The sequence below is a fragment of the Macaca nemestrina genome, chromosome 1 (assembly GCF_043159975.1).
Source record: "Macaca nemestrina isolate mMacNem1 chromosome 1, mMacNem.hap1, whole genome shotgun sequence".
Classification (NCBI taxonomy): Eukaryota; Metazoa; Chordata; class Mammalia; order Primates; family Cercopithecidae; genus Macaca; species Macaca nemestrina.
This window is the reverse complement of record NC_092125.1, coordinates 100,987,912-101,101,436: the sequence shown is the minus strand read 5'-3', so window position 1 is coordinate 101,101,436 and position 113,525 is coordinate 100,987,912. Positions and strand designations below refer to the sequence as shown.

Sequence of the window (113,525 nt, the reverse complement as noted above, 5' to 3'; positions counted from 1 at the left end):
TACTATAAGACTATAAGAATCTAGTAACCAAAGAAGCATAGTGCTGGTACAAAAACAGACACATAGACCAATGGAACAGAAAAAAAAAAACAAAAAAACAAAAAAACTCAGAAATAAAGCCTCACTCCTACAACCATCTGATCTTTGACAACACTAACAAAAACAAGCAATGGGGAAAGGACTCCCTATTAAACAAAGAGTGCTGGGATAACTAGCTAGCCATAGGCACAAGATTGAAACTGGACTCTTACCTTTCACCACATATAAAAATCAACTCAAGATGAATTAAGGATTTAAAGGTAATACCCAAACTATAAAAATCCTATTAAAAAAAATCTAGGAAATAACCCTCATGATATTGGCCTTTGCAAATAATTTTTGGCTAAGTCACCAAAAGCAATTTCAATGGAAACAAAAACGGACAAATGGGCCTAATTAAACTAGAGTTTCTGCACAACCAAAAATAAAAATAAAATTAAAAAACGTAAAAATAGAGTAGACAACCTACTGAAACCTACTGCATGGGAGATAATATTCACAAACTATGCAGCAGACAAAGGCCTACTACCTAAAAGTCTATAAGGAACTTAAACAAGTCAACAAGCAGAAAACATATAATTGCATTAAAAATGAGCAAAGAACATGAACAGATACTTCTCAAAAGAAGACATACGATTTGCCAATAAACATATGAAAAAATGCTCAGCATCACTAATCATCCAAGAAATGCAAATCAAAACCATAATGAGATACCATCTCCCAAAAGCCAGAGTGGCTATTATTAAAAATTGAAAAACCAACAGATGCTGGTGAGGCTCAGAAGAATAGGGAATGTTTATATACTGTTGGTTGGAATGTAAATTAGTTCAGCCACTATGGAAAGCAGTTTAGAGATTTTTCAAAGAACTTAAAACAGAGCTACCATTCAACTCAGCAATCCTATTACTGGATATATATCCAAAGGAAAATAGATCATTATACCAAAAGACACACGCACTCATACGTTCATCACCATGCTATTCACAATAGCAAAGACATGGAATTAACCTAGGTTCCCATCAATGAATGATTGGCTAAAGAAACTGTGCTACATATATACTATGCAATACCAAACAGTCATAAAAAAGAAAAAAAATTATGTCCTTTGCAGAAACATGGATGGATCTAGAGGCCATAGCCCTAAGTGAATTAATGCAGGAACAGAAAGCCAAATACTGCATGTTCTCACTTATAAGTGGAGCTAAACATTGAGTACACACGGACATAAACATGGGAACAATAGATACTGTGGACTATTAGAGGAGGAAGGAAATGATGGCAGCATGGGTTGAAAAACTACTTATTGGGTACTATGCTCATTACCTGGGTGCAATACACCCATGTAACAAACCTGCACATGTACTCCCTGTATCTAAAATAAAAGTTGAAATAAAAAAATTAAACTATAAATTTTCCCTTAAGCAATTTTTAGGTGCATTTCACAAACAAAACAATTTTTGTTTTTATTATCATTCAGGTATAAATGTTTCCTTATTGAACTTGTGTATTACTTTTTGGCCAGAAACTATGTAAAAAAAAAGAGAGAGAGAGAGAGAAAGAGAGAGAGAGAGACAGATATTAGCCTGACTTTCTTCATTTGCTCACCATTTGTACCAATTACTTCATCCAGAGACTTATGTACTCAGATTGGCCCAGTTAATATTAGGTGGTCATCCTAGATTGAGACATGGGTTGAGAAAAAAGGATATTAAGCAATAAACATGGGAATTAGGGATGTTGTATATGAAATAAAATAGAGAGAGTAAGAATGGAGTGAGAAGGTCCAGTTATTCCTCCCATAGGTAAAAATTATGAAACATGGACAAAAGCATTAGAAACAACGATTTGAAGTCATTAGAAAAAACAAAAGCCATCAGGAACTTGAGAAGTAGTTAATAATAAAATATTGCTATTTTATCTTATCAGTAAGAACTGTGGGTTTGAAGCTTTATTGTTTAGAAACAGTCTCCAGCATACCCAACCCAACCCCTAGAGGGCAGATTATAGAGTTTAAAGCAGACACAAAATTGGAAATTTAGAAGGGAAATATTGTAAATGAGAGAGCAACAGAAGAGTTAAAATACCAAATCTGACTATTATCTCTGCAAAAGCCCTGACTTATCATGGGGAGCTCAGTGGAAGATAAAATACATACACAAGGAAAAGGGAATATACTCTTGAAAGACTGAATGACTCTTGGTAATATTTGTGAGTTTGATAGTTTATAAGCACTGCCTGAGTGTATTCCTTTTGTACCATACAGATTTGAAGGCTGCAAGTGAACACCATATTGGCTTAAGCTGTTAGACAGCAGAATTCAGAAGTGTTAAAGGAACTACAGAACTAGGAAAATGCAGAGAGAAAATCTCAAGATCTGAGGATAAATTCTGTACAAATATTTACTGTCAGCTAAACTATAGGCAGACAGCTAAACTATACATTCAGTGGAGATAATCATGAGGCCAGACTAGAAAAGAAAGATAAAAGAAATAAAGCAGCATCTTGAAGCCAAACAACATGAAAAAATACATAAACTGCTGCAAACAGTTGGTGATAAATATTTTGCATTGCTCCAGAAAAATTAACTGCCTATTAGACACACAAAAAGAATAACTCCCCAAAAATCAGATTTTAGAATCACTATAATTTCTTTCTAAAATGTTTGGTTTTCAACCGAAAATATTTACTAATACAAAAATTTTGTAAACTATTTATACACAAGAAAAAATATAGCCTATAGAAATTGATTTCAAGTGAACTCACAATTTGGATTTTGCGGTATTCACATTCAGGTTTTTTAGAAATATGATCAAAGAATAAAAGGAAAATATGCCAATAAAGAGTAAACATGTAGATAGTATAAAATTATAAAAAGAAAATTATAAAAAGAAACGAATTGGATATCTGGAGCTTAAAAGTCCAACAATGGCTGAACTGCAATGTGTATGAAATGGCCTCAACAACAAATTGGAGATAGTAGAAAAAAGAATAAGTGAATCTGAAGCAATTTCAATAGCAATTTATCTGATCTGAAAAAATACAGAAGAGAAAATATAAATAAAATAAACAAATAAGACCTTTTTTTTTTTTTTTTTTTTTTTTTTTTACAGGGTCTCACTCTGTTACCCAGGACAAAGTGTGATCATAGCTCATTGCATCCATGACCTTCTGGGCTCAAGCAATCCTCTTGCCTAAGCTTTCCAAGTAGCTGGGGCTACAGGCATGTACCATCATGCCCGGCTAATTTTTTGATTATTTGTAGAGACAGAGTCTCACTATGTTGTCAAGGCTGGTCTCAAATTTCTGGAATAAAGCATTCTCCTACCTCAGCTTCCCAAACTGCTGGAATTGCAGGTGTGAGCCACCATGCCCAGCCTCTTTCAGACTTACGAGACAATATTAAGTGATCCAACATATATGTAATTGAAATCTCAGAAAAAGACGGAATGAAAAAAGACTTCAAGATGGCCAATTAGAAGAATTTCATGCCTGTATCCTTCATTTAGAAGAACCAAAATAGCATATAGACAGTCATACCACACATACATTATCCAAGAAGGAACACTGGAATTCAACAGAGAAGCAACAGGAAACATCAAAAGCAGAGAAAGAGAAGGGACAGTGGTAGTGTGCCTGGCCAAGATCAACTGGGAGCCAGGAGTGACTTCCCATCATGGGCAAAGAGTAAGTGAGAGACTTCTAGCAGTCCACATTTGTACAATGGAATCATACAAACGTGGCCTCAAGAGAATCCCTTGATCCTCCCAACTCCTAAAATGAACATAGAGAGCTGCTGGGAGACTGTAGGATGGAACTGCTCCAGAAAGGGAACTCATGACGTGTCCCACACCCTGTCTGAGACATAATTGGCTACAGCAAAATGCCAGCTTCAAAACTAATCTTTGGCAGATCCCATGCTTTCCTGGGGCCCAGAAATGCTAGAACTGAGGTGTTTCAGAAATTCAAACTATCACTTCTGGAATGGAATAATGAACTGGGGGTACTCCCAACGCTGGAGCTAAGAAGTATGCAAGGTGTGGGCTATAGCTGCCAGTGCCAGGAAGCAAGTGCTACCAGGACAGAGATGGAAATCTGAGTGGGGCACAAGTTGCCACTGAAACTTGGTCACTAGCTGGTTGGGGATCCTGCAGCAGGAGCAGGAGTGTGAGCTAGTCATGGGCTATCACCACTAAACCTGGGAAGGAAGCCCTGTTGAGACAGGGGAATGAGAGGGACACTCTTTGCTGGCCTTGGCAGTGGTCACTGAGGATGACCCAACTCTCTCCATTGGCAAGGCCTCAACGTCGATGGTACTACCCCTCACTGAACACTCCACCTGGGGCCTGATTATTTCCCCTCCCAGCAGGCTAGTGCCTGCTCTCGTCATTGGCAGGGCTGGAGCACTGGGCGACCAAGCATGATTTTGCCCCCCACCCCGAGAGCACATCCCCTGAAGTCCTGGAAATTACCCAATCCAATCCACCATGTTGGACACCTGAGCACTCCTGGGTGCTCAAGTTTTGGTATAAACTTCTAACTGTTACCACCTGTATTAGTCCATTTTCATACTGCTATGAAGAAATACCCAAGTCTGAGTAATTCACAAAGAAAACGGTTTCATGAACTCACAGTTCCACATGGCTAGGGAGGACTCACAATCATGGCAGAAGGTAAAGGAGGAGCACAGTCACATCTTACATGGCAGCAGGCAAGAGAACATGTGCAGGGGCACTGCCCTTTATAAAAAACCATTAGCTCTCATGAGACTTATTCACTATCATAAAAACAGCATGAGAATAAACTGTCTCCATGATTCAATTACCTCCTGCTGGGTCCCTCCCATGACACATGCGGATTATGAGAGCTACCGTTCAAGATGAGATTTTGATGGGGACACAGCCAAACCATATCCCCACCTCAGATGGCACCTATCTGAAGGCCTGAAGACTGGCCCACCAAGCCCATCACATTTAGTGCCAACATCAACACACACCATACAGGACCCAGAGAATCATCAAACCACAGCTATTGCCATCACTCACACCATGCCAGCTTCCCGGTGTCCTGAGAACCTCACCACTCACCTAGTCTGCTACTGCCACTGCTGAATACAAATAAGTCACCCGGAGGCCAAAGAATTGGCTTGCCAGTAACTGCTAACACAGGTGTCAGTATATATCACCCTGGTGCATAAAGATAGGCACTCTCAGCCCACAGCTGCCACCACTGGGGCCTGACAACCAGTCCAACTGGCATCTTGGACTGCAGCACCATTTACCACAGCCTCCATTAATAACCACATCTTAATCCACCAAGGAAATCACAGATTCCACTAACTCTATTTGTAGTCAAAGAAATCATACAAAAACTACACTAATGCAAACACCTGGATTCAAAGCCAAAGTACCCTACCCAGCTAACACCATAGATACATCTTCAGGAAAAAGTCCTCCCCTACAAAAGTAAATTCAAAAATTGAAAGAAGTGATGGTTATATCAGATGAGCAAATATAAATATAAGACAAAAAAATATGAAAAAGCAAGGAAATATAACACTTCTAAAGAAACATGTTAAATTTCCAGCAATAGATCTTAAATTTTTAAAAATTCAAAATTCAAGAAAAAGAATTAAAAATATTTATTTTCAAAAAGCTCAGTGAAACCAAGAAAATTGTGAACAACAAAATAAAAAGCTACAAAAACAATAAAGGATGTAAATAAGAAATAGGTTGTTTAAAAATAAACCAAATACAAATTCCAGAACTGAAGAATTCATTGAAGAAAATACAAAATACATTTGAAAGTGTCTACAATAGACTAGATCAGGCAGAAGAAAGAACCTCAGAACTTGAAGACAGGTCTTTTAAAAATAATCCAGCCAGACAAAAATAAAGAAATAATTTAAAAAATGAACAAAGCCTTTGTAACATTTGAGATAATATAAAGCAATCAAATATTCAAATTATCAGTGTTTTCAAAGGCAAAGAGGCAATAAAATAATTCAAAAACCTATTTTTACAAATGATAGATAAAATATTTCCTACTTTAGCAAGATATGTAGACATTCAGATATAAGAGGCTCAGTGATCCCTAGCAAGATATAATGGGAAAAGTGCTTCCCCGTGGCACATTATAGTCATATTTTCTAAAGTCAAAGAAAAAAGATGAATCCTAAAAATTGGAAGAGAAAAGCCTCTAGTAATCTATAAAGGAAAATCCATTAGATAAAGAGTGGATTTCTCAGTAGACACCTTATAGGCCAGAAAAGAATAGGATATTTTCAAAGTGTGGAAAGGAAAAAAAAAAAGCTAACAACAAATAATACTATGTCAAGCAAAATTATCTTTCATAAATTAAGATGAAATAAAGTATTTCCCAGATAAGCAAATGCTGAGGAAAATCATTACATTGAACTAACCCTAAAAGAAATGCTCAAGGAAGTCCTAAATCCGGAAGCAAAAGGACAACATCATGGAAACATCTGAACATATAAAACTCACTAGTAAAGCAATTGCACAAAAGATAAAGAGAAAAGACTCATATGATACCACTACAGAAATCCACCAAATCAAAATGGTAGTCAATATAGGAAAAAGAAAGCAACAAAGAATATAGAAAACAAACAGAAAACAACCAATGATATGACAGCCTCACAATTACTAATAACCTTGAACGTAAAGAGATTGAATTTTCTACTTAAAAATATAGAATGGGTGAATGAATTTAAAAACATGATCAAACTATATGCTGCTTAGAAAAAAACTGGCCTTAAGGAAAAACTTAAGAATAATTTTTTAAAAATCATGAAACAAATGAAAATGGAAGCACAACACACCAAAACCAGTGGGATACAGCAAAAGTAGTGCTAAGAAGGAAGTTTATAGCAATACATGCCTACATCAAAAAAATCGAAAGACAAATTAACAGTCTAACAATGCACCTTAAGGAACTTGAAAAGCAAGAACAATTCAAACTTAAATTTAGCAGAATAAATGAAGGAATAATGATCAGAGCAAAAGTAAATGAAATAGAGACTAAAAAATTACAAGGGTCAACAAAATGAAAATTTAGTTTTCTATGGAGACAAAAAAAATTGATAAACCACTAGCTCAACTAATGAAGAAAAGAAGAGAGAAGACTCCAACAAAATTGGACATTTAAAAGAAGACATTTCAACTGGTAAGACAGAAATTCAAAAGATCATCACACACTATGCTGACATATATGCTGACAAACTGGAAAACCTAAAGGAAATGTATAAATCCTGGAAATATACAACCTCCCAAAGTTGAGTCAGGAAGAAATAGAAAACCTGAACAGTCCAATATCAAGTAGGGAAGTTGAATCAGTTATAAAATTCTCACAACAAAGAAAAGCCCAAGAGCATATATATTCGCAGGTATATTCTACTAAATGTACAAAGAACTAATGCCAATTCTTCTGAAACTATTCTAAAAAATTAAATAGTATGAAATTTTTTTCCAACTCATCTGTGAGGTCAGGATCACCTTGATATTACAACCAGATAAGGACACAACAACAACAACAGCACATCACATGGCAATACCGTGATGAACACAAATGCATAAATGCTCAAGAAAATACTAGCAAATGGAATCTTGGAGCTCATAAGAAATGTATATACAATGATCAACTGATATTTATACTGGGCATGCAAGGATGGTTCATTATATGCAAATCAATAAACATGATACTTCACACTAACGGAATGAAGCATAAAAACCATATGATCATCTCAATAAATGTAGAAAAAGCATTTGCTAACATTCAACATTGCTTTATGATAAAAACTTTTAACAAGCTAGGCATAGGAGCAACATATCCTAAAATAATAAACGTTATATATGATAAACCCATAGCAAACATCATATGAATGAAGAAAATGTGAAAGCCTTTGTTCTAAGATACGAAACAAGGATGCCCACTTTCCCCAAAACTGTTCAACATGACACTGGAAGTTTCAGCCAGAGAAATTAGGAAATAGAAAGAAACCAAGGCATCCAAACTGGAAAACAGGAAGTCAAATTTTCCCTCTCTGCTGTTAATATAATCTTACATATAGCAAAATCTAAAGACTCCACCAAAAATTACTAGATTTGAATTCAGTAAAGTTGCAAGGTACAAAATCAATGTACAAAATTCAGTAGCATTTCCATATATCAATAATTATCTAGCTGATACAGAAATCAAAAGACAACAACCTTTATAATACCTACCCCCTCCAAAAAATACAGAAGAATAAATATAACCAAGGAGGTAAAAGATCTCCACAAGGAAAATGATATAACATTGATGAAAGAAATTGAAGATGACACAAACAAATGGCAAAACATCCCATGCTCATGGATGGGAAGAAATAATAGCACAGAACAAGAAAAAAAAAATTCTAAAATTTATATAAAGCCTCAAACGAGCATGAATAGCTAATGCAATTCAGGGCAGAAAGAACAAAGCTGGAGGCATCACATTACCTGACTTCAAAATGTATTACAAGGATATAGTACCCAATACAACATGCTGTTGGTAAAAAAAAAAAAAAAAAAAAAAAAGGCACAAAAACCCATGGAATAGAATAGAAAGTCCAGAAAGAAAGTCACATTCTTAGAGCCAACTGGTCTTCAACAAAGCCAATGAGAACTTACCTTGAAGACAGGACATGTTCTTCAATTTATGGTGCTGGAAAAATTGGATAGCCACATGCAGAAGAATGAAATTAAACCCCTGTTTCTCATCATAAACTCAAAATTGATTAATGACTTAAACATAAGACCTTAAATGATAAAACACTAGAACAAAACCTAGAGAAACATTTCCTGGACATTGGTTTAGGCAAGTAATTTATCACTAGGACATCAGAAGAACAGGTGACAACAATAAAAAAATGGGACCACATTAAACTAAAAAGCTTCTGCATAGTAAAGGAAACAATCAACAAAGCAGAGAGCAATCTATTGAATGGGAGAACATATTTCCAAGCTATTTATCTTGCAGGGAAATTGTATCCAGAATATACAAGCAACTCAACTCAGCAGGAATATAAACCCAAATAATCCCATTAAAAAGTGGGCAAAGAACATGAATAAACATTTTTCAAAAGAAGGTATACAAATGGCTAACAAGTATATGAAAAAATGGTCAACACCAAAAATCATCAGACAAATGCAAATCAAAACCACAATGAGATATCATCTTACCTCAGTCAGAACGGCTGTCATTAAAAATAACATGCTGGTGAGGATATGGAGAAAGTTTCACATATTTGCTAGTGGGAATGTAAACAAGTACAGTCACTATGAAAACAGTATGGAGAGTTCTCAGCTATTTTATCCAGCTATCTCACTACTAGATATCTATATAAGGGAAAAGAAATGGATATATCAAAGGGATAACTACTACACTCACATGTTTATTGTAGTACTATTTACAATAGCAAAGATATGCAATCAAGCTAAGTGTGCATAGATGGGTGAATGCATAAAAAACAAAAATGCGGTAGGTATACACACTGAAACAATATTCAGGCATAAATGGATGCAATCATGCCATGTGCAGCAACATGGATGGAACTGGAGGTGATTATCTTAAGTAAAATAAACCAGACACACAAAAAGTAAATACTGCATGTTCTCACTTCTATGTGGGAGCTAAAAATTTGATCCTATGGAAGTAGATACTGGAAAGATAGATTAAAAATACTGGGAAGGGTCAGGAGGAAGGGTTGCATGAAGATAATTTTGTTAAATAGCATTAGTCAGGGTTCTCTAGGGGGACAGGATGAATAGGATAGATGTATATATGAAAGGGAGTTTATTAAGAAGTATTGACTCAAACAATCACAAGGTGGAGACCCACAATAGGTCATCTGCAAGCTGAGGAGCAAGGAAGCCAGTCCGAGTCCCAAAACCTCAAAAGTAGGGAAGCTAACAGTGCAGCTTTCGGTCTGTGGCTGAAGGCCTGAGAGCCCCTGGCAAACTAATGGTGCAGGCCCAGGAATCCAAAAGCTGGAGAACTTCGAGTGCGATGTTCGAGGTCAGAAAGCATCCAGCACAGGAGAAAGATGGAGGCCAGAAGACAGCCAGTCTAGTCCTTCCACACCCCTCTGCCTTTTATCCTAGCTACACTGGCATCTGATTAGATTGTGCCCATCCACATGGAGGGTGGGTCGGCCTCTTCTAGTCCACTGACTCAAACGTTAATCTCCTTTGGCAACTCCCTCACAGAGACACCCAGGAACAACACTTTGCATCCTTCAATCCAATCAAGTTGACACAATAATAACCATCACCCAGCACAAATACACAGTGAGATGGAGTAAATTCAATGTTTGATATCAGAATAGGGTGACTATGCTTAACAAAAATGTATTGTGCTTGGGTGACAGAAGCTCTGAATACCCTGACTTGATTACTATGCATTATATACATGTAACAAAATATCTCATGTACCCTGTACGTTTGTAAAAACAAAAAATAAAAAGATAAAGAAAAATATTGAAGAAATAATAGCAGAAAACTTCCCAAATTTGGTGGAAAATATTAATTTACTAGTTCAAGGTGTTCCATAAGCCACAAGTAAGAGAAACACATAAGGTACATTTGAGTATATTTTAGTTAAATTTCTTATAGTAAAGAGATAATATTAAAGCAAAAAGAGAAAAATGACACATCACTTAAGGGTAGAAAAATGATACAATTAATGATAGCATTCTCAACAGAAACTTTTGAAGACAGAGACATTGAAAATGGCATAGAAAGATGAAAGAAGAAAGCCCTGATGACTAGTAATTTTATATCCAGCAAAAGTACATTTTACAAATAAAGAAAAAGTGAAGATATTTTCAAATAAATAAAAAGGTAGATAATGTATTGCTAGCAAAACTACACCATAAGAAATACTAAGAGAAATCCTTAAGGCTGAAGGAACTTAAAATCTGATTATATGAGAAAGAATGAAGAGCACTGAAAATGATAAACATTGGTTAAATATAAAAGATTATGCACAAAGGTAATTTTCTCTTAATTTCTTTATGATAGCATATGCCTGTTCAAAAATTACGACGACGTGTCAGTAGGTTTACATAATTGGGACTAAAACATTGCAAATTTTCTACATTTAACTGGAAATAATTCAATGTTAAGTTTAAGTAGATTGTGTTAAAAATACATGCTGTAATTCCTAGACCAACAACTAAAACAACATTGCAAGAAAAATAGTTATAAAATTAATTGTTATTTTATTCCGACATCTAACTCATCTTTTGGATCTTCCTAACCCCACAGCAGGATCCTGGGAAATAGTATGGTGAACAAAAGAAAGGCTTCTTAAGTCTACTTGCCACTGCATCACCAATTGGCTGTGTTATCTTGGGTAAGTTATTTAATATTTTTCATGCCTCAGTTTTCTTATAGGAAAAATAGGAATAATACTACTACTTATATATTTTATTAAATTCATATAATGAATTAGTCGATATCTGGTGATGAATACATGTTGCCAATTACCATTGTTGTTTCTATTAAATCAGTCAATGAGTGAAGATGTATGTTGAAGGTGCAACTATTTACACGATTAGTATATCAGAGACACATGCATTTTAAGAGTGACAAGTCAGATTAACCTAGTTGTAGGTAGACTTTTGGGACATTTTAAGGTTTCAGAACAATCTGAAGGTAGAAATATCACCTTCAGATTGTGAAGATTATATCAGATTATATCACATATATCACATGTCTGGATGCAGATATTGCAGCATAGTTGAAACAAAGGAAGAAAATGAAAATAAGGTAAAGTGGCTTTTAAAATGATGCATCTGAGTAAAAAATTGAATAGACAAATGAGGATGCAGGAATAGATTGACTCTGAAAGAGATCAGAATTTTCTTCAGAATGACTTTAAAACCAGACACATATCCAAAGTAGTTATATCAAGCTCTTGAGACAACAGTGGGGAACAGCTGAATTCTTGTTTCATTTTTAAATTATACATCTTATGGTATAAATGTATAAGCATAAGTCCTTAGTTCTGTAATTTTGGACTGGTTATTTAAAGTCTATTAAGCTCAGTTATACTTCTATAAAGTGTAACTATTAACACTATGTCACTAGGCTGCTGTAAATTTTAAAAGAGATTTATCTTGTGAAAAAAATTAATGTAATATTTAGCACATGGTACCATATTTATTATTTAAATCATGATCCTAGTATCTCTTGTTCACATTCCCCTTTCTGCTTTCCCCAAAAGGGTATTCCCAACTAATGACACAAAAACACAATTAGATGCGCTTCCTGAGACAGCACCCATTGGGACTAGGGAGTCCTCCGAGAAAGAAGCTGTTTGGATGGAAGAAGATATTATTTACCACCTGGAACTAGGGGTGTGGAAGAAGGTTTCTTGGTATCATTTGGAGACATCACACTGCTCAGAATAGGAGATTCCAAAATGCATCTCAGGTCTTTCTCCTGTGGGCTAGCCTGCTGGGAGGCAGTCTAGTGCATGGCAACTAAAAGGCAGGACTTGCTTTATGAGCCTCTTCAGGTCAGTGTGAGCCTGTTCAGGCGAGGGGAGAATCATCCCTTGACTTATGCTTTGGTTTAGAGTAGAGTTTTTGGAGGCAGCAGTACCTGATTTTGGGCTGAGAGATGCCTGCTGCACAACCTGCCTCGAGCTCTGGCTTTTTCTTCAGTGCTCAACATAGATTCCCAGGTAAAAGGAGCCTGCCCTACTCTGCCCAAGGAATTTGGAAAGGGTAAAATGGCATGGAAGAGGGGTTGTATAGATACAGTGATTATTGTTGAACAAGCTATTTCTTATTCTATGTTCATATTAGTGTGTGTTCCATAGTCTCTAAAGAGAGTCATCATTGCGTGGGGAAAATAAGGATAGGTTAAGACTCACCGTACCTGTTTTCTAATCCTGGTTCTGTGTGACTTCAAGAAAGTCACTTCACCTCTCTTAGTCTTTGTACCTGATCTATAAAACAAAATCCATTAAGATCAAGTCTCCCCACCTACCCACAAAGTTCTTACAAGCAATACGGGTGTTTCCATATGTGTATTTTCACATGACAGTGTAGGTATAAAGACAATATAAACGTATATGTTGTGTGTGTATCTTTATATGTGATGTGTGTATCTATGAATTTGCACACTCTAAATACATATGTATTTGTAATGTGTGTGCATGCCTGTTATATTCGTGGATATGGCCATTAATATCAAATGTACAATTTATAGTTTTGAATGTGTAAAATATGCATAATTATGTGTAAATGCTATAAAGCATATATACACCTGCATGTATGTAGTCATATGTATATTTGTGTACAAATATGTGCATATGAATGTCTGTGATTGTGTATCTGTGTATATGTATATGTACATACAGTCATATGAGAATGGACCCATACATTTGTGTCTAACAAATACTTTTTTGAAGTTTGAGTAGAGTCTAAATCAGAGCTTCCTTTTTAAGTTACAACAGGAACAAGAGAAAAAGAATCCATATCATCCACCTTTTAAAGAAGCCAGGTACCTACTAGCAAGGTGGAAGAAATCATCAAATCTATCAGGGATATATCTCTCAGAATGGGGCAAACCAATGTAACCTCCTGGAGGGATTTTGTCTTCCTGGGCTTCTCCGGTTCTGGGAAGTTGCAACACCTTCTCTTTGCCTTGTTCCTCTCTCTGTATCTCATCACTCTGATCAGCAATGTCTTCATTATCATAGCCATTCGGCTGGATAGCCATCTGCACACTCCCATGTACCTCTTCCTTGTCTTCTTATCCTTCTCCGAGACCTGCTACACTTTGGGCATCATCCCTAGGATGCTCTTTGGCCTGGCTATGGGGGACCAGGCTATCTCCTATGTGGGCTGTGCTGCCCAGATGTTCTTTTCTGCCTCATGGGCCTGTACTAACTGCTTCCTTCTGGCTGCCATGGGCTTTGACAGATATGTGGCCATCTGTGCCCCACTGCACTATGCCAGCCGCATGAATCCTAACCTCTGTGCCCAGCTGGTTGTTACTTCCTTCCTGATTGGATACCTCTTTGGACTGGGAATGACACTAGTTATTTTCCACCTCTCATTCTGCAGCTCCCATGAAATCCAGCACTTTTTTTGTGACACACCGCCAGTGCTGAGCCTAGCCTGTGGGGATACAGGCCTGAGTGAGCTGGGGATCCTCATCCTCAGTCTTCTGGTCCTCTTGGTCTCCTTCTTCTTCATCACCATCTCCTACGCCTACATCTTGGCGGCAATACTGAAGATCCCCTCTGCAGAGGGGCAGAAGAAGGCCTTCTCCATTTGTGCCTCGCACCTCACAGTGGTCATTATTCACTACGGCTGTGCCTCCTTCATGTACTTGAGGCCCAAAGCCAGCTACTCTCTTGAGAGAGATCAGCTTATTGCCATGACCTATACTGTAGTGACTCCACTCCTTAACCCCATTGTTTATAGTCTAAGGAATAGGGCTGTACAGACTGCTCTGAGGAATGCTTTCAGAGGGAGATTGCTGGGTAAAAAATGAAGGTTACACCAATAGGACACTTTCTTCTGTGTAGGCTGGGCATAGACCAAGAACCCAAGCCAAAGGGCCAGGTATTCAAGTCCTCAGGCCAAAGCTTTCCTACCCCCAATCATCTGGAAAAGCCTTATCCTGCCTCTTGCCCTTCCCCCCGACTGCTTGGAAATGCAAAGGCGGTGCTTCCTGCCTGCTCACTGTGCACAACTCAAAATGAGCCCAAAATCTGAATTTTAACTTTCAGCCTCTTAGATGCCACCCCTAGTTACTGAAACCCATTAAGAATTAAAAAATTTAATTAAGGTAATCAAGAATTTTTTAATCGAGCTGAACAAAAGTTTGGAGTGTTCAAGTTCAAGGCAGGGCTGGCAGGAGCCTATCAGGGATACTGTAGAGATTTCTAAAATCATGACATAATTAGACTATTTGACCTGTAATGTTCTTCCAAGATTGGAAACCTGGTGAATATCAGCTTGACAGGTTAGTTTAAAGCTTTGTTAATGAACAGGTGGGTCATTTTTACTCCCACTGGGTGTCTTTCATCTTTTTATGCTTTTACTATTTTTTTAATTGCAACTTTTATTTCATATACAGTGGGGCACATGTGCTTATAGGTTCATCATTGTGCTATTGACAGTAGCAAAAACATGGAATCATCTTTTTATATAGTTGTCCTTCCTATCTCTGACTCTATTACTTTGCCCTTTTTGTTTTAATTGATTTTCCAAGCTGGGTGGATTCTATTTCAGAAAATATATTTACTTCCTTTTTTTTTGGTAATTGTTAACGCTCTCTGATAGCTTCAGAATCTTGCATGTTAAAGACCCTTCTCATTTGGGTCACTCACCAAACTGGATACTGTTCTTTTGAATCTATTGCAAAACAATCTATTCTGCCTATTTCACTTTCCACATATAATATGGTTATATATAGTGGCAGATATTATTTGAGAAAGTATCATGAACTCACAAGACCGTCAAGCAGGAGTTTGAATCCAAACTCTTCAACTTACTAGCTGTGTGACTCTAGGTAAGTTATTTAACATTTTTCAGTTTCAGAGTTCTTATCTTTAAAATGGTTATAACTTCAGTTTTGTGTTGGTGGCTAAACAGGATCATACATACAAAGAATTTAGTACAACCCTTGGATCATAGTGATCTTCCAATAAATTCCAGTTGCTACTATTAAAATGTGAGAAGGAAAAAGATACTGCCTTTTAGTTCAGGTAGAGTTTACTCTAGGTAGAGGATCAGAGAAGACTTCATGTCTTAAATAGTATTTGAACTTGTTCCCTAAGGATGGATGAGCTTTGAATGCACTGACGGGGGGAAGTACATTATCAGAAGAGAGAACATAAAAGCCAAAGCCTTGATGGTAAGACAATATAGGCCCGTTTCAGAGTGTGTGAGTTATTCAGAGGGGCTGGAAACACCTCACAAATGATGTTGAGAAGTTAGTTTGAGTCAAGGCTTACTTGTTGAAAGAATTTGAATACCTTGCTTCAGACATGGTCTTTTTGTCTATAGGAGATAAGGCACAATAAAACGTTGAACAGAGAGTGGATCTGGGAAGGGATTTAGGAAGATGAATCTAGCAGCGGAGGGGACGATAGATTTCAGCAGAGAGAAACCAGAGGCAAGGAGATCAGCAAGAAATCCATGGATATCAGGTTAAAGAAAGGCAAAGAGGCTTGAATATGGATAGTGACATTCAGAGACTGAAGGAAATCACAAACATGAGATTTTGAGAAGGTAGAATTCATAGGATTTGGCAGTAAGAGAGAAATGAGGCATGGCTTGAGAGACGAGGAAAGAACTTAGGCTGAGAAGATATTTTTCAGACAGCAATCCATATTTTTCTATGCTCTCAGGAAAGAAACACATCCTCTAGTTGGAATTTGATGAAAACTGAATTTGAGAGGAAGGAAGTTAGATCTCAGAGAACAGGATGAAGACAAGTAGATGAGTTAGTCAGATAGCCAAAAGGGCCTCATCAGGGAGAAGGTCATCTACTCTAGAGTTCTCCATATAGGGAGAAGTAATCTCTCATTGCACTGAGGCCATGTGAGCAAATTCATTTCACCAATTCATTCAGTCTGCCCAGCATAACATTGCCTAAATGCATAGTGACCAAAGGTTAGTAAGGATGTTTCAAGTATTGCTAAGTAATACTTAATGGTCTAACTTCCACATGTAGTAGTCTTAAGTATGGAAGGGTATAAAATCACTTGGAGGTATTTTTCAAAATAGGTGTTTCTGGAATCTATCTCTATTTGTTTCTACCTTGAAACAATTGATCTGGGATAGGGAAAACATAATAGTCTTCAAAATCTCGTTTGGTGATTCAAATTTCCTCCCTTGATTAAGTATGTGACTATGTGCTTAAAAAGGGCTTCTTCCGGGTACACACATTTGACCCACTAAAATGACTAATAATTTGATCTAGGTCTTGAAAATTTTTGGCAGGGTTAGCATTGGGGGAATGGAACCACATCCACTTTGGCTTGTGATTATTTTCAGCACAAATAGTTTTAGACTATCCATACACGATAAGTGTGATATTAAACGATGCTAATTTTTGATGGCCTATATCTTTTCCAACTGTACTATTTTTGGTAACTCATAATTAGACAATTTAGACATTTGTGAACATTAATTTTGAAAATACTTTCTGCTTGTTATATTCCATAGTCTTTGACAATTTAAGAAAAGAGTCACTAAAATACCTGTATGTTGTTAGTATCAACGATAACATTTTAGCTTTAACGATTTTTTTCTTTAAAAAAAGGCTCTTATGACAGGATTTGTCCTGCACAGATTCATTTCTATGCAGAGGAAGGGACTGAGACTTAAGATGGTAATCAAGGGGCAACATTAATGGATTGGTAATTGGGGACTATTTGTGCAGAATGCTAGCAGTTTTATACACAGCAAATAAGTGATCTAAGAATTCTCACCAGCTAATGACACCATTACCTTTTATAAATCAAATCAGAATGTCGGCATGTAAACCTGTTCAGACTAAACCTGGCCTGAAAATTTATGAAGATATTATCACCTCTTCTTTTTTTTAATTAATTCTTAATTTTATAAATAATTCTATTAACTTACTTTAATTGGATATGGAAGTATTATTTTTGTTACATTAAAACTTAAGAGAAAATACGGGTGCTTGGAGGACAAGAGAAAGCCCTGCTATGCTGGAATTTTGTCATTCTGAGAGTCATGACAGCTACCATAATTTTGAATTATGGAAAAAAAAGTTAAGAAGAAAACAGGTGTTATGTTGATCTGTGTGTTGTTTCATTGTACAAACTAAAATATTCATGTTCTCCAGAATATCAAATATCTTTATTTTCAAATTTAAATTTAAACACATTCCAAAGTTTAAAAAAATTGTTTGCAAATTGCCTTGGATTTTATTTATTTACTATACCATGGCCCTTCTTTACAGTAAAATTAGCTGCCCACTCTTATATAAGTACAGTTCTCAGAAATATAGAAGCTCAACATTTCACTTAACTTTGCCCCAAAAATATTGTTAAAAAGAATTACTATATAATAGGAATAAAGCATAATGATAAAGACATGCAAAACAGAACAAATAAAAAATAGAAACTTTGACACGCCTCAGCAGTGACTAGTTGCATACAAAATAGCATCCACTCCTCCAACTCTATTAACCTTTCTATCTCCCACCCTTGAGATTTTTTAAGATCCTGCAATAAATGTAATATGCACACAAACACAAGCACACACACACACGAGGCCATCTTTTATCTTCCACATTTGCCTGTACTCTTCACCCCCCAGTAAATTTCCCACAACACTAAGATTTTCTATGATCCACGAGGAGCTGCTTATGAGTTGCCAAAATAGGAATTGGTGAAGCCAGCGTAGTCATAGCCAGAGAGATGGCTTCGACCCTGTGGGTCCATATATTGCTGCATATGTGTGGCACAGAATGACACTTGCTCTGGGGTAAGGGCCTGAAAAGTATAAAAAGAGAAAAATACGGTTATAGGGATTCAGAATAGCTGGTTCCTTGGGGCTTCCCATATTATGCCCTAAATGCAGGAGATGGAGAGTCTCTGGAAGATGCAAGCGCTGTTTCTATTACACACAATTTTTTTCTCATAAATGTATAACATCTAATGAGTAACTTAACTTTTAATCTCAGCCCTTTCTTGAAAAAGAGCTTACTTACTTTGATTATTCTGTAAATCTCATTCCCTAAAGTTGTTTTATTAAATAGAGGGAGTTATATGCCTAACAACATTTGTTGACCACTTGATCTATTTCATCCTCCTGTCTGCTTTGAGATGTGGGGACTAGCATGTTTTATGAGTAAGGTAAAATACTCAAGAAGGTAGAATAACTCACCAGTGGTCACACTGCCAGAAAGTGGCAGAGCTGAGACTTGAACTTATGATCCTCTTATGCCAAAGAGTTCCTCTCTTGGCTGTGCTGTTTGACTACCAAGTAGATCCCTAAAGATTCCAATAAGTTAGCACGCGGGTGGGTGGATGGTGGGTTCCAGATATTGTCTGAAAGACCACATCATTTTCTTTTTGTAACAGCTTTGTTGAGTTATGATTGATAAAGAATTGTACCTTTAATGTGTACAGTTTGATGAGTTTAGACGATTGGATGAGTTTGTGCAAAATGATACCATTGTGTATGTGACCCTTTGTAATCCGGTTTCTGCTTAATTGTTTTCCCTTTCACTTCCTGTTACCGTCTTCCTACTTTAGGTATTAGGAAAACGTACTTTTTCAAGTTCCTTTGCACACACACTTGCCTTTGCCTGAAACACTTAAGCTTTCCTTTGGTCACTTGATGAGTTCCTGCATGTCCTTCAACACTCACCCTGTGTTAATCATAGATGATACCTTCCCTGATGCAAGTATTTTAAGGAGAGGAATGAAGAAAGCTCTTGGAATCAGAGAGAAGAGAGATTACTTCTGGTTGTAATAAAATCCCCCACATCTTTGTTCCCATGACAGATGTGTTTGCTTCTGTCACAGTGTTTTTAACTTGTAAAGTTCTGTCTTCTCCACTACACCTGAGTCTAGGGACTATGTCTTACTAAACTGCACTCCTCATGCCTGGAACACAGTAAGCATTCAATAAATGCTCTTTGAATTAACGAGCAAAAAAGAGAAATATCCTTAAAAACCGAGTTGCAGATTTTGAATGGACTCTCATATTCAATAGAGAACCACAGTACATTTTTGAGTTGGGTCAAGACAAATTGAAGGGGTGACCAAACCAAATGACATCTTGTGCAAGGGGAGGTCTGAAAAAAAAAAAAGTGGGTGGGTTTTTTCAAAGTAGGCCACCGGGCCTGAGATGACCAAAATTCAAATTAGGATGACAGTGTAATAGTGGAAGCAACCAGAATCAGACCTGCTTCATGTCTTCTTTGGTAATATATGACTTGCCCTCCGCCAGGGCTTGGAAAGCATTCTCTATTTCATTGCTGGACTTGATGTTTTCTGACTCCTTGTGAATCAGGAAAGCGGTATAGTCCTCCAGTGAGACATAGCCCTTCCTGTGGGAGAAATGGATCAGGAGCTGAGCCTTCTCAAGGCAGAGAAGGAAGGCCCCTTTTATATCCTACTCAGTGTTGTGGAAACAGAGGAAAGCCAGATTCTCCAAGTGCCTCTTCCAGCTAAGCTTTCTGGGATGAGATGGGTTATGCTCTCCATTTTGGCTCCCCTTCATCACAATTTTACAGCCAAATATACACTGTTTACTAAGCTCCAGACTCTGTTTCAACATGGGTCATTCAGCCTGATTCTCGGTGAATTTTGAAATTTTCCATCAGCACCTCAAATAATTTCTGCTTCTTCGGTTTTTAGTATTAGCAAGAATTAGTCCCTAACAGTAACTTGATCTCTTGATGATCTAACACACTCCCATAAGCACATAACAACCCCAACCCCATGTGTTGGTCTCTGAATCACCTATGTCTCCTTAAAATCTCACATACATGAAGGGATTCTTCTCTCTAGTCTCATCCATAAAAGCAACTGAAATTCATAGATTGAACATAAATCATGAATTGGAGAGATTGTAAAGCTAGTCCTTGAGTTAAAGTTAGCACAATTTACTGCTGAGCTAATCTTGAAAGGGCACCAAGAGCTGCCTAATTCATTTATGGTTGCCTATTTCTTCCTATTTTCAGATGAGTTAATTTCATGTTTTATGGATCATTTTACTCTCTGTGCTTCTCCCTCCAAACCCCCATCCCTGCTGTGGTCTGATCCCCTAGTCTTGTTCCTACCTCCCTGGATCCACAGCATCCAGGAACTTCTTAAACTCGGGCTCATGTTCATCCTCCTCCACCATGGGCAAATAGTAATTGAGTCCTCTCAGGCAGGACAGGAACTCTTTGTGAGTCAAGTGCCCTGTCAAATTCTCATCAAAGTGTCTAAAGAATAAAAAAAGAAAAAAGTTTTTTTGTCAAGCTCAATAGAAAAACCAAGTGAGAACAGAAAGGAATATGTCTTATTGTGTCAGCTGAAGCTTTATTGACCTGTCATAAAGCTATCAGAGGACTGAATAGAAAGCCTGTCTGTGTCCTGTACATTTTTTTTAACCTAATGGATAGAAAGAAAAGCACAAAATGTTGAGAATGAAGAAACATATTTTTTGAAGTCTGAAAATCTCACAGAAAGCCATGACTGGAGCTAATGAGCATATCTAGGTCTTCATTTAAGATTCCATCAAGCCTCATAGAGTGAGAGAAACATTATTTGTAGCCTCATTCTGAATAGTCTGAAAAACAAAGAAGCAGTTAACTATGAAATTATACTCACTTATATATTGTACTAAACTCCTTCAGAGTCTCTTCACTCACACCTATCATGTCCCTGAAAGAAAAAACAAAAACATGAGTTTACCCTGTATATAAAACACAGGGTAGAAGAACACAAGCCACATGGAAGAGAGAGAAATTTGAATGGACAATTTGCTATTTGAGTCATCTAGTTCAAGAGTTGGCAAACTGTAGTCCGTGGGCGAAATCTGGGCTGTCACCTGTTTTTGTACAGTCCAGGAGCCAAGAGTAGCTTTTACATTGTCATATGGTTGAAGATAATCAAAAGAATAAAATTTTTTGAAACATGAAAATTACATAAAATTTAAATTTCAATGTCCATATACAAAGCTTTATTGGAACATGGCCATGGTCATTCACTTATCACAGCTGCTTTTTTCACTGTAACAGCAGAGTCAAGGAGTTACAGCAGAAAATATATGAGCCTCACAAAGTCTAAATTATTTATTATCAGGCCATTTACAGAAAAAGTTTGCCAATCCTTATCCAGATAAAAATGTTGCCAAAATGCTATTGAGACCTGCAGCTGCTTTGATATGATGAATTTATCTAGAAAATAATGAGTTTCCACCCTTCTGCTCTATTTGGCCATGCTTTAAATGTTTCTTTTGTTTTAGACATTACATTTTAGATAAAATTCTATGAAAGGGAATGGTTTCCTAAGAGATCACATAAGATGGTGAAAGAACTCTGAGAAATTGGGTATAAAAGTCAGTTGTTGTCCAAATGAGTGATGAGTAGGCTCAGGTGGATGGAGAGCACTGTCTTTTATTTCATGATGGATTTCAGTATAAAGAGAAATAGTCATTCTGTGGGGCAGTAAAGACCCAGAACATTGGTACTCTGAAGCAACTCTTTTATCTGGTGCACTAAACTCTAGCCCTTAGTTAAGGTCCTAACACCTAACATCACCTGCCCCCCTCCCTGCTGTGGTGCGTTCCCTCAATACTTGGCCTGGATCTGTTGCTCCAGGTTGTGTTGCATCCGCAACCCAAGCTGGTACAGCTGGTCCCACTGCTGGGCCAATCCAATGGTGCTGTATTTGATATCAAGGATCAGAGCATCTTCCATGTTGTCCCCCAGGTCCTCAATCTTGGTTAGTTGACGCTTCATTGCCTGGATCTCCTTCTGTTTTCTCTGGAAAAATGACGGAGAAGAGAGACAGTCAGTCGTCCACGTTGCCAGCTCAAAACCTAGAGGTGAAAGAGGAGATAACTGGCTGATTTTGTTTTCAGGGATTTTCTTGTTGTCTGTGAAAAAATGAACTACTCAGGAAAATCACTTCACTTCTGTAGCCCTCATTTATAAAATAATGGGAAGTTTAGGTGAATAAAACCTGTCATTCTCGTATTCAGTAATATATAAATCTAAGAGTTAGTAGTTATACATACACACACATACCGTTCACTCCTGGGCCGCCTTCGTCAACTTGGGATGATGTTCATGGGCTGCTCCTGCCACGCAGACATGTTATATGCCAAATTTCTGGATCTTGCCCATGCTTTCTCAATGAGGGAATATTACTCCCCACAGAGGGCAAGTGTGAATTGATTCTGATGATTGTGGAGTGCAGTGAAAACAATCCGGGATATGACAAAGCTTGTAGCCCTTCAAAGGTCAAATTTTCCTGACATCTTTTTTTTAAGTTTTAATTATATATAATAGATGTACATATTTCAGAGTATACATGACAATTTAATATGTTCATATAATTTGTAAAGATCAAATCAGTATATGTTGGATGTCTATTACCTTAAACATTTGTCTTTTCTTTATGCTAGAAACATTCAAATTATTTTCTTCTAGCTATTTTAAACTATACAAGATATTATTGTAAACTATGGTCACCCTACTGATCTATCAATTACTAGTCTTATTTCTTCTATCAAACTGTATATTTATACCCAATAAGCAACCTCTCTTCATTCCTCTGTGTCCCCCTACCATTCCTATCCTCTAGTAACCTCCAATATACTCTCCTCATGAGATCCATTTTATTTAGCTCCCACTTATGAGTGAGAGCATGCAATATTTGTCTTACTGTGCTTGGCTTATTTCATTTAATATAATGACATTCATTTCCTTCCATGTTACTGAAAATATCAGAATTTCATTTTTTAATGGACAAATAATATTCCATTGTGTATACCATATTTTCTTTATCAGTTAATCCATTGATGGGCAGTTAGGTTGATTCCATATTTTGGCTATTGTGAATAGTCTCCCTGTTATCTCCTGTCATAAACATGGGAGTGCAGATTTTTTTTGATATATTAATTTCCCTTCTTTTAGATATATACCCAATAATGGGATATGGTCTTTCTCTTTTTAATTTTTTTGAGGAATTTCCATAGTGTTTTCCATAGTGGCTGCACTATTTCCACTTTCTCTACATCTTCACCAGCATCCATTATTTCTTGTCTTTTTGATAAAATAAAAGGAACTCATCAAGTGACCAAAGGAAAGCCTAAGTGTTTCAGGCAAAGGCAAGTGTGTGTGCAAAGGAACTTGAAAAAACTGTTTTCCTAATACCTAACGCATAAAGTAGGAAGACAGTAACAGGAAGTGAAAGGGAAAACAATTAAGCAGAAACCAGATTACAAAGGGTCACATACACGATGGTATTATTTTGCACAAACTCATCCATTGTCTAAACTCATCAAACTGTCCACATTAAAGGTGCAATTCTTTATCAATCATACCTCGACAAACTCACTTTAACTCAGGTGAGATGACAGTCAGAACTACCTGACATTGTATTCTTTAGTATTTCATTATTTTGTTAGAAAAATAATTAAATATAATTAGTTTTTTTTCTGCTGCAAGAATGATAGTAAAAAAAATGTTGAGAAATGCTGTTCTAACCCATTACTTTGCTCAATTGTCAAGAGATTATTAGATTCAGTTGTATCATCTTACTACATCATATAATATCAGAAATTTGCCAGTGTTAGGCACTTTTACATTTGCTCCTTTACTTCATCATTATGTTCTAAATCCTTTGTAGCCACAAAACATGAACCCATCCAGTTACTGTTCCCAAAGCCTCTCCCACTCTGGGCAGATCAGAGTCTCCCATGAAATTCTTTCCTCAGGGCAAACAGTGAGTCTACAATGGATACTAACTCTATTGTATAGATGCAGAGATTGAAATTCAGAGATTTAAGTAGACTGAGGTTTATATTCATGATGTGGTGGCCTATGGTTAAAACGGACTTTAGGTGATACATACCTAAAAGTATCTCCTGGGCTGCCCTTAAGTGATTATTTTTACACTCTTTATAATTTTGACAATATCTTCAGCTAGTGAAAAAACAATACTTACTTTATTTGCTTCCAGCTGGGATTCCAGAGTTCCTGTTTCCTTGAGCAATGATCTAGTTAAGAACCAAAGGAAAACATTATGTATCACATCACAGGTCAATATTTCATACATTCATACCAACTCAAAGCTCCTCTGTTTCAACTTCTTCAAGGTTATGTGGCTTCCATGAAGCAAAATTTCACAGAGCCAAATTTTCACAACCTTGCCAGACTGATGAGAAGGGAAGACTTTCCCTAGTTGTTCTCTGACTAGGAGAAGGCTTTCATGTACCCCTCTTAATTATTCTTCTTAAATATACACTTAAGCAATGTAGGCAAGATTCCATCTAGTGAAGTATAAGGGTAGAATGAAATATAATGAGCTTTTCCTTCTCACGCCACATTTTTATTTCCATACTACCAGATTACAATGGAATGAGGATGCCTCAGCACTAAGTCCTTCTTAATGAATTCTTCCAGAATAATATAATAAAACAAACATGATGATAACATAAAATACTGACCCATCCAGAAAGTAAGCCCTGGACATGGAGGTCCGGAACAGGAATCACATGAGAGAAAAGGGAGATGATATGTTAAAATGGATTACTTTAACGATCTCATTTCCTCAGATTTATGAAACATTTTAAATCTTTTGTTGCCACAAAACATGAACCTGTCCACCCACTGGTTCCCAAGGCCTCTCCCACTCTGAGAAGAACAGTCTCCCATAAAGCTCCTTGCTTCGGGACAAGGAGCACCAATTTTTTTTTTTTTTTTTTTTTTTTAGGAGCACCAATGTTAAGGAATATGCTTGGTATTGGACACACACAGCCAGGATGTGATGAAGTCATCCAGGAAAGAGTAAGAGAAAGGTGTTCTGTGTCTTCTCTGCCTTCTGTCAGAGGGTTTAGACATGGTATAGGATTTCTTTTTGTTCATTTGTCATTGTCAGTGAGTATGTAGAAAAGTGTATATTATGAATTGTCTAAACCACCACATTAACTCTCAGAAGACCACAGTTTTGACCCACCTACTGGATACCATCTACCAACTTTGACCATGTATTCTAACATAGTACATCTTCTAAGTCTCCTTTTTCTAGATCATTTACCCCAGAAGATGTGACGTACGTTATCTTCAGGTGCAGAACAGTTTGCTACTAATAAGTACAATGAACATAAATTATCTCACTTGATTCTCATTAGAACTTTAGTAGGTGCACAACAGAATGGCTTCATAGGAGGTATTCATAGAAGGTTCTGCTTCTGGTTGTGCCAGTAAATACATTTGTGACCTTGAGCAAGTAAATTTATCTACTTGAACTTTCCACACTTGGAAACAGAGCTAATAAGATCTGCTCTGTACACTTTTCAAGGTTGCTCTGACAGTTAGGTGAGGTAATGGATATGAAAGTACTCTGTAAAGTGCAATGTGGCATGCAAACCTAAGAAATTGTTATTATTTTGGACTGAAATTACAGGCAACAGAAAGAAAGGTGAGAGTATCAAGGAGAGAATACAGAAGTGTACAAAATAAGCAGAAGGATGAAATTGTCATTTCTTGTTTTACCAAGGATTGATTCAGAAAACAGTCAACTCCAAATATAAAGCATAGGCAAGATATGGTGATTTTAGGGCAGAATACATGCTGTCAGAGTCTCTCCTCTTCCCTTCAAACACATATTTCATCCCTAACGCAAATGGAGGTGGTGTAAGGGTCATGGTTTGGGATGTAGCACAGCACACCTGGTTTCCAGGATCCATTGAAGGAAGGCACTGGCATTCTGTTCAAACTCCTGACACATCTCAAAATTCTTGACCTGTCTTGCCTCTTCCTTTTGCAGCTCCTGCTCCCGTTCCTAAAACCCCAAATCACAGACAACGTGACTGACACTGAAGGCCTTTATTTGCCATAAGAGAATTGGTTTGTAGGCTCAGCTGCACATCTTTCCTCTCTCAAGTCTATCATATCTTCCAGAGATATGTGCCTGTGTGCTCATATTTTATGCAGTCCACCTCTGTTACCTCTAAAATGTAAAGATAGCTCATGTATTTCCCAAAAGGACTTGCAGGCTCCTCTAAGGCCAAGTCCTGTAATAAGTATGCTAGTAATAAAGGCAAACCTCCCCTCTTTGTAATTTTTTTGGGGAAATTTAATTTAAATGAACACAAAAGCAGCCTTAAGGGCTTGCTACCCTGAGAAACAACAGTTACTATCTAAAAATGGTGACATTATGGTTAGTTTTCTATTATACATTTTATGTTTTATAGTTTTAGTAATGAACATTATTATACACAGACAAAAGTTAAAAATATATATGTAGCAAGGCACTTTTGGAGGTGTATCTAAAAAAGAAAATGCCCTGAATGAGGGGGATATGTCAACTCTGAATACATGTACAAGCCTCCTGAACTTTTCATAGCTCATCATTAGAACTATGTCTCGGGGCTTCTGTTTGCTTCTCAGAATCATTGTTCAACACTCAGAAGTAGGAAACTGCCCAAATTATGGGGCATAGGGTATACCTATTGTAAACATGCTTTCCAGTTTTTCTTAGACTGTCATGTTTCATGCCTGCTCTCCCAGTATAATTATTAATAGTGTTCCTTCTATCTCAAAAGTCTCTTTACTTGGATAATAAAGTGGTTATGTTCACTGTAGCCAAAGGAAGTTTCTGCCGTGTCCCAGGTTACCTCGATGATGTCAGATAGGTGCTTCCAGGTCCTTTCCAGCACCTCCACTGTTAACCAGGTATAAGGGCTAGAAGGCACACCTAAGGCCTTAATCTGCTGGTCTAGCTCCTGCAAACATTTAAAGTCTCCTTGAGCCCCAGCCAAGGAGGCTAAGAAGTCCTCGTGGTCTTTCTGCAGCTGCCGAATTTCATTCAGGGAGACACAGTGCACAGGCTCTGACAAGTTTTCTTCCGCCTTTTCACACCAGTTGTTGAAAGCTGAAGCCTTATGTGCAAATTCCATGAACAGGTCCTCAGCCTGCAGAGAGCAAAAAAAAGACACTACCATCTTTCCTGATAAAGCCTCTCAGCAGAAGACAAGATTGAGGATAAAAATAATGCCTGTCTTTAAATATCTGCAGGGCCAGCAATCTAAAAGGGCAGAGCTAAAACCAATAGGGACTGTGTACTTTCATGATTGAACATGGGAGTTAGTGGAACGAGCCTTGGTTCTGGCGTTTTTCTCATTGTGTGAAACTGTTTAAGTCTTCCATCATTTACGAAGGAGGGAGGTCGCATGATTTCTGAAATTATTTCAGTTTTAAAATTCCAAAAGTAGCAAAGGTAGTTTCCAATTATATGATTTCTTATTCTAAAGTCTATGCTCCAGTTCTGCCTGGCAGGAAGTAAACATGAAAAAAAAAAAAAAAAAAAAAAAAGGCATTGAATGAATGGATGAAATAATGATTGAATAAACAAACCAAGAAAATCTGTTATCTCCTTTATCTACTTTATCTTTCTATCGTACAAGCTTCTGTAGACCGCACTGAGCTGACTTCTCTTTGACAAGCCTAGGTCATTCTCCTACCTTCCTTTTAAACCTTGTTCAGGCCTCATTTCATGCCCGAAACCTTTCAAACCACTGCTTGAACTCATTTTCTACCCTCTAACCTGAATCCTTAGCACAAATATATGTATTATTGTATTACTGTCTGGCATTATCCAAATGCTCTGAATAGCTCCGAATTTTCTGTATTACTGAATGACAGAAAAAGCATGATGTTTTTCAAACAGCAAGTGATCAAAACTACTTTCCTCCTTAAAATACATCACAGATTTTGGGTCAGCAGATTGCACTGCTGAAGAGGTTTGTCTTGAGCAAACATAAAAATGAATTTTTCATTCCCAAATACAAGAATTAACATGGCACAAGTATACATATGTAACAAACCTGCACGTTATGCACGTGTACCCTAGAACTTAAAGTATAATAAAAATAAAAAAATTAAAAATTAAAAAATTAAAAAAAAATGAAAAAAATAAAAAAATAATAAAAAAATAAAAAGAAGAAAACTGGCCCAAATGGAGGGAGGATTTCAAAGGTATTAAACCATTGCATCTGACCCTGTATTCATTTCAGCAATCTATATGCCAAAATAGATCAATACAGAGAAAATTAACATGACCTCTACACGGAAAGGACACAGAAACCTATAAAGTATTTCATATCGTTTTCATAATATTATAGATTGAGTGAATACTTTATAAATATTTTGTAATCAGAAAATAAAATAAAACTCCTTGCAGTTTGAATTTTTTAAAAAAAAAAGATTAAAAATATGAAGGAGCTTCCTATGTAGAATGCACATATATGTGTAAAATTGCCCACTTAATTGATTTAATTTTTCACCTAAGATTTATTTGATGTAGGCCTGTTTTTTTCAAAAGTGTAGAAATTAACTAAGAATCTAACTTGACTTTTACTCTTGTGTTATTTCCTAAATTCCTTAACTCCTTGACTTAATTCACTACCAAGTACAATGATTCTAAGGGTCTAGGAGTGCTCAGTAATTCCACTGACCATTCTGATTTCCTTTTATTTATTTATTTATTTATTCATTCATTTTTTCAAATGGAGTCTTGCTCTGTCGCCCAGGCTGGAGTATAGTGGCCGCAATCTGGGGTCACTGCAAGCTCCATCTCCTGGGTTCACGCCATTCTCCTACCTCAGCCTCCTGAGTAGCTGGGACTACAGGCGCCTGCCACCATGCCCGGCTAATTTTTTGTATTTTTAGTAGAGATGGGGCTTAATGGTGTTAGCCAGGATGATCTCAATCTCCTAACCTCGTGATCCGCTCTCCTCAGCCTCTCAAAGTGCTGGGATTATAGGTGTGAGCCACCATGCCTGGCCTCCTTCTAGTATTGATATTTTTATGATCAATATCCAATGCCTTAGCAGCCAATATTTGAAGGAACATTTTGATTACATATTTATATGGAACTTAGGGGTCTATATTGCACTTTTGATTCATTATCTTTTTTAATAGTAATAACAGAAAGGCAGAATAGAATGGTGATACTACTCTATTTTCTAAATGGGGATATCAAGGTTTAGGGATATTAAGTGACTTTTACAAGGTCTTCAACCTAGGAAAGCTTGATATAAGGTGAGAACATGTTTTATGACAACTTGTCCAGTGCTCCTTTTATTTGGGTTAGGAAAAGCACAGGGACAAACTTGACTTTTGCCTGACAGTTTTAATTCTACCTTATACAAAGACCTCCCATCCTCTTGCTCCATCTACCTCTTCCACTATATTTGCTTGGTTTCCATCTCAAGTTGGTGATGCAACTAATCAGTCATGCTAAAAAAAAATTTTTAAGCTTCTTTTCAATCTACTTTTTGCTCAGTAAGAATGTCTTCCTGACATCTTTCAATGCAATAAAAGGTTTATGTATTATCCAAACAGAGTTTCCAATGTCTATTTCTGAATTTCATGGCTAACATACAGGTAACAGAGAACTGATCATGCCTCATAAATTTTTTAAACCTTCTGTAGAGGCAGCTGTTTCTCCAGCAATTTCTGTCTGTGGACTGCCGAGGCTTCCAGCAACTGCTCCCAGCGCTTCAGCAAGGCGGCATAACGCTCTTCAATGGCTTTCGACTGGCTGTGTTGAGCAGCAATCAATTGGTCCTTCAGGTCAGTGATCTCGGGAAGTCTCTCTTGCTGGAAGCTCTGCAAACTGGCATCCAGAGTGTCCTGAGAAACATCAGGAGAGAGGCCATGAACAGGAAAATGGTGCAATGATCATTCACATCTGGGTTCCACCAGATTTTAATCATAGATAAGGTTAGGCAAGAATTAAGATGATGATTAAGAAAAAGGAAATATAACTTAGAGATGTAAGCAAACATTTGGGGCTGAAAGCTCCAGTTTATGTATATTTTACAGTTAGATTTTATGCTAGATATAAAATTAATTGATATGGTTTGGTTTGACTGTGTCCCCACCCAAATCTCATCTTGAATTGTATTGCCATAGTCCCGACATGTCGTGGGGGGGAGCCAGTGGGAGGTAATTGAATTATGCAGGCAGTTACTCTCATGCTGTTCTTGTGATAGTGAGTGAGTTCTCACATGATCTCATGGTTTTATAAGGGTTTTTTCCCCTTTTGCTTAACACTTCTTTCCGCTGCCTTATGAAGAAGGATGTGTTTGTTTCCCCCTCTGCTGTGATTATAAGTTTCCTGAGGCCTCCCCAGCCATGCTAAAATGTGTCAGTTAAACCTCGATTCTTTATAAATTACCCAGTCTTGGGTATATCTTTATTAGCAGTGTGAGAACAGACTAATACAGTACATTGGTGCAGCAGAGAGTGGGGTGCTACTGTAAAGATACCTGAACATGTGGAAGTGACTTTGGAACTGGGTAACAGGTAGAGATTGGAAGAGTTTGGTGGGCTCAGAGGAAGACAGAAACATGTGTGAAGGTTTGGAACTTCCTAGAGACGTGGAGGGCTCAGAAGATAGGAAGATGTGGGAAAATTTGGGACTTCCTAGAGACTTGTTGAATGGCTTTGACCAAATTGCTGATAGTGATATAAACGATGAAGTCCAGGCTGTGGTGGTCTCAGATGGAGATGAGGAACTTGTTGGGAACTGGAAAAAAGGCCTTTCCTGCTAGGCTGTAGCAAAGAGATTGGAAGCATTTTGCCCCTGCCCTAGAGTTCTGTAGAACTTTGAACTTGAGAGAGATTATTTAGCATATCTGGCAGAAGAACTTTTTTTTTTTTTGAGACGGAGTCTGGCTCTGTCGCCCAGATTGGAGTGCAGTGGCCGGATCTCAGCTCACTGCAAGCTCCGCCTCCTGGGTTTACGCCATTCTCCTGCCTCAGCCTCCTGAGTAGCTGGGACTACAGGCGCCCACCACCTCACCCGGCTAGTTTTTTGTATTTTTTAGTAGAGACGGGGTTTCACCGTGTTAGCCAGGATGGTCTGATCTCCTGACCTCGTGATCCACCCGTCTTGGCCTCCCAAAGTGCTGGGATTACAGGCTTGAGCCACCACGCCTGGCCCAGAAGAAATTTCTAAGAGCAAAGCATGCAAGAGGAAGCAGAACATAAAAGTTTGGAATTTTTGCAGCCTGATGATGCAATAGAAAAGCAAACCCCGGCCGGGCGCGGTGGCTCAAGCCTGTAATCCCAGCACTTTGGGAGGCCGAGATGTGTGGATCACGAGGTCAGGAGATCAAGACCATCCTGACTAACACGGTGAAACCCCTTCTCTACTAAAAAATACAAAAATCTAGCCGGGCGAGGTGGCGGGCGCCTGTAGTCCCAGCTACTCGGGAGGCTGAGGCAGGAGAATGGCATAAACCCTGGAGGTGGAGCTTGCAGTGAGCTGAGATCCGGCCACTGCACTCCAGCCTGGGCGACAGAGCAAGACTCCGTCTCAAAAAAAAAAAAAAAAAGAAAGAAAGAAAAGCAAACCCCATTTACTGGGGAGAAATTCGAGTCAGCTGCAGAAATTTGCATGAGTAACAAGTAATTGAATGTTAATCACCAAGACAAAGGGTGGCGGGGGAGGAATGTCTTCAGGACAGGTCAGAGACCTTCAAGGCAGCCCCTCCCATAACAGGCTGGAAGGCAAAGTAGGGAAAAATTATTTTGTGCAGCCTAGTGACTTGGTGCTCTGCATTCAGCTGTTCTAGCCGTAGCTAAAAGCGGCCAAGGTACAACTCAGACCATGGCTTCAGAGGGTGCAAGCCCCAAGCCTTGGCAGCTTCCATGTGGCATTGAGCCTCCATGGACACAGAAGTCAAGAATTGAGGTTTGGGAGCTTTGTAGATTTCAGAGGATGTACGGAAACACTTACATGTCCAGGCAGAAGTCTGCTGCAGGGGCAGAGTCCTCATGAAGAACCTCTGCTAGGGCAGCACAGAAGGGAAAAGTGGGATTGGAGGTCCCCCACCCCACACAGAGTCCTCACTGGGGTACTGCCTAGTGTCTTCCAGACTCCAAAATGGTAGATCCACCAACAGCTTGCAACATGGACCTGGAAAAGCTGCAGACACTCAATGCCAGCCCATGAAAGCACCTATGAGGGAGGCTGTACCCTGCAAAGCCACAGGGGTGGAGCTGCCCAAGGCCATGGGAGCCCGCCCTTTGCATCAGTGTGCCCTGGATGTGGGACATGGAGTCAAAAGAGATCATTTTGGAACTTTAAGGTTTAATGACTGTCCTATTGGATTTCAGACTTGTATGAAGCCTGTAGCCCTTTGTTAGGCCAATTTATCCCATTTGGAATTAGTGTATTTACTCAAAGCCTGTACTCTCATTGTATTTAGGAAGTGACTAACTTGTTTTTGATTTTACAGACTCATGGATAGAAGGGACTTACATTATTTCAGATAAGACTTTGGACTTAGACTTTTGAGTTAATTCTGGAATGAGTTAAGACTTTGGGAGACTGTTAGAAGGGCATAATTGTGTTTTTAAATGTGATGACATGAGATTTGGGAGAGGCCAGGGGTGGAATGATATGGTTTGGCTGTGTCCCCACCTAAATCTCATCTTGAATTGTAGTTCCCATAGTCCCCACATGTCATGGGAGGAACTCAGTGGAAGATAATTTAATCATGAGGGCATGATAGTGCGTTCTCAAGAGATCTGATGGTTTTATAATGTGTTTTTCCACCTTTGGGTTGGCACTTCTCCTTCCTACCACCATGTGAAGAAGGAAGTGTTTGTTTGCCCTTCTGCCATGATTGTAATTTTCCTGAGGCCCCTCCAGCCATTCTGAACTGTGACTCAATTAAACCTCTATTCTTTATAAATTACCCAGTCTTGGGTATGTCTTCATCAGCAGCATGGAGTATGATATGACACTCTAAATTTTCACAATGAAAACTAAATCTCTCCTACAGCACACACCTTTCCAAGACTTTCTTATATTACTTATTATATTCTTTGTTCTAATTAGTAGCAGTGCACTCGTAGGGACCTTGGAAGTACACTAACAAAAGACCTCCTAGATGTGCCAATTATACAAATACATTTTTTGCAGAAACATTCATATCAAAATCACACAAAATTCAGGAAGTTTCCCTTTCAGTTTTGATAGAGTGGCTTGTATTTGTCTAATTGGGCAACTTTATTAATGGCTAGATAAACGTACAAAAAGTCAGCTGCTTGAAATGAATCAGAATGAAACAGAGGTAACTACAACTCAAGGGACTAAAATTCCAGACAGAAGGGAACATCATTGAAGTCAAAATAAGTCTCTCCACATTTCCCTTTAAAGTATAAGCTGTACAAGTTCTTATATATTGAAGTATTAGAGGGTGAGGAGTCAGCATTGCTCAGAGCATTTGAAAATCTCATGGCGTTAAAGAGACATAATTTGGCATAATGAGGAACTGTGACAGCCAGAATTTGAGGGGCTATAATAAGGAAACTGAAGAAAAGTAGTCAATATTCTGTCATCTTTTCCCCTCAAAGCATTTTAGATGCCAAAACTGTATAGCACACAAGTCTAGAAGTCAAGCAGAAATGGTAGCTAAAAATGTAAAATCCTAACTAGAATTTTCAGCAGTGACACAGAGTTTACTTCAGGACCCATCAGGTAGGAGCAGCCCTGGTTAAAGGGCTTCCACTGAAATACCTGAAAGGCCACAGGGGCAAAGTGAAAAAAAAAAGTGAGTCTTCAAAGAGGCCAAAACTGTGTCCTGGATCATTTCAATCCCTGACCAAAATGTAGGGGGTTGGATGGCAGAGGGTGTTTAGTTAAAGCTTTAAACCAAAGTTCATGAGTTAGTTATAATACTTTAAATGTAAACAGACTCACTTTTTCCATAAAATTATCAAATTAGGTAAAGTAATAGCCAACTATATAATATTTACAAAAGATACATACAAAATATGGAGACAAAAATGTTTTAAAAAGCCCTAAAATGTGGAAATAAATATTTCTGCAGATACTAAAAAAAAAAAAAAAAAACTGTTGGTGCAGTATACTGGTATCTGGAAAAGGTAGACTTTAAATCAAGAAATGTAATTCAACATAAAGAGGAAGATTTTATAATTAAAAGTATCAGTTCATCAAGATGATTTCACAGTCCAAAATGTCAACACAACTTTTAGCCTATCCTCAAAATTTATAAAAATAATGAAGCATTTAAACAACATGATTAAAAATGAAAATCTAGTTGGTAATATAAACCACTGCAAAATACACATTCTTTTCAAACGTACGTACAATATACAACAAAATAGACTGTTACTAGATATAAATCAAGTTTCTGAAAAATATAGAATATATTTTTAAAATACAGTGGAATTAAACTAGATATAAATGTCAAAAATATAATGAGAAAAGTCCCAAATATTTGAAATTAAATAATACACTACCAAATAATAAATAGATGATAGAATAAACCAAAGAAGAAATTTCAAAAACATTAACTGAATGATAAAAGAAATGACAAAATTTGCAGAATGCGACTAAAACTTTGCTTTGGGAAAAACATATATTTAAAATCGATATGTTAGAAAAGATGAAAGGCTAAAATTTTGATAATCTAATTGTACATCTCAAGAAATTAAAAGAAAATATTAAAGTAATCCCAAATAAAGTAAAAAAAGATAATAATATAAAAAGCTTTTAATGGAATAGAATACACACACAAAAAAAGCCCAGAGAAAATTAAAAAGCTGAATATAGGTTCTCTAAAAAACAAAAATGATGAAAATCCAGTAGCAAGATTCATGAGAGAGAGAGAAAAAAACAATAATTAGGAAATTATAAATATTAAGAAGGGAAAATCTTACAGAAGCTACAGGCAATAAAATCCCACAATTCAGAAATAATCATGGAGGATGAGCTTCTGTGTGAAACAGGTCTTAGGCTTACCTAACATCTATCAATCTCACCTGTTTTGCCAGGAGAGTGAGGAAGTCACCAAGGTCTGCACCATTACCATTGGTCTTTAGGCTTGTTTCCTTATCAGCTAAAAGGCAAAAATAATTAATAAGAGAAAGACATTTGGTCTTGTTTAAGTCCTGGTAAGCAGAAAAGAAATATTTACAGTACACAACAAGAAAGCTTCTTGACTCTCAAAGTTGATGATTCATTGGAATATGTGAGCAGTGGGACCAGTGGATCGTTTTTCTACTTAGGCAGGATAAAACTTAATGAAACAGAGCTAGAGTCATGAGAGCTTTTGAGTACTTCATAGAAAAAAAAGAGAGAAAAATCGTAGATTAGATATGAATTGTAAGTAAATCAAACAAACATTTTAGATTATTTCTTAGAACATTTTGCTATGGCTTTCCCTTTCTGAATATCACACACAAAATCTCCCATTCCCCAAAAACGTGTTCTCTGGATTATGGTACATAATTACTGCATCATCATATCTATCTCTTTCTCAATTTGTGTGTGTGTGTGTATGTGTGTGTATGTGTGTGTGCACAAATGTGAGTGTAATTCTGTCCAGAAAGGATAAGAATGAGTAGTGATGGAAACACCTCCTTTCATACGGTAAAAGTCCCAGAGACCATTCTATACATGGGATTTATTAGGAATTCTCAAACCCAACGACCCTGGACCTGACACATCATACCTATCCAAGCCTCTACCACATCAGCCTTCCAGTTGAATTCCTGAAAGTCATAATCATCTTTCAATTGCAACTTCCAAGCAGCTATTGCCTTGGCCAGAGAAGGGGTCTTTTCATTCAGAGCCTCTATCTTGGAAGAAATCTCTTTGTTCTGACTTTCCTCCTGCAACACCTGTGAGAAGGGGAGAGACAAATATATTTATGAATGTGCAGGGCTAGGAATGTGAATCCTTTAGTACCAATAGAAAGCCCTCATCTCTCTCATTTCAAATATATAACCACAGTCCTCTGGTCTAGTGTAATTATTTTATTATTCATTCATGTCCAAGAAGGTCATTTCCATTCCAACATTTGGATGATCTTCTCATGTTTATCTGTGTAAGTGTGACCTTCTTAGTTAGTGTAAGTTTCTAGGAGGTAGGGAGTCATCTCTGTTTAATGGTCTTTTTGTAGCAGTTAGATCAATGAGGATTTATTAAAAACTACATTTAAACAAAGAAACGATTCTCAAATTTAAAAGAGGTTTCAGTGTTGTTTTCCTCGAGGCTTAGAAAGCAATTTCTTCAAATTATTATAATATTCTATGGCCAAAGATGGTGATAAGACTTTTATAAGCACCATGTTCTGCATGGGACAATAAAATGTCAACAAAAGATTTAAGGAAAACTGAAATGTGTATGTGTAAGAATTTGAAAAAAAATTACAGCAATTGAGTAGACAATTATTTGCTAACCACAACAACAACAAAAGGCAATTTAGAAGAGATTGTTAAAGTTCTGCATATAATCTTAGCATTTCTATATTTGGGCCAGTCCTTTTTGGAGAATGGAAGTTTGAGCTGGAATTCCTGAACTAGCTCACCTTATTTAGGATGTCTTCTCCTTGTGCACACACATTTTGAACTCGGGTCTCATGGACAGCAAAGTCGTTTTCCAAAGCTTCATGCTTCATTAGCAAGCTCTGCATAAACGAGTCAGTAAAAACCAAGATATCCAAAGCTGGAAAATCTATTTTCACTCATATTCAGACTCTCTGTGATACTATTTCCTAGGGTTGATTCAATGACATTGGCAGACTAGGTGAATGCCCACTTTTTCTGGAACAACTATACTCAATTGCTTTCTCAAACTCTCACTTGTCAATGAGTGCAACTTACTGGAAAAAAGAGTCAAAGATATACAAGTGACACTCTTTCTAACTTATTACGTGACTGTAATCTTATTTTGATTTTGGAATAAAGGTTTTGACTGAGGTCATATATAAAGATTCCTCCATATTGAGATTTATCTAATTCAGTGAAACAATGTGTCTAGCAGAAAAAAAATTAGTAGAAAGAACATCCTAAACTAATCCCTGATCCTAGAGAGAAGTCAAGGGGAACATGGAGCTGCCATTGACTATTACTCCGAAAGTTCTCTGACTGCTTTCTGGAAACATGATATCTGTGTAGCTGGCAGAATGAAAAGAGAAGTGTGGCTGAAGCACGAAGAGTGGTACTTTGTCTTCTGTTGTACTTTCCAGAGAAATATCTAAATAAGCCCATAATCACCACCACCAGGACCACCCACCACTGCCACTGCTCCCACTACTACCTTCACCTCCCTCTCGTCATAACAGCACTCTGTCAATTTTTTTTTACTATGCAACATAGTAACTCAGGCTAAAGGAAGAAACAGAATTTCTATGACTATTATACTTTTTCAAAATCCCTTTTGAAAATAAAAGAACTATCAGTTCATTGTGTTGAGGCGCTAAAATAAGATGGTTACTCATTGTAAAGCAAGATGGACTACATTATATATTATGATTGTATTACATTTCAGTTTTTGAAGAAACTGTAATGAATATTGGAAAGGTGATTGACTTTATACGAGTGAATGCCTGAATGAATCATGTTTTTATATATGTATACTGCATGAAGTAAAGTCTCTTCAACATCTTCACCTTCTATTTTCAAATAATAAACGCAAAAACAAAAGAAGAAACATTAGAACTGATTTCAAAGAAATAAAAGAGATCACAAGAAATGGTTACAATTATATGCCAATAAACTAGAATATCTAGAGAAAATAGATAAATTCCTAGAAACAGATAACTAACCAAGACTAAATCATGAAGAAAGTCCAAACAGACCTATAACTACTATGGAGACTGAATAAGAAATAAATCTCTCAACAAAGAAAATCCCAAGACCAGACGGCTTCACTGATGAATTAAATCAAACATTTAAATAATTAATACCAATTCTTCTCAAACTGTTTCAAAAAATTTATGAAGAGGGAACATTTCTAAACACCTTCACAAAGTCAGCATTACCCTGATACTAAAGCCAGGCAATAATTCTCTCGATAGATAGATAGACAGACAGATAGATAGATAGATAGATAGATAGATAGATAGATAGATACAGATGTTTATCTATCAAGAGAGACAAACTATATCTCTATCTATCTATCTATCTATCTATCTATCTATCTATCTATCTGAATATATAGAGAGGGGCTAATATCCTTAATATCCTTATTGAATATAGATGCAAAACTCCTCAACAAAATACTAGCATATTGAATCCAGCAGCACATTAAAATGATTATATACCACAAACAAGAAAAATTTATCCCTGGGATGCAAGGATGGTCCAACATATGCAGATCAATAAATGTGATACAACACATTGACACAATAAAAGATAGAACCAAATAATCATCTCAACAGATTCCAAAAAAAAAAATGGACAGAATTCAGCACTCTTCCATGATAAAAACCATCAACAAACGAAGAACAGAAGGATATTACTTCGAAGTGATAAAGCACATGTATGAAAAGCCCACATTTAGACTTTATTATATGTAAATTATGAATTCAGATTCTATTGTTGATCAGGGTAGGGTTAGAAGGTTAGCAGAGATGCTCTAGAGTTCTAAAACTTGTAATAGCTTTGTACTTACAGCAGAAGAAAACAAATGTAAACTGGGTTAAAGGATTTGGGGTGGTAAGAGAATTATTTTTTATTTATACCTATCTATCCTAGGGGGGCAACAGTTTTTTTTTGTTGTTTTTGTTTTTGTTTTTTTTTTGTTGGGACTACATTAAGCACAGCAAGCAGAGAGAGACGAAATGGAAAGTCATCAATTATCTGGATATTGCCATATTTCTGGAGTGTGACCAACATCAAATATTTGTCCAAATGCGTAATATATTCACATTTTTGTTCCTCAATGAAATCAATTTCTTGACAATATACTTTAGTGGAATCTGTGTAGAGCTGCATGACCTGGGACCCAGCTCTGGTTATGCCACTGCCAGTTACTTAACTTAACTTTGGGCTGATTGCTTCACCTCACCTAGTAAATGAGAACAATGGACCCTTCAGAGGAATGAATTGAGAATATAACGTGAGAAAATGCTATGAAATTTGCAGAGAGATATGTAGGTAAGTGATATTTTTAAAAATACAGGATTATCAGATTGGTCATGTTTATAAGAATAAAAGTATTAACTATAAGATATAATTGAGTTACCTAAGACTTACATTTTAGTGTAAAAATGAAGTGAACATAATTTTCTATTCAAACCCTTCTCTTTTTAAAGGAAATTTAGTTTCTATTCTATTAATAATACTAAATATAGTAATAAATTTAGTAGCTATAATCATAGGACATCTTTTGACCACCTCTGAGATTGCCAGGTGCTGTTGTGTTCATCTCACCTAATTGTTACAAAATTTCTGCTTGCAAGATCTCTGATTGAAAGGCAGTCTGCTAGTTGTCTTTCAATATTTAGTCTCCCTTTCCACTACAATAAAAGCATCTGTAACAGACACATAACCATGCAGAAAGAACGACTACATTTTCCAACAAGGTACGGCTCAGCTCTAGCCAATGGGTTATAGAGGAAGTACAGTGCTATTGTTTCTGGGAACTGTCTTGTGACAGAAAGACACTGGAGAAGCCCCCATGGTACCTACCCCTTGCTGTTCAGTCCTTGTAAAATACCCTCCCCCAGAGTGTGGACGGGACCTGTGACTTATTTATAACTAATAGAATATGACAAATATGATGGGATTTCACTCGTTTGTTATGTTATATTATGTTATGTTATGTTATTCTTTGTTATGTCACATAAGACTTCATCTTGCTACCAGACTAACTCTAGTGGCTCTCCTTTCTGGCTTAATGAAGCAAATGGCCACACTGGGAAAGCTCATGTGTCAAGAGACTGCAAGAGGTCTCAATAAATAATGGATTGCCTCTAGGAGTTGTGAGCTCTAGAATATCAGGGAAGCCTCCAGCCAACAGCCAGCAAGAACCTGAAGCCCTTAGTACCACAGCCACAAAAATAAATTCTGATAGCAATTTGAGTCAGCTTGGAAATGGATTCTTCCTCAGTTGAAACCCCAGATTGTAATGCAGCCCAATCAACACCATGATAGCAACATCGTGAAACCCTAAGCATAGTAACTAGCTAAGCTGTTTTTGTACTCCTGACCTAGGGAAACTATGAGATAATAAATGTCTGTTGTCTAAAAAAAAAAAAAAAATCATATTTAATGGTGAAACTAAAAGCTTTTCCTTTAAGTTTATGAACAAGGCAAAGATACACACTCTCACTATTTCTATTCAACACAGTACTGGAAGTCCTAGTGAAAGGCATCTAAATAAGAAAGGAAGAAGTAAAATTGTCTTTGTTTGCAAGTTACATAATCTTAAATACAGACGACTCTGAACACTCCATAAAAAACTGTTAGAACTAGTAAACCAATCAGCAAAGTTACAGAATAAAACTCAAAACATAAAAGTCGGTTTAGAAGTTGTAAACAATCAACTATCTGAAAAAGAAATTAAGAAAATAATTTCTTTCACAATCACATCAAAAAGAATAAAATATATAAAAATAAATGTAACCAAGGAGGTGAAAAGCTCATACACTGAAAACTATAAAACATTGATAAAAGAAATGAAAGAAGCCACAAACAAATGGAAAAACTTTCTGTGTTCATGGATTAGAAGATTTAATATTGTTAAAAAATGTGAATACTACCCAAAGTGATGTACAAAGTCAATGAAATCCCTATTAAATTCCCAATGACACTTTTTACAGAAATAGAAAAATCAGTAAAATTTATATGGAATCAGACAAGGCCACAAATAGTCAAATCAATCTTGACAAAGAAGAACAAAGCTGAAGGAATCACACTTCCTGACTTTAAAATGCATTAAAAAGCTACAATAATTAAGAGTATGGTACTGGCATAAAAACAGACATAGATGAATGAAACAGAATAGAGAGTTCAGAAATAAAACCATGTATATGTAGTTAACTGGTCTTTGATAAAGGTGCTAAAAATATACAATGGAGAATAGACAGCTTCTTTAACAAACAGTCCTGGGAAAACTGCTTTACACTTGCAAAATAATGAAGTAAGACACTTATACCATAACCAAGAATCAACTCAAAATTGTTTAAAGACTTAAATGTAAGTCTTGAAACTGTAGAACTCCTGAAAGAAAACATAGGGTGAAATCTTCACGATATTGGTGTTGGCAATAATTACATAGATATGACACTAAAAGCACAGGCAACAAAAAGAAAAAATAAACAAGTGGGAGTATATAAAGCTAAAACTTCTGCACAGCAACGGAAACAATCAACAGAGTGGAAAAGCAACCCACAGAATGAGAGTTAATACTTATAAATGTCTTTTCTAATAAGGGGCTAATCTCTAAAATACATAAGGAATGAATATAACACAATACTAAAAAGTAAATAAAAAATAAAAATAAAAGTAAAACATCCCTACTAACTTGATTTTAAAATTGGGCTAAAAACAAACATGAAAAAAATGTTCAATATCACTAATTATCAGAGACATGCAAATTAAAACCACAATGGGATATCACCTTACTCCTGAAATAATGGCCATAATAAAAAGTCAAAAAATAATAGATGCTGGTGTGGATGTGGTAAACAGGGAACACTCTCACACTGCTGGTGAAAATGTAAGCTAGCACAACCACTGTAGAAAACAGTATGGACATTCCTTAAAGAACTAAAAGTAGAACTACCATTCAATTAAGCAATCCCACTACTGGGTACCTACCCAAAGGAAAACAAGTCATTTATGAAAAAGACACATGCATACTTGTGTTTATAGCAGTACAATTCGCAATTACAAAAATACTCAACCAACCAACTTATTGCCCAATTAATGAGTGGATAAAGAAAATGTGGTAATATATATATCATGGAATAGTACTCAGCCATGAAACGAAGCAAAATAATAGTGTTTGCAGTGACCTGGATGGAGTTGGGGGGCCACTCTAAGTGAAGTAACTCAGGAATGGAAAAGCAAATGTCTTATGTTCTCACTTATAAATAGGAGCTAAGCTATGAGGATGAAAAGGCATTAAAATGATATAATGGACTTAGAGAGATTGAAGGAAAGGGTGGGAAATGGGTCAGGGATAAAAGACTACATATTGGATATAGTGTACACTACTTGAGTGATAGGTGTACCAGAAATTTAGATATCACCACTAAAGAACTTATCCATATAACCAAAACCACCTGTACCTAAAAAAAAACTATTGAAAGAAATAAATTGAAAAATAATAAAAATGAGCTAAGAAGTTTGATAGAAATTTCCCTAAAAAGGCATGTAAATGCCCCTCAGGTATATGAAAAGATGCTTCACATTATTAACCATTAAGAAAATGCAAAGTAAACCACAATGAGATATCACTTCACACCTGTGGCTATTAACAAAAAATAAAAGACCAGTGTTAGTGAGGATATGTAGAAATTGAAACCCTTTCACAATGTTAGTGGGAATGCAAAATGGCACAGCTGTTATGGAAAACAATATGAATATTCTTCAAAACATTTAAAATAAAACTACCTATGGTCCAGCAATTCTATTTCTGGATATTTATCCAAAAGGATAAGGAAATAATGATTTCAATAAGATATTAGCATGCTTATGTTCATTGCAGCATTATTAACAATAACCAAGATATGGACACAACCTAAATGTCCATCAACAGATGAATGGATGAAAAAAATGTGGCATATTCATACAACAAAATACCGTTTAGTGTTAAAAAATAAGAAAGTTATGCAATATATGACAACATAGATGAACCTTGAGGACATTACACTAAGCAAAATAAGCCAATTATAGAAAGACACGTGTGACGTGATTCCACCTATATGAGGTAGACAAATTTATGAAATCAAAGAGTGGAATGCTAATTACCAGAGGCTGAGAAAAAAAAATTGAAGTTTTACTAATCATAAGGCATAATATATTTTTAGTAGAGAAAGAGTTTCACCATAAATAGGATACTGACATTGTCAAGCAAGATGAAAACGCTTGAAATGTTTCTATACAGCCTACAACATTGTACCTACAGTCAACAATAATATGTTATACACGTATAAATGTATTAAGAGAGTAGATCTCATGTTCAGTGTTCTTGTCACAGTAAAGCAAATCAAAATGAACAAACTAACAATTCAATTAGAAAGTGGACAAAGAGACATTTCATTGAAGAAAATATACAGATTTCAAATAAACACATGACAAACATGTAAAATATCATTATCCATTAAGGAAATGCACATACAAACTACAATGAGATATCATTATATATCTATTTGAATGGTTAAAATAAAAGTAGTGACAACACAGAATGCTAGCAGGGATATAGAGAAAGTACATCATTTATGCATTTTGTTAAGAGTGTAAAACGTTATAGCCATACAAACAGGAAAGCAACTTGGCTTTTTTTTTTTTTTTTTTTTGGTCCAAAACTAAATAGGCAGTTAACATATGGTTCAGTGATTGGGGTTCTGTACATTTATCCCAGAGAAATAGACTTATGTTTGCATTAAAATCTGTGCATGAATATTTATAGTGGCTTTTCTCACAGTCATCAAAAGTAGAAACAGTCCAGACACCCCTCACTAGGTGAGTGGTTCAACTGTGATATACTTTTACCATGACACTGCTCAGCAGTAAGAAGGAATGAACTATTATTACACACAATAACCAAAATTAATCACCAGAGTATGGTGCTGAGTGTAAAGGTCCATCTTCACAAGTTACATCATACTATATGAGTTAATTTGTATAGCAGCATAGAAATGACAAACTTATAGAAATGTAGAACAGACTCGTGGTTGCCACAGTTTAAAGAGGCAGGAAGAGGAGGTGGCTATAAAAAAGCAACATCAGCGATCCTTGTAATGATGGTAGCCTTCTGAATCTTAACTGAACCTTACAATCTCAATATCCTATTTACGATATACTGCTTTTCTGGATGTTTCCATTAGAGAAAACTTGGTAAAGGACACGAGATTCTGTCTGTATTATTTCTTATAACTGCATGTGAATCTATAATTCTCAAAATAAAAAGTTCGGTTTTAATGCCTGTAATCCCAGCACTTTGGGAGGCCGAGGTGGGTGAATCATGAGGTCAGGAGATCGAAACCATCCTGGATAACATGGTGAAACCCCTTCTCTAATAAAAATACAAAAAATTAGCCTGGCATGGTGACAGGCACCTGTAGCCCCAGCTACTTGGGAGGCTGAGGCAGGAGAATGGCGTGAACCTGGGAGGCAGAGCTTACAGTGAGCTGAGATTGCACCACTGCACTCCAGGCTGGGAGACAAGAGCAAGACTCCATCTCAAAAACAAAACAAAATGAAACAAACAAAAAAAAGTTCTGTTTTAAATAAAGGGAAGCCTTTGAAAGCATTTGATAGGAAGCCTTAAAATGCTTGAACGTGTGCAGTGGGGTGCACACACATGATCCAAAAGACTTACAAATAAGAGGAGCTGATAATTTGAATTATATGTTGTATAGGTTTAAGCTATCTTTTGCAAATCTAAGCCTTTCCTTCTGTCATCACATTAAAGTGAATTAATCTCTACAAAGAGTTCTTGGTAAATTCCCAATTTTTAGGGTTACTAGGCATAGTTTCCAAACTCCTAATACATTATTGTTTGTAATCACTCTCAAAAGCTGTCAAAATTTACATCAACTCAAGATCACACTGATTACTTGTTCATTTCTTTATAGAGAAACCCAATCCTGCATGTAAAAGGATGTCTATAAATTGTGGAACTATTTTGTCCAGTAAGACCTTCTTCCTAAAATTATATTTTGTTGAAACTGCAGCCAATGTCATAAGAAGATTTTTTTCCAAATCAATTTAACATGAAAATTTAAGGGAATCCTTACAAAAGCTATAATCTACAAGGAATCTGACTTGTAAGGAAAGGTCTTTAACCATTATTTCTTTGACTCATAGACAGATCACAGATTATGGAATTAAGATGTGAGTTCTGCCTTCACACCTGATTGATTCCTTAATCTTGGGCAAGTCACCTACATGCTTGGACTTTAATTTTTCGTATTTAATACTGTCAGGATTATTAATATTTCCTTCATCTTCTTTCACCAGAAAAACGTCCTAATATTACAGGTAAAAACACTGACTACCCAAGAAAATAACCAAATTGAAGAGAAGAAAATTGATTCATTCTTCCTGTTCCTCACCTGAGTAGCAGCTAATGTATCTCCAGAATCTCCTCGGACAGCCATAGCATTCTTTTCATTGATCCAAGCTTCCTCTTCCTCAGCATTCTGCATGAATTGCAAGTATTCAAGGGATTCTTCTAACTGAAGTCCTCTATAACAAGGTGACAAGCCCCAGTGAGGATAAGAACAAACTGGTAAGCAGTGGGAGTACAGTGGGGTGGCACAATCTCATTCAGGCAGACCAGCTTATTCTCACAAGGCAGCCACAGTTGAACTGGGCCTCAGCGCAATATGATATGTGCCTACTAGTCAGTGGTGAAGATCTGCTGTGAAATGGAGGAGACTCCTTCCCTAGAAGTTCATTTTGTGGCACCTTCTACTGTCTAAGAAACTTTGTTGGAGGGAGGAAACCCACCCTAGCCAAAAAAGGGAAATGATGACTTCAGTGTTGGAGAATATCAGCAGTGACACAATGTCTCTTTCTACTCTGAGCACTGCCTTCTTTCGTATATGATGAAGGCACCACAAAGTGCCAGAATCTCCCTTTTAGCCCCCCAGGAAAAATGGAATTACAGACAGCAATTGTTATATTTGGCTATATGTGTGATGTGGTTTGACTCCGTTTCGCCACCCAAATCTCATCTTGAACTGTAATCCCTATGTGTCAGTGGAGGGGCCTGGTGGGAGGTGATTGGATCATGGGGGCAGATTTCCTCCTTGCCATTTTCATGATAGCGAATGAGTTCTTGCAAGATCTGATAGTTTAAAAGTGTTTAGCACTCCCCGCGCCCATGCACACTCCCTACTCTGCCTTGGTAGGATGTGCTTCTTTCCACTTTGCCTTCTGCCATGACTAAGTTTCCCGAGGCCTCCCAATCATGCTTCCTATACAGCCTATGAAACTGTGAGTGGATTAAACCTCTTTTCTTAATAAATTGCCCTGTCTCAGGTAGTTCTTTACATCAATGTGAGAACGGACTAATACATTGTATATGTGGTTCAAATTGGTTATACGGCTATAGGGGAAAATAATTCTTCATCCTTACATTACTAAGGGCTGCATATAATATGAAAACTGGGAGATAAAGCAAAACAGATGTGTGGCTAGTAACCTGATATGAAGGATAACACATGTAGGAAAACAATAGTAAAAGACGGCTGCATGTAAATGCAGAAGGAGAGGTAGATTTAGAACAGAGGCAGTGATCATATTGCCTGGGGTATATGGAGGAAAGTTTTGTGGTAGACTTGGCATTTGAGAAAGGACTTGAGATAGATGGGTAGTTGGGGAGAGCAGACAATGCTGAACGGGCACATAAGTATCCTCCCAACATCCAAAATCCAGGAAGCGAACTGGGCCTTCTATATCCCACTCACCGGGCCTTGGCCAACTCTTTGAGCTTCTCCCAATGTTCAACAAACTGAGCCAGCCGCAACTGGATCTCCTCTTCCCCCACAGCAGCCTTGTCTTTCAGCTTCTCTGCCATATCCAGCACATTCTGAAGAACAACTCCGATTCATGTTCCATTACCTCACAATCTCTCCCCATTTAGCCATAGTCCCTTATCAAAGTATCTAGCCCATCCTGCCCTCCAGATTATTTATAAACTCCACAGGACTTTGTGAGGGTCCTGAAAGTCCAGGGAGAATGATGAAAACTGCAACAAGATTTACTATGCTAAACATTCCCAAGTATTTTAGCAAATATATCAGTACTTGTACTAGGCTACTCTTCATAATCTGCTTTTTGGTCTATTCATGGTCACAGAGTGATCCTGCTGCCAAGTCAGACCCAGAGTTGCCTTCTTCTCAGTTGGCTCAAGTATAGTTTTCCCAGATGTCCCAATCTGCTCCCAATTGTCAATCACTTCCCAGGAGTGTTAGAAGTGCTCCTTCCAGGGAAGAGCATAGGTTCTTGTTCAGAACTCTTCTACTTATAGGAGACTAAAGGTGGAAGAGAAAAGAATATTTGTAAACTCTTTGACTAATTCTCTCTGACCTTGACATCCTACTTTCACATTTTATAGCACCCTCTTATTTATCTGTAATAAATACAGATTTATTACAGGTTGCTATAAGATGATTTCTATATTTTCAGGTCTGGTATTCTATTCCTACCTGGATGGCAGGCTCATGTGCTACCAGCTCCCCTTCTAGGCGTCTGTGCTTCTTCAGCAAGTTCTGAACACCCTGAAGATCTCTCCCGTAGTCCTGGGAGCTCACTCGTAACAACTTCTCCCTAAAATCAAGGAAGAAAACAGAAAGTTTGGAGTCTAGACATCCAAGGTCATCCTACAGCAATAGCTTTCTAAGAGTGTGTGTGACTGGTGGTGAGGGTGGTTGTAAATTCTGTAATACCCTGTTGCCAATGACTGAAAATATAATTAGTGGAAGAGGCTTGCAGCAAAACTTCTGACTTAGCCAATACAAATTAAAGTAACATATTGATCTCCACCAATAGGCACAACTGTAACAGTCTTTCCATTAGTCCCTTTGCCTGTCCACCTGTGTATCCTCTGTTGTTTGCTCAAGAATATACACTAATGTTTCCTATTTCAGAAAAATGTGAAAGTTATAAATGACCTCCATGGATTTTGTTATTTTCATTTATTAATGTCAATAATAAATTCAGCTAGAATGGGTATAAAGAGCTGATTTCATAGGAGTCATGGCAGTTGGGTTGCTTCCAAGTATAAAATGTTTGAGCGTCACCATGAAGCACAGTCGAAGACTACATGGACAAGATTATTCTATCTTATGGTCTTATCCAAAAATGATTTGAAAACATGTTGTTTGTTGCCCTATGCACTGTGCTTCCCTCTAATTTATTGATTACTCATAAGAATTAGCAGCTTTGTGGAAGAGAAGCATGATGAGGCACGTTAAATTGGAAGTAGGCAAAATATTGTGATTTGCTAATATTTTCCCATCATATTTTACAACAAAAATAGGATGAGTAATGAAATCATGGCAGATACTTTGTAATATTCTCTTTTGGGTGTCCAACTCAGCATCATATAAGATATACTGGATATAGAATGACAAGGATCTGATCAGCTGTGTAAATGCCCAGGTGTCTCTGTGAGTATTGTACATCATTCTACGAACTACAGAGCAAATGCAGATGGCTTCTTAGTTTTGTTCCTGTCAAGTATGTTAACTGCTCCTCACTTCCTCCACACCTGTCTTTCTCTGGCTTGCATCCAGTAGGGGAATTTGGGAAAAATAAAACCAATGTTAACTTGAAGCTGAGGCAAACATGAAGTAATACTATCTTCAAGAAACAATTACACATTTCATTTCAGCATAAATTGGAACAAGTTTGGTGGATTATCTACTTGTTTGGATTATCCACACATTTTGAGCTGGTGGCACATACTCTATCCAGGATTCCTCATCATCTAGATCCTGGAAGAACTGGAACAAGGCATAGGCCTCTTTCAGTTTTTCATGGTGTGCAGCTGCCAAGTCTTGGACATTCAGGAAACGCTCGTTGACACTGTCTTTTTTCTCCATAATCTGATCAACGTTGAAAGTCCCACTGGAGAGCAAATCTTCAGCCAATGTATTCAGGTCCTTGAGCGCATCCTAGAAAGTCTCAGGATACTCAGTGAATAGTATAGTACAGGCATTACTCAGATCCCACAATTTAACAATAGCTGGTCTGGCTCAAAGATTGGGCCAAATGGATAGCTTTTAAAGATATGGAATTTGATTATGTGTTATACATGTTAGCATATGTTCAGGTTGGAGAACGACCATATGTGGGAGCAATAGAGTTAGCATTACTACATTACTCAAACTGTATATTTAGCCTGTGTCCTGTTTCTCCTTCTGATGTTTTCAGTATTTGTCTTCTCTCCCCAACTAAAAAAGAAAATCGGCTGTGTGCGGTGGCTCATGCCTGTAATCCTAGCACTTTGGGAGGCCAAGGCAGGTGGATCAAGAGATCAGGAGTTCAAGACTAGCATGGCCAACATGGTGAAACCCTGTCCCTACTAAAACTACAAAAATTAGCTGAGCATGCTGGCGCATGCCTGTAATCCCTGCTACTCGGGAGGCTGAGGCAGGAGAATTGCTTGAACTGGTACCAAAAAAAAAAAAAAAAAAAAAAAAAAAAAGAAGGAAAATCTTGGCAGGCAATCATTTGTTCCCATACAAGACTGTCTTATACTGACTTTGACAGCCACAGATTGATTTATTTGACAGTACCAACTTTGGCAGCCACAGATTGATTGATTCAATATTCAGCAAGAGCTACTCTATGGGCAACATTCTTAGCTGCCCATTGAACACACCTATCTCTTCTGTGTCTACTCCTATTCTAACCCAGCCCCCTAGTGGTGTCATAGGAAACATCACCAAGTCCCAAGGCCTTTGACCTCCTTCCTTTTCCGTATCTGTATTATCAAGTAAAACTGATAATTATAAAATTCTTTAGTATAAAATTAACAACTTTCAGCATTTTTATCACTGCTCTCAGGACAAATTTTTGGTTGCTATTAGGATGCAACTGGAATCCTTGACAGGATTTCCAGAGTGCATGTGTAGTTCAACTTCATTTCACATGCCCCCGTTTGATTTTTTGTTTGTAATTCTATAAACTTCTACTTTCTTTCGAAGACCAGATCAAATATATAGCTTGAAAGATAATTGGCTTATATGTATGCATCACTAAAAGATAAAAAAGATAGTTTTTAGGGTCCACTTTCTGGAATCTTAGAGTCTATAGTTTAGTGATAATTGATTATCAGTGACAGTTTTAATGGCTTCACAGCCCATTAATTTTACCTAGTTAAAATGACTGCTGGTTGAGAACACTAAGAACAATTTTGCAAGGCTGTGTTTTCAAATGGTCTCCTAAGATGGGAGGGAGAAAAGCCAGAAATATTTCTATTCTGCCCAGAGGAATGGTATGCCAGCACTACTTACCTCTCGAGCCAACATCTCTGTCTCCAATAGCTGATGTTTCTTGAGTAGGTTTCCTGCTGAAGCCAAGTCCCTGGCCTGATCTTTCATGGCCAGCAATGTCTCTGCCTGGAAATAGAGAAATAAGCAATAAAGCTGCCAGGTGAAACTGCCTTTAAGGAAAATAAGATCAGCAGCTATGTCTCCCAACTTTTCCCAGGAAAAGTCAAGGAAATTGCCCATGTAGATATTCATTTGTCAGACAAGTATGTGTTAAACTCTTTTGTCTTTACTGTTTCCAGGTGCAATTACCTCTGAGAGCCAGAACTCAAAGTCCCGGATGCTTGTGTTGAACCTCTGTTGACGACTGGCCTCATTGAGCTTCTGCCCTTTGTCAGTTGTTTTCTCAAGCAGATAATCCCAATGTTCCTTCAGCTGTTCCAGTTGCTCCTAACCCAAGGACAGTGAGGAGTCATTACAATCTTTAGGATCCTGGGCCTTGTGACTACTTGAGAGAATAATGTAGGAAGGTTGTGAAGGCAGGAACCAGCCAAAATTTGCTGATACTTGAATATCATACATTTCAAACCAGTTATACTTAATCTGGGACAACAATAGGAGTTGTTGGACAAAACAGAAAGTTCAAAAAAAGGGTCCTGTGTTGAGTAAAGAGATTGACTCACAAACGCCAAAAAACTATTGGCAGAAGGGATAGAAAATGTAAAACAAGCATGATAAGACTTTGGAATTAAGCCTAGAGCTTTCTTAGAGTTCCAGGTACTGAGTATGATGGGAGTGACAAGGTCTGGGCATCACTCCTTTTCTCCTTTGTGCAACAATCAGAGGGAAGATTGTTCTTCTGTGATATGGTCACAGAACATATTTTATATCTCTACTCATGGAACATTGAAAGAGTAAATGATTCCTCCTCACGTGCCTTTGTAGCCAAAACTCATCCTGAGCTTTACCTTCATGGCCTCTTCATCACAATCACACGTGCTACGCTCAATCAGGGAGCGCCCCAGGTTGATGGTGGCATCCACCTGATCAGCTCGACCATAGACTTCATTTGCAAAGGCCTGGTGCTTCAGGTATTTCCTCTGAAGGGAAACAAACAGAAATTATATTATATTTTTATTTATGGAGACAAGATAAGGTAAATTATATTTAAAAGGAGGGGCTAATATTTCTATCACAACTGAGGTGATGGTGACTTCTGAGGAACCTGCTCCAAATCAGACTCTGAAGTCTCTGAGAGCAGGCATGGTAACCTCAACAGTCAGAAAGTGTTAAAGTATCAAGCCAAAAAGCTCAGAATGGTGAAATTTTCCAAGGTTCCTATTTTGAACTTGCCTGAATGTTAGTGGGGTCTTTGTAGGATTCATCACAGGCTGTGGGCAGCATCTCACTGATCCATTCTTCCAGCTCCTCAAGATCACGGTAGAATTGTTTTAGGTCGGCTTGGTCTCCAAGCTTTGTCTGCTCAGCAATCAGTTGTGCTTTGAGAGCCTTCCATCTAGAGGATGGAGCCAAATCACTCTATGCCCTCCTCCACCCTTCCCATGCTCTGATGCCATATCCATAAATCTTCCCATTTGCCAACATGCCTCTTTTCTTCTCACACAGTCTTATTATTTTCAGATATAAAATGCAGTGGTAAAGCCAGTTAATTTCTAAGGTATCTTTCATGTCTTTCATTCCATAAATCTAAGTCAGAAAGTCTGCATAGGTGTCAAGATAGTTTTAGGCACCTAGAAATGACAGGAAGTCAGAGTATTCCTCCATCTCAGTGCTAGCAAAGAGGTCAGTTTGCTACATTTTCCTTTAGTACATAAAACAATCACTCAGGCCTGACCTGTCTAGTACACGTTGGAGCCGAGTAGCAATCTCTTCTTTGGCATAGTGTTCATCAGCAATGAGGCGCTCAGCAAAATGTTGTAGGTCAGTGATCTTCCCTTCCTAAAAAGGAAAAGGAAAGAGCCCAGATGCCTGGAGATTAGGCCCTTGATGCAATCCCAGACTCCCTCCTAGAAAAGAATAAAGGTATTATCCTTTGTGGATTCAGAAGATATACTCAGGGTCAAACAATAAATGCCTTACAGGGAGGTGGGTTTCAACTTAACAGGCGGAGAAACATCTAATAATGGGCTACTTGTGTGGTACTGAGTTCCCTAAAGAACAGACACTTCTCATGACCATTGTAGAGGGTGGATCCTGTATTGAGTGAGACGTTGAAATACTATATAAAGTCATTTTCAATCCTAAAAGTCAGAGTTTAGAATGCTGGATTTAAAGTAAAAGAGTCCACTTGCTGCGTGTGACTTGGGTGAAACAATGTCAAGCGTCAGGCTGCCCTGCCTGCCTCAGTTTTTCTGTAAGAAGCAAACAGGAATCAGGGCTGGGCATGGTGGCTCACACTTGTAATCTCAGCACTTTGGGAGGCCGAGGTGTGTAGATCACTTGAGGTCAGGAGTTCGAGACCAGCCTGGCTAACATGGTGAAACCCTGTCTCCGCTAAAAGTACAAAAATTAGCTGGGCATGGTGGTGGGTGTCTGTAATCCCAGCTATTCAGGAGGCTGAGGCAGGAGAATCACTTGAACCCGGGAGGCAGAGGTTGCAGTCAACCAAGATCACACCACTGCACTCCATCCTGGATGACAGAATGAGACTCCATTTCAAAAAAAAAATGCAAATCAAAATGTTTGTAAATTATAAAACCAGACAAATGTATAGGATTTCTGTTATTACTACTATGGATTATTATATTAACTCCTTTACTAGTCATTATTACCTGGGCAGTGATTGCTTTGTGCAAATCATCCTGTTTCTTCTTCAAGGCCTCCAGACTGTTTAAGGAATCTTTGTCATCTGACCTCAGGGCATTCTCACGTGCCACCATCCAGTTCTCAGCTTGATCACAGTTCCCCTGGAACATCTATGAGGAATTAAATGAGAGGGGTATGGTGTCGTCCAGGTAGTGTGAAGGAAATGATGTTACACCTTTCATGATCGTGACACAAAGGGTTTTGCAAGGAGTACTTAGCATCTTCCAAGACACACTCATATGACACATCTTAGCTGTACTGGAACTTTTCCTCTTTCCCAAACATACACTTTATGTTTATGTATAAGCTACCTCCAATTCCTGGGGTGCTGTTTCCTAGTTCTTAAACCTTGTTAATACTGTCTGATCATTTCCTTAAGACTCTGTGGAATGTTATCCTTCAGGGTAGCCTGTGACACAACCGCTCATTTCCCCCAAAAGCTTTAATCACTTCTTGTTCTTTAGCCTCAAACCACTCAAACTTTTTGTTTTATTAATAATCATCTCACCGCACTAGTAAAATCTGTCTATATGTCTAATTTCACTATTTAAGAAATGGGAAACTATCTTACTAATCTTTGTGGCACTCCGAGCCTCCACAGGATAGAATCTTAACAAAAATCAGACAATCAATTCCTCAATCAATCAACAAATGATAAACAACCCACCTCATGTTCAGGACTGATCACCATCTTGTTCGACTCTTCTAACAGGAAAGAGCGGAGAATATGACAATGATCGGTATAGAAAGCATAGTACAATGCTAGGTATTTAAGAGATGAGCTCCCTTTGTGTTTATAATGTGGAAAGTCTAGTGAACTGAGCATGTAATGACCATATAAAATTGCATAGAAGAAACAGACTACTGAACCTGCTTAACAATTGGGAAATTTGCTGTACCTGCAACTCCAGGCACTGGTCTAGGATCTTCTTGCGTTGTTCCCAAGCCTTCTCCAAATCATCTCTCTCTAGCCTGACAGCTTGAAGCTTTTTTTCAATTTCAGGGCTAGCACGGTGCTCACTGTCTATAAGTTCTGCACCGAAGTCCTCTAAGGCCTGGAAGGTGGGAGCCTCTGCCTCCATGTCAGCACGGTGCTCCTGTGGGCAAAAGGGGGAAGAAATCAGTGAGGCCAACTCCGTTGGAAATTTTAAAATTAGTAGAGGTTTCAGGTCAAGTGATCAGTGGCTATGGCTTTTGTAGTTATACCTGATGTCTCTCCAGCAAGATCTCTATGCCAGTTAAGTCTTCGGCCAGCTCCTGTGATGATACCATGCCGCCAATGCTGCTGATCCAATTCTGCAGATCCCTAGATAAATAGACACATTGGAATCGACAAGAAAACTTTGCAACTTGCTACAGTGCTGTTTGCCCTACAGCTTTCCATTCTCCAGAAAACATTTCCAGAATAACATTTTTTATCTGGCTTTATATGCTTCACAGATCTTAGGTTTGCTGTTTTTATTGTATCACTTAATGGTAACAATCCCTTGTATTTGAAAGCCTCTTCACTTTTATTACATTTATCAATTCTTGCAGTAATCCTGCAGAGATTCTGGGAATTTTTTGTTTTCATTATGGAGATAAAGAAGTCAGCTTAGAAAAGATAATTAATTTGCCCATGTGATATAACTAAAAGCAGACCTCTTCAGTAGAACCCAGACCTCTGGAATCCTGGACTGTTATATATTTCATTACTTCTGTTGGTTACTGTTCCTTTTAAGTGGCTTCTAGGGTTTGAAGATACATCTTATTATAGAGTCTCAAAGAAATCATGTCTTTCCTCTTACTTTTATTCTCAAGAGAATCTAGCACATATTTTGGCCAACATACACATACACACACAGGCCTCCACACTGTTGATTAAAACAAGGTGTATTTCCCTACCCTTTTAGTAGTCAGGAAGTTAGACAAGCAAAACTAAGGTCTATCTTCTTAAAAGGCAAATTTTAACCATGCATTAACTTTAAAGCATATATAATGAATAAATTGAGCATCTCATAAAGAACGTCATTACTCTTGTTTGCTCAATGGGAACCCTTAGCTCTAGGAAAAGAGAGGTCTCTTCTTTTGTAAATTCATTTATTGAAGCAACTAAGTTTTATTGGATGCTTACTAAGTACCAAACATTGTGAAAAAGGCATATCTGTGCCTTCTAGGAATTCACACTTTAGGTTAAGAACGGAAAACAAAAACAAAAACAAAAAACAGAGCATAGGCACTAAAAGCAATTAAAAAACAAAACTGAAAGCAAAAGTGTCACATAGGGTAAAATAAGATATTAATGTTGCTCAGGGGCTGGGAACACTACTTTGAAATACTGAGGAGTACAGCTTCACAAAGGGAAGGAAGCACCATTGGAATGGGTGTGAGTGCTATGTATTTAAACTGTGTCAAAAACTATAGCTTTCCAGTGCGGAACTGAGGAGGGGATTTCCAAGAGGAACTACAGTCATTTGCCAAAATTTGCCTCCTTTTTTCTTGAAAAGCATTGCATTGAGAGCTACAGCTTCCTGGACCCTCAACTCTAATGCTCCTCCCAGCGAACTGATGTGATGGAGTCGAACGCGGGAACTGTTCCACAAACTATATGTTTGTGAGGTGAATTTTGGATTGTGATAATGTCTAGACTTCAGTAAGATATTCACAATTCTCTGGAATTTGGTTCCAGTAGTTTTAAGTTTATCTCTTGCTACTTCTCTTACCACCCAAACATGTTCTTATTCTTATTCTTCTTTTCTTATGATTATGTCTTTGTTTGCACAGTTCAGTCTACATGACTTGTTTTCTCTTCTGTTAAAATTTTGATTGATAAAATATAATAAAATGTTACATTATCTGCAGTGCATCATCTCTTCTACCCAACTCTGAATTCTCACTGCTGTTTGTTACAATGTGTGTTTGAGGCTTCATTATGTTCTATCATAGTTATATGTATTCAACAGAATACTGAATACAGTAGAAGACTGAATACTACTGTCTCCTCAGTAGAACAAAACTCTAAAACCCCACATCATAGTACTTTATATATAGTATACATTTACAGAAGCTCACTGAACTGGCCTAGATGGCTTCAGATTCTTTCAGACTTTGTATTTTATTGCTTTAAGTTTCAAACCTGAAATTTTTACACCTTGCAAGAGGTAAGACTTGAACGCAGTGGTGCCCTCCAAACCCAGCAGTGAACAGCATCTGTACCCAGACCACTCCTAGACAGTCTACTTAGAGGCCAGACATGGACATTACCCACCCCACTCTACCTGGCCTTGCTGAGGAACAGGTAGAATTTCTGGGCCTCATTTAGGCTCTCCTTACGATCCTTTGTGCGCCCCTGCAGGTCTTCCCAGGCCTCATTCAGCTCCATTTTCTGTCTCTGCAGGTCCTCAGTGGCATCTGGATGGGACTCACTGAGACGCTCCGCTGTCTCCCCCAATATGGTCACCTGGGGAGGTACAATAGCTCTGATAATCAGCCTAGAGACACACCTGAATCTTAGCAAAAGGAGACTCCTAAGTCCCAGTATTCAGCTCCTGAAATAGACATCAGTGATGTATAAGTATGTCATAATACTTTATAAAATAATATCAACCTTTTAGTCCACATAACTCCCTAAGGTAGTTACAATCGGCATTACCATACTTCTTTTTAAAAATAAGAGGGTTGTGGGGAAGAGTGGTTAAGTGACTCTGCTGGTTAGTGGCAACCTCAATTAGGAAACCCAAGGGTCTTGATTCTTCATGCGAGGAGCTTCTTTTTGTTCTGCATGATAATGCCAAGCCTCTGAGTATATCTGGAAAGCTCCAGAGTACACTTTTGGGTTGAAACAGAATTTAACAACTCATTCAATTCCTTGCTAAGAAAAACATGCACCATGCTCAGGCATTGGCCTGATCATCCTGGATATGGACATTTGCTATTTCTCCTGAGCTACTGGCCTCCACCTAGCTGCCACAAGATCTGGTCACTTGTCACCTACCAAAGAGACAAAGGGATATAGGGTGCTCACTCAGACAGCAGGAGTTGAACAAGTTTTTCCCCATGTTAATGGTCATGGGGCATATCCTTTTCATGGTCTTGCCTTAGGGACAGTGTACAAAAACAAATATGAAACAAAGAGAAATATAAGAATAAGAGACCGAAAAAGAGAACCAAAGAAGAGGGCATTGGTATAGGGTTAAATATAAAGTGGAAAGTGTTGGAAAAGCTTTGAAGGACCTGTCTCACCTTATCTCCCAGGGGTACGAGGTCCCTTTCAAAGCCCTCATGCTGTCGCTGAAGAGCCTGAACACTGAATAGATCTGAGCCAGGGTCTGCAGCACTGAGGGCCTGGCACTTCTTCTCAATCTGCTCCTTTGTGTCATCTGCTTCTCTGGTATACAAGAGAGTAGAGAGTTCAAAAGTAAGGATATGTACCAGAGGCAGGCTAGTGGGGCTCACAAGAAAGTTATCATCACTATCACTCACCACCCTCACACCCCCCATCCCCTACCCCCAACCCCCACCAATTATCATCATTCTTTTTTATGTGCTAGAAACTTAGGCTCGTTTAATCTTCACAACTCCAAGAAGCATAGTTACTATTACCATTCCCATTATATAGATCAGAAAACTGAGGACTAAAGAGGATAAGTATTTTCTCAAGATTATATCACTGCTGAATGGTGGCGCCTAAGCTTGAACCAGGCCATCTGACGGCAGTCACATGCTTAGCTATCATACTTCATAGCTTTCTATCTTAAGCGTTCTGAACACACAGACCTGTCTGAGTCTGTTTTTCCTTCCCTGCATCATCAAAAATACATTTATACACAATGAAGGTGTTTGGTTTCTGTTTTGTTTGTTTGTTTACTTGTTTGTATGTGTCTTTGTGTTTCTTAGTTTGAAAATCAAACAAGAAAAATGTTGAATGAGCTGTTAGTCAATGTGATGTCTGTTGCCCTCTACTGTTGACTTCCAGTTCAGAAATGTAATTACTTAAACTTCTTGTTTCAACTTCAAGTTTCTTTCTTTCTGTTTTGATTTTAAAGACAAGGGTCTCACTCTGTTGCAATAGGCTGGAGTGCAATGGTGTGTTCAAGGCTCACTGCAGTCTCAGCCTCCTGGGCTCAAGTGATCCTCCCAATTCAACCTCCCAAGTAGCTGGGGCTGCAGGCCTGTGCCACCACACTGGGCTAATTTTTCATTTTTTATTTTTTTGTAGAGACAATGTTTTGCTTTGTTGCCCAGGTTGGTCTACAACTCTCAGCCTAAAGCAATCCTCCTGCCTCGGCCACCCAAAGTGCTGGGATTACAGCTATGAGCCATTGCACTCAGCCTAAGTTTTATTCATTTTCATGGAAACATATATAGACTACTAATTATGTTCCAAGGCCCAAGCTTAGGCATTAGAAAATTGAAGTGGGTTGTCTGGGACCATCCCGTCTGTGAAGTGAGAATTATACTACTAAAAAGCCTAATTTTCTATTGGCACATTGTCTCCATCTCAGGAAGAAAGATTATATTACTATCTATGGTTCCACCATAGTAATAGACTTAGAAGTTTTGTGAGTGGGTTGTAAAGCAGCACTGCTTTTTAGAGTTAAAATTCTTACCTGTGAAACACCTCAACAGCATGGGCACTGCCCAGCAGCTGCCGCTGTTCATCTGCAAGCCTCTGCAAGGAACCCCAGCGGGCATTCAATTCCTAAAAGAGGCAAAAACATCAGACTTGAGATGGAGAACTAACTCACATGGCTCAGTGGTGTCTGAAGACAAGACAAGATTTAAATCATAATTGTTCTTATGTTATTTTCTTCAGAAATTGCATAGCTTTGCTCCTTTCTTGGACAGCTTGAGCTTGGGTCTCATTTTTGCCAGTGCCTCAGAGAAACTGATTTCTTCTGAAGCTGATGTTAGAGGGTGAAACCATCAACTCTGGAGTAGTAATCAGTGCTTACTGTTACAAAGACGACACAATAAACTCCAAAAAAAAATGAGCGGAAAGTGTTACTTTGGTAGTTAGAAGTGATCACATTTCTCTAAGACAAATAATTCTGTATCCTGAATTGAATAAATCAGGTAGCCTCTTAAAGCCCTACTTTCTATAGGGGGTAAGTACATTGCTCCCCTTTGTATTTCTTCTCCCTCATATCCCATAACAACCACTATAAAAACAGGCAGAAAACTCATCCCCACTGACTTATGGCAATCCAGAGAACTAACTGAACATTTATTAATGTTCATTAGATCTTTTATGGAATCACAGATCCAGATTTGAATCAGGTCAAGAATGGCCTCTCCTCTATCTCTACTGACCTATATTCTCCTTCTTCAGCACATTGATCAGAACCTGTGTCTTCCAGTAAATTTTCTTAATCAACCTCTTCCCACTATCATAGCTTCTTTATCTGCATTTTCTTTGCATTCATGTAATTGAGTATCTCTTGTGTGTGTGACAGTGAAAGGGAGGTGAATATGTGTTGTAATTTAAGAATTTTAGGTCAGTTCCAATGTACATATTCTAAAATTGCAATTCAAATTCAATTATATTATTGGGTGGACATGTAAGGAAAAAACTTTATGTTTAATTTGATATAGCCTGGTACAGAAGATTAAAAGGAGGTTTGGATATCATAATTTGGATATTGTGCTATCCAATGTTTACTTTTCAGATATAGAAACTGAGGTTTTTAGAAATGAAGAGACTTGTCTGAAGACAGAGTCAGACAAGAATAGAGCTATGATGTAAATCTAATTTAACTAATGTCTAGTGTAATATTACCTAAACCTCCTAATACTGCCTCTTAAAGCTACATCTTAATTTCTGCTACCAATACTTTTGCCTCCTTTCCCACTCCATCCATGAAATGACAAACGTGAGGGCATGGAGGACACTCAATATATGTTAACAAATGAGCTTGCTTTAATTAAGTTAATTTAGACAACAAAAATACAGGGATTTTGGAGGCTATTGTCTTTGACCTTTCCTATAGCCAATGCCATACAGCTGTTACTTTCTGCATGATCTAGTGGATCTGCAGAATATAAAGTTCCATGTTGAAGTGAAATGAGGACTCCCAAAGCCCAACCTGGTAGTGAGGAGGAATGGAGGGAGCCTTAGTTACCTGCCGGATTTGAGCTCCTTCTGGTGTTAGAAGTCCTTCAAATAGCAGATCATCAGCTACCTTGTTGATATCCCTTAGCCGAGGCTCATTGGTCTTCAAATCCTGAATGAGAAAATTCATCCAAAGCAGTATAAATCCCCTCATCAAGAATCTACCATACTTACCTGTCCATCTCTGCCCCTACTTGGCTAAACAGCAAAACATTGCTGACATCACCTGTAATACACACCAAGCTCCTCTTCTCCAATCCGCCACTGAGAAGAGTATCCTTAAAGATCTTGACACCTAGTGGCTATCCAAAACTTGTCAAGAGAACTATTATTTATCTGCAGTATGAAGCATAGCCATTTTTCTAGATTTCTTTAAATCTCCCCTGGGTTAAGTTATACCATTAGAGGGATTGATACCCAAGCTGTGTAACATCCTTTTCTACCAGTACAAACTCCAGCTTTATAGAATTTCTTTAACTGAGTCACTATCTGCCTGCATTATGAGATATTTGTAAGAAACAACTCTAGGGAGTGTGCGCGCTCTCTCTCTCTCTCCCCCCCGTGTGTGTGTATGTGTGTGTGTGTGTGTGTATGTGTTAAATCCCATGTGGAAGATATCAAAAGAAAAAGAAAAGAAGGAATGTACACTCACTGCTAGTTAAGATAATGGAAAAATATCTAATGGAAGAAAGAATGCTGAAAAGGTTTTAGGTAGGCAAAAAATTAGAAATTGTTTGTCAGGTCAGGTTCTTCCTTTTTCCACCCCAAACTCTGCCCCACAATTAAACTTTACACATGGTACAACAATACCTTATCCCAACCTGGGCATTGGAAACAAAGTATAGTATAGGGCAAGTTGTGAAGAATTCAGGAAGACCAGCACGCCAGGGAGGATTTTAGAGTGGCAGGCACTGAAGGCTGCAGTTAGGGTAACTAGTTTTCTCTGCATTTCCCTTCCAATTATTAACAACTACAATACCTAGAGGGAGATCTGAGCCACAGAGCTGCCAACAGCTTTGGGGAGAATACATAACAAGTGTGAAATAAATTAAAAGATCATGTAGGATAAGCTGTGGGATAAAAGGAAATGATGGCAACCTTCAAAACGGTGTCTGGAGAAGGTTCCTGTTTCTCACCTTTTGGAACTCATCAAACTTTTTCTGCAGCTCCCAAACATCATCTAGTTCCACCCCAGTGTTTTCTGCCTTTTTCTCTTGAATCCATTCCAGCATGTCTCCTGCCTCATAGGCCAATAAAAATTCATTGTAACGTTGCAATAGACGACGTCTGCGTTCTTCTGCCCGATCCAAGAGGGAGCGGTATCTGGATGGAGAAGTGGGAAAAGTGGAATAAAACAAAGAGAAAATACCGAAGAGTAGAGGCTGAGTGACAAACAGAGAGAAAAAAGGAACAAAAATGAAAGAGAAAATAAATCAAAAGCAAAAGAACAGTAGAAGAGAGGAGGAAATAAAGATAGAAGGAAAACAGCCTTGGGGGCAAAAAGATAAACACATAGTATTGCATTTAAAAATAGTAAAAATGCCAGTGACCCAAGAGTATGACTGGCAGCATTCCTTCCCCGTTTCATAAAAGTGACATTTTTACATGGTAACTGACAACTGGATATGAAAAACCTGGCGTAGTAAACGAAGTTCATGTAGATGTCAGGAGACTTTAACAACCTTGAAACAATGTGGGACAGGGAATCAGAAGAGCTCTGTGAAGTGTCTGACCTCAGGAAATTGATAGAATGATTCTGGGGTTGCCTTTCCTCAAAAAGAAACTGAAACATTTAAAGGATTCTAGGTTTACTTTCGATTCTTAAAATCTTCAAATTTTCTGTGGCATCTCAAATCTAACAGATGCAGGGTCATGAGAAGAAATGTCTGCGGCCAAAAATGTCTGGCCAAGTACTGTTCAGTTCTCCAGGCTCCAGAACTTACTGGTTCTCAATTTGCTCCTGGCACTGGGCGATGTTGCCTGGCTCTTCTCGTCGCCGCTGTGGGAGCATCGGGAACTCATCATGGGCCAGTCTTTTGACATAGACAGCTGGGACAAAGCCCTGATGATCATCAGCTTCCACCTTCCACCAGTCCTGAAGGGAGAACAGATCCCCACTGCTTCATTAATTCTTGGAAAAGCAACAAATGGGAGAGACTTCAATACTAATTCTCTTGGCCCAGGCACAGGTTAATGGCAAAGATAAGCTAACCATGTCTAATGGGTAGCACATAATTTTCATATATGACCAAGAAATGAAAGGAAGAATTGCATAGACAAGCCCCTGAAATCAAGTAATTTGATACATAACGTTAGACCCTTAACTTGGGAGAGATTTTCAAACACCCAGGACGGCTCTTTTAATGATGGGGCACTTTGTTCATCAGGAATTTACAAAAAACACATGGATCCAGGTTCTAGCTGGACTTCTTGGCAGTGGAGCGTCTGTGTAGGGGGATATTGCACAAAAGTTTCTTCTCTCCTATTCTTCTTGCAGAGGTCTGAAAAATGTGAATTGCTCTGACATTCATATTCCTGAGTGTTATTTTATTTTTTTATTTTTGAACTGTTGCTACATCTGCCAAAACTCTGAGGTTAATTTTGTCAAAAAATAATGAAGAGGCCTAGACAAAGAAAAAAGGGAGTAGCACGCGTTATTTGATAAGGAAACACCTGCCACTCCAAAAATTTACTTGTCTTTGGAATAACTATAGCCCAAACTATTTTCTTTTCTTCTTCAGAATTTTTGTAGATTAATTAGGTATCAGAGGATTAAAAAATTACTTCAGTTTTTATGAAAAATATATTTAAAAATCTCAACCAGTATTTTATCATTGTTCTCCTAGGCACAAGATCCAAAGAAAATCAAGTTGACAAAAGACTCATCTTTCAGTAGGCTCCATCTAACCCGACATTGTTATTTTATCACTAGAAATACTGGCACAGAAGAGGAACAAGCAAAGAGGAAAAAAGAATGGGACAGCTTAGCCCTTTAAATATATTACAGAATTTTCACTCATACTTTCTATATCTTTGGGCTGATTATATAACTTCAACTCTTTATGATTTTAACTGTCACACTGGGATTTTAATTCCAAAAGAACTGTGTAGGATCCTGCAAAATATCTACAGGAAAAAATACTACTTAATCAGTTATAGTTATTCAAGAAATAAAATAATAAAATAAACGTTGGATGGTAAAAATGTGAATATCTGGCAAGATTGGGAGAGATGGTTCTGAAAGAGCCACTTTTTGATGGAAACATTAGAAGGAAAAGTCACCTTATTGATGGAACTGAGCAGCGTTAAGACATCACCTTTCTTCATGGTGACCTCTCGGGGGCTGCGGGCCTGGAAGTCATATAAAGCCATGACCCTTTGTTCTCCAGCAGCTCCCTCCACTGGTGCAGCCTGTTGTTGCTGAACAAAAACAGGAAGCAGGTGTCAGTCACGCACTGCAAATATCTCCCTGTACAGCCTACCAGGGGTGAGCAGTCCTTTAGGCTTCCCAGGAGAAAAGAGCCTCTGGCTGGAACCTCTTACATGGCTGCAGAGATTAAAGTATGTGGTCTTCAGACTGTTCCTTTCTGACACTTATCAGGGGACAGACAGGTTGGGAACTATAAACCCAAAGCAAGGAAGCAAATACATGATTTGTCAGAAACATATTAAATGCTCTAAGCCATCAGTTCTTAAAATGGGAGGAATACATTTTAAGAAGTGTACTCCCTTAAGAAGGTCCAAAAGGATTATACATATGAACATTTCAGAAAATTATTTGAGAAAGTGAAAGACCCGTTATCTGTCTTTCCCCTACAGGGAAAGGAGGTACACCTTTCCCTGTACCTCCACTGACAATTCTTCCCATTCCTTCTGGCCTTTAAGTTACTATGTCAAGAGCTCTGGATCTTCTGTTTGAGAGATGAGTGATCAATAGCACAGGAAAGGCCACAGAACTTTAAAAATTGAGAACATTAACTGAGATCATTAAAAATATCTTGTGTCTCTGTTTAGTAAGCAGTATGCATTCTAAGGTAGAATTTTCCCTGATTTTTACTTTCTGCCAATTTCATATCTCTGAGAAATCAAGCAAAACATAAACTCTCTTCCTAAGGAATGACCCACTCCTTCCTCAAGTTGGAGTTGAATATGCACCTCCGCCGAGAGAGCCCTCTGATTTCATCTCCTTTAGGTAACGTGTTTCCTCATACCACACAATGTATAAATCCATCTGTTCTTGTTTACACACACACTGTGCAGAGCCTGGTGAAGGCACAGCATAGGAGGTCTGTAAATATTCACTGATTTGACAGACTGAGTCTATATCTTTTGTTTATTCTGAATATGTGGATTAACAACCGCTCATTAGAAAGAATTCCTTGAAGGTAAGAAGTGTGTCTCTTCTTTTCTACCACTGCCTACAGGAGACATTGTTACAACATTAATTTGATTCCAGTTCAATGAATCTTCATGACACCCCATTTTACCTTGTACCTGAGCCATTTCATATTCTCAACCAATTGCATCTTCCATTCTCACATTCTTAACCAACTGCATTTTCCACAAAACTTGATTGTTTTGTGCCTCAGTGCATTTGCTGTCATGGTTTATTGACTAGAAAAACTCTTATCCTCTTTCTCTGCACAGTAAACCACCCATCTGTTTTTCCTTAATAATTCAGATCAGGTGGTGTCCCTCAGCTATGAAAATTTTCCTATTTTCCAGTACTGTTATTTCAAGAGAACACAAGAGTCCTTTCTTTGAGACTTTTTGTGCTGTTCATACATCTGTTATATGCACTTACTGTCAAATGTCTGGTCTCCTAATAGGCTGCAATTTTCCTGCAAATCAGGATTTTTTATTCATACTTGCATAGAGTAGACATTTAATATGCTTTGGCATTAAAAATTAAGAAACAAAAGAAGGGAATAAAGAAGAAAGATAAGAAGGAGAGATATAAATGAAGAAAGTAAGAAAGAAAGAGGGTAGAAATATAAAAGGAAGGAAAGAGGAAATCCAAAATTACATCAGTGAAGACATGATACCATTTATCAAAAAGTTCTTTTGGATGAAGTCTCCTTTGGACTAAATTGTAGATGCTGCAGTTCCTGCATACCAGAGTCATAGAACTTAATGTTTTCTTTGTCATTGTTTTTGGGTTGTAGAAAGTAAAAAATCAGCAATAAAGACAATTTCTTTTTCTCTGTGGTGGGAAGTGTGATTTCTGTCATCACTGAGTTAGTCTTACCTGGCAGGCTTCTGCCTGATTCTGTAGAGCTTTCATACTGTCTCCAAATGAATTGAGATCCAATAGAAAGGCCTCATGCTTCTTTAGGAGAGCCTGGATTTATTGATGGAAGATCATCAGAATGAATACAGGAGGAACACTATTATTTCAACTACTATTATTTTGGGTTATGCTTTTCATCTTAGATCCTGGTGAAAGCTACTTTCCATCTATTATAAAGTTCTTTTTAACCCTAAATTTGCAAGCATTAAGGAAATAGGAATTAATAAATAAATTGTAATTTCAATATGTTTACTAAAATCAAAATTAACTCAAACTTGCAAAAGTATTTTTATCAACACAGATTATAGCTGAAAAGAGGATGCTGTTGATATTGTTACTTTATAAGATAAACATTAGCGTAACTTAAAATGTGCATACCAATTACTTCTAGTGCCAAAAGTTTGTGAAATAGTATCCCAGCTTCCTATAGGACAATGAGCAAAACAAATAAATGGATAAAAAGTGTGATTATAACCTTTGAGGTTCTTCTTGCCCCAGCATATCTCAGTGTATCTGTCCAAATTTATTTTAATAAAGTAATTAAGGTGTTTATGTCTTAAAATCGTGATTAATTTATAAATGCTCAAGGTTACTCTGGAAAGTTTAGGATGGGATTATGATGATGACTCTGATCACACTTTTTTGACTTAGATAATCTCTAAAGAATGTATGAATCTCTATGAGATGAGAAAAATGTGGCATATCTTTGGTGATTCCTGTCAAATCTGAGGGAGTCTCAGCAGATGAAGGCCAAAGGCGATCACTCTGGAAACCCAAAATAATCTGGCAGAATCTGTCGCTGTCCCACAACCTAAGCAAACCCTAAATTGACAATTTGGTTGCATTAGTTGAGGATTCACAATGTTAAACCCACTCCCATCTTACCCCAGCCGCTTCTTCATCAGCTCCATAGTTAGTATTGTCTACAATAGGCTCCTTCTCTCTGATCCATGTTTCTGCTTCATGCAGGTCAGCCAGGTACTGCTGGAACTGGACATTGGCTTCCAGATCATTTTGTCGTCTAGCAGCTCGAGCACGGAGAGACTCCATATTCTGATTCAAACTCTTGACCCTAGAGGCCACATCTTCTGCAGCAAAGTGTCCTATGGAGTAGTTATAGAAAAGGTGAGTATGATCCTCAGGAGTGTTTACCATTCTCTAATCCTTTTGGTAACTTGGAAAAGAGAAAGGAAGTGATAAAAATGGTACCTTATTTAGTCAACGTTATATTTTTCTCGAGTTACCTGGGAATTGAAATATCCTGAGTGAGATTAAGTAACAAAAGTTACTAATGGGAGATATGCATGTGGTGGTGAATGGGTTGGTATTATCTGACAAATACAGACTTGAAAACAGAATACTAATGTATGGGTGATGCTCAGAGTTCCAAAATCATGTCTTCTTTAGATGAAGCAGAAAAATCAGCTGATTTCCATTTCTTCCCATAAAGGAGTTATTATTATGAGAATTGCTCTTCCACCCTAAACAGCTAGAAAACAGGAAAAGCTATAAGATAAAATGATTTTCAGACAATGGATGGAGGACTGTGATTCCTGAGAGAAGGGAAATAAACGAGATATGTTCTATAATTGCCAAGCTTATGCCTCGGGAGGTTTCTGGGCTATAGGCCTGGGGAGCTAACACAAATAGAACCACCAGTCATACTGAATTGAGGACACAGAGATCAACATTTGGGAAAGACAAGAGAACTAGGATTTGTGAGGTTGAGTGTTAAAGAGAAGGGTGTTACAGAGAGATAGAACTTATCAGAGAAGTTCCCTAGAGTATTTGTCTAATTACTCACACACACACATGTATAAGGAAATCCTGTACGGTGAGAAAAGAGTGACTTAAAAGCAGTGGCCAAACAACTTCTAGGCCTCAATTAAGAATGAAAATAGTTAACATCACCACCCATCAAAGTGGAAAAAATATTGTAATACATGAGATAGGGTCCTCAGAAGAGTAATATATCAATACTATGCTCATCTCTAAATCAGTCCCTGAATAAAGGCTGCCCCAGGAGTACCATAACAAAACAGATCCAAGAAGCTCAACAATCACCGAGCTGAAGATACAAGGAAAACCCTATCGAGTAATCACATAATCAAATTATTTAATACCAGTGATAAAGAGAAAGGCTTTAAAACACTGGGGGGGGGGGAAGATATATTACATACAGAGGAGCAAAGATCATGATGACAACAGACATCTTATCAGAAGCTTGCAAAGTCAGAAGACAAGGCAGCACATCTTTAAAATACTGGAAGAAAGAAATTGTCAACTGAGAATTTTATATGTAGTGAAAATATATTTCAAAAAGGAAGGTAGAATGAAGACTTTTAGATGAACAAAAATCTAGAGAATTTATGGATAGAAGACCTGCAGTATAAGGAATGTTAGAGGAAGTTCTTCAAGCAGAAGAAAAATAATACAAATGAAAATATTAACCTAAATAAAGAAATTAAGAACACTGGAAATGGGAAATATGAGGGTGAGTTTTTTCTCATTTAATAATCTCATTCAAAACCAGTTGACTATCAAAGCAAAAATAATGACATTGAAATATAGGGTTTATAACATGTAAAAATATGTGACACCAATAGCACAAGGGTGAAAACAAAGGGAGATATCCATTTAAGAATCTTATATTAAACATGAAATGCATAATATTATTTGAAATTAGACTATGATAGATTAAAAATCTATATTTTAATTCCTAGAATAGAGGGCTCTCAAATTTGTGCTTTTGGGATCCCTTCACAATTTTAAAAATTATTAAGGATGCAAAAAATCTTTTGCTTATATAGTTAGACTCACTAATAGTTCCCATATCAGAAGTCAAAACAAGAAGCTTTGAAAGAAAAGAATGTACAAGTATATACTCCATTAAACAGAAGAGTGACATCATCACCCATCTGTAGGCTCTGGAAAACTCCATTCTGTGCTTATGAAAGGATAAGTCTGTAAAAGGAAATAATAGTCTTAGCACCACTATGAAAATATTTTAACTTTGTGAACCCACTAAAAGTGTGTCAGAGACCCCAAAGGACTCCAAATCACAATGGCAAAATCACTGCACTATAAAAAAACATACACACACAAACACAAAACAGCAATTGTAGCTAATAGGCCAATTTGAAGATAAGATGGAATCACAATAAATACAAAATTGATCTAAAGGAGACATAAAGTGATAGATAAAAAGAAAAAATATAGCAACATGCCAGATTTAAAATAAACCATATTGATAATTGCACTAAGTGTAAACTGTCTAAATATCACAATTAAAAAAGAAAAATTATCAGATTGAATAGAATAAAAACAAGGCCTCATTATATGCCATTTATAAGAATCCCACTTTAAATATAAGAAACAGAGTACAAGCAAAAAGATGGAGAAATATGCAGCAAAAACTTATCAAAAGATAGCGTATGTGACTTTTATTAAAGTCACAGTAGGTAGGCTTCAGAACAAAGAATTTCACCATGGATAAAGATTGATATTTCTTTTTTTTTTTTTTTTTTTTTGAGACGGAGTCTCCTCTGTCGCCCGGGCTGGAGTGCAGTGGCCAGATTTCGGCTCACTGCAAGCTCCGCCTCCCGGGTTTACGCCATTCTCCTGCCTCAGCCTCCCGAGTAGCTGGGACTACAGGCGCCCACCACCTCGCCCGGCGAGTTTTTTGTATTTTTTAGTAGAGACGAGGTTTCACCGTGTTAGCCAGGAAGGTCTCGATCTCCTGACCTCGTGATCCGCCCGTCTCGGCCTCCCAAAGTGCTAGGATTACAGGCTTGAGCCACTGCCCCCGGCCCAAAGATTGATATTTCATAATGTGAAGATTTAACTTCATCGAAAAGACATAACAATCCTAAATGTATATGCATGTAATAACAGAGCTTCAAAATATATGAAACAAAACCTGATAGAACCGAAAAGAGAAGAAGACAAAATCCACAAGTATAGTTGAAGATTTAAAAAACAGGCGAATTTCTATAGTAACACAGATATTCCAAGTAAACATTTGTTGGTTTGAATCACTCAGTTGGGATCTGAAGTTTTGCTCAGCAAACTGAATTTTAACCTACACTTTTGAAAACTAGATACTGGTTGGCATCAATTGATTCTTCAATCAATAGAGGGAAAATCCCAATGTAATCTGCATTGCTTATACCATACCTGGCTTACGAGGTTCAGAACTGAACATCATACTTAAGCACCAGGAATTTCTGAATTGGATGAAAAGAATGAACAGAGGCATTGAAACTATATGAAGTGAGAAACTAAAGAAATGGAACAGTTTACTATAAAAATAGGTCAGCATTGCATAACTAAGGTCTGCCTTCACAGATCTGGAAGCTCCCATATGGAAAAGAGACATGATTTAATTCACAGTGCTTTGTAAATTAGATTCTGAATTCTGGAACTTCTACAGAGAAGCATATTAATGATTAGGGTAAAGACATTTTACTTTAATAATTTTTGTTTTACAAACAAATAGTGGTTCACAGGATTGGAATATTCCTGTTATTGAAATATACAAACAAAACCATATGTCCATTTGTCAGAAATGCCAAAAGAGAATTAAGTGGGAAAATGGGTCAGATATTTTTAAATTCCCTTGAAACCCTAAGAGAATACAAACTTCTTCCCAGAGGTCTGGCCTGGTGATGTTTTGGCCAACTGAATCTCAATCATACATACCTTCCTCTACCATTTTGTTTCCCCTTTCTGTTATCACTTGAATGCGTGGTTCATGGCTGGCAATGTTCTCCAGGATGACTTTGTGCCTATTCAGAAGCTTTTTGGAGGCAATCAAGTCCTTTCCTGCAGGAGAAAGGAATTTCAAAGTTTGGGATTATCCTGTGTATGGAAGTAGCATACCTCACTTTTTTAGAACTCTTGGACCCACAGTTCTTCCCTTTGAAGTTCTAACCGTTGAGTAAGATTCTTTAAATTTTTATCATCTGTCTGAATTCACTCCACTTATCTTTGTTCTTCCCCTAGCCTCTTTTTATTAATAAGTTTCCATTCACTATTATACAACAGATAATGAAAACATCACTATTTTTGTTGAAAGATAGGTAGGAAGGCAAGTAACTTCTTAGTTCAAATGTCCAATATTATGCACACAATTGTCTTTCAGCATATTGTGATGTACAAGGAAGGAACTTCTACTTGCTAATTTCTATGGACTTCGAAAGTTTTTAAATCTTCTATGCGTAAGTTTTCTTATCATGAAAAAGGCACATTGTAACTGGTTTGAAGATCTATTTTTAGTCACTAGAAATAACTTACAAAAAATGCCTCATTGACTGCATAGCATTAACAAGCAAACAATAAATACTACTTACTATGAATTTCCTTCATCTTCTAAGATCCCGAAATCCTGCCATCTGCTTTATCCTCCCTGTATCCTAACCATGCTTTATCTCTTTTCCCTCTAAACTTTCTTTCTTACTACTTCCCATTCAAAATATACTCTCTAGAAACTTTCTATGCCTTTCCAATAAGCCTCAGTCTTTTTTCTTCCAGGAAGTTTTCCCAGACTAACCCTTTCATTGCCCTCATTGTCCAGCCTTTCATAGATGTTTCCAAAATATGCATACTAAGTTGCACTGTATTTGCCTACACATTTTTCTGTGCCTCATTATAAGTGTACTGGCTTTGACACGGGTGAACTAGCAGCTTCTGAAAGAAAGGACAATATGTGCTTTATTTGCTACTTTTTAAAATTTTATTATTTTTATTCTGCTATTATCAGAATAAAAAGCTCATATAATTTATAAGAAGGGGCCAACTACAACCTAAACACAAACAGTATCTCAGACATTAACCATGACTGTTCAAAGACCTTCACAGTTTTAGAGAAAGCAACAAAATGCTGAGCACTCTGGCTCTTCCCAGGGGCTCTAAATTCATGGCATTGCTCATGTCTAGTTTTAGGAGGTATATTTTTTAATATAATTTTAAAAAATATTTTTATGAAGGACTGGACAAATTTTCATGACTGTGAGAAGAAACAGCTAAGAGCAAGCTTTTTAGGCTCCAAATTCTGTACCTCAGATCTCTCAATCTATAGACTGTGGTCCTTTCCTAATGGCTCAGCCTGCTCAGGCTATACTAACCAAGGTAGGTGGAAGTCGCTGAGGGTTCAGTCTCTTGGATCCAGGCCTCCTCATCCTCTGTGTCTCTACAAATCAGCTGCAGATGGAGGAGGTCTAAGAGCTTCTTCTTTCGGGTGGCCAGTGGCTCTTTCAGAGCTTCAAATCGGCATACCAAGGGCTCTTGCCTTGCCTGTATGTCCTTAGAATCAGGATGGCCTATTTTTTCAAAATATGCAGCCAGTTCCGTAAGGATATTCACCTGATCCTAAGGGAGAAATAGAATGAATGCCAAGAAATCCCATCATTTAGTAGAAAGTGATAGGAGGTTGTCATGGTGGAAACGGGGGCATGGGAAAATCAGTTCCCATATGCACTGTGTTCTGATCTCTAATTAAATCAGTGAAATGGAGTTGGAGGGGTTGCTACATTGAGGACCACCACATCAGGTGAGGGCTATTCATACGAAAGTAGCTCTCAAAACATAGTTTAGAAACATCAAAATCTTTATAGAATGCTTCAAGGAAATCAGAAAAATTAGAACTGCAGAGTTTGATTGTTTAAAGAGTATTGATAAACTGGGTCCCAAGGAAAAAAGCTGGAAGTGTTTTTCTATCACAGTTCACCTTCTGTATTCTTTCTTTCTCTTTAAAATGAGCTACAACTGCAAATAAATGGAAATTTCTCAGGCTTAAGTTTGTTGCACAGCAGAAACAATACTTATGAGATGAAATGTGGTATTATAAAAAATTCTCAGAAGTTCAGAAAGATAAATTTAACGGAATGCCTTGCCACCAGCTAGTTGTCCTCGTTTGAGCCATATCTGAAAAAGGAGGGATACAGAAACAAGATTTTGAAGGCTCTTCCCAGAAATAAAATTTTAGTTGTATACCTATATGGTGAAATAGATACAATAGGTACATTACATTTTTATTAGTGAGGTAAACTATACGTGGCCTGGCAGACACAGTACCAGGATTTTTATTTGCTTGTTTTTCTCACTTGTTCATTGGGTATAAGAGTGGCACATATGCAAGTTCATAGTCCTGGTTCTGTTGTTAATTTTTGCTGTGACATTGGGAAAGTCGCTTTACTTCTGTGGGTTTCAATTTTCCTTATTTAAAAAAAAAAAAAAAAAAAAAAGGTAGGATTTAAAATATTTTTAAGCTTTGAATCACAGAATACCCGAACAGGAAAAGACAACTTTATCCCAAACCTTATTTTATAGGTGAGGATAGTGAGGATACTGAGATGCAAAAAGTGAAATGACCTATCAGAGATCACATAACTAGTAAGCCACAAGGGTGTATACGCAACCCAGATTTCTCGATTGAGAGAAGAGTTTATGTTTAGAAAAGTCAGTAAAGCCTTACATCAACCATGAGGTTCTGACCAAAGACGCGGAGCACCCAGCACCCCTGGCTAGACGGGAGGAGCTTTTGGGAAAAGGCAGTCGGTTTACTAAAAATTTTGAATTTTTACCTTGGGTTCTTTGCTCTTTTGCTCTCTGAATAATAATAATTACTTATTAAGTAATTAATAAGTAGTAATTACTTATTACTTAATAATGAGTGTGCTCAGAGCATATACGCCCATTGCTTATGGCTGACCAAAGAGCTAACAACAAACCTGACGAGCAGCCACAGCCGACTCCAGGAGGCCGTGTTTCCTGAGTCGATTCTGCACGTCGGCCAGGCCTTTCCCATAATCCTCAGAGGCGACTTGCCCCTCCACCTCCTCCAGCCAGCGCTGCAAATCTTCTGCATTATTTTCAAATTGCAAACGCTGGTTGGCCTCATCCAACTGGGTCCCTGGGAGAAGACATCAGGTAGAAGACATTAGGTACCACAACTATTCCTCTTACACTATAATATACCTTCCTCCAATGAAAGGATCGATACAATATTTTAATATTGCAAAGAGGAGAATATAACTGTCTCACGTGGCTCACAAAAAGTCATCTTAAATTTGTGGAATTCTGATAGTATTTGTTTCTGAATATGGTAATGTTCTCAAAAGAAAAATAAATAAGAAGTTATATTGCCTGATAAGGTATAGTTTTGCTGTGTCAGATTTTAACCATCTTGGGTGTTTCCTTATGTGATTTTTACTCTCTATCCAGACCTCCTTTTCAAGGAAATTCAAATCCAAACACTCTATTTTCTAGGACGAGCATAATGAGTTTGGTTTAGTTTTAAATTGGTAAGCTTCTTTTTACAAAATTATTTCACTGAACTTTCCTTTCCCTCTTTAGTGCCTGTCTTCCATTACCAACTGTTCCCCACTATTTTATCTTCCAGAAAATGTCTTTATTCGCACTCGGCTCAGATCGATTCTGTACTATGATCTTATTGCAATTATTTACATTATTTCTGCAAAGCAATTGCTGTATCTCCCGATGGTGAAGAGTAGCAGTGATACATTGTCATAGCCAAGTTTGATTTTGTTTCTCTAAACCAAAAATAAGGATGGTATCCAAAAAAAATCACTATGACATTTTTATTATGTAATAAAGGAAAAGTTATGTTTGTAGATGATGTTTATAACAAAGGGCACACTAATAGAAAACTCATTATTTGTGTTAATTACTAAAAATGGATTAATTTTCCAAAGTAAGGGGTAAAATATAAGTGAAGACTCTCTAAGAAGACATGTAGGATTATTTTAAGAGCTTATAGCAGAACCTAAACACTTTCAAATAGGTTTAAAAAGATCAACAAGTCATCAGGCACTATAAGAATAAAATGTAGGAAAATCACATGTGACATCAACAATCTTTTAATGTCTAATGTAATAACCTGGGTCATAATATCTTGTCTAGATTATAGAACCAAAATATCTAAAACTCATGGTTCAAAAATATTTGTTCAAGGGAAAGAAAAACAACAAAGTAGGAAAAAAGTGAGGAAAACAAAAGTAATTTCAACTCACCTGCCTCTGCCAAAAAAAATTTTTTTCTAAACCCTACACACTTGAAGAAAACATAAAATTGTGTTAATATACAGTGTTATAAATTCAGGTTGGATTTTTAAAATTTTACCAATAAAAGAAAGACACATGGAAGCAAATGAGTAGTATACCTTCTCATAGAGGTCACCAGATAAATTTACAGTGGTAAAGATGAATGTAGTAGATTTCAGAATTTAGAAAATGACCTTTCACCAAAACCTCTGCTTTTTACCTTTCTGTTTTGTAGCCTCCAGCAGCTCCTTCCAGAGGCTGGCAACTTCACTCAGACGATTGGTCACATTGTCAGAGGCGTAGTGACCGCTATCAATCATCTCTTGGCCAGTCTTCTGTATGTTTTCCAGCACGATCTCATTATCTGCCAATTCCTTTTCAAAGACTTGTTGCTTTTGAACCCTGCTCTTCAAGTTCTGTGTGTCCTGAGATAAGATGAAACAAAAAAAAGAACCATTACTTAAAGAATGAGGGACAGAAATTTTGAGAATAAGAGGTTACTTCTCACTATAAATCTAACGATGCTAACAAGAGGATAAAAGGGAGAACTTTCCTAGTCCAATGTTTCAGAAGCTCATGCAACCAATCCCTCTTTCTACATGTGGCAGACATGGCAAACTAATCTGGCAATTTTTTTCCTGGACTTAGATATAGCTTGAAGATCATTTTGAATACAACACCCCATTCAAACACTAACAATCAGAGTTATCATGAAAGGTGAAAATTATCTTCCATTCTTCACCTCATACATGAACCTTCCATCCATTTGACCCATACAGAGATCTGTTTATTAAACATATACTGGAGCCATAACTGAACAAAAGGATCAAAAGTATACATTTAAGACTAAATAATATCAGTAAAATAAATACTTTCAATAGATACTAGCCTAGAAATCAAAAGCCTAATTCTCGCCCTCATGGTAAATGTGAAGGTTTGTAAATATACATGTGTGTACATAATAGTTTATATTATATAACATTTTTTAGTGCAAAGTATGTGTTAGTACAACTCTAAGGAAGAGGAATCTATGGCTCAGAGATAATTCAGGAATTTCCATAAACAAACTAAAACAAAAAGTCAAGCCCAGGTTTACCTGCTCCAGAGTTTATGCTTCTAACTTTTTGTTAAACCACCTTCTAAATAACTGGATAACTTTAGGCAACTCACTTCCCACCTTAGATCCTGGTTTCTTTATCTATCAAATAAGGGGCTTTCTCCTTCAGCTACAAAATTTTATAAGTTTATATTATACCAAATATTTAGGTTACTTTTGAGTCCCTAGTAGTTTTCACAAACTTTAAATGTATTGGTGGGATTAGACACAATATTTACCTACTGTAGGGATGCAGAGGGGAGCAGAAAAGGTGAGAAAGGGGCAACAAGCAGCTCAATAAGGAACATTCCCCACCTTCCCCCATTTGGCTAAGAATCACCAGAAATTGTGCCAAAGGAAAAAGGTGAAGAACATTAGAGTACGAGAAAACCAAAATCTAGATCCTTGATATTTAACTGTATAAAATAGCCTTCAGGGAGTCATTACCCTTTTCTGAGCCTCTGTTTTGTCATGTATAAAATGAGGATCACCAGCTGAATGCTAAAGTTCATTTTACTCCAAGACTGTACTTCCAATGAAACGAACTCCTAATAAGTACAGCCAGCTCCTGAAAACTCTGCCTACCTTGTAATCTTCATCATCTGCCAACTTTTTCTTCTTGTTGATCCAGTTCTTTAGGTCATCTGAGTCCTGATACAGTTGTTGCAGAAGCAATGAATCCTCCAGCAATCTACGTCTAGTGGTAGCCCTTCCACGTAGGGCATCCCGCCGGGCTAACAGCTGCAAAAACCATGAGTAAACTTACTGTCAGCAAAACCAAATATGGACACATGAGATCCACTGACCACCCTGGTCACCATGCCCACCAACACTCTTCCTGATTCTGGTGCGTAGGCACATAGAAGCTCTAGGCCCTTCGACATACCCCATCACGGATGGCAGCGATGTTCTCTGAATCATAATGGTTATCACCAATCAATTTGGTTGCAGTCTTGTCTACAGTCTGAAAAAAAAATAAAAATGAATACTATGCCCTCAGTGACCACTGAGTAAGTGGCCACAGTTTGGGTAGCTGTTTAAAGATGAAGCATAGCAATGTGGGAGGAGAAGTTTGAAGGCCAGCAGATGTAAGTCCTCATTCAGGTTTCTGTTATAAATTGTATTTCAAAATGCATACCTCAGGGCATGTCAATTACATTCTCTGTGCCACACTATTTTTTAAATACAGGTTGCAGTAAATGAAAGCAGATGCTGCTATGATTGACTTGTTCTTGTCTTCAAGAGGAAGCACTACCAATGATACAGCCATGTCCATAGCCAGTCTGTCCATCCATCTATCTGTCCATGTATTCATCTCTCAAATATATCTCTATCTCTGTCTCATCTCTACCTCTATCTCTATCTCTTTCTATCTCTAACTCTAGCTATATCTCTATCTCTATCTCCAGTTACATGGGAGAAGAGTCAGAAATTGTAGAGGTAAGTTTTTACCCTTGTTTAACCAGAAATCCCCCAAATTAATAGAGCTCAGAATAATTGATTGGAATAGGAAAATGATCTAAAATAAATGATAATACTTTAAAAACAATAAATTATTTTACACTGTTAGCTTTGACAAATGAGAATCAACAGAAAGGACACATGTATCAATTAATGAGGGACTTGATATTAATTGGACTTCCACCTCTTCATCATATTGATTTAAGATTAACAGAGAAGACTAGGAATTTGCCTGTTATTTTTGTTGTTGCTGTTGCTGCTGGTGGAGGTAGTGGTATGTATGTGTATGTGGCAAGGGTGGTGTTAAAGTCAGCATCATCCTAGGAACAGCCAGAGACATACAATGTATTGGACCCATGAAGTCTTCCTTTCACTTCTCTGAGTCCTGCCTTTACATTCACCAGCTTTCTGGGACATTGTTACTTAAGGCTCACAGGAAAACTCTGTAGTCGCATTTGATGAAAAACCGAGAGATAAAGATATACTATAAAGGGAAAATATGCTGTAAAGGAAAAGAGTAGACAGTACTTAGATATCTAGATGTTACTAAGGAATAGAAAATTATATTAAGATATTGCTAAAGCGGAAGAAACAAAAAAGTTAAAATTTCTGAGTAGTGATTCTATATTTAATAAGAATTCAATAATTTTTATTTACACTGTAGAAAATATAAAACAAAATCATGCACTTCATCAGAAAAAAAAAATGGCCTACCATCTCGAAAAACTTTCCAAATATGCTTTGTAGAACAAGAATTGTGTGATAAAAATTGATATGAGTATTTTTCTGGCTATTTTCACTTTTTTTCTAAAGATTAGTATTAAGTTTTTGCTTTCTCACTATATAAACATTTTTTGTTTATAAAATTAAAGAGTTTGAAAAACACACAAGTAAACACACCGACAACAAAAGAAGAGATGCAACTTGATTATGGATAATCCTCAGGCTATATCTGGTAGTTAACAGGACCAGTGCTGTCTAGGGACAGGTATTGTGTAAAATTACGTATACAAAGAGGGAGCCAATGCCCAAACTAGGGGCCATTTCTTACTGTGATCTTCTCTTCCTGGGCAGTAAAGGCTTCCTCAAAGTCATCATGCTTCTGAAGAAGGGCTTCTGCACTGCCCAGTGAGTTTCCCAGATCCTCATTTTCCAGGAAGGCCTATAGAAGACAGAAAGACACACCTAAGCTGTGCCTGACTGGTAAGAAACATTCCTCTTGGCGTATCTCTGAGACAAGGACTAAGGCAGGAGGGAACAAGGTGGGAATTAGCACACATTATGATAATGGGTAGAGATTAACTTTAAACAGCAGGAGCTCCAGGCATCCTTCCTGATACTCATACAATTTTCTCACCTATGTTTCTGGGTCTGTCCACAGGGAATTCCCCAACCAGTCTAGACATTATTCTGAGCTCTCAAAACTGCCTCAAGTGGCCTACTCACCTCCACTCTGATGTACCCTGCCTGACTCATCAGTTTTCTCTTCTTGACTCTTTACCAATTTGATATTTATTTTGCCTTATTTCAACTGTAAAGTCTCTCTGCTATGTGTTTAAGTATATATGCTTTTGTTACGAGGGAATTGTAGGAGCCTTATAGAAAGGGCCCATCTTTTCTTTTTCTTGTGGATCACCCTGTAGTTCCCAAGACAAGCTTCGACTCACAGGAGTGGTTGTGAGAGAACTCACAGCAGTCACGGTGGCAAATGAAGGGTGAGAGAAATGACTTCTAGAGACGGTATGGACCCCTCTCGTTACCTCTTGTCGACTCATCCAACTGTCCACTTGCTCACTGTCTCGGTAGAAGAGATGGAAGTCCAAGCACTGCTCGTACTGACGATGACGCTGGTCCCACAGTTCCAGCAGGGCATCCCAGTTGCTGGCAAGTATTTCCATCTTTGGAAAGAAGGAGATAATGTATATGGAAGACAATTAATTTATTTTATTATATATTTATTGAGCATATAATAAATGCAAAGCCATTTGAAGGATACAAAGATAAACAGGAAATGGGCTTTTAAGATTCCAACATTTAAGCAAATGATTGTACTATAGGAAAAATGGGATAAATTCCATAAAAGAGGCAAAACATTATATGTATAAGGAAATGAAAAAGACTAATTCTAATTAAGAGAGCCAGCAAGTAGAAGTATGGGAAAGCGTGGAAAATCTCATACCAAACAGAGATTTAAAAGATAGGGAATGGGTATCAGGACTTAATGCCATAAGCAAATGAACTGTAAATAATTGTTAGATAATGTACTGTGAGCTAGAGAAAAGTGCAGTGTCTAAAAAACTGTAGACAGTCAATGAAATCCAAGTTCATAGAGCACATAAAACATCACACTGAGACGTTTGCATTTTATTCCCAAAACAAATAAAAACCATCAGGGAAAGAGAGAAGAGATATTCTCAAACACACGAAAAAGCCTTTGTTTCCGGTCAAGCATATGCCCAAGAATTTCCACCTTATTACACCTGCAGCTGTATTATCTCCATCAAAAAAGCAGAATAGGGCCAGGTGCTGTGACTCATGCCTATAGTACCAGCACTTTGGGAGGCCAAGGTGGGTGGATCACTTGAGGTCAGGAGTTGAAGACCTGCCTGGCCAACATGGTAAAACCCAGTTTCTACAAAAAAAAAAAAAAAAAGTAAAATAAAATAAAAATACAAAAATTAGCCGGATGTGGTGGTTCACACCTCTAGTCCCAGCTACTCAGGAGGCTAAGGCAGGAGAATCACTGGAATTCGGGAGGCAGAGGCTGCAGTGAGCTGAGATTGGCCACTGCACTCCAGCCTGTGTGACAGAGTGATACTCTGTCAACAACAAAAAAGCAGAATAAATTATCAGATTGCAGGATAACTGTTAAGTTTTTAAGGACTTTGAGTTCTGCTCTTTCTTTGACAGAGCCTTGTTTAAAAAATGAAACAAAACAAAACAAAACTATATTATAATGTCCCCACAGAGTTATGGGAGAATTCAAAACTTGGTTATCTCAGCCTCATCCACTGCCCAGTGCTAGACGCTGTGCTTGGCATCTAGTGAGATGCAAAGAGGCATGCAGATCTTACTGTAACTACCATTCCAAGGTATGCCTAGACTCTGCCACTGGTGCAAAATCTCTCTGGGTCAAGGTGCAGAGTTGAAGCCCTGTGATGTAGGAGGTTAGGATGATGGTAAAACTGATTTCTTCATTCAGTGGAATTCTGGCTGTTTAAGCTTGTCCTGTTATTTAATGTAAATTTGAAAATCACAGATGCAGGAATGTCAGCTTAATTTGAGATTGTATAGAGGAAAGAAGTACAAACACAGATGTCAGCCATGCCAGACGCTGTACTAGGCACTGTGGGGGACCCAGAGATGAATAAGGTGCAGTCCTCCTGGAGTTTACAGTCTAGAGATGAGCATGGGAAGGTTGCGAAACTGGGCATATGTCAGGAGGCAAAATGCAATGAAGGTTTCAAATTAGGTAGAAGTCAGAGGGTTGATGAAATAAAGGCTCAGAGATGAGGAAGCACACATCATGTCTTGAAAATTTCAAGCAACTAAATTTAGCAAAACAGTAGAGTTAACTCTCCATATCTGTAGGTTCCACACCTGTAGATTTAACCAACCACGGATATAAAATATTTTCTAAAAATTCCATCTGTACTGAACATGTGCAGGCTTTTTGCTTCTTCCCTAAACAATACAGTATAATAATTATTTACATAGCATTTACATTGTATGAAGTATTGTAAGTAATCTGAGGAGAATGTACATGCATCGTATGCAAATATTATGCCATTTCTTGAGCATCTGCAGATTTTGGCACCTGAGGGAGGTCCTGGAACCAATGCCCCATGGATAATAAGTGACAACTGTATATGAAAGGAAGCAGTGTAAAAGTTTGATTCATATTATTAACACATTTAAATGACTTCTATCCTTTTCCCATTCAGAGATTATCATATTATTGTGAGATTATGTAATGACTACGTATATAATTGGAACTTGACAAACTCTATTAAACCAGATTACCTTTTCCCGAACTTCATCGGAGGCTTCATGATTGGCATCCAGGAGGTCTTCACCAGTCTCTTTAGCAGATTGAAATCGGTCATCATAAGAGTCAATCTCATGCTGTGGCCACAAAACAAAATGTCTGAAAATGCAGCAAGAAACCTGGCATTTCCGGCGTTCAGCCTGCCCCCTCCTCCTACTGGAGAGCCTTTCTTCTCTACCTTATGCTGCTGATGCCTGTCCAGCAGAACTTCCCCACCAGCCACATCTGTTGGTAGCTCATCAGCATTGATCGCAGCAGTCTTTTCCTTCATCCAGCCTGAGAGTTCATCAAAGTCAGATGAGAATCGATGGTACCTGTGGGAAAAATGAGGTAAAAGACAGGAAGGAGAAACCAGATATGAAAGGACATTGAACAAAGAGTTAGGTTTGGGATGAGGTAAGATGTGTGAGATGCTCCTTACTCTAATCCTAGGTTCCCTTTTTCCTGATATATTTCCTGTTATTTACAGTCAGAGATTAGTGGTGCAGGTTGTAAGTCCTTCACCCCAGGTTGTATATTTCTAGGGTCGGTGCGTCACTGTGGGATGTGACCCATGAGCATCACACCTCCACCACCTCAAGGTCACACCTACTCTAGAGGTACTTAAAATGGAGGAAGGTGCTCACAATGCAGCCAATAAACAATACATATTGTTGTATAAATAAGAAGCGTTTTGTGGGAAGGAGGAACTAGAATTAGCATTAGGATTCCTCATGTATCTAGCCCATCTTTAACCCTGTTAATAAGAAACAAGAGCTGCAAAACAGTTACCTATTTTAAAAAGTTAAATGCTCATCATTTGTTTTGAAATCATAACCATATGAGAAGCACTGTCCTCTGATTATTTAAGGATTAACCATAAGAATTAATACTAAATGATGCCTGGCTATTAGGGGTTTTTGTAAGCTTGTAATCCACATTCAAAAAATAATACTGAAGTTATTTTGATGCTCTTCAGCTTGTATTGCATGTCTTTCAGTTCCCTATCTAGAGCTAGAATTTTGAAATGTTTCTTCAGTTGCTTTTCAAGCTTTTTGAGCCACTTCATAGCATCCCACAATAATACAAGCAGGGGAAGATGGAAATTTGCAGATGAGTGGAGGTGGGATGCTGATCACAGTAGTCTCCCTTTATTTGTGGGAGATACATTTCAATATGCCCAGCAGGTGCCAGAAACTGCAGATAGTACCAAACACTATATACACTACGTTTTTTCTTATACCTATATGTCTATAATAGAGTTTGATTTATAAATTAGGTACAGCAAGAGATTAACAACAATAACTAATGATAAAAATAGAACAATTAAATAAAATAAGAATTACTTAAACATAAGCACTGTGATACTAGGACAGTCAATCCATAACTTAGACTACTACTAAGTGACTAATGAGTGAGTAGATATATAGCACGGATATGCTGGACAAAGGAATGATTCATCTTCCAGTGGGACAAAGCGGACCAGCCAGAAATTTTATCATGCCTCTTAGAATAATAAGCAATTTAAAACTTTTAAGTTATTTATTACTGGAATTTTCCATTTAACATTTTCAAACTGTGGTTGACTGGTGGTAACTGAAACCACAGATAAGGGGGTACTACTATATTTTATCAGTCACAAAGGACTTCCTCTTTCAACTTAAATCTTTTGTCTCTACTGAGCAGGCAGGAGAGCTGATTCTCTCGCTATTTGACCCTCTTTACTCTTATTTCTGCTCTTGTGATTACATCTGGGCCCTGTAGAGATAGGTAGAGCAATAAAGGGGAGGGATTTCCCACCAATAAGTTGCCTGCAGTTTTTCGTATCTGCTGGTGGCCAGGGCACGAATGTGCTCCCAGTTGGAGACCAGATCTTCTTTCATCTCCTGGATCTGAGGTGCATCTGAAGGATGGGAAAGTGTCAGCTTCTCTGCTTTCGCACATAACTCCTTCACCTTTGGGATGAAAAAGAAACCTAGTAGGAAATCCTAGTACTTTGACTCCCCTTGGCAAATCTTTGTGGGAGAGGTATAAAAAATCATATGAATAATAATAACTTAGAAATAGACATACAAATAGATTTCTATTAATATACTAATGTACTATATCGATAATTACAATTCACTAAGTACTTTTCAATCTCTCATTATGCTAAGTACTTTACATGAATGTTCTCATTTTATATTATTCATTTAATAATACCGTGAAGTAGCAATTATTCTTATTTTTCTTTTATGCGAAAACTGAGAGATAAAGTATTTTATTTGCTTAAGATCATTCGGCTAGAAAATGTCAGGAGTAAGCTTCCAAGCTAAGTTTTTCCTTCCCTACTCCTCTATACCATTTCCCTAAATATTGCTGCGAAGGCAGAAAGATATTTCTGTCCAGAAGGCCAAGAAAATTTCAGTAATGCTGGATCATTTTCAGGACAACCTCTGAGGAGCAGGGTTACTAGGGCAAAATGTGGATATGGGTGGCTTTTCACATGCTATTAGCCCTTTCATTATACTCAACTATAATCAGATGATGTCTAGGGATTGGAGTTTCAATACCACTATTTGTCAAATTATGGGTTTTATTATTCATTATTAGGGAAAAAGACCAAAAACAACAACAACAAAAAGGAAGAATGAAAGAAAAAGTAGAATGGTGGAAGTTTGCAGAAACTGGGCACAGGGATAGGCCTAAAATTAAATTACAGCAAATGTGGATCTTTCTGGAGGTTGACTCCCCTGTGCACTCTCAGTAGCAATTGGTTTCCATTCTGGCTACATTTGTGAGGGGAAGAAGTAGAGGATGGAAATCATTTAAGAAAATAGGCTTGTTCTAAGTTCTAGTGTGCCTGAGGTTTTCCACGTTTTAAAAGGAAACCTAAAGGTAGGTCTAGCATTAAGTGCCTTGAAGTTTATTTTAAAAGGAGAAGAAAACGTTTTCTGATCTGCTGAGTATAAAAAGAATCAGGATTCAGCTGCAACAGAACAAAGTGTGGTTAGATGAAAGGGTAGAGTTTGGCCACGGGGTATTTTACTCAGTGAGATTAGGAATCAACCTTGGAGGTATAAATATTTTTGTTTCTAAATTGTGAAATAAGTTAGGAAAACACAAGAGAACATAAAACATATATGTATATTTAAATAAAAATAATTCAAATGAAAATAAGCTATATCCAGTATCCATGTACGAGTTATGAACTAGAATGAAGAAGAATATCCAAGTGCACGCAATTTCTTCTTCATTGAAAACAGTGAACTTACAGTGCCCTCTGGAGGCATAGCAATAGGCAAGATAACAATTGCCTCTTCCAGCTCAAGGGGCTAGCCATTTCTCTAACAGCACCTTACCTTGTCACTCATGACTGCAAGATTTCTCTCAAGTCCCTTGTGACTGTGAAACAGTCCTTCAGAGGCAACAAGGTCTTTGCCATAGTCCTCAGAGGTGAGTACAGGTTCCTTCTCCTTGATCCACTGGATGGCGTCAGTCATATCCCTACAGATATTAACAAGAGCTTCAACCAAAGAAGATAGCAGGCATTGCAGGGCAAACGGTCCAACAGAACTCACAGCAAGGACCATCCTAGTTGACCCAAGAGCAATTACCCTTTCTTCCTACGTACTAGTAAAAAGTAATATAAAATGTTCTTGCTTAATGGTTATTTCTATTGAGATGTTAAGGTCCTGGGCTTCTTGACAGCTGAGCCTCTAGAGATATGCTCCATATCTGGGTCAGCTCTTTACGAATGCTTTTCTTCTTCCTAACTCCACCTTCCATTTAATTATTAACCTGTTTCCCTTCCCTCTGCAGCGCTTCCATTCCTAAATCACCAGTGCTACTTTTTTAGTTATTTTGATCTCCAGTCTCTACATCCTTGGCCGTAGAGTGGGTCACAGATTTCTTTACCCTCTCCTTTGCTGTCTCAAAGGCAAGTACATGATCCACTTTTGTTTGAAGTGTTGACCATTAATGGCTAGCAGAAGTAGAAAGAGCCTAATACAAATGACACAGTTTTTATAAAGCACTTCAAAGTTTTCTATAAAGCAGTGGCCAGGTCCATACCTTTTGAATCGCTGTAAGTCTGCAGCACTGGACAGAGCTTTCTGTCTCTGGAGAGCCAGACCACGAAGGCGCTCCCAGGCAGCATTCACCTCCTCTTGCTTAGACTGAATTAAGGGTAGTTCAGGATGCTTTTCATGCCAAAGGAAAACAACACCAGAGTTATACAGAGAAGAGATTATATTTTAAAAATGATTCAAACACTTTTCATTTTACGCTGGTTCGTGCTTTTTCAGAAGTGAAAACTGACCATTGTAGCTAGGCACTGAACTTCATCATAGCCCTGCTCCCTAGCCCCAACTTGATGTACATTACCAAAACCCAGAAAAACAACCTGCCAGATGTTGCCTCTGTGCCCACAGCAGTGTACTAGCCTGTTAGCACAGGTTGCCCAGCCCTGATGTTATTTTGAGAGCTCCACCTTGTCAATGCTTGAAATCTCCCTGAGATCCTGGAAACCAAGGAAAAGAAGAGGAAATTCCTTTTTATGAAATATGACTTTATTTTCTCAAAGATTAGTACTGTGGGTCTTAACTTTTTGTGGTCCTCACACCTTTGAGAATCCAATAAAAGCTATTTTTCTCTTCCCAGAATTATAGACACATGCTTTCACGTATGATTTTGCAGGAAATTTCAGGCATTTTTGCAAACCATCCAAAGTAGTGAGATCTGTGAGTACTAGATTAAGCTAGAAGCATCAGTCTGTTTTGATACTTTGTAATTTTGAGGCATTCCCGTATGCTTAAGTCTCCTTACTCTTCCTGTCCCTGTTTCTCTCCATTTTCATTCCCATTCCCAAGTCTCTCCAGACACATTCTCCTTCTCAAGTACATGGTTCTTTCTATTACAGCAGTGTAGGCCCCACTCAAGAGCACAGAATATAATCTAGCTGTGCTGGATTTATTCTTTCTGTGATAGATTGGAAAAAATGGCATGCTGTTTTGCTGTTCATCCTTTCAAAAGGTTGAGTATATTTCCTCAAGTCTTGGATCTTGGATGCTCTTTAACTTGCTTACTGATAGAGAAGTAATTTTCTATGACTTCCAGCACCTAGGCCTCAAGAAAACTTTCATTTTCTATTCTCACACTCTTGTAACACAGGTATGTAAGAAGCATGGTCTACTGCATGATGAGAGGTCACCCAGAGATCTCCTCAATCCTCCCAAATCATCCTCACCAGGGTCCTAGACATGGGATTGAGGCCACTTTAGATCCTTCACCCCAGCTGAGCCACCTGATAACTTCAGACACATAAAAATGCCAGGTAAGATCAGGAAAACAGCCCAGCAGAGCAGCTCAATCATCTGACTCACAGAGTCATGAACAAGTAAGATGTTAAGTTTCTTGATTAGTTAGACAGTAATAGAGAAATGAAAAACTTCCACAGCAAGAGAAAAGTGATGGAGGTAGAAAATTTAGAAACTACTGGAAATATGGCCTGAAAGAAAAATAGGAAAATATAGGTTATTTTTCCTACTCCAGTACTCATTCATTCTGAAGTCTTCTTTTTATTAAGTCAGGACAATCATTCTCACCATAGAGCTGCAATCATCATGAAACTATAAATGGAAAAGCAAAATGTAGATAACAGTTGGAGTTTATTTATTTTACATATATATACTTACATATACGTGTAAACTTATATACACACACACACACACACACATCACAAACTCAAGTATTTTCTTAAGTAAATAAAAGTAAAACTGCTTCCTTTCCATCCTCAATCCTCCCAAATAATCTTGCATAATGATATTACATATGCACATATATGTATAAATAATGATAGCTCAACATTATTTTATATGCTCTGCTACTTTATTTTTGTGCTTTTTTCATGAAGAAATGGTGCCCCATTAACATGAGTAATCAGTGTACTGCATGGTACAGGAGCTATTTAAATGGCAATAGCTTTGCTGCCTGTTGTGTATTTAATTCCTCCAAACACACAAAAACACACTCTCTCTTTCTCTCTCAATCTTCCATTTCAATAGACTTGTAAGGGGTGGGTCCAGAGAGGAAAGGAAACTGCTCAGAGTATGTTACTCCAGGGACATGCCAGTCTCTGTTTTCTCACAATGCCCCATCTCCCTCATATCCCATCTACTGATGGCCAGAAGTTATTCTTAAGGATCAGAACCCTTTCCATGGAGTGAATATTTTGCTCCCACCTCACCTCGGCACACTCATTGGCATATTGGTTCACGTCATCAACTCTCCCTTCTTTAGCTACCAGGTCCACTTGGAAGTCTTCAAATTTCTTTTGCAGAACTTCTGTGCGCTCCCAGTCTTCACCTAGCTCCACAGATGTCACTATAGCCTCCTGTAGACACATGCGTTTACTGAGTTGCCAGCAAACATTTAAGAGTTTCTGTAGGTAAAAAACTCAAAACCCCTGCTTGCATTCTCAGGATAACTCAAATGGAGATACCGGGGGAGACTGGGAGAAGCTCTCCTGGGAAAGGCCAGCAGCAGAAGTGTATGTGTCAAGGTAGCACCTTGGCACAAGGGAAAGTGCTCTTTTGGGCAGTTCTTTAGCGAGTTTGTGGCATTATTGGCAAGAGACCCTGAAAGTATCCTTTTGTGTTTGGAAACATGAGGGATAAATGCACCCTGTTTCTACTCAATTCAACATACTCAGTATCTGTGAAAGTATTTTGTTAGGCATTTGCTTATCTAAATCTTTAGTCCTAACTATTAAATTATTCCTTAAGTATTCAGAAAAATGAAACCATCCATCATTCCAGGCACTGAGACACAAAGGATTAGAGAAAGAGCTGTCAATACTCTAGGCCAGACCCCAGAGTCAGAGCAAAAATATAGGAGAAGTAGTTAAAAATCACGGAAGTGGAAGAGGGATGAGCTTCATTATCTTTCATTGCATGGAATCTTTGTGTAAGTCATGCCTTTTTCGCATTCAGATCCATATGTTCAGACTTACTTCCACACAGTGTTAACCTCCAGATACCCCTAAATTTTGGCCTCAATTTCCTCTTGTTCCAAAGAACAAAGGCCAGGAACAGACATCCTGACTTCCTTGTGAGTAGTCTGTGGTAATGTGCTATGGGGTACCTGGGATAGAGGAGTGGGAGACCCTATGTGATTGCTATTTTAAGTTCTGTACCTTGTCTCCAATCCACTCTAAGATGTCAGCACACTCCTGTACGTACTGCTGGAACTTCAGGGCCCGCAGCAACAGGGCACCCTTCTCCAGGGTCAGCTCTAACAGCAGGTCCCACAGGCGGCGTAGTTCCTCTATATGGGCCTTTAGGAAAGAGGGGCAGAACCACTCAGCCACAGACACTGTGAGCAGGGAAACACTCAGAGACTCGTGCAGAAAGAGACTGGATAAAAATTCTTCTCTCAGTTACTCAGGCATTAGTTGCTCAACATATATTTTAAAGAGGAAATAGGATAGATATATGGAAATAGCTAATAAGCCAAGCCAAATGTGATCTTACATAAGAACATTTTGTAAAAATGCTTTGCAGTTTTAAAGGATGGAATAATTACAAACAATAAGATGGGAAGGAGGAAGAAAGCATGGAAAAGTGTTCATTTGAACTAAACCTTATGGAGTAGAAAGATTTTTGACAGGTCAATAATAAGCATAGCATGTTCTAAGAAGAGCCACAGCAACGGCAAAGGCATAGGAGAAACTTAGCATGAATTGTCTGCCAGAAAGTGTGAGAGAGATAATTTTTACAAGTTATAAGGAACCATTGGCACCAAAGCAGTAAGAGTGTTTTGGGACTATACAGTTTGAGACTCTACAGAGGGCTTTGAAGGCCAGATTAACTCAGAACTTTATGTATTAGCGGTCTTATATAACTGAAATTGCTGCCTATGTCATATCTTCAAGAATCTTATATTTTTCAACTACTCCATTGCTCTGGGTAGCATGTGGACCACATATGTCTTTAAACCCTACAATGGTACCATTTGCTATAGCCCCAGTGATTCTGACAAAAATGAAGATGTTTCAAACATTTCTCAAATATTTTAATTAATGTAGATGCTGGCTACATGCAAAACTGTGCATAATACAAAAGTTAGTTCTACTATATACAAATAAACAAGTTTTGAAATTTTCCTTTTATGGGTTCTTCTTTAAAATAAGATTCTAGGCCGGGCGCGGTGGCTCAAGCCTGTAATCCCAGCACTTTGGGAGGCCGAGACGGGCGGATCACGAGGTCAGGAGATCGAGACCATCCTGGCTAACACCGTGAAACCCCGTCTCTACTAAAAATACAAAAAACTAGCCGGGCGAGGTGGCGGGCGCCTGTAGTCCCAGCTACTCCGGAGACTGAGACAGGAGAATGGCGTAAACCCGAGAGGCGGAGCTTGCAGTGAGCTGAGATCCGGCCACTGCACTCCAGCCTGGGCAACAGAGCAAGACTCCGTCTCAAAAAAAAAAAAAAAAAAAAAAAATAAGATTCTACTCTGGCTAAAATCTGTGTTCCTTGACCATATTTTGATGACAGAATGGGCTAGAATTGTTATGCTATATATGGAAAAGTCACACCCAGTTTTAAGATATATAATGCAAATTTGTTTTCACAATTTAAAAAATACATAAACAGTAAAAAGTTCACTCACGCACAAAAAAACCGAATTGACAACATTAGCACCAACATTTGGAAGAGTGCATAGATTACGTCCAAAAATAGCTGTTACATTAATAATAGGTTACAGAGTGTGACCGCTTATTGAAATAGTGATGATCTTCAGTTCTAGATGTTCAGGGGAAATTTTCTGAATACATAACATTTTAGGAGTTTTTAGAAGTAATAAGAAGGGGTAGTTTGGAGAGATGCAATAGTAGTCATAGGGTATGGGATATGAAAAGAAAGAGGCATCATAGCCAAAGGAAAAATATTTTGGAAAACATTCAAATGAGAGAGCATTCCTTGTTTGGAGAAGTTAAGAGACAAGGACATTGAGCTTAGAAGAAATAATTAGAAAGAACATTGGAAGAAACTAATTGATCTGGGCAATGTGGAATAGGTTTAAGAGGGCTTGATCTTGAGCCAAATTATCCTGCAATGTTATAGGAGGAAGTTTATGCCCTTTAATGACAGCTTTCATATCACAGCTCTCTTCACCCCAAGAAACACAAAGATATCCCATCATTTTTTCTGCCTCAACCTCAAGGGAAGATAAGAGGCAGGAGTCCTGGGTACAAGCCAGTCACTTCAAGGTTTATATCTCATATAATCAATTAAAACCCCGATAACATAATCAATAATTGGAAACTTCTTCAAGGGCCCATATATATACCTTTGTTTCTTCGTGGGCAGAATGACCCATAGTAAATCGTTCTTCCCTTGTTTTTTCCAGTTCAGACATGACTCTTGATTTTGTTTGCACCTCTGCTTCAAAGGATTGATGCTTCTGATATTTCCCCTAAAGTTTAGAAATCAGAGATTTTGGCTAATGAAGCACTGTCTTCACGGGAAATGTTCACTCTATGTAGAGCCACTGAACACAGGTTCTCAAAGGGTCCCAGATGGCCTCTAACTGATTAGAGGCCATAAAGAGTGTTTTCCTGTCCCCACTGGCTTTAGGAAGTTTTCAGTAAATACTATCCTGAGCTATGTTGAGCCTTATGACCTATGCTGAGCCTTATTTTAAAGGCTCAATAGACTGCCATAGGAATAAAAGGGTGAAACATACAGTGTCCTTCCTCATCAGGAAAGAGGAATAACTGATTTTTTTTCGAAGTAGAGCACAATGAGAAAGATGATAGTTATAATACTTTTTTTTAATTGAGAGGTTTTTTTTTCATGCTGTGCCTGTTCTTGTAATCTATAAATTGATCCGTTCAATATAGCACATTATTTTGCTCTTGTTCTAGGTGTTTCCTGTCCAAATCAATTGTTTTTGATTATGACAATGTCACATGCTATAATTTTAGGTAAACAGAAAGGGGTAGGCGCTTTCACCAAATTTCTTCTACTGAAACCTCTCCTTTGAAGTTAAGAATCATGAATAGTAGGCCGGGCGCGGTGGCTCAAGCCTGTAATCCCAGCACTTTGGGAGGCCGAGACGGGCGGATCACGAGGTCAGGAGATCGAGAGACGATCCCGGCTAACACGGTGAAACCCCGTCTCTACTAAAAAATACAAAAAACTAGCCGGGCGAGGTGGCGGGCGCCTGTAGTCCCAGCTACTCGGGAGGCTGAGGCAGGAGAATGGCGTGAACCCGGGAGGCGGAGCTTGCAGTGAGCTGAGATCCGGCCACTGCACTCCAGCCTGGGTGACAGAGCGAGACTTTGTCTCAAAAAAAAAAAAAAGAATCATGAATAGTAATTGAGGGGAAAAAAAAAATCTGGTTACCTCATCTTTCTGAGAGGAGTGGAGAACAGGTACCACATGCTATAATTTTAGGTCTTCAGAAACGGGTAGGAGCTTTCACCAAACTTCTACTGAAACTTGTCATTAGAACTTGAGACCCATGAATAACATTTTAGGAAATACTTAGGAGCCATGAATAGCAATTGAGTTAACCAGGTTAACTAAATTAGATTTTAGTTAACCTGGTTAACTAAACTAGGTTTTAGTTAACCTGGTTAACTCTTATCTTTCTGAGAAGAGTGGAGAACAGTTGCTTCAGAAGCATCGATGACTCTTCACCCTATTTCCCTTCTTAACATCCCAAATTATCAAAAATCACATGGTTTGTCAGAAATTTCTTGAATTAGCAGTTGCTGTTTTGCCTGTAGATCAATTTGGGATGAGTATTATAACCATCAAATTCTATATAGAATAAATCTCCTTTGCAAATAACATCCGATGTTTATGAAGTTGAAGACATGGACTATTTAGAGGCAGAATTACTGTTTCTGACAGATAGCCTAATTTTTCTGTTACATCACTTCCGCTACAGTTAACCAGATATACACTTACATTACCAAAATATTTGTGCTGGGTCTGAAAAAAAAAATGATGTAATTTTTTACTTTTGGCATTGATGAATGCTTTACCATGAAAATATGTAAAGTATCCTATGCCCTTATCAATAAACAATATCCTTGGTTAATGATTTAAAAAATGTATATTCTGAATAGAAGTTCATTGTAAGAAACTGTTCTGTGCTTTCAATAACTGAAAAACTGCCGCTTTTTGTTTGATTCTTATTTTCTCAGTCTCACCTCTCCAACTTCATAAGGGAAAATGCACTTTTAGATTTTCTCTTAATTCAATTCTTTAACTTCCCACTCCACTGACTTATTTTTGTTTCTAAATGGAATCTAATTGTACCCACACATACCCATTAACATTAATATAAAGAAAAACCTATTTCCTTCTCTAGAGATCTTAGGGTCTGCTCTGGGGCAATCAAGAGAAGTGAGTGACCTGTATATTAGTTGGGTCGCCATAGCTCTCATCATTTAAAATATTGACTTTCTCCATGATCCACTTCCCCAGATCATCAGCATCTCGCTTGAAAACTTGTAAGTGATAGGAATCCTCAAGCTTCTGACCCCTCTCAGCGACCCGCTCCTTGAACCTTTGATACCGAGTCAACACTTCCTGACGCCTCTCCTGGATCTCTTCTGCTGTTTCCAAAACCTTTGGCCCACTGCTCTCCACAACCTGCAAGTTAAAAAGATTCTGTTAATTGCTAGTTCTCAAATACTTAACGTGTTGCCCCGCTTATATGTGCCAAGGCATTTACTCATGTTGGACCTATATTCAGATATCCTGAAGTCTGTAGGGACCAGTGTTAGAAGAGCTGTAGTATATTTACATAACTTTTAACCAGATGCAGCTACTCTTTAGGTTAAAAATTCTTGATTATCCAGAAGACTCTCCCCATTTTTTACATAAATTTGTGCTAGCATTAAAGTTCTAGAGATAGAATTAAATTGAACTGATCATGGAGCAAGTTTAAGTTAGCAAAATCACAGAATTTCAGATAGATAAAAAGAAATACAATGTTATTGCTTTCAAGGGCTAAAAAGGTGTTGAGAAGTGCTTATTATTTTTAACTTAATTTAGTAAATAATTAAGAATGACTTGCAATTAGTTAATGATATATGCAATAGTTTGAAAATTTTTTCTTCATACTTAAAAATAAAGCTCATATATTGTTTACTTTTTACTTGCTTTACTCACAAACACTATAAATCAAAAGTTCAGCCATCTTCTACCCAATTATCACAAATTTCAAATTATTAGCATGTCTGCAATTGATTTTTGAAATATACAACCTTTTACTCTAAAATAATATATAAGTATCCTTTTCCCAGAGAGGGAGCCAATCTGTTTGTGACAATATCCAGCAAAATCACTATAGGGTTCACCTTCATTCATCCGGATATGGATACCATTTTCCCTAGCTTACCTCAGCCAAAATGCTTAATATAGAGTTTAAATTTTAATCTCCCGTTATTCCTCCTAATTGCTACTCTGCGAATTGCCATTACTGGTATGGCTATAGAATTAGATCATTCCATGGAGACTCATGTTGTTACCAGGTGTTATTTTGCTTCAAGTTCCCTACTTATTCTCTATGGGAGCAGACTTAAGTCATTACTGGGTCTTGGTGTTGCACAGACATAAGCTCAAGGTTATTGTTCACAAAAAATAGTTAAAATTAAAATTATCTACTTGTTAAAAGCAAAAGTAATGATTAATGTTCTTGGGAAAGATAGTATAGAAAGTTTAAAGGAGACACCTTTCCTAATAATATTAGTGACTAATTGCATGGAAGAGAAATATGTACTCACGGTTTCCTTTGGAAATTGCTCCATTTTTTCAAAAGGTTTAGAACCTGGCAAGATAAAATGTGTCAGAGAGAGAGAGAGAGAATGAGAGAAATAATTCAGATGGAACTGTCTAGTTGAATTCAAATAGAAATACAGAAACGTTAAGTATGTGGAGGGGAGAACACCTCTTGCTTGGTCCTAGAATCTCACCAGCCACACACAATCAACATTATCTTTCGAAGACATATTCAGCTGAGGCAACTGCTAACTATTGCAGATACTGGGCGACTCAGCAGTTTTGGGAGGCTCTGGCTCTCAAAGTTACTCAGTAAGACTTAAAAAATGAAAGTAAGGTTTTTGGATGAAAACTTAGGGGAAAAACCCCATATATTGCTGGAAATACAGTTCAACAACTTCATCCAACTCAACTGCAGATTTTTGACAGCCTTTAGGTCAATGAATTATCCTGGCTTTTTCTGTAGAGTCTTTCACAAAGTAAGATTTTATTTCTAACCTCATCAATTTGGTATTTAAAAATCTGATTTAGTTGTACCCCTAATCATTTAAATGGAAGGAACAAAAAAAGTTATACGATGTGTTCATTAATATTTTATAAAACAAAAATTAGGATACCTTATTTGAAAACTAATGATGTCACAAAAAAGTTGAAAATATGGCTGACTTCTAATATATATGGTACAAATTATCATATTTTATGTACTAATTTTAATGGAGAACAAAAGGAGGTGGACTTTTTTTCCATAGGCATAGTTATTTTAGACTAATTTACAACAGTGAAACAAACAAAGAAAAAGAAAATAGTGGGGCGCTCTTAGACCTCTCTACAAGCCAGTGGGGCTATCCATGCCATACTTCATTCCAGCGTAAATACAACTTGAATAATCTAACTTCCATGATCTACAAGAGAAGATTTTGATTCTACATTTGTGGTTTCCTCTGTTCTTGGTCCTCACACAGAAAAACTGAGAGTCCTTTACATTCTCTTCTTGAAAGTCTGGATTACTTTACTTTTCCATATAGTTTCATTATATTCAAGTCAAATTTAGTAGTAAAGGCAGGAACATAATTTTAGAGACTGCACTATAACACATGCACTGAGGAATATTTGCCTGAAGTTGGGATAAGGAGAGGAAATTATTTTATCTTTAAGAGAAAACAACCAACATCTATGAAATATTTACATATTAACATGATCAATTTACATTAATTTCTAATCATTAAAAATTCTGTGAGGAAGGTATTATCATACCCATTTTTATCTGAGAAAACATTTTATATGAGAAAACTAAAAAAAAAGTTTCATTCTATGGTTATTTGGTTTGAAAGTATTTAAATAGTCAAATCCATATCAATATGACTATCATGGCATTCTGCTTCTCATTTTTTTAGTCAATCTTCTCTCTATCCATCAACATTATTTATTCTGTTTCCCTGTTCCAGAATCATCTTACCAAGAATGCCAAATATGTGATAACCTTGTGACCAAAGAAATTGTATGGTCCATTGTGAATAGTGCCGTAATAAACATATGTGTGCATGTGTCTTTATAGTAGTATGATTTGTAATCCTTTGGGTATATACCCAGTAATGGGATTGCTGGGTCAAATGGTATTTCTGGTTCTAGACCTTTGAAGAATTGCCACACTGTCTTCCACAATGGTTGAACTAACTTACACTCCCACCAACAGTGTAAAGGCATTCCTATTTCTCCACATTGTCTCCAGCATCTGTTGTTTCCTGACTTTTTAATGAATGCCATTCTAATTGGCATGAGATGGTATCTCATTGTGGTTTTGATTTGCATTTCTCCAATGACCGGTAATGATGAGCTTTTTTCATATGTTTGCTGGCTGCATAAATGTCTTCTTTTGAGAAATGTCTATTCATATCCTTTGCTCACTTTTTGATGGGGTCATTTGTGTTTTTTTCTTGCAAATTTGTTTAATTTCCTTGTAGATTCTGGATATTAGCCCTTTGCAACCAACCCAAGTGCCTATCAATGATAGACTGGATTAGGAAAATTTGGCACATATATACCATGGAATACTAGGCAGACATAAAAAAGGATGCATTTACGTCCTTTGCAGGGATATGGATGAAGCTGGAAACCATCATTCTCAGCAAACTATCATAAGGACAGAAAACCAAATGCCACATGTTCTCACTCATAAGTGGGAGTTGAACAATGAGAACACATGGACAGAGGGAGGGGAATATCACACACTGAAGCCTCTTGGGGGGTGGGGGTGGGCTAGGGGAAGGATAGTATTAGGCGAAATACTTAATGTAGATGACAGGTTGATGGGTGCAATAAATCACCATGGCATGTGTATACCTATGTAACAGACCTGCACGTTCTGCATATGTGTCCCAGAACTAAAATATAATCATCATAATAAAAAGAAAATAAAAATGCTTAATGATTCTATAATGTTTATTTTTTATAAAAGAAATAGTGTGGCCCAATCAGCAGAACTGATCATAAGGAAATAAAAATGTCTTTTCAACATATGTGTTGGAAAAATTGCATATTCACATTAAAAAAAGAGATTGGACCCTTATGCTATGTACAAAAATCAATTCAAATGGGATTAAAGACTTAAATTACAACCTGAAACTGTAAAACTGCTGGAAAAAAAACAAAAGGAAAAAGCCTCATGACTTTCATCATATATAATGAGAATTACATATTTAGTATTTTATACAATTTTAAAAGGGTGGGGATAATTTAGAGGGCTGTTGTATCTGGCCATGGTTATCACCTCAGGGAGGGTTTGTACTTTACATAGTAGTTTAATCAGCACTAAACAGCTTGCCTTAGCCTCTGCTCAGGCACCAGAGCAAAGTGATCTGTTTGGTCTTGCCAGTTACTTCTTGGATATGGTACCAGAAACAAAGGCAACAAAAGCAAAAATAGACAAATTGGACATCTTCTGCACAGCAAAGAAAACAGTCAACAACAACAAAAAAGTTCACTTATGGAATGGAAGAAAATATTTGCATACATCTAACAAGGGGTTAAAATCCAAAATGTACAAGGAGCTTCTTCAAATCCATAGCAAAAATGAAAATTAGAAAATGAGCAAAGGACTTGAATGAATGTTTTTCCGAAGAAGATATACAATTGGCTAACAGGTATAAGAAAAGGTGCTCAACATCACTAATTATCAGGGAAATGCAAATCAAAGCGATACTGAGATATTATCTCACATCTGTTAGGATGGCTATTCTCAAAGGAATAGAAAGATAAGTATTGCTGAAAATGTGGAGAAGTTGGAACAATTGTACACTGTTGATAGAAATGTAAAATGGTGCAGCCACTGTGGAAAACAGTGTAGCATTTCCTAAAAACTAAAAATAGAACTATCATATAATCTAGCAGTCCTGCTTCTGGGTATACATCCGAAAGAATTAAAATCAGGATTGTAAGGAGATATTTACACTTTTGCACTTTTATGTTTATTGCAGCACTATTAACAAAAACCAAGAAATAGAAACAATTGAAATGTCTATGACTGATGAAAGTGGCATGTACATGCAATTGAAATAATTCAGTCATAATAACAAATGGAATCCTGTCACATATGACAACATGAGTGAACCTTGATGAACCTATGCTGAGTGAAATAAGCCAGTCACAGAAGGACAAATAACTGCAAGATACTACTTATATGAAGTATATAAAATAGTCCAACTCATAGAAACAGAGTAAATAGTGCTCATCAGAGGCTGAGGGAAGGAAAAATGGGTATTAAAAAGGTATGAAGTTTTATCCATGAAAGATGATTGAGTTCCAGAGCTGTGCTGTACAACACATCACATAAATGTTAACAATACAGTATTGTACACTTCAAAATGTGTTAAGAGGATAGATCTCATGTTAAGTTTCTCACCACATTAGAAAAAAAAGTATATAAGAATCATAGTCTTTTTTGTTGTTGTTTTTGAAATGGAGTCTCGCTCTGTTGCGCAGGCTGAAGTGCAGTGGTGCGATCTCGCTTCACCACAACCTCTGCCTCCCAGGTTCAAGTGATACTCCCGACTCAGCCCCCCGGTAGCTAGGATTACAGGTGCCTGCCACCATGCCTGGCTAATTTTGTGTTTTTAGTAGAGACAGGGTTTCATCATGTTGGCCAGACTGGTTTCGAACTCCTGACCTCAGGTGATCCACCCGCCTCGGCCTCCCAAAGCGCTGGGATTACAGGCGTGAGCTACCGCACCTGGCCAGAATCAAAGTCTCTGGAGCAAAACTGCAATGTGGAAGTCCACAGGAGACATTCAGGGGAAAGTTTTGATACATAAAAACTGGTGAGTTCCTTGAGTTTTCTGTCATCGTAGGCAGCAGAGATTCATGATAAAGTTTGCTCTGACAGTACTCTGGCATTTAATGACTTAAAATTCAGTCCCACCCTGCACTCAAAGTCCGTCGAAACCAACATTGATTCTCCAGTTTCTAAGCATTGTTTATGATTATTAGTCCAGGTAACAAGGCATGTCCCTGAGACAGATGGAAGGGCATGATGAAAAAGTCTTATACCTTGAGGGTTTAACACTTGGACCTCTGACTTTCTTTTTCTACTTCTACAACCTCCCGAGAATATTCATTGGTTCTGATCACATAGAGACCCTTATTTAAAAGGACTCAGGGGAAAAAAAAAAAAAAAGGATGGCAAATACCATGGAAGTATAAAAGGAAGTACAATCTATGAAACTGCATGCCCCAAATGCCCACCAATGATAGACTGGATAAAGAAAATGTGGCTCATACACACCATGGAATACTAGGCAGCCATAAAAAAAATGAGTTCATGTCCTTCGCGGGGACATGGATGAAGCTGGAAACCATCATCCTCAGCAAACTAACAGGAACAGAAAACCAAACACTGCATGTTCTCACTCACAAGTGGGAGCTGAACAATAACACATGGACACAGGAAGGGAAACATCACACACTGGGGCCTGTTGTGGGGTGAGGGGCAAAGGGAGGGAGAGCATTAGGACAAATACCTAATGCATGCGTGGCTTAAAACCTAGATGATGGGTTGATAGGTGCAGCAGACCACCATGGCACATGTATTCCTATGTAACAAACCTGCATGTTCCACACATGTATCCCATAACTTAAAGTAAAATAATAGAATAAAATAAAGTAAAATAAAATAAAATAAAAACTGCATGCTATGCTATATAAATTGGTGCTGAGAGGTTATAGGAGACACTAGTGTTTGTTACAGACAGATTATTTAAAGAGAAAATTGGAAAAGAGCTCTATTTTTTATTAGAGAATTACAAACTTGAGTAATAAGTAAATTTTCAAATAAAGTTAAGGGTTAAATAATCTTAGAGGACTCGAAGTGAAGTGAAAGTGAATACAGTTAACTGCAAAAAAAAAATCCTTTATTTTTTAAATTGTATTATCTAAATGCTCTGGCCCATTTAGAAGTCAAAACTTAGAGAGATTTTAAAATGAGAATTATATATTTAGAAATATTTTACACCACTTTTTTACAAGGGCAGGAATAATTTGGAGGGTTGTTATATTTGGCCATGGTTATCACCTCTGGGAGGGTCTGTACTTTACATGCTAGTTTAATCAGCACTGAACAACTTGCCTCAGCCTCTGTTCAGGCATCAGAGCAAAGTGATCTGTTCCACCTTCTCCTAGACTCAGAAACTTTAAGAGATGCTTTAGATCCAAAAATTATAAAGTCTTCTCAGCTGGAATCACTAAAATCCATACCTGTTTTCTGTGGATCTTTTGGAGTTCAGCTTTTTCTGAGGATTACCAATAAAGACAAATATTTTAACTTAAATGTAAAACTATTTTTTCTCATAAAAATTTTATTATTTTAAGGTTTTACTTTTTGTTCTGCAGAAATAGTTTTTGTTTTAAAATTTCTCAAATTTTGACTTATAAATGGGCTAGAACAGTAGATAATGTCATTCAAAAAAATTTACAAGGCCTTTTGCAGTTTACTGTAGCCACCTTGATTTATCACTTTAGGTCTTCTAAGGTTATTTGTCCCTTGACTCTTTGCTTACAAAACTGCAAACTTGAGGAATATATAAGTTATCAGATGTATATATTGCTCATTTATAATTCTCTAATCAACAAAATAGAACTCTTTTCTTTTCCTATCTTAATCATCTCTCACTTTCTTATTTATTTTATTATTTTTCTGTTAACTTACTTGGTTTTACTGCTTTGAGTAAGAAAAATCCTAAAACCATGGTTTTCCTAAACGCAATTAACTATGTAATTGAAATTGGAAGACAGCTTAGGCCAATAGAACATACACTGCATTTGAAGGTGAATCATCTGATTTAAGTTCTTGTTCCAGCAGTTAATGATCAGATGATTATTGGAAATTTACTTAAAATTTATTAAGCATATAATAATTACAGTAATGACTAATACCTATTCCAGAAAATCATTATATGAATCAATTTAGGTGGAAGACTAAAAAGCATTTTGCATGTAAGTCTACATAGTAAAAGAACTATTATTGTAAACTGATTTGAATAATGTCAACCACATATATTTAAGCCTTTCAATTTATACATTTCATTTTGAAACATTGAATTTTTAAAACCAGAGGGTAAAGGACAGGAATTTGATATGGGATAATTTCTCATAAAGCTAAGTACTTATCTCTTAAAGAATAATTTTGCAATGTATCATTAGCATATCTTGCATAAAGTTGCTTCATGCTCCTGTCCATTAATAATTACCTCTGATTACAACAACCCTGAAGGGAATTATCTAAGCCTAAATTATCAGAAGCTTTACAAAACCGGCATACTTGGTCCATTCAGGGAAATATACTTAAAAAGAGCTCAATGGAAGAATATAATTTCTCATCTGAATAGAGGCAAGTAGGAAATAAAGCCAAGTGTGGAACTAAATGTATCACTGCCTTCAAAACCATGACTAAATGATGAAGTTTAATTACTATGTTTATGGTACTAGAGTCTCAAGATATTAATGAAAGCCCCATTTTACATCTAGGTTTATGTCAGTCATACAAATCTAAGTGGATTACCTATTGTATAGCTTCATTTTACTATTAAAAATTGTCTCTATGGACCGGGTGCTGTGACTCACACCTGTAATCCCAGCACTTTGGGAGGCTGAAGTAGGCAGATGACTTCAGGTCAGGAGTTCAAGTCCAGCCTAGGCAACATGGTGAAACCCCTGTCTCTACTAAAAAAAAAAAAAAAAGAAAAAGAAAAAAAAAAAGAAAATTAAGTGGCTGTGCGGCAAATACCTGTGATTCCAGTTACTCAAGAGACTGAGACACAAGGTTCACTTGAACCCAGGGAGGCTGAGGTTGCAGTGAACAGAGATTGTGCCACAGCACTTCGGTCTGAGGGACAGGGCAAGATTCTGTCTTTAAAAAAAAAAAAAAGTCTCTAAGTGCAAATATACTCTGCATCTTATCTTTATACATTCTCTCCCCCATCCGTGCCATTCTCTGTTGAATATGAAATAGCCTGAGTTTCCAAATTAAAAGCAGGGTCTTGAAGAGATATTTGTACACCAATGTTAACAGCAGCATTATTCACAATAACTAAACAGTGGAAACAACCCAAGTGTGCATGGATAAATGAACAGATAGACAAAATGTGGCATACAAGAGAATATTCCGTGGCTGTAAAAAGAAAACTCTGACACATGGTGTGAACACAAGACTCAACATGGATGAACCTTCAAGAAATTATGCTAAGCGACATAAGCCAGTCACAAAGGGATAAATACCATATGATTATTCATATGATACTCAGAGTGGTCAAATTCAAAAAGCAGAAAGTATTATAGAAGGGTCGTTGCCAGCGGCTGAAGGGAGAAGATAATCAGGAATTATGATTTAAGGCTAAAGTTTCAGTTTTGTAAGATAAAAAGAATTCTGTAGACAGGCCGGGAGCAGTGACTCACACCTATAATTGAGCACTTTGGGAGGCCGAGGCAGGTAGATCACTTGAGGTCAGGAGTTTGAGACCAGCCTGGTGGTGAAACCCCATCTCTACTAAACATGGTGAAACCCCATCTGTACTAAAACTACAAAAATTAGCCAGGCGTGGTGGCGCATGCCTCTAGTCCCAGCTACTCGGGAGGCTGAGGCAGGAGAATTGCTTGAATTCGGGAGGTGGAGGTTGCAGTGAGCTGAGATCACTCCATTGTACTCCAGCTTGGGCGACAGAGCAAGAGTCCATGTCAAAAAAAAAAAAAAAAAAAGAAAAGAAAATTCTGATGATAATAGTTGCATTACAGTGTGAATATACTAATGCCATGAAACTGTATACCTAAAAGTTTCAGGTTATGTATAATTTAACACAATTAAAAAAATATTCTGACATACACGCACCCATAGATACCATGTGTAAATGTGGGTAAACGTAGTTTTGTTAATTCTGGAAGTAAATACATAGGACTTATTAATGGTGCTACCTCTGAGAATGAGAGTTATTGTCAAAAATATTTTTAGTGTATCTTAAACTTCTACATTCTTAAAAGAATACTGATTTTATGTATTAAGTATAATAAAAATTGATATAAAAGTACTATTTTATGGACTCATGAGGAAAAAGATAGAAAAAATAACTGTTTCTATAAAAATACCTTTCTACCCAAGAATACTATAAAAGCTTACTATTAAAAAATGACATTTCTTAAAAAAATAAATAAAAGAGAAAATTGTCTGAGTTTCCTTTCCTATAATGTATAGCTTCAAGACATAAAGACTGCCTCTAATTATTCTTTTATTCATTCAGCAAACTATTACCAAGAGTTTCTATGGACAAAGCATTCTGTTAAGCATTGGGAATGTGGAGATGAACAAAGTAAGATACCTTCTTTCAATTAGCATACAGATTAGAGAGACATAAGATATATAAACTGTGACATAAGAAAGTATAAAAATCATGCCAAATAGAGAGTCCAAACAATGTGTTAAAGAAACAGAGAAATGTGTGTTTACTACTATATGAATATGCTGGAGAAGACGTCAGGAGAGAGACAATATTTTATGACTCTCGCTGGATTCAAAAAATAATAAACCAAGGACCTGTGCATAGTTTTATCCTAGCTTCTTTGAATTCTGTGGTTAGTCAACCCCTGAGGACATTTACTAAGTCCACAGAGATAATAAGAATGACTAAACATCATTTACTACCTGTACATCAAAAAAGGACACACTGAACATGTTAATGTAAATATTTGCATAAATATTCATGGGTAATTAGGAGGTGTGAATTTGGTCTTATTTGACATGATGTGTGAATATCATTGATTGGCGCATGTGCTTTTTTATTGCTTTTTTTTATCTCTTTTTTCCTCAGACTACAGATAATTGTGTTGAAGAATGGTGACAGCACTGCAAACATTAGACTGGTTGGATGCAAACTTTAGACTGGACTGGTCCCAGAAAAAGGAGTACTTGGCAGAGAAGAGCAGGTACATCAGGGCTACATTTCCAAAAAAGAATAAGAAAATAGTAAGGTGGGAAGCACAGGTAGAAAACGCCTTTTGGCATCCACCAGCAGAGCAGTTTCTTAAGATCACAGCAATAATCAAGACGCAAGCCAAAATCACAAGCATTACAGCTGTGATGATCTCCACAGCATACACAATATTCACAACTTTGATTAATACAACTGCGCCAGTGTCCACACACACTAGATTCAGGATAGGATCAAGGTCACAGAAAATATTCTGGATTTGATTTGGACCACAAAATGGCAGTGTGGATATCCAAGCAATCTCAGGGAGCAGCGTGAAGAAGCCACAGATGCAGCAACCTAGAGTCACCTGAGTGTGGTGCTGAGGTGCCACGATTGTGGGGTAGTGAAAGGTATTACAGATGGCCAGGTATCTGTCCATAGCCATGGTGGTGAGCAAGCAAACCTCAGTGATGACGAGGGAGTGAAAGAAATACATCTGCAAGAGGCAACCATCCAGGGAGATGGTCTTCTGATCATTGGCTAGGTTGAAGAGCATCTTGGGGATGGTGATGGTGGTATACCAGATCTCTAGGAAAGAGAGGACACTGATGAAGAAATACAAGGAGCTGTGCAAGCAGAAATCCAGTTCAATGGCAAAGAACACCATAAGACTGCCAATGATGGTGAACAGATAAATGAGCAGCAGAAGGATAAAAAACAAAAGCCAACCAAGCGCGGTGACTCACGCCTGTAATCCCAGCACTTTGGGATGCTGAGGCGGATGGATCACCTGCGGTCAGGAGTTGGAGACCAACCTGGCCAACATGGTGAAACCCTGTCTCTAGTAAAAATATAAAAATTAGATGGGCGTGGTGGCAGGCGCCTGTAATCCCAGCTACTCAGGAGGGTGAGGCAGGAGAATCACTTGAACCTGGGCGGTGGAGGTTGTAGTGAGCCGAGATCATGCCACTGCACTCCAGCCTGGGTGAAAGAGCAAGACTCTGTCTCAAAAACAAAACAAAAACAAACAAACAAAAAACCCCAGCTCACCCTCCTGCAAGCAAGGAAAGCCAGTGAATACAAATTCAGTCACGACTGATTCTTATTTATCATCTTCTCAGTTGTGAGGCAAAAAAGAAATGAGGATCCTGGATGTCTAGTTTAGAAAACCAATTGGATATTCAATTTATTAATTTATTACATTTTCATTAGTTTATTCAAATATTTAGCAAGTGCTCACTTTGTTCCATGTACTGTATACTATGCCAGAATGAAAAGGGCCGCTATTTTAAAAGCCAGCATTCCAAATACATAAGTTGCTGCATTTGTCCTAGCCAGCCACCCCATGAGATTCACCTCCAGTAGAGGTGGCAGGGAGTGAAATGGACTCCATGAGGGTTGTTACCTTTGGTGGTTTAATGCTCTATTTTGGTCTGGTTGGCATCCTGCCAGGAGGTGGCGCTTTCCAAAGAGCATCAGCTGTGGTAGTATGGAGAGGAACTGGTAGTGGGTGGGGCCCTAGAACTCCCAAGGTTATAAGCCCTTTGCCTTCGGCTACCAGAGTGGGAAGGACCATCAGGTGGGAGCAGGGCTAGGCGTGTATAAGCTTAGACTCTCCCTGGGGTGTCTAACTACGGCTGCTGTTGGGGATGGGGGTGAGGTTCCCAGGTCAATGGAGTTGTGTACCTAGGAGGATTATGGCTGTCTCTGCTGAGTCATGCAGGTTGTCAGGGAAGTGGGAGAAAGCTGGCACCCACAGGCCTCACCCAGCTCCCACACAAATGAATGACTGATCTCACTACTTCCACTGTGCCCTCACAATAGCCCCAAGTCTGTTTCCAGGTAGTGGGCAAGCAGGGCTTGAGAACTTGCCCCAGGCTACCCACCTCTAGCTTCGAAAGAAAAGGGCTTGGTTCTTCCCCTGCCTGTGGAATCTGCACACCAGATTCGAGCCCTCCCCCAAGTTCTGACCAGGAGGTTTCTCACCCCATTCAAATTGTTACAAAGTTCAGCTGGGGATTTCTTTCTCCCTGTGGTGTTTTTTCCCCTGCTCCTGTGGCCACCCTCCCAATGGATCCCTGGTTACTTATTGGATAAGGAAAAGCCAAAGAACTATTTCAGTTTCTTCTATTTCTTAAGCCCTAATTCCCCCTGAATTATGAGATTCTGGACATCAGAGAATAAACCTTGGACCCATGTTGTTCCAACACTTAAAACACTCTCCAGCACATAGTAGATAATATACATATTATCTACCTCTAAGTTGGGATGGAAAAATTCTGATGATTCTTGGGAAATTGTGCTCCTAAATTCCGATGAGCCTTTTTTTGCCAGTGGAAGTGGCCTCCCTACCCATAGTGATATCAGCCTTTCTACTTCTTTCTGAGGTAATTAACCTTGTTTTGCTGAGACAATTGCCCCTGAAGCAATTGCCATGCAAAACAATACAGATTCTCCTCAGGACCCATCGCCACTATTCCTCTTTTCTTCTAGACCTAGAGCTAGACTCAAGACCCAGGAGGTCTCCAAAGGTGAGGTATAATATGCAACTCATGAAGAAGTGTGCTACATTGTTTAAGCTCAAGTTTATACAATTAGAAATCTAGAGAACATATATGAGAATAGATAATAAGGATGTGGAAAAATAGTGGAAGGAACATAAAGTTGGATCAAGTCAAATTTATTGATATGGGCTCACTAAGCAGAGATTTTGAATTTAATGTTGCAGCTCAGGGAGTAGGAAAGAGCTCTAATAGTTTGGTTGGTTGGTTGGTTGACTGGTTGAAAGATGGCCCAAAAGATGACCCACCAAAAGCAGAGGAAATGCTTGAAATTGGACTGTTATTCTACAGATTCCACAGTGAAGGGAAGGAAGAGTATGTCTGGTATACAGGAGATTCTTTAGGATATCTTTTAGTATTTCCGTGCCCTGTGATTAAGGCCAATAAAAAATAACAACACCACAATCCAGAAAGGACTACTAATGACCAAGATCCTTGAGGAATTAATGTTTGGGTCACCATATCAGTTAAGGAACTATGACCAACTGACGTGCTTGATGAAGGCAAAGTGAATACAGAATGAGTAGTAGAAGAAGGTAGTTATAAATACTAGCTGTGATAACATGACTAGTTATAAAAATGGAAACTGTAATTATAATTGCCAGGAGTGTTTCCTCCTTATTTTGTTGTGAACATGTTTATATATATACACACACACACATATATACACACACATTAGCAAATGTGCTTTCTTCTCTTTTATCATATAAGACACATTGCTTTATATCAATATTTAATCATTGTTAATTTTACATCGTAACATTTAAGTTATGAAATATTAAGAAAAAACTAAACATCACTCAAGGACTTTACTGACTCTTCTGATCCATTGAAACCCTAAATAGAACAAAAAAGTAAAGGAAGGGCAAATTTGTTTTTGTTTAGATGGGATATTCTTCTCCTTCTGCCTTTGGACACTGGGTGCTCCTCATTCTCAGGCCTTTGGACTTGGACCTGAGTTTATACTATCGGCTTCCCTTGTTTTCAGGCATTCAGACTTAGGCTAAATTACGTCACCAGTTTTCCTGGTTCTCTAGCTTATTATATGCAGCAGATCATGAAGTTCTTGGTCTCCATAAGCATATGAGCCAATATTTACAACACATCTTTGTAGATAAATAGATAGACATTCTATTAGTTTGGTGTCTCCAAAGAATGTTAGATAATACATCTCTCTATTTCTCAAGAATATAGCTAGAATATTAAAAAATGTAGCATGGTAGTAAAGGAAATGCTTTTGAACAAGCACAGACCTGGGTTCAAATTATAACAGCCTCTTACTAAATGTGTATCTTTGGACAAAGCTTAAGCCCTATAAGCTACAGTTTCCTCCCTCTTAAAGTAGTACTGATATCAATACCTATTGCAAAGAATTTCTATAAAGTAACATATGTGTATGCGTGTGTGTATGACAATGTCTTAAATGTGAAGAGTGCCCAATAAGTGGAAAATTGCATTAATATTATTGTCAATAAATATAATTACCATTGTGAATATACTACGGTGTATTAGTCAGGGTTCTCTAAAGGGACAGAACTAATAGGATAGATGTATTATTAAAGTGTATTGACACACTATCACAAGAAGAGGTACCACAATCGGCCGTCTGCAAGCTGAGGAGCAAGGAAAACAGTCCAAGTCCCAAAGCTGAAGAAGAACTTGGAGTCTGGTATTCGAGGACAAGAACCATCCAACACAGGAGAAAAGTGTAGGCCAGAAGACTAAACCAGTCTAGTCTTTCCACGTTCTTCTGCCAGCTTTTATTCTGACTGCACTGGCAGCTGATTAGATTGTGGCCACCCAGATTGAGGGTGGGTCTGCCTTTCCCAGTCCACTGACTCAAATGTTAAATCTCCTTTGGCAACACCTCACAGACACACCCAGGAACAATACTTTGCATCCTTCAATCCAATCAAGTTGACACTCAGTATTAACCATCACATATGGTATTTTATTATTACTAGTAAAAATTTGATTAATAAATGCAGTGAAATTTTAGGTAAAATAAATATATTTAAAACTATCACGGAATAAGTTAGCAGCTTCTATCCTCTCCAGGCCAGAAGGCGTATGTTTCCTTAATCCAGAGGATTCACTAAGAGCACATTTACAAGGTAACGGGAACATCAACACACGATGCATTTTTTTTCTGCTTTATTTTCTCTTGTTTTTCCCTCAGCTTGGAATATTTTTTCATTACCTGCATGCACACACACACACACACACACACACACACAGAACTAGTAAAATTACTTTATGTTCATAATTTGAAATGAAGGTATGTTTAATCACAGAAGGTTTTAAGGCAGGCTAATAAAGCAATCAGATCTAAGTTGTAAGAACAGCTCAGTTTGCAGTGGGGAAAGAAGCTTGAAGTTGAGAAAGCATGCATGTAAAGCAGGTAGTGTTAGCTATATTAATTTTTAGGGATATTGATAATATTTAGGAAATGATTGCTGCAAAACTTAAAAGTGGAAAGGACAGAGAAAAAAATGGTGTGACCCTTTCGTATAATGGAGCTTTATGTGTAACAGCTCTGTAACAATATTGCACTTACAATAGCATCAATTAGTCAATAAATTAGAAAAACAATGACATTTTTCATGTCATTTGAAGAAGATTAAAAATACTTGACTTAAACTCAGTGATACTTCTTGTATTTCTTTTTCCCTCTGTCCTCCTGTTCTTAAACCAAGTATCCCCTAAAGCCTTTCTTTTACCCAGACCCCCTGCACCCACAATCAACAGATTTTCTCTGATTTTTCTTCTCTTCTGTATCCCAACTTTTATTTGATAGCATTACCCCTTTTTATAAGATCTCTCCTTAACTTCTGTCTTTCCATTTGATTTTAAAATATCATAAGATGTAGGAGTAAAAGTAATGAAAAGATTGTGGCACAAAAGTGGGGAAATCACACTGATAGCTATAGGATTTGTGTTGGCAGGGTAGAGAAGGGTAAAAATTTATTAACATTTGCACAGTAATAAGCTTTATCCTATCTTAGCTGAATCATGAGCCCTGGAGAAAAATAGCTTTTTATAAAGTGTGTATGACATGAAGACTCAGCAAGAGAAAGAAGCGTCACCAAGGAAGGATAGAAATGAGTTTGGAATCCTAAAAGCCAAAGAAGAGAGCCTGAAAGAGTTGTTGCCTAACACAATTGATCGATTGTCTAAAACAATCAGAGTGCAGCACGGTGGTAGTTTGGTTTATTCATTCAACAGATAGTTTTTATGTTTATTACTTAATATGTACAATGCATTTGATCACAGTGAATGCAACATCTGGGTTTTTTTATTTATCATGAAAAACTGATTATTTAATGAGTAACTTAATTAAATCGCTTATTGATCAATACTTGGATACTCAATTTATAAATTTGAATCATTTTTCAACTATAGAAGCTGAAGGCACCATGGATAAAACTTAGTCTTATGAAGGATACTTTTTAAATGACCATGTCTTACAGACAAATATGTTAATTGCTTTAAAATTAAAGTAAATATTTATACAGAACATTTCAACATGATGAATTTACTACGAATAACTTGAGTGGCAGAAAGTTTAATTAATAAAATCAGATTGAAAAATATGTCTAACTGAGTAAAGATTAAATAGAAGCTATTGACTTTAGCTATTACTGAATTTTTTTTTTTTTGTGAGCTTTGGGAGACCAGTTTCAATAAAAGGCTGATAGGAAAAGACAGATTGCTGAGAGCTGAAGGTGATGAGAAACCATCAACTATACAAGATCTCAACTAAAAGATCTTACTGGAGGTCCCTTGTCTTATGGAAAAAAAATACCTTAGCTTGACCTATGTGCTTTTTTATAGTTTCTTTTATTTCTTTATTCCTCAGGCTATAGATAATGGGGTTGAAGAAGGGAGACAAAACTGCAAAGGCCAGAGCAATGGCTGTATCCCAGAACAAGGAGTAGGTGGCAGAGAAGTGTAGGTACATGAGAGCCACACTGCCAAAAAAGAGCAAAAAGACTATGAGGTGAGAGACACACGTGGAAAATGCTTTGCGGCGGCCTCCAGCTGAACGAATACGTAGAATTACAGCCACAATACCAATGTAGGACATGAAGATGAGCATCACAGCTGTAATAATCTCCACTGCATGGATGACATCCACTACCTGAATCATGACAATGGCTCGTGTGTCTGTGCAGGCCAGGCGCAGCACTGGGAGGAAGTCACAGAAGATATGCTCAAGGTGATTCGAACCACAAAATGGCAGTGTAGAGATCCAGACAATTTCAGGAAGGGGTGTGATAAAGCCACAAACACAGCAACTTAAAGTCAGTTGGGTACATAGCTTGGGGGTCATGATAGTGGGATAATGAAGCGGGCTGCAGATGGCCAGGTAGCGGTCAAAGGCCATAGCTGTCAAGAGACACACTTCACTGATGCTGGTGGAATGGAAGAAATACATCTGTAGGAGACAACCATTGAAGGAAATGCTCCTCCTCTCACTAAGCAGGCTAGACAGCATCTTTGGAATTGTGGCTGTGGTATACCAAATCTCCAGGAAAGAAAGAGCACTGATAAAAATATACATGGGATTGTGGAGGTGAATATTCAACTGGACCACTGTGAGGATGACCAGGTTTCCAGCAACAATGAAAGCATAGATGAAAAGCAGTGGAACAAAGCAGACAACAGACTTAACCCAGGAATAAGGGAAGGCAGAGAAGATAAACTCCTGAGCGGTGGTTCAATTGGGGCTCTCCATCTCGAAGTTGGAAGTGAGAGTTTCAATTTCCAGTGCACTCAAGTCTCCTAGGAGGCGTCTACTATTAGATAAAGAAATACACTTACAAGAAGCCAGCCTCTGGATAGATCCCTGTAATGGGGATAGAAAGGAAGACAAGGAAGAAGGACATGGTCCATATTCCATAGTTGCTTAAGACTTAAGTTGTAGTGTGGGAAAAATCCAGTGGGAAAGCACAGTCAATATTTTGGATGTGAAATTATCAAATATTGACATGCATCAGAATCACCTGGAGGGTTTGTTAAAATGCAGATTTCTGGTCCTCATACTGAGAGTTCTTTCTTAATCTGTAGTTCTGAGGTAGGGCCCAAGAATTTTCATTTCTAACAAATTTTCAGGCAATGGTGGTCCTGCTGGTCAGGGGACTATATTTTAAAACGATTTTATTTAGGCAAATATAGAATTAGACAAGGCATTGAAGGAATAACAAATAATTAAGAGGATGTTCTTTTTGATATTTAAATCTTATTGATTCCCTAATAATCTCCCCACACTGTTCCAAATTTCCAAATTTTTTTTTCAAGCTCCCACTTTACTGGATTCTTGGCATATGATTTGACCGGCATATTTTTATGATAAAGACAAAGCCATTACTGGTGCATTCTTTCAACCCTCTTTCTCTGTCTAATAACTCTCTCTCTCTCTTCATATGTATATTCTTAATCATGATTCAGAGAATATTTGGAGAAGAAAAGCTATGGAAATAATCGTAAGTTATTTTACTTTCTTTTATAAGATGGTCTATTCTATCTCCTTCCTTTCCTTCTCTTCTATGTCTTCTCGGTAAGGAGATCTTGAAGTAATTTATGAAAACTAACTATATTAATAAATAAATGCTTAATATGGTTGCACACTTGCTCTGGTACAATTGAATGGGGGTAGTTAGAAGGAATGGCAGAGCTGCAGTGCCCTGTAGAATACAATTTAAACTGCACACGCACACATTATAGGATATTGTCCTATTTATTCTCTTTTCAGAATGATTTGTTTTACTTTATTTATCTCTTCTGCAATCAAACATGCATGTTTCTTCTTATCTTGGGAGAAAATGCTGTTTCTATTCAGATTATTTCCCTCCTTTGTAACAACTGCATTATTTTTCTAATGTATAAAAGGTATTTACTCTATTCATTCTTCTTTGAATATCTTTGAATAATTTATCCACCCTCAACTTCCCATATCTCTTTTCTTATGGTATATCAGTGACTTTCTCATTGAAATTTAATGGCCTCCGTCTGTCTTCATTGCCACTAACTTCCGAAGGTCAATTGCCCAATGTTTAAAACTCTCTCCTTTCTTTGCCTATTTGATGCCACGCTATCCTGGTTTTCCTCATTGGTTATTCAATTTTTTATATCCCAAGTGTAAACATAACCCCAAATTGTGTGATCATTTTCTCTTTTCTCTATATTTCCTTTCACACAGAAGAATCTATTGTTTCGAGATCTTATTTATTCAAGATTATTTATCAACTTGTATTGGCCTTCTATTCTCGGTAGTTATTATGACTCCAGAATTCCTTGTTTTTGATATCTCTCATGAGCTCCACATTTTCTTCAGGACTGTCTTTCTTAGAAACCTCACCTTGAAGTTTCTAAGTAAACCCAAATGTACATCTTCACCTATTATGGGCTGTTACATTGTGTCCCCTGAAAATTTGTAGGTTGAGTTTCTAACCCCAAGTTCCTTGGAATGTGACTGTACTTGGACATACAGTATTTAAAGAGGTAACAAAGTTCAAATGAGGAAATTAGGGTGGCCCTTAATTCAATAGGGTCGGTGTTCTTACAAGAAGAGTAAATTGGCTGGGCGCAGTGTCTCACGCCTGTAATCCCAGCACTTTGGGAGGCTGAGGCAGGGGGATCATGAGGTCAGGAGATCGAGATCATCCTGGCTAACACAGTGAAACTCCATCTCTACTAAAAATACAAAAACAAAATTAGCCGGGCATGGTGGCGGGCACCTGTAGTCCCAGCTACTCGGGAGGCTGAGGCAGGAGAACAACGTGAACCCAGGAGGTGGAGGTTGCTGTGAGCCGAGATTGCACCACTGCACTCCAGGCTGGGCGACAGAGCAAGACTCTGTCAAAAAAAAAAAAAAAAAAAAAAGAAGAAGAAGAAGAGGAAATTCAGATACAGTTTCAGAGGGAGACTCAGTAAGAAAACAGCCACCTACAAGCCAAGAAGAGAGGAGTCAAAAGAAAGCAACCCTGCTGAAAACTCGATCTCACACTTCTAGTCTCCAGAATTGTGAGAAATTAAATTTCTGTTGTTTAAACCATTCACTGTGTAGTGCTTCTTATGTCAACCCTAGCAAACAAATACAACATCCTTACCCTCATTTCTAAACCAGTTTCTC

The 113,525-nt window shown here is 37.7% G+C and overlaps 3 protein-coding genes across 5 annotated transcripts; 1 reads left to right on the top strand and 2 right to left on the bottom strand.

Moving 5' to 3' along the window:
* The first annotated feature begins 12,480 nt into the window (after positions 1-12,480).
* On the top strand, positions 12,481-19,689 carry LOC105498120 (olfactory receptor family 10 subfamily Z member 1). Its single transcript, XM_071082971.1, has 2 exons — positions 12,481-12,614; positions 13,531-19,689. The coding sequence occupies exon 2, from the start codon at positions 13,644-13,646 to the stop codon at positions 14,583-14,585; it is 942 nt and encodes a 313-aa protein (XP_070939072.1). The 5' UTR covers positions 12,481-12,614; positions 13,531-13,643; the 3' UTR covers positions 14,586-19,689.
* LOC105498134 (spectrin alpha, erythrocytic 1) lies at positions 18,382-105,285 on the bottom strand. Of its 3 annotated transcripts, none has more exons than XM_011770005.2 (53): positions 105,235-105,285; positions 94,389-94,432; positions 93,013-93,252; positions 90,935-91,060; positions 88,779-88,919; positions 87,831-87,977; positions 85,658-85,791; positions 84,946-85,090; positions 83,405-83,559; positions 81,804-81,939; positions 81,601-81,702; positions 79,338-79,475; positions 78,629-78,739; positions 77,003-77,080; positions 76,702-76,857; positions 75,241-75,445; positions 73,689-73,870; positions 72,084-72,327; positions 70,660-70,782; positions 66,844-67,061; positions 65,917-66,009; positions 63,951-64,088; positions 62,612-62,763; positions 61,805-61,991; positions 60,679-60,780; positions 59,167-59,258; positions 57,800-57,944; positions 56,836-57,017; positions 54,785-54,884; positions 54,478-54,675; positions 53,545-53,688; positions 52,608-52,711; positions 52,106-52,268; positions 51,721-51,852; positions 51,065-51,202; positions 50,777-50,881; positions 49,224-49,432; positions 47,963-48,083; positions 47,222-47,343; positions 45,863-45,995; positions 37,160-37,258; positions 36,302-36,470; positions 35,610-35,686; positions 30,231-30,440; positions 27,422-27,718; positions 26,474-26,586; positions 25,250-25,267; positions 24,748-24,799; positions 22,372-22,559; positions 21,403-21,456; positions 20,868-21,014; positions 19,988-20,132; positions 18,382-18,567 (listed from the first exon to the last, which is right to left on the bottom strand). In XM_011770005.2, the coding sequence occupies exons 2-53, from the start codon at positions 94,410-94,412 to the stop codon at positions 18,439-18,441; spliced, it is 7,263 nt and encodes a 2,420-aa protein (XP_011768307.2). In that variant the 5' UTR covers positions 94,413-94,432; positions 105,235-105,285; the 3' UTR covers positions 18,382-18,438. The 3 variants fall into 3 exon arrangements, with proteins under 3 accessions (XP_011768307.2, XP_011768306.2, XP_011768308.2); XM_011770004.3 differs by lacking the exon at positions 105,235-105,285 and adding an exon at positions 94,553-94,580; XM_011770006.3 differs by lacking the exon at positions 105,235-105,285 and having other exon boundaries at positions 85,658-85,785; positions 94,389-94,522.
* A 4,864-nt stretch (positions 105,286-110,149) lies between these two features.
* LOC105498132 (olfactory receptor family 6 subfamily K member 2) lies at positions 110,150-111,408 on the bottom strand. The gene is given in 2 exon segments (XM_011770001.2): positions 110,150-110,191; positions 110,193-111,408. Coding segments are annotated over 2 exon segments (1,143 nt in total). The 5' UTR covers positions 111,294-111,408.
* Between the last annotated feature and the right edge of the window lie 2,117 nt (positions 111,409-113,525).

Excerpts from the sequence above, each read along its gene's own strand:
- LOC105498120 (XM_071082971.1), top strand. The coding sequence starts at position 13,644 with ATGGGGCAAACCAATGTAACCTCCTGGAGGGATTTTGTCTTCCTGGGC.
- LOC105498134 (XM_011770005.2), bottom strand. The coding sequence starts at position 94,412 with ATGGAGCAATTTCCAAAGGAAACC. Across the intron at positions 77,081-78,628 it reads CCCAGGAAGAGAAGATCACA|ACTGTAGACAAGACTGCAAC; the intron begins GTAAGAAATGGC and ends TTTTTTTTTCAG. Across the intron at positions 21,015-21,402 it reads GAGTTTAGTACAATATATAA|ACACTTTGATGAGAATTTGA; the intron begins GTGAGTATAATT and ends TTTATTCTTTAG.